General features: G+C 45.1%; 1 long non-coding RNA gene across 2 annotated transcripts; it reads left to right on the forward strand.

Annotated features, from left to right (window-relative positions):
* Window positions 1-1,224: 1,224 nt before the first annotated feature.
* On the forward strand, window positions 1,225-116,460 carry LOC136565668 (uncharacterized). 2 transcript variants are annotated; one of them, XR_010784897.1, is made up of 12 exons: window positions 1,225-1,499; window positions 4,593-4,749; window positions 33,068-33,175; window positions 36,969-37,015; window positions 47,811-47,936; window positions 74,009-74,070; window positions 81,929-81,960; window positions 87,535-87,610; window positions 89,775-89,928; window positions 100,658-100,752; window positions 114,993-115,073; window positions 116,178-116,460. It is a non-coding gene; the product is annotated as an uncharacterized lncRNA (long non-coding RNA). The 2 variants fall into 2 exon arrangements; XR_010784896.1 differs by lacking the exons at window positions 1,225-1,499; window positions 116,178-116,460 and adding exons at window positions 2,032-2,083; window positions 115,687-115,838.
* Window positions 116,461-118,978: the final 2,518 nt, after the last annotated feature.

Consider the following 118,978-nt stretch of genomic DNA (forward strand, 5'->3'; position numbering starts at 1 on the left):
TGCCTTTGGTGTCACTAATTATCCTCCCATGGAAGCTGAGATCAGGAGAAAGGGGCATAACGAGAGAGTTTGTGCAGCCTTGCAGGACTCTGAGCACATTCTACGGAAGGGGGGGTAAAAAAAAAAAATGTTTATTCTCAGCCCCAAACTCTGTGAAACCGCTTCGTTTTCGGAGTTCCCCGCGCTCCGAAATGTGGGCTGGATAATTTCTGCAAATTCAATTAGAGTTTGGAGCCCGTGGCCGCTCTGATCAGATCTGTGTAAATAACATTGTCCCCAGCCTGTGTTGTCACCTCTGAAATGCTCTCTGGATCGCAGCCTAGCTCTGTCTTTTCTTGTGGTGGAGTCAGGGTGGTGCTGGATTTCGGAGATTTTGCATTTTATTGCTCTTGATTTTTTTTTTTTAATTTAATTTTTTTAGGGTTTTTTTTTTGTTTCATTTCTTTTTTTTTAGTTCCATTTTGACTCTGACAGTTTTTAAAGGTGAGGCTCATTTTTGTGAGGTTAAGAAGAAGGAGAGAGTAAAAGGTACCGTATCTTTCTTCTTAATTGTTTGGCTTAAGTCTGAAACATCTGAAAAAACACCCTTAAAATGATCTTAGAAGTAACAGTTGCTTAATTAATAAAAAAAATAGTAACAGATTTAGCTTACCCTCTTTATGGACTTAACTTCTGGAAATTAGGCATCCACTCTGTCTCCTCTGCAATAATCAGTTTCTTATCTAACAGATATGAAACGACCAAATACATCTTACATCCTTTAACTCAGCAACAATTATTCCAACAAAAAGAAAAACTAAAATAAAAATTGAAGCACTGCTACAGCTCAGAGCATCTTTTCCTTTAAACCCTTTAAAGTCGCCCATTTATTCCCATCCCGGCTCAGCTTAATTCCCTTTTATTGTGTCGTTGGGCTGAAAATATACAGTGCCATGCCTAATTGTGCTGCAATTCCACATTAATAACCTGGAACTTTGCATCCCAACCAGCGAGGAGCACGGAAAAAAGGCAGAAACAGATGCAATTATTTGTTGCTGGCTAAGTTACTGTACGTGACCCAGGTGCTGGAGGACTATTTGCATGTGTTTCTCACCTTTGTTCACCCAGACACATGGGGATCTCGAGCTATTGCTGACTAATTGATAGTTGTAGTAACTGCTATAGGCTCCTTAGATTAGAAATGCATGCAGACGTGTGTCTTGATTCAAACATTAAGGAACACACACACTCTCACTTACTTACACGGGCAGAAAGTCTTCATACTATTAGAGGTGTGTGATGGAGATAGCAGGACATAAAACAGAAGAGAGAGAGCCACAGGGAGAGAGAGAGAGACAGAGACAGAGAGATGGCATGCAGCATATATACCCCTACAAATAGTTCTAAAATGCGTTTGCAAATGCAGAAGTCTTCAGAACCATCCAACAGTTCAGCACAACCCTTTTTATCTCTTCTCTGCGGGACGTCTCCATCCAGATTACTCGAAAAAAGCGGAAAAGGTGAGAGCTCTGCCATCTTAGCTCTGAATTCATCTGATTTCCTTTTTTTTTTTTTTTTTTTCTCTCTCTCTCTCTCTCTATATCTCCCCCCCCCCTTCTCTCCCTTGTATTCCTTATGCCATTGTCCATTCTTATGATGGCAGCCGCCCTTGCTCTTGAATGCAAGTGTCACAGCGGGAGCAAAAAGGGTTCAGGGCTGCATTGTCAAAGCCATGGTTGCCTATTGTTTCTTAGCCTTTCACTGCTCTGCTTTTCCGAGCCTCTTTCCCTATCAGTGGCCCCTGTCAAGGGGAGGAGTAGGGAGAAAATTGCAAGAGTTAGTCGTCCTTTTTATTGCACACTGTTATGATAAACAGCCCCAGCAATACATCCCACAAAATTAGGAATTGTAACGACGGGACGGGGGGAAAAAAGAAATTTCTTTGTAGGTTTGCGTTTGGCGCTGCCCTTATGTCAAAAGCTTGGTTTTCTTAGGAAAGACTTTTGTATTGGTGGTTTTATTTTTTTTTTAATTTTTTTTTTTTTTTTGCCCAGCAAAAAATAGAGGCAGCTGCAAAGTGAACAGTGAGCTATTTAGCCACAAGGTAAAAATTTCCTGTTGCTATTTGGATACTGATGCTTTTCAATTTTAAAGGTGTGTGTGGGGGGGAGGAAGCATGACTGAAAGCATTTCTCTAGCTGTCCATCCATCCATCCATCCATCCATCCATCCATCCATCCATCCATCCATCCATCTCTATTTTATGTTTTAAAGCAATCGAAAACGGGTTTTAAAAAGGCCAGGGAGGCTGTTTGCAAGTTGGTTTTATTTGGGGGAACAAAAAAATAATTAAAAAAAAAATCTCTCAGTGCAGAATGAGGTTTGTGTTTCAGCTGATTGAATCTTGTGCTGGGAGATGAAGGGAGATGAGTGTCCTGCTCATGCCAGAAAGTGCTGCTTTGTCAGGGCATTCAAAGTAAAATTGTCACAATTTCTTCCTTTGGTGGAGGGGAGAAAAAAATTAATACAGACAGGAGTTTACTTGACATTTCAGCGTGTGTTTGATTGTCTTGTGTGCACAGGCCAGCTCTGCCCGTGTGCAAAACTTCAGGGAGGTTACAAAGTCATGGCCTCAAAAGTTTTTTTGTTTTACTGTGTTTGAGATGAAATTGCTGAGAAGAGAAAATTATTTCTAAAAGGGGGCTGCCCAGAAGAGTGCAAACATATTTATGTGTTCAAGCTGTAAATATTTTACTCATTTCACTTTAATTTTTATTTTTACTTGCGTTAAAAAAAAAAACAAAACAAACTAACAAAATGAAAGAGAAGCAAATGCAATCTGATTTGTGCTTTTAACTGTTTCTGTAAATTTGTTCATCATCCTTCCAATCCTTAAATTTTTCCTCACTGCCCTCAGTGTACAGGATATTTAACAGTCTGGGGGTTTAATTTTTGCCAGCCTATTATTATGTTCTTTTGGCTGAGCTGTTACATGATCAGAAATTATTGAAAGCAAACACTGCAGACCGTTCGTGTGTGTGCTGCTTGAGGCTGAATATCTGAGCCATTGCAAATGTCTCGTGCTAATTTATCATGTCCAATAATACCAGGCACAGATGTAAATATGGTTTAAGTCTTAGAGAAGCTTGCAGAGAAATTCTCCTCAAGCTGCTTGGGCTTGGTTTTGGTTCTGCTGCAGAATATCGAGTTGGCCGAGCCTCCCAAATCTGAGGGTTTGGTGGGAATTTAGAAAAAGGGCCAAGATATTTCACCTGGGTTCCCTCTTAACTCTCGGGATGCCAAAATAGAAGTGATTTGAGGACCAAATTCTCCCAGACCACTCGCTTTGCCTTTTCTCCACCGTGCTGGTGCTTTTTACACTCATTTATTGTCCTGCACCGCCAAGTTCTAGGTCAAGTATGCGCCTGTTTGGAAAATCTTTACGTTTGAAACTTTTTTTTTTTTCTTTTCCTGAAGAAATGATGAAAGAACTCTGGCCTTGTTTTAAATCAAGCTCTGAATGCAGCTGAGGCCACCCTGGGAGCACAATGTTTAATTTCCATTCGACATCTGCCTTATATTTCCCATTGCAGCCCGGGCTCTGCGTGGAAGGAGCACTTATCGTTGATAAAAAGTTTGGCATCTCTTTTGTCAGAGGTTGTAATTTCTGTTCTCTCAATCTGGACTGTCATTTTGTAAAATCTTTTGTCGCCGGAGCTGAATGGAAAACCTGGAATGTGCAAGAGATTAAAGAAATGGGGGAAGAGGATTCAAATGTGCACGGCAATTCTGGCCGCTCCCCTCTCTGAGACAGATGGTGCCTAATCCTGATTTTTCCTTATTCCAGTGTCAATTCCGAGCTGTCCCTCTGAATCCACAACTGAATACTGATGAATCAGGATCGGGCCTGGCTCATTTCTTTGCTTTTTGAGGCCGTGGGTTGATCTGGCAGAGATTTCTGCAGGCACAGCTCTGCCCTGGCACTCCTGCTGAGAGGTGCCCACTGAGTGACTCCAGCACTGCCCCGAGTCCCACTCCTCCCTCCTCCTCCTCCTCCTCCTCCTCCTCCTTCCTGACCTTCCAAACCTGGGAATAAATGTCTGATATGAGGGGTTTTCTTTAGGTAGGTCTGGGTAGGGAAATCTCAGAGTTGAGGGGGAATTTGGTGTGTCCGGGCACTCCAGAGGGGCTGAGGTGTCAGGTTTGCCAGGGGGGAAAAAGAAGTTTTTTTGCAGAGCAAAGGCAGAAACATTTGGCCCCACAGATGAATTTTGCTGTGAAAAGGGTGATTCAGGGGGAGAGGTGTTCCAGTCTCATCTGTTTCAGGTGGAGAAGGGAAAACTTCACTCTGCGTTTAATTGTTTGAATTTATTTTGTCTCCTTATTAATCCAAACAACTTGTGCTCACTTTGCTTTTAATATGAGAATATGAAAATGCTTTTTTTGCCCCAGATTCTGTTCTGTATTCTGAAGTGCTCTGTGTGCTGTCAGCTCAAGTTCCAGGCACTTCTTTCGCTCTTTCTTGGGGGATTTCAGTGAGCAGCACTTACACTTCTGTTCTACAAAGAAAGAAATATATCTCTTCTTTTTATTTATTTTTTTCCCTCTCATAGGAGTAACTTCAGTGGGAATTGCTCATGAAAAAGAGTGAGGATCACCTGGATTCTTCTGGAGCTGGGAGTCAGGGCCAGAAATCTGCAGGAAAGACCTGCCCAAGGAGCAAGAGGAGGATTTCACCTCTCCAGAGCTCCATCCCACCTGGAGCTCCAGGCAAGTACCATTCCCCTGCTTGGAGCTTCACTGCTGGGTCCTTGCGAGTTCTCCTGCGCAGAAATTGTCTCAGTGAAGTTGGGTTGCATTAAGATTTGATGAGAATTCGGTGCATTGATCAGGGATCTTGTCCCCTGCCATGGCCAGGGTGCCACTGCACACTTGTGGAGGGTTTATAGAGTCCAAAATGCAGCAAGAGCCAGCCCAGAGAGCTGTGTCAGGAAAAGCTGAACTTGGGTTAGGAGCCTTTGGCCAATCCCAAATCCATCTTTTGTTACTACTTTAAATCACTGACCAGGATCACTTTTCAGGATTTTGGGGGCAGAACTGAGCCACTGCCATGGATTTTGTGCCCAGGAGGGCTCTGCATGCCATGGGCAGCACCTTCCCAGGGGATTCCCACTGCTTTCCTTCTTCCTGCTCATGGAATTTATCCCTTGATGTGAGCAGAGCTTGGCAGGCAGAAAAGAGATTCTTTAAAAGTGGAAGAGACTGGAATAAGGCATGAAAGAACTTCTTATCTTCCACTGGGAAAAATCTGCTTGGAGAGACTCGATCAGGCAGGGGAAGCTGTGGGAGAAGAGGAGTGAAACACCAGCCAGGAAATTATCTCCTGGTGGGTGAGATGATGCTGCTTTCCAGGAAATCAGGGCAGATTCGTGGCTAACTCTGTGTGCTGGGAAGCTTCAGGGTGCAGGGGGTGTGCAGGGCCAGCCCCTGGTCTGGTGGAAGCTGTCACAGCATCAGCTGGATGCAGGTGAAGTTCCTGAGTGGGAGTGTCAGGGCTCTGTCCTGCTTAGGCTGCACTGCCCTGAGTTCAGACCCTTTTGTGCTGGCAGATTTCGCTCCTTATTCAAAACACGTGCCAGGGTTTAACCAAACCAGGACTCTGAGAGTGAGCACGGCAGAAAACTTTCATGTGACAATGTTGGCAAGAAAGAGAAGTAAGGATTTTTTAATGGGTCAATTGCTGTGTTTGCTGTTGTGGCAGAAGTGCCTCATGTGCTCAAACCTGCCTTAATTCACATTTCAGAACATTATTTCTCTTTCCCACAAGGTGATTTGGGTGGGAAGATGATTTGTGGTACAAATTCAGTTGTATTTATACACCTGCAATCTGTTCCATTGCTTTCATCAGGCTGTGCATGGAATTCCCACTTTTATTGACAGGAACGCATTTTCCTGGGCCAGGGTGGAAATTGTGGAAATTCAGGGTGGAAATTCCTGAAAATTCTGGGCATTGTTTTCTTTCTTTACATTTGCTTTGACTACAAAGGACTCAACCTGGCTGTGAGCTACAGGTTTAAAATGGAATTTCACAGATTGTGTTTCCACCTGTTCTTCGGGTTTTCCAACATTTTTCCGTCCATGGTTTGAGAAGGGACACTTGGTGTGGTGTCACCTTTGAGGGCCTGGTTGCTTTTTTCAGTTGCTGCAGGACTTAGAGGCATTTAGAGAGTTTGAGATGGGATTTTGGGAAGGAATTCCTGGCTGGGAGGGTGCCCAGAGGAGCTGTGGCTGCCCTGGATCCCTGGGAGTGCCCCAGACAGGGTTGGATGGGGCTTGGAGCACCTTGGGATGGTGGAAGGTCCCTGCCCATGGGATGGGCTTTAGGGTCCCTCCCAACCCAAACCATTCCATGATTTCTGCAAACTGAAGAGTCCTGCCCAGGCCTTTATCAAAGCCAAAACGAGCTCTGCACTCTGCGTCGTTTTTTCCACCCTTCACAACTTTTCATTTTCTTGTCCGGCTTCCTCCTGTTTTATGTGACAGAACCAGGCAGGAATGAGAGGAAGAAGTCACAAAAAATGTTCTGGGTAGGATTAACTGAGGTGATCCCATCAGAGGTGGAACCCAAGCCCTCAGGAATGTTCCAGTGTTGGCTTTAAGAGCAATAAATAAGCTTCAAGCCATGTTCTCCTTCCTCCAGAATTGTTTCTGGCTCTCTCTGCCCCCGTTTTGCTGTTGATAACCTGATTTCCATCTCTGGTTCATACTCCTGCCTGTGCAGAGAAAATCCTGCCAGTTTTCTGCCAAGTCATCACCTTTCCAACATGCAAACCCCTCCTAAAACCTCCCTCCTTCAGTACTGACCACATGAACTGATTGGTTCTTCTGAAATTGCCGTGTTTTTGTCAGGGCTGTGCAGGGATGAGCCAGCTCTGGAGGAGCTGGGTGATATTTTCACTGTAACCATGGTTCTCTCTCCTCATTTCTGGTTTGGTTGTGAGATAAGCTTGAGTTAAGGCATCATGTCAAGGGATTTTAGTTATTCTGGGGATGCCTTTTTGAATCCTGCATAAATAATGGGTGATTGAACAACAAAAAAAAAATTAAATTGATTCAGGAGTGCAATCTGCAGCTCAGAATGAAAACCACCCAGTTGGTTTGAAAATTCAGGAATGGGGAGGGAAAATCAAATGGTGGTGGTGATTACCCAGAGCAGCTGGTGTAATCCTGGAATTAGATGGTTTTTAAGGCTCTTTCCCACTTTTTAGTGTGTTCATGAACACCAGTGGAGGATTTTCTCTTGCTGGAAGCCACAGGGTGGATGCGGAATGGGATAAAACCCAAAATATTGTGGTTGGATCCCAGGAAGCTGCACCAGAGACCTCCTGAGGTCCTTTCCCACCTGATTTGGCTCAGAACCTTGGGTGGAGTCACAGAAATTATTAATAAAAAAGAAATAAATCACTTTTTTTTTCTCTTTGGACAATGTTCCTGTATTTAAAGGCCCTGAAATCTGCAAATGTCACACCGCTGCTGTCTGCTTGTTTGATAAAAATGCATTTTTCCATTTGCATGTGGAAATTCATCTTTTAGAAGAATTTTTTTTTTCTTTTTTAGTTACTGCTTGTGCTCCCTCTTTGAATTATTGGGCAACATTCAATAACAATAATAATAGTAATAGTAAAAATAATAATGGTATGAATGTAAGACTATCAGGTAGCAGAAATGTTCTAGCAAACCCTAAATGCCTCAGAGAATCTCTGGTACAAACCCTACAGGGTAAGTTGGAGGTTTGGGGCTCCTCCAGGAAGAAATTTGCCCAAACCTTCTCTTACTTTAGGAATTTTAGTAATTCCTACTAAAATCCTAAAATCCCAACCTCTGGAGCAGCAGAAAGTCCCTTCAGTCCATATTTTTTCTTCTTTTTTTGGCTGGTGGGATTATTGCTCTCTTCCCACACACAAGGATGGGGAAGAAGGGATCCCAAAATCAGATTACATCTGTCAGGTTGTATTTATTTTGATTTATGACTTGTAGAAACCAGGCAACTCAATCCTGGCTCTTCAGCCTCTGCTGCTTGGTGCAAAGTGCTCAAATTTGGCTTTCTGGGAGAATTCCACTGTCACAATTCCACAATTCCACAGTGCCACCCCTCTGAGGCTTTAGGAGCTCCAGGAAACAGGTCTGGATCATGGGACATTTCTCCATTGTAAGAATATATTAGAATATATTTCTATTCTAAATGTAAATAGAATATTTCCTTCTTGTTGTATTCTAAGATTCCCTTAGACTACATTTATGACCTTTTTATTATTTTTAAATTTTTTATTTTGCACCTGTAGAAGCTGTGAGCAAGGAGAAAAGGTTGGTGTTTAGCAGTGGATTCAGACCCAGATAAAATCTGAGCCGTTAATTTAAAGCAAAAGCTGATGAGGAGTTTTTCACTAAGACATTTCTCTATTGAAAACTGTAATAGCTCAGTGACTTAAACCCTGGGAGATGGTTTGTTTTTTTTTTTTTTTTAATATCTCCTTGCAAAGAAATGGAGAAAGAGTTTAGTTTTGCTGAAGTTTTCAAAATTGCTGGCTGAAGCACAAATCCTTTTGTGTCATCCCACGTGATTTGAGATGATCCCAGAGCTTTGTAAACTTTCCAGGGGTGACTCAACTTTTGGAGGTGCAAGGGTGTAAAGGGGAAAATGGGATGGGGAGACACAGGAGGGAAGGAGGTAAAAAATCAGGTTTGTAGTTGAGTTCAGTCATTAAAATAATGGTAAATAAAAGTAGTGAGAGTTTAGTGTTCAAAGCCAGCGTTGGATGGGTGGTATTTAATTCATTAAATAACATTTATCAAATTGAAGCTTTTGTAAATTATATTTGGGGATCTTCTGGGCCACCAGGTTTGGGGACAGTGCTGGGAGCAGCTCAGACCAGGGCTGGGTGACAAACCCTCCTTGTCCTGAGGCTGAAACCCAGCTTGTTGTGGCTGCAGATGACAGGCTGAGCTTCCCAGAGTCCCTGCTGTCCTTTCAGTGCGTGCTTCATCAAGCAGGCCGTGATTAATTGCAGCAGAGCTGCTTCTAATTGGAAACAGAATCTCAGGCTGAGCTTCTCCTCCATGTACAGATCACATGTGGGCTGGGTGTGCTGATTTGTAAAAAATATGTATTCACTGTACATTTAATTGTAGAAATTTATCTATCAAATACAGTTATTTATCTATTTAATCAGTATATAGCTGTCCATATAAATAGATATTTGCTTTCTGATTCATAATCTCACCAATAGCTCTGCCACACGTGCCAGTGCTGCTGTGCCAGGTCCAGCTGAAGTTCCAGAAGTTCTGTGTGAGTTCAGCTGCTTGTGGGATCCAAAAAATATGTATTCATAATATTATATATTTTATATATATGTACATAATATTATATATTTTAATTGTAGAAATATATCTATCCAATACATCTATTTATCTATTTAATCAAGACATATCTATCCATGTAAATAGATATTTGCTCTCTGGTTTAGCCATAATCTCACCAACAGCTCTGCCACACGTGCCTGTGCTGCTGTGGTAGCAGTCACAACAGCTCTGAGTTCAGCTGCTTGTAGGATCCAAAAAAATATGTATTCACTGTACATAATATTATATATTTTAATTGATATATTATATATTTTCATTGTAGAAATATATCTATCCAATACATCTATTTATCTATTTAATCAAGACATATCTATCCATATAAAGAGACATTTGCTCTGTGGTTTAGCCATGATCTCACCAACAGCTCTGCCACACGTGTCTGTGCTGCTGTGCCAGGTCCAGCTGAAGCCGCAGCAGCTCTGTGTGAGCTCAGCTGCCTGTGGGAATGTGCCTGATTTCTGTCCCCTTGTCCTGGCCGTGCTGCTGAGCTCTGTCCTGCCCCTTCCTGCCCAAAACCAGGAATCTGTGCCCTGTTTCTCCTCCAGCCTCCCCAGGGGCCACATCTGCTGCCCTCTGAGCTGGGTCTGACCCTGAACCCAGCTCCACTGGCTGGGGGGCTCCGGGGTGGGAGAACAAACTGGAAATGGCTTGGCTGGGATGCTCAGAGCAGGGCTGATGTGGGTGCAGAGGTTAATTAGGCCAGGTTAATTAGCTCCTCCATGGGGCAGTGCTGGGCACAACTCGAGTGCTGTGTCCAGTCTGGACCTGGAGGGGCTGGAGCGTGTCCAGGGCAGGGAATGGAGCTGGGAAGGGTCTGGAACCCCAGGAGGGGCTGAGGGAGCTGGGCAGGGGCTGAGCCTGGAGCAAAGGAGGCTCAGGGGCCCTTGTGGCTCTGCACAGCTCCTGGACAGCCCCAGGTGGGGCTGTGCTCCAGGGAGCAGGGCCAGGAGGAGAGGGAATGGCTCAGGCTGGAATCAGCAGGAATCTCCCCATGGAAAGGTTGTTGAATACTGGCAGGGGCTGCCCAGGGAGGTCTGGAGTCCCCAGCCCTGAGGTGTCCCAGGAAGGCCTGGATGTGGCACTCAGCTCTGGCTGGACTTGATGATCCTGGAGGCTTTTTCCAACCTTAATGATTCCATGCATCACTGGAGTGCCCAGATCCAGAGGAACTGGCTCTGTCTTGGCTTTTGGACTTGGAACCTGCAGCTCAGGCTGGAATTGTTGGTTTAACTCTGGACCAGTCCTGGGACAGCTGGACAAAGCAGCTCTGGCAAACCAACAACCTAAAATGCCCTGGGCTGCACACTGGGACATTAAAACCTTATGAGCCACTAAAATGATTTCATTTCTGTGACATTCCAGGTTGATTTTAAGAGGAGGTGACTTCAGACACCTTCATGAACTAATCCACCCTGGAGATGGGCATTGATGACGATGCTCACTTGGTTTTTTACAAGAGGAATAGAAACAAAAACCCAAATTCTCATCTCTCGCTGCTTTGTCCCCCATTGTGACATCAGTTCAGTTCAGTGGGATGAACCACAGGCTCTAGAACAGGAATATTACAGTTTGGGCAAAGGAACATATGATTTTATGGAAAATTATGGAGCTGCTGCAAGTCGTGAATGTGTTCTTGGTGATTTCTGCATGGATTTCAGCGAGGTCCAAATCTTGGGAAGTGATTCTGGCTTTAGTAAAAGACTGACAGACACTGGCAGCACGTGCAAACCAGACACACAGAGGAGGAAATTTGTGTCAGGATCTCTGTCAGGTACAATTTGAGCTGGGAGGTTTAAATAGAATTAAATAGTTTGTGGGGAAAATTCACTGCAGGAGTGCTGGACTGGAAGCTGATTTCACAGCCAACAAACTGCTGGGAGCCTTTCAGGGAGCGCCAATGGATTTTGGGGTCAAACTCTTCCCAACATGTGGATTATCCTCCCTTCACTTATTGACAGTGAGATTTTCACCCCTCTAAACAAGAAGTTGCTGGCAGAGCTCAGCCCCTAAGTGGTACAGAGTGGCAATAGCAGGATTTTAAAAGCGACCAAAGTCTGGGTAATTCCTCTCAGCAAAGCGATCTCGTGTTCTGCTGCTCCCAGCCTGGGCTGTGCCAGGAAAGGCCCTCTCAGGTCAACAGCTTCCATTTCCTATTGAGTTTTCCTGGAGAGCTCAGTCCCACTCAGGAGCACTCACAGGAGGAGCTCCAGGCACCCCTCAGCCATCCCCTGACAGACGGGGGTGATGCACTAATCTCAAATGATGAAGGATTTTGTTACCATTTTAATGAATTTACTGAGCTCAGGGATGGGGCTGGCTTGAGCAGAAGCCCCTGAGTACCACAAACATCTTCTTTCCCCTCCTCAATTCCTTCTCATGCTCTTCTGGTTCCCCTTGACTCTGGATCTTCCTCAGAATATTCCTCAGGTATTCCTCAGAATTAAGGATTGGCCTTGTTGGTTGATTTATAGATTAGTACAGCCTGGTTTTAAAGCTGGAGAAGGAACCAAAAAAGCAGAATTTGTTCTTCATCAACTTGAATATCTCTTCCTTTGCTCAGATAAGCAGCTCAGCTATCACCAGAACTGCAGATATGGATGCAACATAATAGTTAGGATATAATTTATATTCTTATTAAAAACAAATTGACAAAAAGCCCTAACTAATTGATAATTTAGCTGTTTTGCAGTTATTTTATGGATTAAAATGGGGTAGAAATGTGCTTGTTTTCCCTTGGCTGTGGTCTCAGCACTGATCCAGGAGCTCTGCACTTGCTCCAAGGGTTGGAACTGGAGCAGCTGGGATCTGGGTGTGGTGGCACTGCAGTGTTCCTGCTGTGTGGCCACAGATCAATTCCTGAAAACAGCAATTTAAAAAAAAAAAAAGAGATTTAGGAACCTTAAAAATAACACAATGCTTCAGCTCAAGAGATGGCATTAATTGGAGGGAGTTAATACCCATGGGTTTCAAAGTTTTTTACTGTTTGTTGATGCTGAGATTAGTAAATCACCCCCTGGTTTGGGTAAATCACCCCCTGGGTTAGTAAATCACCCCCTGGTTGGGTAAATCACCCCCTGGTTTAGTAAATCTGCCCTTGGTTGGGTAAATCTGCCCCTGGTTGTGTAAATCACCCCCTGGTTGTGTAAATCACCCCCTGGTTGGGTAAATCACCCCCTGGTTGGGTAAATCTGCCCCTGGTTGGGTAAATCACCCCCTGGTTGTGCTTGGTGCCTTCTGCATGTGTAGGAATGGAAGTAGAAAGCCTTGGATGGTTGTGGGTGGGTCACAGGGGCTGTGTGATCGCTTTGCAGGTCACCTCCGTTCCCTGTGGAATGTTTTGTCCAGGCCCAGTTGAAATGCTGGAGCCTTCCCTGCCCCTGGGGGTCTGTCCAGTCCTTCTGTCCTGCTTTGATTTGGCTGGGAGCTCCTCCTGATGGGCTCTTCTCCATCCACCATGTCCTGAGCTGGCTTAAGCTGGAATTTATCCCAGCCTCAGGTGCCCAAAGGGCTCCAAACTCTCGAGGTCAGTGGCTCAAAGGGGCACAAGAAGCTCCTGCTGGACCCAGGGGTGACAGCAGAGCATTTGTGAGGCCACCTTGGCTTTTGTCCAGCAGCAAAAGTATCAGTGGGGATTTTAAGGACCAAACATCACCAAAATTCCCCTGCAGAAAGAGCCCAGGGAAGGAAAGGCCCCTCCATCCCTGGCCCCACTCACCTCCCACTTTGCTGCTCAGGGCTCTGCTACCTCCAGCTGCAGGAGGAGGAAAGAGCTGAGAAAACAAGCCCTGAAATGACATTTCCCCTGCTCCAAAGGTAGGCAGGGGCGTCATCCACCCTGCAGGCCTCCAGCTTGCCTCTCTTTGCCCATTTCAAGTGCCTTTATTGGCAGCTGGCTGTTACTCTGGGCTAGGTGCTGCCTTTTCCCATTTCCCAGGTAAGGTAAATTCTGGATAAAAGGGGGACCTGTGTGAAGGAGCAGCTCCTGGGTGGTGACACATTGGTGGCCCTGCCTGCTGCCCCCTGAAGGGCTCTGTGCTTTGGGGACAGGGAGGGGGGGACCTGGGCCCACAATATTATGTCACAAACCAGAAAACAGCCGACCCTAGAGCAGCTGTAATGGCATAATAGGATAAGTGCAAGGCAGAAGCAGCAGGGTATAATAGGCACTCAGCTGCCTCTGTATTTACCTGGATGGAAGGAAGCTGGGAAACTGGGCCAGCATGGGGACAGTGGCAGTGTAAATGCACCAGGAGGTGGCTGTGGGTGAAGAGAAAAGGCAGCAATCCCAGGTGTTATTTAATAAATAATAATAATAATATTTGTGCTTGGCCTGAAAGGCTTCGCCCAGCTCTGAGTGCTGCTGGGGTCTCTCTGGTGTTGGGTTTCCTAATTCCTTCTCTCCTCCTGGCTCTCTAAAAGCCTCTGCCTGGTGGGTTTTTGTGCTTTATTATGTCTGGAGGGGAGAGCAGCTTTCATCTGCCTTTCTCTAGGCAAAAAAAGCCCTGGATTTCAGCAGCTGGGAGGGCAGGGAAATGTGGTGAATGGCCGAGGCTGTTTGTGGTGTTTCCATCCCTGGGAATGTCCAGGAGCAAGGTGGGACAGTGGCAGAGGTCCCTGAGGTGAGATTTAAGGTCCCTTCCAACCCAAACCAGTCTGGGATGAAGAAACAGGAAACCAAAAGGGGAAATCCCAACATTGAGATTCCATCCACCTTCCTCATCCACCTCCCTCATCCACCTCCCTCATCCAGCCCTCCCACAAGAAGGATTTTGCTGCAGGTCCCAGAACTCTGGGCTTGGTGATGCTTTGGTGGAATCTTTCAGGCCAAGACATGACTTTCTGGCACTCAGAACCATTTCTAAGCTGGGTTTTCTCTGCTGCTCTTGGATGTAGACTCAGCTTTGCTCGTGGCTCTGTGGCTTATCTGCCTCCCTGATTTCACTTTTCACTCCTTTGCTGACTTGGGTGCAGATCCTCCTGTTTAAGTGATGAGTCATTTTGACTTTGGATGGAAATTTGCTTTTTTTTTTTTCCACAGGGGCACTTAGGAACAGGTAAAATGAACCATTTAGATGATTTAGAGAGAGAGATGCCAGGGGAAGTGGGAATGTGTGCTCTGCTATTTCGTTCCTCTTTGCTTCAGATTGCTTTTATTCATTTAATTCCTGAGATGGGGATTGCTGAGTAGTGCCTCCCTCAGCATTGCCTCCCTTTCCTGGATTCCTTGGGCTGAATTGGTTGGAATTCATTGATGGATTTGGAATTGTTGTTTTCCCTGCAGTGCTGTGCCATCCAACAGCAAAACCCACGTTACAATTCCAGGAATTGCCAGGGTGGGCTGAACTGTTGGACACGCACAGAAAGATGCACACAGGAGTCTTTAGGAATGAAAGATGTGGGGTTAAAGAGTAGAAAATGAAACTTTAAAACATAGATTTTGTGAATTTTCTCAAGTGGAGCCAGGAGGTTTTTAGGAGGAAAATCTATTTTAAAAAATCCTGAAGTATGAAATATAATGAGTGTTTCCAAGGGGGAGGGGATCCTTCCAAAGCTTTAGTGGGAAAAAAGAATTGTTTTGGTTTTTTATTTTCCATGATGTGCTGAAGTACAGGTGGTCACACAGATTACAAAGAGCTGGGGGACATAATCTGACTTTGAATCTGAAATAAGGAGGGAGATTTGTTATTATATTATATTATATTATATTATTATATATTATATTATATAATATATATTCTATATAACATATATATAATGTAATGTAATATAATATAACATTATATTATATTATATTATATTATATTATATTATATTATGTTACGTTACGTTACGTTACGTTACGTTACGTTATGTTACGTTATATTATATTATATTATATTATATTATATTATATTATGTTATGTTATGTTATGTTATGTTATGTTATATTATATTATATTATATTATATTATATTATATTATATTATATTATATTATATTATATTATTATATTATCCCAAATATCATCCCAAAAGAAAATGCCATCACCTGCCAATTTGGAATGAGAGGTTAAAATAACTGAAGCATTTTGAGTGAAGATGATTTGTAAAACCATCCCCAGGCTGAGTCTGTCCTGCAGAAAAAGCAGGACCTGTTGAAATATCACTTATTGGGAGTTTGCTCCTTTTCAGCTGTAGTTAATTCTGAGTAAATGGTGTATTAATAATTGGGTTAAACCAATTCTCCCCATGGAAATGTAGGTTCTTGCCTGGCCTATTTACTGCAGCATCAGGGGCTGTCCTATTTTCCAGGAGTGTTCCTCTCACAGGAGGCATAAATCCTGTCTCACAAAAGGGAAACTGAGGCACAGATGGGGAGAAGTGGCCTGAGAAAGGATCAAGAAGGCTTGAAGGAGGAGCATTCCAAATTTTAGGCTCAAATTCCTCGTGGCACAGCCATTTGTTCTTCCAGCATCTGGCTTGCCCCTGGTCATTGATGGATAGTTTGGGTGGGGATGAGCACACACAGAAAAATGCACATTTAGGAGCTGGAACAGGCTCTGACAGCTGAGGGGGCGTTTAGGGAAGTGGGGTTTGTCATTAAACACCCTCTCTATGTGGGCACAGCTCCCCAAACCCGGGTTCTCCTTGCTCTCTTCCCATTTTGGGGAACCCAAACCCAGCAGGATCTCATTCTTCAGCATGGAGCATCCCCACAAACCCCACAAACCCTTCCCCACTTTGGGAAGTGTGGTTTGTTATTAAACACCCTCTCTGAGTGGGCACAGCTCCCCAAACCCGAGCTCTCCTTGCTCTCTCCCATTCTGGGGCGCCCAAACCCACCAGAATCTCATTCTCATCCCTCCCCAAACCCGACCTCTCCTTGCTCTCTCCCATTTTGGGGTGCCCAAACCCATCAGGATCTCCTTCTCACACCTCCCCAGACCCGAGCTCTCCTTGCTCTCCTCCCATTTTAGGGCACCCAAACCCATCAGGATCTCACTCTCCAGCATGGAGCATCCCCACAAACCCTTCCCCACTTTGGGAAGTGTGGTTTGTTATTAAACACCCTCTCTGAGTGGGCACAGCTCCCCAAACCCGAGCTCTCCTTGCTTTCTCCCATTTTGGGGCACCCAAACCCATCAGGATCTCATTCTCACCCCTCCCCAAACCCGAGCTCTCCTTGCTCTCTCCCCATTTTGGGGCACCCAAACCCATCAGGATCTCATTCTCACCCCTCCCCAAACCCGAGCTCTCCTTGCTCTCTCCCATTTTGGGGCACCCAAACCCAGACTCATTCTCATTGTGGAGCATCCCCACCAACCCCACAAACCCCACAACCCCAAACCCCCGCGGCTGCCCAGTGTCACACCGGGGTTTTCCATCATCCCCATCCCTCCTGAAGTGCATTCGCAGCGATTTTCCCGTCGGGGTTTTTTAGCATTATCGATCCCTGCGGGCCATGGGATGCCGTTGACCCTGGCACCTCGCCGGGGCTGCCCCGCCTTTGTCGCCGCTGCTGTCGCGCTCGGCAGATGGCTTTTGTTCCTGACAAACGCTGCTCATCCGATTGTCCGGGTTAGCGGGTGCGCCCCATCCCGCCCCGGCTCGGCCCTTCCCTGCCAGACTCGCCCCCTCCTTCCCCCGGGCTGGGAACACCAGAAGGAGCTGCTTTGCTTGGCTTTTTCTATTTTTTTTTCCTTTTTTTTTTTCTTTTTTTATTCCTCCTCCTTCTCCCCAGGGGTCTGCCTGGATTATTTCTGAAGCTGCTTTCTTTCTCCTGTGAAAGTAAGCCAGGGAAAATAGATTTAATTTTTGGGTTTTTTTGGGGGTAGCTTTTCTTGGACAACACCTGGGTCCCACCTTGGCTAAATCAGCATCAATCCTTCCTCATTTTTGATGTCCCACAACATCTAAATGGGTTTTTTGGGGGGATTTTTTTTTATTTTTTAAATTTTCTGTACGGTAATGCATTGCATCAACCTGCCAGAAGCAAACTGAGGGACAATGACAAGGATTTGTGTGGCAGCCTACAGGATTTGGGTGCCTGATCCACTTCTCTGTGGTGCCAGAATCTGCTGAATTCAGCACTCAAAGGCAGAAAGGCAAATCCCTGCAAAGCAGGAATTGCACTCTTTTGTGGCCTTGGGGGTGCTGGAAAAGCAGGGATTTGGGAGCTGTGGGGTGTCCTGGAATGCCTGAGGGAGGAAAATGGGAGTAGGGGCAGGTGCAGGGCAGCAGAGAGGGGAGGGTGACTTGTGAGGCTGCAGCCTGGGGCAGGGAAAGCTGATCAATTCTTAATTGTCTCCTAATGACTACAGGGTTCAAGGTTTTCCCTTGAATTCCAGGATTTTGGCAGGAGAATTTCAGACTTTTGCTCCTTGTGGGCAGTGTCAAACCCAGGCCTTGGCTTCTCCCCTCCTGAGGAAGGACTGGGGAAGTTTCTGCCCTGTTCTCTCTGAGGGCTGTGCTGTTGTTTCTCCCTCCAAAATTGAGAAAAAGAAGGATGGATGTGATTTCTGTACCAGCCAGGCTGTTTGTCAGTATTTTGCTACTTTATTGGAACTTGTGGAACCTGAATCAGGTCCACAAGAGCTGCTCAGAGGCCCATTATTTTCCATTGTTATTCATTTTTTCGTTCCAGTATTACTTTTCCTCAGGAAGTAATTTTTTTTTTCTTTTTAATTTAGTGTGATTTCACTCAAACCCACACTTTTCCTCCTAAAACCACCATAAATTATTCTGTTACCACCTCGCCTCACTGACTGAAGCTTTGTTCACACGAGATTCTTGGAGAGGATTTTTTTCCCCCCCCTGTCACCAGTGGGAATTAGAGTGGGGAAAGGGCAAATTTAAATTAATAAAAAAATCTGTTAAAGGAAAACGGCTTCTGGCGCTGAAGTCACCTTTTGGTCAGCCCTGTATGTGATCCCCCTCTTCTGGCTGTCTGCGGAATTGGATACGGAGGGAAGTGGAGACGAGCGCAGACAATGGGATTTGGGCAAATCCCATCATTTGCGTCCTGCAGGTCGAAAGAGCTGCTTGGAATGAGGGACAGGGTGTGCTTGTGCTGTGCTTTGGACTCAGCCCGGTGTCAGGTGTGCTCTGTGTGAAGCTCACCCCGGTTATATTTGACCTGGCTCTATTTTCAGCGTCTCTTGCTGCTGGTTTGTGCCTGGGAGAGGCCAAGGTGTGAAATGTGAAATGCTGCCCTCGTGGTCTGGTCGTGCTTTACATTTTATTTGTCTGCATAAAAATCCTGGCAGTTTTAGAGGCAATCCCGGGATACCCTCGGGAGGGGCTGTGTGAGGCAGGAGTAGAAAAATAAGCAAGGAAAAAAAGAAAAAATCCCATCAGGTGCTGGTTGCAGAGAGCAAATCTGTGATGGAATGTGGGGTGAGGGAGTGAGATGGGACAGCAGGGTTGGAGCTTCCTTCAGGGCTGGAATTAGTGCAGAGTTTTTTTCTGGGTGTAGGAACAAAATTTTAGTTCAAAGCCACATTTACATCCACGTCCCAGCTCCACCTTCCAGAAACTGAGTCTGATCATAAAGGTCGTCGAGCACAACTGAGTTCCTGAATAATTGAACAACATTTGCCATCTTGCTCCATGGCATTCCCTTCTTTTTTTTGCAGCAGGAACCACACTGGAGTTCATAACCTCTACCCAGACGTTAAAGAGGAGGCAGGAGAATATTCCAGGGAAGGTGTTAAATTACAGACTGGAGTTGGATGGAAGAGAGAACTAAAAGCAGGGAGAGATCTCATAATTCCCTCTGCTCCCAGCTTAAGGAAGCAGCATTCCCTTACTGACCCATCCTTTCCAGGGACAGCCATGAGCTGAGCAGTTTTCTCTCTTCTTTTGTCCTCCCTGGGCTCACTTTACTGCAGTTCCTGGTGCTAGAGATTGAATGTGAAAGCTGGACCCACTGCTGAGTGTAAAACAAACCAGGGAATCTTCCTGGAGGCCAGAATCTCCTGGAACAGAAAAAGAATAGGAAAGTCTCCTGTGTTTATCAGGGCTGCAGGAGATGCTGACCCTGGGATGGGATGGCAGGAGGCTCCTCCTGAGGGCTGCAGGAGATGCTGACCCTGGGATGGGATGGCAGGAGGCTCCTCCTGAGGGCTGACCCTGGGATGGGATGGAAGGAGGCTCCTCCTGAGGGCTGACCCTGGGATGGGGTGGCAGGAGGCTCCTCCTGAGGGCTGTAGGAGATGCTGACCCTGGGATGGGGTGGCAGGAGGCTCCTGCTGGCTCTCTGTGCCAGCTCCTGGCGCTCAGGGAGGTGTCAGACCGGGGTTGGTTTCACAGTTGTGCCAACTGGGGGAGACGCGTTTTCCTTAATGCGGTGGGAGATGAGTTTTGAGATGTGTGAGTGCCAAAGCATCCAGAACACTGCAAGGCACCTTTGTCCCTCGTGCCCCCAACAAAAGTGTCCTCTTGGCCTTGGCTGGGAGGAATTCCTGGCTAGTGAACGGACTCAGGGTGACCAGATGATGTCAGGAATGTGTTTGACATCACCTCACCCCTCTGCTTCTCCTTCTCCCTTCCCCTTTCTGTGCCCAGCAACCTAAATAACAAAATCTGGGCTAAACTGTGCCTCTGGGAAGTGCCACCATGCCAGGAGCAGTGGTGTCACCCTCAGGTGCTCCTGAATCAGGTGTCCAACACCTTCTGGGGAAGCAGAGTGGGAAGGGGCCACTCAAAAACCTCTGCAACCCTGGGCTCTGCCCCCAGAAATCCACCTCCCCTTCTGCTGGGAACTTCCCAAGGAGTAACAAATCCCCTCTGGCTCTGTGCTGAGTGCAGAATTGATCATTGTTGTTTTCCCTGCAGTGCTGTGCCATCCAACAGCAAAACCCACGTTACAATTCCAGGAATTGCCAGGGTGGGCTGGACTGTTGAACAGAAAGATGCACATAGGAGTCTTTAGGAATGAAAGATGTGGAGTTAAAAAGTAGAAAATGAAACTTTAAAGCGTAGATTTTGTGAATTTTCTCAAGTGGAGCCAGTGGTTTTTAGGAGCAGAAGCAGACTGCAGGAGCCAGGGGGATCAAGGGGGCACTGGGAGCCCTGGCCCTGCTCCCTCCTCCTGCCCCGGCCTGCAGATGCCACTGGAAATTGATTTTTTTGTGAAATCCAAAGGTGAAGCGTGGCAATAGGCAGCTCAGAGCCATCTGTCTGCTCAGGGCTCCTGTTGGGGGCTATTTGTTGGTAAAAAAACTCCAGAAATTGCACTAAAGGTGTTTCCCTCTGCGTCAGGGAAAATTTCCTTTGTTTTCCCTACAAAACCCATCAGGTTCTCCTGCCCTGATGGGGAAATCAGAGTCACACGAGTGCTGCCACCACCCATCCTGCCAAGGTGCTGAATCATTGCCCCCCAAAAAAACCCCCCAGGCACCTCCAGATCCCCCGGCCCTAACCCTGAACCCTCCCCAGAGCCAGAGGTGCCTTTGAAATGGACCCAGTAAATAAGAAAAGAAAGCAACAGATGCTGAGTCACCGACCAGAACTGCTGTGGTGCACCCCAAAAAGCTGGACTTGGGTTGGGGGTTTCCTTAACCTGGGAAGCAGGGGAGGATAAGAGGAAAAGGAAAAAAAAAAAAAAAAAGGAGCAGGGTTAAGGTGATTTTGGTAACCTCTGTGTGATTTTCTGCACTGCTTTGGTTTTGAGTGTATATATATGTATATATTTAATTTTTATCGGTTTTCTTTTTTTTTTTTCATTTTAATCTGTCTCAGTTTCTGCTTTTTGTGTTTTGTATTTCTCCTTTTTCTGCTGCAGTCTGTCGGCAGCCCCTCAGCCATGGCACAATCATGTAAACTGCTCTGGAGTTAAAAGCAAAGAGAGATTACATTGTCCTCCTCCTTTATTTCACGGGTGCTCACAATACCTTGAAGAAATCACCGAGTTTTTGTTTTTTCGGAAGGGATTCAGCTCCCAGCCTGCAAAGGGGGCTCTCTGCCTTTCCCAGGGCCAAGCTGCATCTTCCTTTTCTCATTCCAACCTTGCACCTCTGCTCTGAGATCCTCACAAAGCCCCGCAAACCCTTCTCCTCTCCCCGAAGAAATCAATCAACCCCAACTAATACTTTAATGACTCCTTTTCCTACCGAGGAAACAAATTCAGGAGCACACACACACACACACACACATGCATGAACAAAAAAAAAAAAAAATGCTATTTTTAAAAAAAAAAAAAAAAAAAAAGGAGCTAGAGGCTGAGGAGGACCTCGTCTGGTCAATGAAAGAAAGAGACGGATGTCTGGTGCCATGGCAATGGAGCAGGGATTACTTTGCACTGGAAAATAGGTTCTTTTTTTTTTTTTTTTCCTCTTTTTTTTTTGTTGTTTTTTTTTTCCTCTATTCCAGTTTTTTTCTTTTTTTTTTTTTTTCCCCTCTCTCTCAAGCAGCTAAGAGTTGTCACCGAGTCTGAGAGGCCCATTTAGAGGAAAACGAGCCTCCGAGGAGAATTGAATGCTTGCTTTCAGCGGCTGCTGCTTGAACAGTCTGCTTTGCTTTTCGGGCAAGGCAGGATGCAAACACCCAGATTTGTTTGGAGCACTTTCCCCAGCCCTGTGTGTGTGCATATGTGTGTGGGGAGAGCCATGAAAACCCCAGCAACTGGGAGGAACACACATTAATAACAAAAAAACTGCGTTTCGGTGCGGCAGTTTGCACTATGGTTCCGTGAGAATTTCGCATTTGATTGGATGATTTTTGGGGTGTATTTAGCATTTTCTTGCCATTAGGCTGAATTTTGATGGAGATTAATTCATTCCATTGAATGCTCTTTATCCCGCCTATGGTTCCGTGAGAATTTCGCATTTGATTGGATGATTTTTGGGGTGTATTTAGCATTTTCTTGCCATTAGGCTGAATTTTGACCGAGATTAATTCATTCCATTGAAGGCAAGTCAAGATATTTTGTGACAAAAGGTATTTTTTGTGGTGGAAAAGGCTGATTTGTGGAGATTCCTCACTGGGAGTGTTTTCCTTCTGTGCTGCTTCTTCCCTACCCCCAACTCTGAATATTTTGGGGTTTGTTTGTTTGTTTGAGTCTGATTTGTTTTGTTTTTATTTCTTATTTTGTTATTTTAACTAGTCACCAAGTTTCATCCTGAAGAAAACATTTCGGCCAAGACTCCCATTTTTTTTTTTTTTTTTTTTGAAAATTCATTTTATTTAACAAAGAGATTGGCCAATGGAAACAAACCAAAGGGATGCTATTTCCAAGTGGGGTTTTTTTAGCTGCCTTTTTGAATCTCTGAACTTTTAAGGTATTTTTTGGCTGGGTTTTTTTTTTGGGGTTTGTTTTTTTTTTTTTGGTTTTTTTTTTTGTTGTTGTTACCTCTTGGGGTGAAGGAAAAGGCTCCTTGCCTGTGTGCCAGCCAAGAGATGAAGGTGTTCTCTGATCTGTGAATCACCCACCCACCAGGCTCCAGACAAGCAGATTATTTAAAGCAGATCAAATGGAATAAAAGACCTTTATGTGCCTTTGCTGGGCTTGGCCAGGGAGCCCCAGGTGACACCTGAGGTGACTCTTGGTGAATTCCCCTCGATTCCCCACCCCAGAATGTTCCTTGGGGTAGATCAGGAGATAATTCCACTGCAAAATGGGATTTTTTCAGTGCTTCGAGCTTTCCCACATGGATCTGGGGGGAATTGGGTTGAGTTCTCCCATTTTAAGCACCAGGAAATGCATTAATTTTGCAGTCTGGGTCATTTAAACACACATTTCCCTGACATCAACAAAGGCACAAGTTGCAAAATATTTATTGCTGTTCTGAGGTGATGTTGCTTTTTCCCATGGCAAAACTGCCTTAATAATGAGCCAAAATATGGCTTTAAGTTATGTTAATCTTGCTCTGTACGTGCCCTGCCTTTTGCCTGGCAGGGCCACATGAAAGCCTTGAAATCCTGATTTTTTTCGTGCTCTCTGTCCTTTCTGGGCTGAGCTCTGTTGTTGTAAATGGAATGTGTCTCCTTTCTCCTGTCTGCAGTGAAAAATAGCTCCTCTCTTTGATCTTCCCCTCATTTGCTAAAAAGTAACCAAAAATAATCCCCCCCTTTTTTTTTTTTTTAATGTTGGGGGGTAGGTGGTGAAATGTGCCAGGATTAAAAAAAAAAAAAAAAAAAAAATAAATGTGACCCTCCTTTTCAGCCATTCCGAACTGTGAAACAGAAAATCTCTGTCCAGGTAAAAAATTTGAGTTGTCATAGCAACAGCAGGATGGCTATTTATTTTTGGATTTCCATTTTCACTGATTTATTTAACACATTGACAATCCATTTATAATGAAGAGGAATTCAAGAGGGTTTTTGTTTCTGCCTGGGTTTACAGCCAGCCAAGGTTGGGTTACTTTTCACCAGAGAAAATAAGCAAAGATAAAAGAGGTAAATAAAAAGGAAAGCTTGTGGCTTTTGGGGGCTTTTCTGGTAGGCAAATACGGGCTCCCAGGCGAGTGAAATCATCACTGACTTGTTTATTTTGTCTTTGAGCGCTGTAAAACTGAACAAAGCTTTGAGAGCAGGGCAGCTGCGAGGCCCAGGAGCCCCAGGTGCTCACCTCCACCTGCCCTTGCTGCGTGCCCAGGCTGCAGGGAGAGGTCAGCAGAGCCTTGGGAAGTGATTCCTCCTCTCCCTCTCCCTGCAGGAGCCATGGGGAGACCCCAGGGCGGGGATAAAATCCAAATTTCTCCTTTTCTGCGCTCTCTGCGGTGGTTTTGTCCAGCCAAGGAGGTTTGGGAGGATCTGCTGGAGTTTGGGGAGCCCGGACACTCATTCTGGTTGGGTCCCAAAATTATCCTACTGGTCTTGCCTCATTTTGGGGTGTGTGTGCCAGGATGGGCTGTGCTGTGCTCTCAGGAGGGGATGGTTTGCCAGGCCCTCAGCCAGGGGAAGGTTTTTGTGCCTAAAGATTCGGGCCATGCCTGGATCCAGCTCTGGGTCCCACCAAGGCAGAGGTGCCTGGGGATTTTCCTGCCTCCCAGCAGCGTGAGAGCACTTGGACAGCAGGGAAATGCAGCAAAACACCCAGGAAATCCCTGCAATTTAGGAATTCTTGTGTGCCTTCCTCCCTAGACATTCAATTTCTGTGCCTGCCCTTGCCGTCACATTTACCTGCCACAATTAAACCAAACCTTCAGCGTTTGATGACTTGAAAGCCTTGGAAGATTGGGAAGTTTGGGGCAGGTTTTGCAGCAGGAGGGGCGGAATCCACATGGAATAACCCAGGGAGAGCAAACCCAGCAGGTTCCTGCTGCAGGAGCTGTCTGGGAGTGTGGAGATGGAGCAAATCTCTGCCTGATTTTTCTCCCAGCCTGTGTGATTGGCTCTTCTGGGATGGATTTGGGAGGCTGAGATGGATGGCTTGAAAAGAAAATTGTGAGATTCTGGGGGGAATCTCCAATCATTTTCTCCCATTATTGCTGGCTGTGGCATCAATCCTGGCTGGCTTCCAGGACAGGAGGGCAGCACCTGCCCAAAGAGTTGCACTTTTTTGAGGGCCAAACCTGTTAATCTGTGAAACACTGGCTTGGTTTTGAACGAGGCACTCCAGGAAAAGGTGAGGTTAGGAAAAAAAAATAAAATAAAATCAAATCAAGTGCTATTTCTGGCTGGGATCTTGAGCCTGGAGGGAGCAGAGTGTCCATCAGCACTTCCCCCTTTTTCTCCTGGTGGAGCATCCAGCTTGCAAATTGTCTTTTGGGGGCTGGCAGTTGTGTGTGGGGGGGGAAGGGTGGGAAAACCCAAGGAATCAACTTCCAGACATAAATACAATATGGACAAGTCATAAACATTATTAAAGCAAGTCTATCCCTGCAGGGCAGGTTTTTGCTCATAATGCTTTCCTGATTGCGCTTCCGCAGCGCCGGGGAAGTGAATAGCGGGCTGATTATCCACGGCCTGATCTACAGCAGCGGAAAAACTGCTCCCTTTGTGTGCCAGGGGGGAACTTTGCATATTTACTGCCAGGGAACAGCCAGCCTGGACATCCACAGCGGGGCTGAGCCCAAACTGGCCATGGGGGTTCTGGTGGGGCTCTCCTTGTCTCGCTCGTTACCCAAACCCTGTCCCTGTTTGGCAGCAGGTTGTTTTTTTTTTTTTTTTAACCTGATGCCTCAGGTTTTGGATTTTCTATTTTTCACATTCTGTGCTGCTTTAGTGTGTGGGTCTGGGCTCACATCAGGGGATGCTGAGCTCTGGGCACAGAGCAGGGAGACAAAACAATTCCTGCTCCAGCTGGGCACCAAGGACAAATGATCCAAATCTCAGCCCAGGAGCACAAACCCCGTGGGCTGGAGAGAGAAAAACAAGGATGGGACTGCATGGGCTAAAGCTGGGATGGGACAATGAACTGCAAGATGCAAATGGAGCAGAACTGATCCCAGGGAGAGACCCCGGGAGCGCTCGTGCATTTTGGGACCATTTGGGTTCCTCTTGGGTTCATTTTGGGACCATTTTGGTTCATCTTGGGTTCATTTTGGGACCATTTTGGGTTCACCTTGGGTTCATTTTGGGACCATTTTGGGTTCATTTTGTGACCATTTTGGGTTCATCTTGGGTTCATTTTGGGATCATTTTGGGTTCATTTTGTGACCATTTTGGGTTCATCTTGGGTGCAGCCCTGGCTGGGCTCTTGTGCTGCCCAAGGTGGATCCATTGAGGCCTTTTAATAAATCCCTGCTTTATTCTTTAGCTCTGCCCAGCCTCTGTTCTAGGGCACCAAACACTTTGGATCAGGGGATGGGAGCTGTTGCTACAAAGGAAGAATATGAGGGAAAATAATAATAATAATATTCATCATCATCATCATCATCAAAATAACAATAATAATACTGAAAAAAGACTCTGTGACATATTAACAGAATTGTCACTGAATTTCTTTTGAAAACCCCAAAACTTGGGAGAAATCCAAGTCTTTTTACAGAATATTTTCTTGGAGCCAGTTGTCCAGCTCATTTGAAGTATCCTGGAATATCCTGAGTTATAACCCCAAGGATCAGAAGTGCCACTAATTTTGTTCAATATTCCATGTACAGTGTGGCACTGCTCACTGTAATAATAATAATAATAATAATAATAATAATAATAATAATAATAATAATAATAATAATAATAATAGACTCTGTGACCTAGTAACACAACTGACACTAATTTCTTTAAAAAACCCCAAAACTTGAGAGAAATCCAAGCCCTTTTACACAATATTTTCTTGGAGGCAGTTGTCCAGCTCATTTGAAGTATCCTGGAATATCCTGAGTTTGACCCACAGGGATCAAAAGTGCCACTGACTTGTTGGATATTCTGAACTGCTTACAGGGAGAGTCCAAATCAGATCTGTGGTGAATAATCAGAACAAATCATAAAAGTAATCAGAAAATAATAATCAGAAAATATCTGGCATTATAATCAGAACAAATCTGACTTTGTACAAAGCTTGGTGCTGGCAGAAATGTCCTATAAAAGGCCCCTTGTGCTGGATCCAGTCAGAGCAGCAGAGTTTTGAAGCAGATGCTCAAGGTGCAGTCGTTCCATTATTCAATTATGACAGAATTCTCCCCAACAACTTAATGAACATTCATTTGTGATGTATTGAACCATTTTTTTCTGTTGAACATAAAGATCAGTGCTAGGAGCTATACATTCTGTGAGATAATTGCACCATGTAATTCTGGTGCTTCAACAATTTATACTGAAATATTGATGGATATGTTCCAACATTCTTCTTTTTTTTTTTTTTAATTCTTTTTGCAAGCATATTTCATAATCTTTTAAATATCTCTCCCCTGAAAACTTTAATGGAAAGAACAAATCCTCTTATGTAAGAGAGTTTAATGCATCTGGATATTGCTAAGCAAACAAAAGTATTTCAGAGCCGTTTCTGTTCTCAGAAATAAAAGAAATTGGTAACAGAAGGTATTGTAAATATGAATTTATGAGGAATATGCAATGGCAGAAAGGCATGACTAAGAAAAAGTTCAGGGCTTCTCTTTAGCATCAGAACTACAAAATATCTTTTCTGATTTTTCGTTAGCATAACTAAGTAAAGCACCCTTCCATTTTCAGATAGGAATTTATGCTAAGTGACATTTTGCATAATCTCCTTAGGAGAGGCCCTGTGGAATTTTGCTGTGTGTGGTTCCAGCATTGACCCAAGACTTGAATGGAGAAATCGAGAGGCAGTGGGGTTGTGCAGAGCAGTGAGGAGCATCTCAGAGAAGGAACCTTGCTCAGAAATGGGTGGGAAGAGTTCATTCAAGGGGTTTGAGTGTCTGCTGTGAAAATCAAACTTCAATCAAGTTCATAAGTAGCCAGGATAAAGGATTTTGCTGTGAATTCATATAAATTTGTTGTTCCCCTGAGCACACCATGCCAGGATGGTTTTCTGGGTACCCTTTCCTGCTTTTTTCTCTCTTTTGGTGGATCTCTCCCTTACCAGGAGCTGTCCCTAGACCCTCATTCCATGTCACACAGGTCTGCAGCAGGAATCAGATCCTAAAGAGTGCTAGGCCAGCTGCAGTGTCCCAATCCCAATGTCCTGAGCCCATTCTCCATTGGAGCTACAGTGCCCTGATCCCATTGTCCACCCGAGCTGCAGTGTCCCAATCCCAGTGTCCAAATCCCAGTGTCCTGAGCCCATTCTCCAACAGAGTGTCCCAACCCCAGTGTCCCAATCCCAGTATCCACCCGAGCTGCAGTGTCCCAATCCCGGTGTCCTGATCCCATTCTCCACTGAAGCTGCAGTGACCCAATCTCAGAGTCCCAGTCCCAGTGTCCAGACCCCACTGTCCATCAATGTCCCAATCCCAGTCTCCTGATCCCACTCTCCAGTGGAGCTGCAGTGTCCCAGTCCCAGTGTCCTGAGCCTATTGTCCACCAGAGCTGCAGTGTCACAGTCCTGGTGTCCCAATCCCAGTGTCCCAATCCCAGTGTCCTGAGCCCATTCTGCACTGGAGCTGCAGTGTCCCAGTCCCAGTGTCCCAGTCCCAGTGTCCTGAGCCCATTCTGCACTGGAGCTGCAGTGTCCCAGTCCCAGTGTCCCAGTCCCAGTGTCCTGAGCCCATTCTGCACTGGAGCTGCAGTGTCCCAGTCCCAGTGTCCCAGTCCCACTGTCCATCAGAGTGTCCCAATCCCAGTGTCCCAGTCCCAGTGTCCTGAGCCCATTCTGCACTGGAGCTGCAGTGTCCCAGTCCCAGTGTCCCAATCCCAGTGTCCCAATCCCACTGTCCATCAGAGTGTCCCAGTCCCAGTGTCCTGAGCCCATTCTCCACCAGAGCTGCCGGGCATTGCTGCAGCCTTGCCCTGGCAGCAGAGATGTTGCCTGGGCAGTGCCCACCCAGGGCTGCTCTCCTTGGGCTGGCTGCCATCCTTTCTGGGCAAGGGTACAGATCATGTCCTGAGCTGTGCCAGCCACGCTGCTTGTGCCTCATTTCTGCCTGTGAGCCTGGCTGAGCAGAAAAAGGAGCTCTCTCTGTATATTTATATCCCTACCAGGGTGTTCATGGATCATCTGATACCTTGGGATGGTCCTGGGGGATGACAATGAGACACCCAGTGCTGCACAACGTGTCTTGGCAAGCAGGAAGGGGTGGGAACCCCATGCCCCCCTTTCCTCCTGCAAGTCTTCATGTTTCTTTTTGGCACATCCCCGCAAAGAGGAGCAAGATGCAAAATCCTGCCAAAGCTTCTCGTGGAATAGATGACATTTATATTGTTATGCAGTTTGCTGATCTAAACATACCATTGCCTTGCCTTGATAGCCCAGGGCAAGTGATAATCAGCTTGTTTGGTGGGCACCCTGCCATCTGAAACGGGGGACACAAATAGAGACAGTTTGTGCATCATCCACCAGCCTTGCAGGAACACGATTCCCAGCTGAGAGCATGGAAATGTGTCTGTCTCCTGAGCGTGTGCATGTTGGCATGGGAAAGAGAAGTGACAGCGATAAATAGAATGGGTTTGGAATAAATCAGGGTTGTGTTTTGTGGCTGCTCCGAGCTGGCTCTCACTCCGTAAGTCACTGTGGAAATGGTGGAAGCTCTGGGAGGCTCCAAAATTGGTCAGCTGGGCTGAGACCCCGTGGGACTGCTCTGTGTCAGGAGCTCTGCTTCTCTCTTCATCCCCAAAAGATGTTTGGTCTCACAGGTAACAGGGAAGATGAGGAATTGGGGTTCCTGGATTTTATTCTGGGCAATTTGTCCTCTCTGTGTGCCTGGCACCACCTCGTGTGTGTTCCAGGACGTGGATTGAATTGAGGTTTTGGGACTGAGGACTTGAATCAGGGTTTGCTGTAAGGGTCTGGATTGCTGGGATGGATGATGGATGGATGGATGGATGATGGATGGATGGATGGATGGATGGATGGATGGATGGATGATGGATGGATGGATGGATGGATGGATGGATGGATGGATGGATGGATGGATGATGGATGGATGAGGGATGGATGGATGGATGGATGGATGATGGATGGATGGATGGATGGATGGATGGATGGATGGATGGATGGATGGATGATGGATGGATGCATGGATGGATGGATGGATGGATGGATGGATGGATGGATGATGGATGGATGATGGATGGATGATGGATGGATGGATGGATGGATGGATGGATGGATGGATGGATGGATGATGGATGGATGGATGGATGGATGGATGATGGATGGATGGATGGATGGATGGATGGATGGATGGATGGATGGATGGATGATGATGGATGATGGATGGATGGATGGATGATGGATGGATGGATGGATGGATGGATGGATGGAGGGATGATGGATGATGGATGGATGGATGGAGGGATGATGGATGATGGATGGATGGATGGATGGATGGATGGATGGATGGATGGATGGATGGATGGATGGATGAGGGATGGATGGATGAGGGATGGATGGATGGATGAGGGATGGATGGATGAGGGATGGATGGATGATGGATGATGGATGGATGGATGATGGATGGATAGATGGATGGATGGATGGATGATGGATGGATGGATAGATGGATGATGGATGGATGGATGGATGGATGGATGGATGGATGGATGATGGATGGATGGATGGATGGATGGATGGATGGATGGATGGATGGATGATGGATGGATGATGGATGGATGGATGGATGGATGGATGGATGGATGGATGGATGATGGATGGATGGATGGATGGATGATGGATGGATGATGATGATGTATGATGATGGATGATGATGGATGATGGATGGATGGATGGATGGATGGATGATGGATGATGGATGGATGGATGATGGATAGATGGATGGATGGATGGATGATGGATGGATGGATAGATGGATGATGGATGGATGGATGGATGGATGGATGGATGGATGGATGATGGATGGATGGATGGATGGATGGATGGATGGATGATGGATGGATGGATGGATGATGGATGGATGATGGATGGATGGATGGATGGATGGATGGATGGATGGATGGATGGATGGATGGATGATGGATGGATGATGATGATGTATGATGATGGATGATGATGGATGATGGATGGATGGATGGATGGATGGATGGATGGATGGATGGATGGATGGATGATGGATGGATGATGGATGGATGGATGGATGGATGATGGATGGATGATGGATGGATGGATGGATGATGGATGGATGGATGGATGGATGGATGGATGGATGGATGGATGGATGGATGGATGGATGGATACAACCAAGGCATCCATGGAAAACAAGGAGAAGGGGCTGTGTTTTGTGCCAAGCAGGCTCTTGAGGCTCAGGGTGTCGTGCTGGTGTCACCTGTGAGTGCCCTGGTTGAATGAAGCTGCCTCCAAACCACAGGAAAAAACCCTTCTGTCACTCCAGGAGAAATTCTGGTTGGATTTAAGGAGAGGAGGACGCCCAGACCTGGGAGGGTGGTGCAGCTCAGTGAGGCTGTGGCATTTCTAATCCTGAGGATCCTCAAGCTCAATTCCATTTTTAGTTAAGCAACAATTTGAGCGATTCAGGTGGTTCAGGTGACTTCCAGCCATCTTTTACACCCTCTGCACTTTTGTTCTACAAACCTCTCCCGAGATTTTCAGGATTTGCAGTCAGATGAGGAGGAGCCTCTCCATCCTCACTTCCAGCAGCATCTGAAGTGCCCTCAGTGCCCTTTCCCACCTTTTTTTTAGCTGTTTGATGCACATCCCTCCCCTGTTTCTGCGCACTCCTTTCCTGTTTGCTTGTTTATCCCTCAGAGTGGATTTTCAGGGCTGTGTTTCAGGGAAAACTCCACCTGTGGGTGTTCCACAGAAGCAATTACCTTTCAAAACCCCTGAAGATGGGCTGCAAGTGGATACTCACATGAAATAAAGGGGGACTTTGGGTGTACAAATAGAACTTGAGTTCTTTCTGGTAATCTGGCCCTCATCCCAGCCTTTTTGAAGGATAATCATCGTTCCAAGAGAGGTTTTCATGGACTATAGCATACACTTTATATTTCACTGTGTAATGGAACCTTCCCTACACTCAAGGAAAACAATTTACAGAGCTAATTGCTGAACTCTGCAGATATAATCCTTTAAATGGGTTCTGTTAGATAAGAGTTTGTGTTAAAAAAGAAGAAACATTCTAGAGGAAAATTATTGTTTAGGGAACATTGATTTGCATGAATTAATGTTTTCACTTCAGCTGAGAGTTAAAAATGGATACTTAAGCTAAGCCCCATTTCAGTGTAACATCAATGCTTCATTAGTTCTGGTGTGAGCTGAAATCCATTGTTTGCTTGCTTTTTTTTGTGCTGTCAAACTTCAGCTGGCACGGGGTCAAACTGTCCCAAAGATTTCATTTTTTTTTTAATTAAACAGAAAAAAAAATTAAAAATAAAAGCCCTGCATGGACTCTGAGAGGGGAGGATGGCTCAGAGCTCTCTTTGTTACTCACTGCTTCAGTTTAGACATTGCTCTCCACCCTCCTGTCTCAGCCTACTTATCAGGGAAATTAGGGGTGGTGTTAATGATCTTACCTGACACCGTTGTGGCAGGAATGAGCTGATGAATATTTGCACAGTACAATATTTGTACAGAGGTGCTGCATCGCTCGTGCTGCAGGAGCAGCCATCTGTCACATCTCTCACCTTTAAAGTCTGCAGGGAGCGTTTGGGGCCGGGGTAACTTTTACAGAACTTGGGGTTCTGACTGCTGTTCTTATGGCTTAGGTTTTAATTCAGAACTTAGCCCAGGTCTGAGCCTGCTGCCAGCTCTTTATAGTCCCTAAAATTTGGGTTATGGCACAAAGTGAGAGGTTCAGCACTGTTCAGGAGATGTTAATAATGAACAAGACACGGTATTTAATGTAATTTAATTTCGTTTCAATCCCTTTTCTCCCATGTAGCTGAGTGCTGGTGGCAGACTGAGGGAGAAGGAATAACCCCCAGCATTCTAAAGCCACTCCGTGGAACACAGCGTATGCGGATTTATTCTCCATGATTTTCCTCGATTATCCTGCAATTTCTGTGTTGTGCTTACCTCAGTTATGTTCAGAGGAAGGTTTCAGAATCAGGGATATCCAAAGAGGAAGGAACTAAGGAAAATATTCACATTGAGGCCACTCCCAGCACGTGACCAGAGCTGGGCTCTGCAGTGCTCAGCAGCTGAGGAAAATCTGGAGATAATTTCTGATTTCACCATGAATTCCCTTCTTTTGCAGGGTCTGCCAGTGCTGGTGAAGCCTTTTTTGAGAAGCACACAGAAAATCTGCCATCCTAAACCCATCTCCTTCCCACTGGCCAGCAGCCTGAGCAGGAGCTGTTTGCAGGTGAGATGTTCCATCCATCACCTGGAGGGATCAGCCTCTTGTCCCTTGTGCCAGCTGGGAATTGAACTGAGAATTAAGAGCTCGGGAACTTTTAAACTCAGATTTATTTGTGTATTTTTACTGGGAAATATCACACAAACCCATTGCTGCCACAAATTTTTCATTTGAAATTAAGGGGTGTGAAAAGGGTAATCTTTAAGGACCCTTCCAACTCAAATAATTCCATGATTCTATGAAATTCCTGGGTGCAAAAACCCATATTGAGTGGAAAACAGACTTGACTCTCACTGAGATCATTAAAACCTCCCTTTATTTTTTTTTTTTTTTGACACCCTCCATCCTGCTAGGAAAACTGGATTTATTTCTGAAATCCCTAATTAAGGATGGGAATTTCACGTCAGGCAGATGCTGCCACTTTCTCCCAGCCCTTCCAGCAAAAATCCACGTGCAGTTTGGTGCCTTGGGCTCTGCGACTGGAGGATGGCTTGGAGAAGCATTTCCCTCCTGGGAGCTGCAGTGGCCAAGTTTAATCCCAAAGTTACAACACAGGAAGAACCCCCTGAAACCAGCAGGAACTGCCACAGGATTTGGGCAGTAAACACAGGCTGGGACACTCTGGGTATTTGCTTTAATCCCCTCTGCTTCTATTTTGAATTTGCTGTGTTCTTACTCACTAAACCACTTTCCTCTTCCACCCTGTTTGCCCATGGCAGAAGGAGCAGGGATATTTTGGAAGCTGGAAAAGTTCCACCGATTCCTGCAGGGTTCCTGAACCGAGCACTGCCCCTCTCAGACACTGAGCCTCTCTAGGATTCCCCACAAGGTTCCTGAAGGGATGAGGGGATGAGGGAGTTGGGATTCAGGGGCTCCTGCTCCTTTAGGCTCAGCAGGAGGGATCCAGGGAGCCTAAAAATTGTCAAAATATTGCCAAATATCATCAAAATATGGCCAAAAATCAGGAGCAAGTTCCTGAACCAAGCACTGCCCCTCTCCGACACTGACCCTCTCTAGGATTCCCCACAAGGTGACAGGATTCAGGCTCCTGAAGGTCTGAGGGGATGAAGGTGTTGGGATTTAGGAGCTCCTGCTCCTTTAGGCTCAGGGAGCCTAAATATTGTCAAAATATCGCCAAAATATTGCCAAAAATCAGGAGCAAGTTCCTGAACCGAGCACTGCCCCTCTCAGACACTGACCCTCTCTAGGATTGCCCACAGAGATTCCCCAGCCTCCCACAAGTGACAGGATTCAGGTTCCTGAAGATCTGAGGGGATGAGGGAGTTGGGATTCAGGGGCTCCTGCTCCTTTAGGCTCAGCAGGAAGGATCCAGGGAGCCTAAAAATTGTCAAAATATTGCCAAAATATTGTCAAAATATTGCCAAAATATTGTTAAAATATGGCCAAAAATCAGGAGCAAGTTCCTGAACCGAGCACTGCCCCTCTCAGACACTGAGCCTCTCTAGGATTCCCCACAAGGCAGGTGACAGGATTCAGGCTCCTGTGGGTCTGAGGGAGTTGGGATTTAGGGGCTCCTAAATCAGGAGCTCAGCAGGAGGGATTCAGGGAGCCTAAATATTGTCAAAATATTGCCAAATATCGTCAAAATATTGCCAAAACATTGCCAAATATCAGGAGCAGGTGCATCCTTGAGCCGGCCGGAGCTCTGAACAATCTGGGGTAGTGGAAGGTGTCCCTGTCATGGAACTGGATGAGCTTTGAGGTCTCCTCCAACTATTCTGGGAATTTGATGAGACTTTATTTATTTATTTATTTATTTATTTATTTATTTAAATTATTTTTTTTGTTTTCTCCCAGCAGAATGAAATATTTCAAGGGTCTTGCTTCCATTCTTGCCACAAGTTTTTGGTGAGGTGCGGCAGGAATTCCAAACCTGTCACAGAGCAAAGCCTCTTTTTTGAGGAGTAAACAGATCTCACTTCTATTTTTATTTATTTTTTTTCTCCCTTTTCCCTTGAGCTGAAATTTGGGAAAGCCATTTCACACCAGGTGGTGAGGCTTGGAACAAGCAGGAAAAATAAAAACAAAACCCCTCTGGTGTTTGCTGGTTTCTCAGGTGCACCACTGTGCCCACAGCTCCTCTCTCCACTCCCAGAGAAAGTTTGTGTGAGTCCTAAAATAATTCCGTGCCTCTGGCCCACCAATATCCCCATTTGGTCAGCCTTTTATAGAGTAATTACTGTTTGACATGGCACTGCAGCTGGGGCTGGGCTTATTTTGGGTCAGGAGATATAAAAAGCTGCTTGTGAAGGAAAAAAAAAAATTAAATAAATAAGATGCCTGTGTTTGTTGATCTGTCATCCTAAACGAATGAGTGCAGGGAGTTGTTTTTTCTTGCTTATTCTTTTTGATTTATTTTGCTTTAAGGGTCATTCTTGAGAGAATTGGTTTGGAACCAAAGGCATCCAGATACGTCTCTAATTACCAAAATTCTGATTATTCTGGGCTGTTATGGTGATACTGGGACAGTTTCATGGGGTGGCACAAACCCAGGAGAAGGAGTCAAGGCTTAACCATGGGAAATTCATTTTCCTGAGCAGGTGATGGGTGGGAAGAAGCACCTTGAGGGGAAGGTCTGTCCTCCAAATCCTTGGATTTCTGAGCAGGCAGCTCATTCCCACAGCTCTGCGTGGTGTCAGCAGCATTTTCTCGAGTCCAACATCAAAGTCCCTTCTCATTTTAATACCTTTGATATGCACATGGATATTTACGCACATGGATTTTTACATTCTGGCCGTGGATGGATGTGAAGGGAAAGGGAAAACAAGACCATGTACAAACACTCCTTGCCTGCCCCAAAATCCAGGTGCCTGTGTGGGAAACAAGCTGTGAAGCTGTTTATGGGACCAGAGCTCAGGAAGTTGGGATATTCTGTCCCCTTTTGCAGTTTCCCATGCTGGGCTGGTTGTTTCACCTCAACATTTAGGCACCCCACTCAATTTCACAGAAGATCCCAATATTTTTAGTCATCCTAGGAAACAATGTTTTCCACTGGGATGGAGGAAGTGGCTCTGGATCAGGAATCAGGGCTTTGGTTGCATTTTTTCTGCTGTTTTTATGGCCTGGGACAATCCTTAGCGCTGTGCTGCACCTCTTTTTAACAGCAAAATGGGACTATAACACCTTGTCCTGAATTATTTCAAGATGAAATCGAGGTTTGGAGAGATTTTGGCATCAGAGGAACGGAGCAGTTGTGGGAACTATTCCTGTGGTTTGGCTTTATTACCCATCCCAGCTCCTTGAGGAATTGTGTCCATGGGATGGGGCTGGGGATCAAACCAGGAGCAGACAGGCAGGGATCAGATCCCTTCAGGGCAGTTGTACAACAAAGCAAGGAGGGCTGCAGCCCTGGCTTGACTTTTGCTGTCGAAAATTCCAAAACGCACGTGGAAAAGCATTTCTGAGAACAAAAAAGACAAGACTGCTGGTATTTCAGTGGCTGTTGAGACAAGGGAGATGTGAACATGAATATTTTGGGGATTTTATCTTTTGAACGGGGGATCTGAGAGCAGAAGGGAGCTGGGAACAGTCCTTGGCTCAGGAATGGCTCTCAGGTTTCTTGGCTCTCGTTCTCCATCAGCTGTGCCAGGCAGGTGGGGAGAGGAATCCTGGAACCCTGGGCTAGAGGCAGATCCATCCTGGAAAGGGAAACACAGCCATGGACACGATTTTCCCTCTGCTGGGTTGGGGTTTCCTCTCAGGTACCCATCCTATCAGATGAATATTCTCAATATTACTCACATTATTCCTCATCTTCATCTTCTTGCTGTTTCTCCAGGTGCTCCATCCAAGCTCTGACTTCTGCTGGACATTTCCATATTCCTGGTAAGAATCTGATTTTTTTAAATTTTAAAACTTTTAAACAGCAAATTTTAAACAGCAAATTTTAAACAAAAAATTTTAAACAGCAAATCTAACATGTCCAGGTGAATGTTCCTGTAGGAAGTAACAGGAAGGAGAAAAATTTGGAGCCAGGCTGTCAGGGATGGAATCTTTTCCACCCTAAAATTACTCTGAGAGCTTTCATTTTATTTAAAAGGCTTTTATTGATCAGAAAAGCTGAATTCAGAGGCTTTGTGTTGAGTAGCCACAACAGGTTTAACTCACAGTAAAGTTCTTATTGGAGTTCATTTTATCATCCTGGCTTTTTGCTTAATTTCGTGCTTCTCTTCGAGGCAAGAGGGAGAGCCTCACATGGTGCAGAGACAGAAAAATAACTGCAGCTCTCCTTCCAGCCCATTAATTCTGTTCCATGGAGCTCTGCACCAGTGTGAGCACACAACTGGGAGGAATTACAGGGCAGACATCTCCACGCTGCAGAAGCTCCAAAATAAAAAATTAGATTTGTTTTGAAGCTGGGTTTAATCCGTTCGTCCGAAGCCGTGGTCGGTTTTGGGAGCTCAGAACGTTCTTGCTGTTCTGCCTCAGGATGAAACTTAGATCACAGGAACTGCAGAGAGATCCCAAAATATTTGAAGCTGTTTAAGTAACTGTAGACCTAATTCAGAGTTCTTTGCTGAGTGAGGCCAAGCAGGGATTTGAACCTGATTTTTATGCGCGCTCTTTTCTTCTCTCTCCTCCTTTCAACTCCAAGTTCCATTTCATATTAAAGAAACCATCCCTGGGGATTTCATAAAAAATGCTTTATTCAGGTCAAACTTTATTTTTTTTTTTTAACTGACCTGGTGTCTTGTGTCCAGCCACCCCCACCCCTGAAACAAATAAATAGGTTTAGCAGTGGAAATTTTCTGAGGAAGTTTTCCTGTCTTGATCAACAATTTGTGTTATTTGACAACAGTCTGGGTTAGAACTCTGCCTAACTGTGTAATATAAAGGACAGAGAGCAAAGGGAATGTCCAGGATGGGAAAATCTGGTATTTAGGGACAGTGTCCATCCAGTGGATGGCTGTGCTGAGTTCATTGACCTCTTGCTGTCCTGGACAGAAAAGGAAACTCCAGTTTTTCTTCCTCAGTCCGGATGCTGACTCACCTGAGTGGGGAAGGCAAACAGCCACAGGGCTGCTGTTCACTGGTGTCCCAGTGTGCCTGGGGACGGCTCATCAGCTGCTTGGCTTTGCCTTTGGAGTTACTCACCCCTCTCCTGGTGCCCCAGGTTTCTGTCTCCACTGAGTGAGTTCTTTCTCCCAGTTTGTTCCAAAGCCAGGGGCAATATTTGGCTGTTTGGTGTTTCCTTGATGCCCAGGGTCAGTCCCAGCCTGTTTTGCTGGGTGCTGGAAGCCTGTCCCAACTCCCCTGTCCCTTCCCTGTGCCTGCTCCCAAATCCTGACCTGCTCTGGGCTGGATTGCTGAGCTGTCCCAGTGCTGCTGTGTCTCACTGCCCACCACCAGGAGTTCCCTGCTCCCAAATTTCTGCAGCCTGGCTGTGCCCAAGCAGCGCCTGCTCCAGCCAGGGAAGCTTTCTGTGGCTGTGGGGTGTGTTCCCACACTCCCTGCCTGCTCCAGAAGGCTCCCAGATCCCTTCAGGCCAAGAAACTTCCTAAGATCTCACTGCACAGGGCATCACTTACGGAGCTGTGACACTTCCCCAGGTGTCCAGTGAGCACAGAGCTGGGGACACCAGTTCAGCCAGGCTGCTGGGAAGGAGCTTGTCAGACCTCAGTGCATCCCTCTGAGTGTCCAGAGTTGCCAGGACCCTGCCAGGGGGCTCAGAGACCCTGGCACACAGCCCAGGGCACCTGTGGGTTTGATTATGACCCATGGAGCAACTTGCCAGCTTTGTATGAAGACCTGAAAGCCACAGAAGTTAAAGTAGTGTAATAATAAAATTATCACTAGGTAAAAAAGCAGATTTTATGGTTTTTAGAATGGGGGTTCAGGGGGCAAGATGGAGGGATCTGGGTGTGTCCAGCCTTTCTTCTTCTTCTTCTTGGCCTCCATCTTCTGCTGTGATGGTGGCACTTTGGGATTGGTTTAGAGTAGAAGCTCACTGTCTAACACAGGTGATGGGTATTGGAAAGTGATTGTAAACATTGTACAGGTAATTTTTAGTATAGAGAGATAACCCTGCCCTGGGGGCAGGCAGAGTGCCTGGAACTGTCCTGCTGGATGGACCTCGGCAGGGCAGGAGAAAAATTTTTTATAGATAAGAAACAATGAACAACCTTGAGACCGAGAAATGAAGAACTCCAACTCATTCTTCGAACGTACGGGCCGAAACAGAGACTGTTCACACATCTTGGGGCTGCAATAAACTGCAACCTTCTGAGAGAAGCAGAGCCCTGGCAGTGTCGCAGACATCTTTTATGAAAAATCTTTTCTTTGGGATTTTTCCTCCTGAGAAGCTGAGAGGCCTCAAGAGCAAAATGCAAACAATGGTTATCTGCTGCTGTGGAATGCAACAGGTGCATCTGGGATTGGGCTCATGTGGTTGTTTCTAATTAATGGCCAATCACAGCCCAGCTGGCTCGGACAGAGAGCCGAGTCACAAACCTTTGTTATCATTTTTTGCTATTCTATTCTTAGCCAGCCTTCTGATGAAATCCTTTCTTCTATTCTTTTAGTATAGTTTTAATGTAATATATATCATACAATAATAAATCAGCCTTCTGAACCATGGAGTCAGATCCTCGTCTCTTCCCTCATCCTCAGACCCCTGTGCCCAGGCTCACAGGGCAGGATGCTGATGGTCCCTGGGTCCTGCTGGCTGTGGCACTGCAGGCACCAGCCTGGCACCCCTGCTCTCCGTGGGCACGGCTGGGGATGCACAGACACGGGCAGGCAGGGCTGGAATGCAAATGCAAATGCACCAAGTATTGATTCCGTGGCTGGCTGGCTCTCCCCTGGTGACAGGCCATAGGCAGAAGGCAGCAGGGTGAAGAGGAGGAGGAGGAGGAGGAGGAAAAGCTGTCAGGATGGTTCGATGCGGCTGCGGAGCCAATGGGAGGAGGGAGCCGTGGATTGGGCCGGCAGAGCAGGGCTGGGGGGGCTCTCTTAGCAACAGCAGAGAGCAGCTCTGCCCCCTCCCAGCCTGCAGCCAGGCTGGAAAGTTCCTGATGATGGCCCTTAATGGATTTGTCTCGCTCGTGCCAAGTTCCTACGTGATCTGGGTGACTTTGCTGGCTCATCCCTCTTCCCTGTGGCCCTCTGGAAAGGCAGGAAAGGAACCTTTCCTTTATCTCTCTGCTAAAACCAACAAGTGAGCTCAAGGTAAAGAGATCAGCTGCTGGATTCAGTGCTGTGTGAGCCCTGAGAACAAAAGGGAGTCTCATATTCTCTCTTTGTGGTTGGTGTTTTCCTCTTGACACCTTCCCAGGGCTGTCTGGTGCCACTTTTGTGCCAGTCTCTTGTGCCAGTGTGAGCTGGACACCTGGACTGTGTTCCCATCTCTGCCAAAGAGTCCTTACATGAGGCCAGGTGAATCCCTACCCTTCAAAATCCAGGTCACTCTGGTCTTTCTCAGCTAAACCCTCCCTGTGGCCTGTGGGCTGACAAAAGCCCATCCCTGAGAAAAGCCCATGCTGCCTTGTCCCTTCTCTGCCTTACAGCAGGAATTACTCTTTCTGTCTCTGTGCCTCTCCCCTGCTCAATCTATTACTGCTTTAACCAACCAAAAAAAATGAAAATAACAGCTGAATTTGTCCAAACCTTCAGAACATTTCTTAGAGACGAGAATTGGCGCTTCCAGCAGGGCGACCTTGGCTGTCCTCCCCTCACCTGCTGCCTCCTCCTGCTGCTCAGCCTGGCCACGTTTCTGGCAGGGTTTGGAGGCTGTTGGCTTTGGTGAGCCCTGCATCTGTGCAGACGTGCATATAAATTTATAATTCATATTATAAATAACAGCAGCGTTGGTGGGACCGATGGGAGCCGGCCTTCAGAGGGTCTCAGGTTTTGGGTTGTTGAAATGGCTCCCAAGGTATTAAAAAGTCTTTTTTTCCCAGCCCCATGCTCGAAGAAGAAGCTGAGATTCCTCAGTTCTGTTTTTCAAGGTTATTTTCTCTTATCTGTCACATTCTTGCTCTGACCTGCTGGGGTTTGTCTGGCAGGTCGGGTTGAGGCACACCGGTGTTATCTTTTTATACTAAAAACTACGTGTTCATTATTTACCATAACTTCCCAATACCCATCACCTGTGTTAGACAGTCTGTCTCTACTCTAAACCAATCCCAAAGTGCCACCATCACAGCAAAAGATGGAGGCCAAGAAGAAGAAGAAGGAGAAAGGCTGGACACGCCCAGATTCCTCCATCTTGCCTTGAACCCCCATTCTAAAAACCCCAAAATTCTACATTTTCACCCTGTGATAAATTCACTATCACTCTATTCAAACCCCTGTGGCTTGTAACTCTTCACACAAGGTTGGGAATTGTTCCCATGGGTTACAATCAAAGGCAGAGGTGGTTTTGACTCCCTGCCAAGGTCTCTGAGCCCCCTGCCAGGGTCTGGAGCCCTCCAGGGCAGCCAGAGGAATTTCCACCCAAATCCCTCCATCCTGCCCCCTGAACCCCCATTCTAAAAACCCCAAATTCTACATTTTCACCCTGTGATAAATCCACTATCATTCTACTCAGACTCCTGTAGCTCACACAAAGTTGGGAATTGTTTCCATGGGTTACAATCAAAGGCACAGGTGGTTTTGACTCTGTACCAAGGTCTCTGAGCCCCCTGCCAGGGTCTGGAGGAATGTCCTGGGTCCTGACAGGAGGGTGGCCCACGGTGTCTGGGTCAGGGAGCCGCTCACTGCAGTGTCAGGGAATGCAGTCAGCTGTCATCGCTTCTTAATTAAAAATAGCTGGGACTCTCTTGCATTCCTGTGCTGTGGGCTGGCTCGTTTGTCATCTTGTCCTCTGCTCTGCAGCAAAGCCCCCAAACACCTTCAGGAGCAGGGGGAAATTCCTGGGGCAGGTAAAGGGAGCAGGGAGCAGAAAATCCAGGCCAAACGCTGCTCCTTGGGTCAGGAGCTGAGCAGGGTTCAAAGGGAATGAGGGCACAGAAGAAAATGTATTTATTTTAAATTTAGTTATATGCATTTTATTTATAATGTATTCATTTAAAATTTATTTATATTTATAAATTTATTTTAAATTTATTTGTATTTATAAACTCATTTTATATTTATTTATATATTTATATATATAAAAGCTCCCCGATGAGTGTCAGGAATAAATCAAACTCTGCTGGGGCTACAGGAAACTTTCCTTGCGGACAAACAAACTGAAACTCTCCTTGTGGACAAACAAAATTCTGTTTTTCCATCTTGAATTTCTAGAATCTTCTTCTGGCTCAGTGCTCCCAAAAAAACGCATTTTTTTTCAGTCTGATCCAGGCAGACCTTTCCTAGGGACATAAGTGACTGGATTCCTAATTCCACACTAAATGGAATTTAGTGCTCTCTGTGACTGCTATCACCCTCCAGTGGGTTTCCCTGATTTATCTGGGATATTCCTGAGGACACAGCGAGCTGGGAGGTTCCCCAGAGGTTCAGGAGTTGCAGAGGGAAAGAAACAGCAGGCTGTGATATCATTACTGAGGGAAAATATATCCCCCTCCTCCTGCCAAAAAAAAAAAAGGATTTACTGCAATTCTCACTAATGCTCAGAGCCAGGGGACAGTTTTGGCATGGTGAGAACTTTTTCTGGCTTCCTTTTTCTGAATAAATCAGAGGTGGAAGGGCATGAGGCTGCCTGACTTCCTGAACTGGAAGTTGCATCCGGATTAGCATATTTAATTGCCTGGGGTTGGCCTAATTTCCATGAATTTCACTAATCCATTTTGGAACCTGGGGGTGTGCTCGGTCTCCACGGCCCTGGGCAGTGATGAATTCCAGAATTGAATGGAATATTGTTGGGAAAGCCCATCCAGGATGTCCTGTACAACCCCACCAAGCCGCAGGGAGGGAAGGGGTGGGGTTGCATTTTGGATTTTGCATTTTGGATTTTGGATTTGCTCATCCCACACTGGGATAACTCCCCTGAACATCCCAGGCTCCACCTGGGACCAGTCTGAGCTCCCAGTCCCGCTGCTCAAAGGGGATTTTTCTGCCCATCCAGTGATCCCCCTCAGGAATGTGTTCCTGCTGACCTGACTGAAGATCCAGCGACTCTTGTGGATGTTTTATTTCCTGCAGAGGGGAATTTCACGTGCAGCTTATGGGATACACCTGGTTTAATTTAATTTATTATTTTCCAACTGTTGGGGGTTTTATTTGTTATTTTTTTTTTGTTGTTGGTGGTGGTGGTGGTGGTGTTTTTTTTTTTTTTTTGGTTTTGTTTTTTTGGCTTTTTTTTTTCCTGAGTCTAGTTCAAGAAAGCTGTGGAAGAGTTCATAGGGATAAACAGAACTGATTTGTTTGAGGATTTTAAATTTTTCTGAGGTGGGCTGGAATAATCAGAAGCAACAGGTAAAAGCTGATTTGAAGCCCAAAGCTGAGGACAGAGCTCCATGTTTGTCAAGACATTTTCACTGCAGAATCTTTTTTTTTTTTTTAAACTAATTAAGCTCTGATGACTTCAGCTGTATTTTCAGCCTCTGATTAAGGGCATGATACTAATTAAACTCTTGAATTATTAAAAATGCAAATAGTCAGACCTGTGTGCAGCAGCAGACTTGCTTTTCCATGCTCCAGGACAGCAGCAGGAATATTTGACAGAGTCCCTTGTGGTCACAAATTTTTCTTTTCGCTTTTCTTTTTCATTGATGGCTGAACTCCACTGGATGCAGAACTAAAGAAATTCAGCTGCTGGGGTGTAAATGTCTCCAGTGCCTTGCAGCTACATAAAGAGCTTTGATGAAAACACAGCAGTTTGGGGAGGAGCTCTGGGGTTTTTTGACATTTTGGCTGGATGGGCTGTTGGCACTGAAATGCCATCCAGCCCTTGGAGATGCAGCCAGCAGCAGAACTCCTGGAGCTGCCTTTGAGCTCCCGCTTTGTTGTCATCGTTCAAGGTGTGGAGCAGGATGCAGGATTTGCATCTCTGGCTGTCCCCTCAGCTCCTGTCCCTGTGACACACACGGATTCTCAGAGACGTGTCCCCAACCCAGGAGGTCTCACTGTGGCCTTTCCTTCATCCCAGGTGTGTTCTCAGGTCTCCCTGTGGCCTTTCCTTCATCCCAGGTGTGTTCTCAGGTCTCCCTGTGGTGTTCCCTCCATCCCAGGTGTGTTTTCAGCTCTCACTGTGGTGTTCCCTCCATCCCAGGTGTGTTCTCAGGTCTCCCTGTGGTGTTCCCTCCATCCCAGGTGTGTTTTCAGGTCTCACTGTGCCTTCCCTCCATCCCAGGTGTGTTTCTGAGGTCTCACTGTGGTGTTCCCCTCATCCCAGGTCTATTATGAGGTGTAACTGTGTCCTTCCCTTCATCCCAGGTCTATTTTGAGGTCTGACTGTGCTGTTCCCTTCAGCCCAGGTGTGTTCTGGGGTTTCACTGTGGCCTTTCCTTCACCCCAGCTGTGTTTTCAGGTCTCCCTGTGGCCTTTCCTTCAGCCCAGATCTATTTTGAGGTCTCCCTGTGGTGTTCCCTCCATCCCAGGTCTATTTTGAGGTCTCACTGTGACCTTCCCTCCATCCCAGGTGTGTTTTCAGCTCTCCCTGTGGTGTTCCCTCCATCCCAGGTGTGTTTTGGTCGTGGCCCTGCTGTTCAGGAGGGCTCTGAGGGATGTTTTGATCTCTTTGCTGCCTCATCTCAGCAGGCACCAAGCCCTTCTTTGGAGGAATCCTGGTGTACAAACACATCTTAGGAAGGGGTTTTGGGGTCAGAAGTGGGGCTCCTCTCCAGGTGGAGAGTCCTGCAGGGGTACAATGAGCTGGGCTTTGAGCTGAGCCCAGAATTGTTGCCTCTGACTGTCCCCAGTGTCACCGTGTACCCAGATCCTGGCAATTTCTGTGTTTATTATAAAAAAATGTTGTGCTGTGCCAGAGCCAGGAGCTTTAGTGCTACCTTGAGTGCCCCTGCTGCCTCTCTGCTGTGCCCTGGTCACATTTCTGGGGCCTTGGGACTGGTGCCTGTCCCCTCCTGAGCCCTTTGCCACCCTGCTGGCCCTGGCAGTGGTGGCAGCCAGGACCAGCTGGGACACTGGAGGCATTTCAAGGAGCCAGTGCAGCTGTAACCTGCCCAGAGGGGATTTTATTCCTCCTTGTGCCTGGTTAGCTCCTCACAAAGACATAAAATAAGGTGCAGGGGGCACTGTTCAAGTGCAGCAAGCACACATCGTGTTTAATAACCTGTAAATCTCACTGGGGTGAAGTGACAACAAATTACTGGAGTCACTTACCAGGCAAAAATGACCCAGAGAGCAGCCAGTGGCAGGTGAGGGGGTTAAAGCCTTGGGTTTGTTTGGTTCTCCTCCTGACTGTCCTCTTAGTGTTAAAACAAAGGGAGAAGTGGTCATTACTTCACCTATGACAAGGGATTTTTATTTTTTTTTCCCCCTCCTCCTGCTCTAATGGGCTGCAGGTGTTTCACAGCCAGCCCAGGCTAATCAGGACAGACTTTCTGGCCACAGGCCAAAATTATAAAACTGTCCAGGGAGAGAAGAAAAGGAAAGACAAGGGGTGGGGGGGGTGTGAGAAGGAAAAAGAAAAACCCAACAAAATAATAAAGCAAGTGAGGGAGTCACTCCATGCTGAGGTTTTGTACTTTTATGTCTCCTGAAGTGAATACAACAGGAATCAAAGGTTTGAAAAGTCATTCAGCCCCTCCAAGGGAGAGGGGGAACCATCTGCAGGCCAGGATGGAGCTCTCTGCTCCCCTGGCACCGGGGAACCCTGGAGCAGCTCCAGCAGAGCTCCCACAGCTCAGGGGTGTCAGCAGCCAGGGGCTGTGCACAAACCACAGACAGGACAGGACTGCTGGAACGTGCCTTGAGCTGTTTGATTTTCCAGCATCTGCCTCATTCCATGGCTATGACAATGGGACGATGCCACCAGCTCACATCCCAGCCAGCAGACCAAGAACTTCATGTTACAACTCCCTTTATGAGTTTTTGACCAATCACACCAAGCAAAAGCACATTGACAGTAGTTCCATCCAACCACTACAAGCACAGGTACCTTTGGTTAAAACAATGCCTGTTTATTTCAAATACAACACCTGCTTGTGAGCCTTCAAACACCATGCACAGAGCTCCATTATTAAAACTTCCTAACATCTCACCAGATGTACTTTTCTACAGCTTAAGGAGTTATTCTAGACAAGTGTTAATACACAGACCATTGTTTTATTTGTCCTCACTTTCTACTTCTTAGATAATTTTTCAGCTGCCCAATCTATGTACAAATCACAAACAGGACAGGACTGCTGGGGAAGGTGTTTTGAGTTGTTTTATTTCCCAGCATCCGCCTCATTCCACGGTTGTGACAATGGGAAGATGCCACCAGCTCACATCCCAGGCAGCAGACCAAGAACTTCATGTTACAACTCACTTTACAACTTTTTTTGACCAATCACACCAAGCAAAAGCACATTGACAATAGTTCTATAAGCTATAAGCACACAGGTACCTTTGGTTAAAACAATGCTTGTTGATTTTGAATACAATACCTGCTTGTGAGCCTTAAAAGACAATGCACAGCTCTTCATAATTAAACTTAAAACTTCCTAATATCTCACTAGATAAACTTTTCTGTAGCTTAAGGAGTTATTCTAGACAAGCATTAATACACAGACCATTGTTCTATTTGTCCTTACTTTTCTATTTCTGACACAATTTTTCTGCTGCCCAATCTCACGGCTGCTGCATGGCTCTAATCACAGCTCTGCTGTCTCTGAGGCCCTTTGCAGTTTTCCCAAACCCCTCTGATTTCCTGGATTCCCACAGGGGGGGATGTGGGATCCTGGCTGGGCGTGGGCATCCTCCTGCCAGGATAACGTGTGGCACCAGCCCTGGAGTGCAGGATCTCCATAGTGACAGCAGAGCTGCCAGGGAGGCACTGTGGCCTTGCCCACCAGCCATTAATTAATCCCTTTTCAGCAAAATTAGAGCTGCAAAGGCAAGGCAGAGCTCTGCAGCTCTCTCCCTGCTGGATTTCAGTGCTGAATTGCCCTTGAGCCCCACATGGACAGCAGTTCCCTGGTGTCTCCTGGAAGGGAAGATGGGCTGTGTGAGGGTGGATGAGCTGAGCCCTCTCAGCTGGGCAGGGCTGGACCTTCCCCAGGTGCTGCTCTCTGGGGTGGGAGCCAAGAGCAGCCAGGATGCTGCTGGGAAAAGGGAAAAGACCCAGGGAAAAGCTGGGTCTGAGGCTCTGGCTGGCTCCCAGCAGTTGGTTTGCCTTGCCCTCAGGCACTGTGGCAAATGCTGAGAGATGCAGCCCCAGAGGGGCCCCTGTGCCATTGTGGCAGTGCCCTGGGGACACCCCTCACCTTCAGCTTCCTCAGGCAGTCCCTGAAGGTAAGTGAGATGTGTCCAAGCCTCAGGGCATGTCCATGGGAGCTGTCTGGGTTTGGGGACTGAATAATGAGCACAGCTGAGGGGAATGAATTCACAGAATTCCATCTGACAGAGCCCAGCCATGAGGATCTCACCCAGATTTGTTCAGAGCCAGGTTTTGGCTGGGGCCAAACTCTTTGTGCTGTTTGTTTATCTAAGATATGGGTTTGGATGCTAAGCAGGGAAAAAAAACCAACCAAACACCAAAACCATGAGTGATTGATGTTAATTATTTTCATTTCAGATCTCCTTTTTGGCAGCTGGGTGAGAAGGGAATGCCACGGCCAAGGAGGGATTGCCAGGGAGGGATTACCAAGGTTCAAGCTGAATTCCAAGGGAACAGGAGTCCTGTGAGTCACCTCTGCACCAGGTCAGTGCCTTCTGAGCTCTGAGGAGCATCCCTGATCCCTCAGGCTCTGCAGGTGGTTTTAGGGGTGATCAAAATGGAAATGCCCTGGTGTCAGGAGTTACAGAGTTGCAAGGCTGAAATGATTCAATAAATTGGATTAGATAATTTTTTTTTTTCTTATAGCAAGCAAATGGCTGGTGGAAAGCTTCAGGAAGTGCTTTATAATCAGGCAGAGTGAGTCAGTTTTGAATTTTGTGCGTTTTTGCATTTTGTAGTTGGTTGGAAAGGTCTGTGAGCTCTGGCTTGCTGTTTGCAGAGTGCTGAGAACACCGTGACACTCCTGAAAGCACAAATAAGAGTGGCAGTGAACAGTAGCTTATCAAACCTTTTCTGATGGCTCAGAAACCCCTGGATTCTCTTATTCTCCACCCTTGGAGTATCCTGTGCTTCAATTTCCGGCCTTGGGTGCCAGCAAAGCTCAGCTGGGGCTGTGGAGATGGGACACAGAGCCACACAGATTTGGGGTGGCAGGGACATGACTTCATGCTCCTTTCTCCTTCAGCTTATCTGAGGGGAGGAAACTGGGGGCCTTATCTTTTTTTCTGAGTGGAAAAACTGATTTCAAGTGCACATGTTTGGAGCTGCAGCAGCGAGCCAGGTTGGCTTGACTAAACCACAAAATCTGACTGAGCCTAATTAGAAAGCAGGATGCCTCCCAGCACTTAAAGGTTGCTTTCAAGATTCTGATGAGCTGACAAAACAGATTAGTGAGAGGTGGGATTGGTATGAGCCATGTTTGGCATTTTCCCGCTCCGTGGCAGCAACAGGAGGCCCCTGTGTGGAGATCAGAGCTCCCTGTGCTTGAGCCTGGGTGAATTCACTGCAAGGGAATGCACAAAAGGGCTGAGCTGGAGATGCTGCTGATCCCAGAGCTAAATGTTGTTCAGTTTTTAACTACAGGAGCAGAGATTTAGATGAGATAAGAAGGTGATCAGAGGGTGGGCAGGCCCTGGCACAGGGTGCCCGGAGAAGCTGGGGCTGCCCCTGGATCCTGGCAGTGCCCATGGCCAGGCTGGATGGGGCTTGGAGCACCCTGGGATGGTGGAAGGTGTCCCAGGGGTGGCACTGGATGGGCTGTAAGGTCCCTTCCAACCCAAGCCATGCTGGGATTCAATGAAGGACAGCCCTGAGAAGCCAGGCCTCAGAACTGATACTGCAGACTGGCAGCTCCCAAACCCTGCTGGGTCCTCTGTGAGCAGGGGGGAGGATTTGGGGAGCATTTCCCACACGTTTCCTTCCAGGATTTGTTTTGTTTGAGGCAGGGCTGGGAGGGGGCAGTGCCAGCCTGGTGGTGAGGGGCTTGGGCCTGGGTGAATTCACTGCAGGGGAATGCACAAAGCTCCAGAGTGGATGGGCTGGGCTCAGCTGGAGATGCTGCTGATCCCAGAGCTAAATGTTGCTCAGCTTTAAGAGGAGAGATTTAGATGAGATAAGAAGGTGATCAGAGGGTGGGCAGGCCCTGGTAGAGGTTGCCCAGAGAAGCTGGGGCCGCTCCTGGATCCTGGCAGTGCCCAAGGCCAGGCTGGATGGGCCTTGGGGCACCCTGGGATGGTGGAAGGTGTCCCAGGGGTGGCACTGGATGGGCTTTACCAAAACCACCCCGTGATTCATGGCATGGCAGGGCTGGGAAGGGGCAGGGCCAGCCTGGTGGTGAGGGCAGGGCTGCTTTGTGCTGGGCACCTCTGCAAACACCCCCAGCAGGTGCTTTGGCCATCCAGGCCCCGCCAAGCTGCTCTCCTGAGTTCCAGCATCCACCTTTGCTGCTCACAATCCCCCTGTCCTGCCTGCTCAGGGTCTGCAGGCTCCCTGGAGCCAGGAAAACCAGGATTTCCCCTGCTGGCCCCGAGCTCAGAGCTGAGCCACCCCTGACAGGTCCCCCTGCCTCCCCTGCACGCACATGAGGAGAGGTTTGAGGCTGAGCAGACAGCTGGGACGCTCTCCCAGGGCAGCCTCTGTGTCTGGGCCTCCGTTGTTTTTGTCCAAATCCCTTCTGACTCCTTTCCAAAAGTGGTTCAGTCTGTAAAACCAGACCAGGTGCCTTTGGTCGGGCTCATTCCTGAAATACCAGCAAAAAAGCAGTTTGGATTGGTCTTTAAATAAGTAGGAAGTTCATTTCAAACTGGTTTTGGGGTTTTTTTTGGTTTTTTTGGGTTTTTTTGGGTTTTTTTTTTTTTTTGTGTGTGTGTTTGATTGTTTTTTGGGATTTTTTTCTGTGGGTTTTTTTTTTGTTTTGTTTTGTTTTGTTTTGTTTTTTTCCCCCTCACTTGAAGCATTTGAATCTTTCCTTTCCAGATAAAAAACTGACCTTGCTTGGACCAGTCCCTGGTTTCAGACCTGATTCATTGCATCCTCTTTTAGGAGAGCTTCAAAATCTCTCAGTGCCACCCTGCAGCCTCTGAAACCTCACCTCTGGTACACATTCCCTGCACCTTGACCCCTCGGGTGTTTCACAAAGAGTAAAGCTCCCAGCAGGTCAGATGGGAGGTTTTGCTTTCCCATTCCACTCCTTAATTTGCCAAAACAGTGAGGGGAAAAAAAATAAAAAAGAAAAGCCCAAAAGACCTGAGCAGCCAAACTTGGTGGAGGAGTTTAAAAGCTCTGCTTGCCTCTGAGCTTGGGTTTAGTTCTGCAGCCCTGCTCCCTGCCAGGCTCTGTCCCCCTGGCTGCCCTTCCTCAGACAGAGCCATGGGGCTGCTCCTGGTGCTGCCTGGAGATGGGCCCTGATTTGGGAGAGGAGCTTTGCCAACCTTCTGTGCCTTCTTTGCAAACTTCCCCCGAGCATCTGCTTTGTTTCTGGGGCTGGGCTGCCCTGAATGGTCCCTTTGTGTGCTCTGCCTGATGGCTCCAAGCAGCTCTGGAGGAGTCTGAGATAAATGTGACAGCTCCAGCTCCGGAGAAGCCCCTGCACACTGCCCAGCGTGTCCCTGCCAGTGTCACTGGGGATGCTGGTGCTGCTGTGGCACCAGGGAGGGGTGGAAGGCGTGGAATGTCACAGACATCTTTTATGGAAAATCCTTTCCTTAGGATTTTTCCTCCTGAGAAGCTGAGAGGCCTCAGGAACAAAATGCAACCAATGGTTATCTGCTGCTGTGGAATGCAACAGGTGCATCTGGGATTGGGCTCATGTGGTTGTTTCTAATTCATGGCCAATCACAGCCCAGCTGGCTCGGACAGAGTCTGAGCCACAAACCTTTGTTATCATTCCTTTTTCTTCTATGCTTAGCCAGCCTTCTGATGAAATCCTTTCTTCTATTCTTTTAGTGTACTTTTAATATAATATATATCATAAAATTTATTATATATATTTTATGATATATATTATATTATTTTATATAATATAAATCAGCCTTTTGAAACATGGAGTCAGATCCTCATCTCTTCCCTCATCCTCAGACCCCTGTGAGCACTGTCACAGTGGAAGGAAAAGATATTCAATTTTCTCTCCAGCCCAAACCATTCTGGGCTTCACTGAAGGACAATCCAGCATCTCCAGGGGATGAAGAGCATAAAAATGGGATATGGGGCTGCAGGGCTGACCTGTGCCCTACAAACACACCCTAAAGCAGGGACAGCTCCTATCCAGGGGTGTGAAATGGGAATGGGGCACCCCTCAAGGGAGAGGGGACAGCTGTGCTGGGCCTCAGCTCTTGGGGACAGATCTTGGAGCTGTTTCCCCTGATCAGTGCCACCCTGTGCTGTTGGCTCACTGGAGGGACAAGCAGGGGTGTGTGACATTTCAGCGGAGCTGTGCTCCTGCAGTCTCGGGGTCTTTCTGGGTCACTGCAACCCCAAGAATGTTCAAAGTCTCTTTTCCCAGCCTGGTGCTTGAAGAAGGAGTCAGGGCTCTTCATTTCTCTGTCTCAAGGTTGTTCATTGTTCCTTACCTATAAAATTCTTTCTCCTGCCCTGCCCAGGTCCATCCAGCAGGACAGTTCCAGGCACTCTGCCTGCCCCCAGGGCAGGGTTATCTCTCTATACTAAAAACTACCTGTACAATGTTTACAATGAATTCCCAATACCCATCACCTGTGTTAGACACTGAGCTTCTACGCCAAACCAATCCAGCAGTGCCAACATCACAGCAGAAGATGGAGGCCAAGAAGAAGAAGGAGAAACGAACTGGGCATGTCCATCCTTCCATCTTGCCTCCTGAACCCCCATACCAGAAACCCCCAAATCTACTTTTCCACCCTGTGATAACTTCACTGTTATTCTACCCAAACTGTTGTGGCTTGCTGATCTTCATCTAAGGTTGGTAATTTGCTCCTAATCAAACCCACAGGGGCATTTGGGGCTCTGTGCCAGGGTCTCTGAGCCCCCTGGCAGGGTCCTGGCCATTCTGGACAGCCAGAGGGATGTTCTGGGTTCCCACACTGCAGGCTGGCACTGGCTGCTCCTCTGCACCCCTGAGCAGCAGCTCTTTGATGCTCAGAGAAGGTTCCCACTGGATATTTTGGAGAACTCGATTTCTGTTTAAGCACAGGGTGCAGAAAGAAGTGGTTCTGCCTCTGGGACTCGCAGGGCAACTGCTGGAGGGTCCCCAGTCCCAGGCATCACCCAGAGGGAGCTGCTGGAGCTGTCTCTGGACAGTGTTTGGCTGCTTTTATCTCTCCAGGCTGTCTGGGGGAGTCAGGGCTCTGTGCTTTGCTCACATCTAATCTGCACTGCTGGGCTCAGCAGGCTCAGGGGCCAGCAGGGAGGGAGATAAAGGAGGGGGAAAGGTGGGAGTGGAAAATCCCCTCTCTGAGGGGACAGCAGGAAACCTGGGCACGCTCAGGGCATTGGCATGTCTTGGGAATTGCTCAGGACATGGCCGAGTGAGTGTTTCCTGATCCTCCCTTTTAGTTTTTGCCTCTTTTCTTCTCCCTCTCGAAGAGCAGGAGGAAAAGCATGGCTGAGGGAATCCCAGTTTGGGGGATGGCCTTAGCAAATGTCATGGAAAGTGTCCCAGGCAGGCGGAACCTTGATCCACCTCAAGGAAGATCAGTTGCAAAGATTTTCTTTGTATTTTTTTCCATTTTTACCTGGATTTCCTTTCACCATCACCTTCACCAGGAGAGGAGATCTCTGCCTAGAGGATGTTTCAGTTTGTTTGCTGCTGTTTGATTTTTGCTGTGCACAGGTGAATCCAGGTGGAGGTTCCTCAGTGAGGGGAAGAAAGCAGGAAAAATTTCCAACAGATAAAAGAAATTCCTGCTTGTGGATGAGAGGGAGGGGAGGTGTTGTGTGAGAGGAGAGGAGGGGCTGTGGAGCAGGGCAGCCAGGGGAGGGGATCAGCTCTGTCCTTTCAAGTGCTCACACTCCAGCATCAAAGCTCCACGTGAATGTCACACACTGCCCTCTATTTATTTATATAATTTATATTTATTTTTATTTATTTATTTATCTAATTTATATTTATTTTATCTATTTTTTATCTTTTTATTTATCTAATTTATATTTATTTCATCTATTTATTTATCTATTTATTTATCCAATTTATATTTTTTCTATCTATTTTTATCTATTTATTTATCTAATTTATACTTATTTTATCCATTTATTTATCTATTTTTATATAATTTATATATATTTCTATTTCTTTATTTATATAATTTGTATTTTTTCTATCTATTTATTGATCTATCTATTTATATAATTTATATTTATTTCTATCTATTTCTATCTATTTATTTATCTATTTTTATCTAATTTACATTTATTTATCTATTTATCTATATATATAATTTATATTTTTTCTATCTATTTTTATGTATTTATTTATATAATTTATATTTATTTTATCTATTTTTATGTATTTATTTATATAATTTATATATATTTTATCTATTTTTATGTATTTATTTATATAATTTATATTTATTTTATCTATTTATCTATTTTTATCTAATTTATATTTATTTATCTATATATATAATTTATATTTTTCTATCTATTTATAAAATTTATATTTATTTTATATATTTATTTTTGTCTATTTTTACATAATTTATATTTATTTCTATCTACTTATTTATCCATTTATTTATATAATTTTATAAATGTATAATTTTTATATATTATATATTGATATTATTTATTTCTATAATTTGGGGATGCGCTCACCCTTTCAGAGCTCAGTAACCCCACCCTCTGAACAGGCAGGGCTGGGGTCACAGGATGCTCGTGGCACGTTCCCTGTGCTTCAGGGATTGCTGCTGTCTGTTCTCTGGCTGCCCTGGTGAAATCAATAAACGCCTTGGCAGGCACCTGTGTGCCCGGTGACAGCTGAGCCGCTCCAGGTCGTTGAGGAGGGCACCCAGGAGCCTTTGAAAAAGAAAAGGATTTTGATCCAGAATAGTCCTCATGTCCTACTTTCCCAGTCCCTTGGGCCAGCCTGTTCCTAGAGCAGGGCTCTGAAAGCAAAGAGAGAGAATTGGCTCCTGTCAGGGGTGATCTGAGGAATCTGGTGTTTCTGCTGCCTCCAGCCCTCCCTGTCCCCTCTTCTGTTCCTCCTGTGCCTCTCCTTAACATCTTGGGGACAATTGGGTGAGGGATGACGTGCCAGGTTTATGATTTAGTCTCTGGTTATGATTTAGTCTCTGGTTATGTTTGGTTTCTGGTTATCATTTAGTCTCTGGTTATGATTTAGTCTCTGGTTATGATTTAGTCTCCGGTTATCATTTGGTTTCTGGTTATCATTTAGTCTCTGGTTATGATTTAGTCTCTGGTTATCATTTAGTCTCTGGTTATCATTTGGTTTCTGGTTATCATTTAGTCTCTGGTTACGATTTCTGGTTTCTCTGGTGCTCAGGCATTGATGGAACTGTTGGTATTTGTGAGCCCAGTGCTGCTTCATCAAGGTGAAAAGAAATTTGGGTTCAGACCCCTCTGCCTTCTGCCACTGCCTGAAACCCAGCTCGACCCCAAATGGACCCAATCTGGTGTTTCTGCTGCCTCCAGCCCTCTCTGTCCCGTTTTGTTCCTCCTGTGCCTCTCCTTAGCATCAATTAGGTGACAATTAGGTGAGGGATGACGTGCCAGGTTTATGATTTAGTCTCTGGTTATGATTTAGTCTCTGGTTATGATTTAGTTTCTGGTTATCATTTGGTCTCTGGTTATCATTTGGTTTCTGGTTATCATTTAGTCTCTGGTTATGATTTCTGGTTTCTCTGGTGCTCAGGCATTGATGGAACTGTTGGTATTTGTGTGAGCCCAGTGCTGCTTCATCAAGGTGAAAAGAAATTTGGGTTCAGACCCCTCTGCCTTCTGCCACTGCCTGAAACCCAGCCCGACCCCAAATGGACCCAAATTTTCCATGCAGGGCACATCTCCCCTCCATGCAGCCCAGCCCAGCAGTGGCACAGCCTCATTTAGAGCCATGAAAACAAATGCAAATCCCTGGGCCTGGTTTGTTCTGCTGGATTGGCCCAAATTCCCCCCCAGACTGATGCAGGGGCATTTGCAGGTGGTGTCTCTGTGGCAGTCCTGGCATGCAGGGGGTTGGAAGTGGCCACTGTGGGCTCTGGCACTGCCAAAAAATCAAAAAAAAAAAAGGTTTTTTCCAGGGTAAAGGGGTGGATGCAGAATCCTGACCCTTTGGAGCACATATCCCTCCATCCCTGGGACTCTTCGTCATTCTTGCAGCTCTTGAGGATTATCACTATAAAATAAAGCAGCCCTGGTAGGATGGGCTTTTTAATTTTATTTTCTTTTATTTGCTGAAGGGTATAAAAATCCTGTTTTTTTCCCCCCCAATAAAGGGGTGGATGCAGAATCCTGACCCTTTGAAGCAGAAATCCCTCCATCCCTGGGACCCTTCACCATTCCCCCAACCTTGCAGCTCTTTAGAATTATCACTATTAAATAAAACAGCCTTGGTAGGATGGGCTTTTTATTTTATTTGCTCAGGGCTATAAAAATCTTGGGGTTTTTTCCCCTCAATAAAGGGGTGGATGCAGAATCCTGACCCTCTGGAGCAGATATCCCTCCATCCCTGGGACCCTTCACCATTCCCCCAACCTTCTTGCAGCTCTCAGGGATTATCACTCTAAAATAAAGCAGCCCTGGTAGGATGGCTTTTAATTTTATTTTCTTTTATTTGCTCAGGGGTATAAAAATGGTATCTTTTAACCTGTCAGTTTGCATTTACAACCCAGCTGAGGTTTGAAAGAGGCTGTCCAAAATGAAACCCAAGAGTACCAGGAGTGTGTTGGGAGAGCCAGTAGGCATTGAATGGTCTCTGTGGTGGCAGAAAAGCCTTAGGCTTCAACTGATTGCTAATTATGTGGCTTTATTCCTTTTTAAGAAAATACCAGGCAAGGTTTGGGAAGGAGGTAAAGTGCGTTAATCTGTGCAGAGTAACCAGTTTTGGGGTTTGTGGTTTTTTTCTTTATTTTTTTCCCCTTTTATTTTATTTTTTTTAAACAAAATTCCCATGCCTCAATTTGGTTTTACAGCCTGGTTTGAAAACGAAGCCACATTCTCAAGTCCTGCCACCCATTTCTAAGAGATGTAAAGGGCACAAGTTATTCCACCTTAAAAAGAAAAGGGGAAAAATAAAAGAGAAAAAAGAAAAGGAAAAAAAAAAAAGAAAAGGGAAAAAAAAGAAAAAGGGAAAAAAAAAGAAGAAGGGAAAAGAAAAATAAAAAAGCTCAAAACCCACGCTGTGCAGAGAGGGAGAGAGTTACAGCAAGTGGGCCCCCCGCTTTTCTCTGAGGGGGAATGTAAGCAGATCCTGCCTCAAACTGCTTCACTCAGCAGTTTTCAGCTTGTTTTAATTGGCCTGGCCTGAAAGAATCCTGAATGCTGTACCTGTGCCAATGAAAATGCAAATGTTTCCCCAGCCCAGGCTCCAGGGGCCTGTCCCCAGCACAGGGATGGGCTGGGAAACGGGCAGGGCTTGTCCCAAGGCAGCTCTGGGGGACAAAGGGCTCTGAAAAATCCAGTGTGAGCAGGGACAGTGCTGGGCTACCTGCTGGAGGTGCAAAGGTGCTGGAAAATCCAGTGTGAGCAGGGGAAATGAGCCCTGGGAAATCCAGTGTGAGCAGGGGAAATGAGCTCTGGGAAATCCAGTGTGAGCAGGGGAAATGAGCCCTGGAAAATCCAGTGTGAGCAGGGGAAATGAGCTCTGGGAAATCCAGTGTGAGCAGGGGAAATGAGCCCTGGGAAATCCAGTGTGAGCAGGGGAAATGAGCCCTGGAAAATCCAGTGTGAGCAGGGGAAATGAGCCCTGGGAAATCCAGTGTGAGCAGGGGAAATGAGCCCTGGAAAATCCAGTGTGAGCAGGGGAAATGAGCCCTGGGAAATCCAGTGTGAGCAGGGGAAATGAGCTCTGGGAAATCCAATGTGAGCAGGGAATATGAGCCCTGGAAAATCCAGTGTGAGCAGGGGAAATGAGCCCTGGGAAATCCAGTGTGAGCAGGGGAAATGAGCCCTGGGAAATCCAGTGTGAGCAGGGGAAATGAGCCCTGGAAAATCCAGTGTGAGCAGGGACAGTGCTGGGCTACCTGCTGGAGATGCAAGGGCCCTGGAAAATCGAGTGTGAGCAGGGGAAATTCAGGGTTGGAATTCCAAGGGTGCTACAAAATCAAGTGTGAGCAGGGAAAATGCTGGGTTGGAAGTCCAAGGGTTTTGGAAAATCGAGTGTGAGCAGGGGAAATGCTGGGCTATCTGCTGGAAGTCCAAGGGCTTTGGAAAATCGAGTGTGAGCAGGGGAAAATGGAGGGTTGGAAATCCAGGGGTGCTGGAAAATCCAGTGTGAGCAGGAAAAATGCAGGGTTGGAAGTCCAAGGGTGTTACAAAATCAAGTGTGAGCACGGACAGTGCTGGGCTATCTGCTGGAAGTCCAAGGATGCTGGAAAATCCAGCGTGAGCAGGGGAAATGGGCTTTGGAAAATCCAGTATGAACAGGGAAAATTCAGGGTTACCTGCTGGAAGTCCAAGTGTGTTACAAAATCAAGTGTGAGCAGGGCAAATGCTGGGCTACCTGCTGGAAGTCCAAGGGTGTTGGAAAATCAAGTGTGAGCAGGGAAATTGCAGAATTGGAAGTCCAAGGGCTTTGGAAAATCGAGTGTGAGCAGGGAAAATGCTGGGTTACCTGCTGGAAGTCCAAGGTTGTTGGAATATCCCATGTGAGTAGGGAAAATGCAGAGTTGGGAATCCAAGGGTGTTACAAAACCAAGTGTGAGCAGGGGAAAATGGAGGGTTGGAAAACCAAGGGTGCTGGAAAATCAAGTGTGAGCAGGGCAAATGCAGAATTGGAAGTCCAAGGGTGTTACAAGACCAAGTGTGAGCAGGGCAAATGCTGGGCTACCTGCTGAATATCCAAGGGTGCTGGAAAATCCAGTGTGAACAGGGGAAATGGGCTTTGGAAAATCCAGTATGAACAGGGACAATTCAGGGCTACCTGCTGGAAGTCCAAGGGTGTTGGAAAATCAAGTGTGAGCAGGGAGAAATGCAGAATTGGAAGTCCAAGTGTATTCCAAAATCAAGTGTGAGCAGGGCAAATGCTGGGCTACCTGCTGAATATCCAAGGGTGCTGGAAAATCCAGTGTGAACAGGGAAAAATGCAGGGTTGGAAGTCCAGGGGTGTTGGAAAACTGGGCAGCCACAGTGCTCTGGGCACCCTATTCCATCCCAAAATTATTTTTTAATGCTGTTCATCTCCAAAAATAAGCTGCATGAACCCCCAAAAAAACCCAAGAAACACCAAACCAAGCTAAAGCAGCAACAATTCCTTTGAAATGACAGATTTTTGTGTATTTTCTGTGGTTTTACCATGTGGGGCTGGGCTCTGATATCCCTCACAGATGGAAGTTGTCCTTGCCCATCCCTCAGGGTGACCATCCTTAGTGCAGATAACTCCACAATACAAATATTCCAAATTAAAAGCAGGTTTTTAGGCATCCACAAATCATCCCTCCTCCTAAAGGGCACATCCTAAAGTTCTGGAATGAGGGAAGAAGAAAAATTACCTGGCTCAGCTTCTTCTTCTGCCTCATGTCAAATGACAGCCCAGCTGTGAATTGGGAAAAGAATTAATTTTCAATAACTGGTTGATCAATTCTTTTCTGGTTTTGCAATTCCCTATCCAGTAATGAATATGCATCCTCTGCATTTTCCAGAGAAATATCCAGCATCTTGGGGTATTTAAAATTAGATCTGTATACGTTTACAGAGTAATGATTATTCTGAATTTCATCCGAGGCAATTAAAAAAGCATCATGATGACATTTAAGGTGATATTTTTCTCCCCTATGTTAAATAATTATAAATAATAATAATGATTAAACAAATTATTCTGTTCCTCCCAGTCTGGATCAACCTTTAGGTTAATAATCTAAATCATTAAAATTCATCTGTCTCTCCAAGGATTGAGTAGTTCAAAAAAATTGGAGGAACCTTTCTGCAGAAGGATGATTGATAATTACCAAAGAAAAGATGTTTTGTGGGTGAAAAATGGGGCAGCTCTGCAGATTGATTGGGTTTGATCCTGGTCAGGTTGAGGTGATGTTTTCAGCAAGTAAACTTTGGTTTTTATCAGTTTTATCAGCTGGATCCTCTTTGGGAGATGATGCAGGGGTCAAGTCCAAGGCAGCTTCCCAGCAGGCAGAGCCATGGGGTGACCTCAGGTCACATTTTTGGAGATTATTTGTTCATTAGAATGGCAGTCAGGCCCTTTACCTGTAATTTTTTGTTCTTTTTCCTCAAACTGCCTCTGTGAATGAGATTTTTCTTGACTAATTTCAAGTTGAGACTGGTAGTGTCCATCATTTCCTCCACTTTAGGGCTGGTTGGTTTCCCCCCAGAGCTGCCTAAATCTCTTTATTCAGGATTTAAAGCACCGAAACAAAGAGTTGAGAATGGAAAATCAACTTTCAGGGCCCAAATGGACATCCATTTGGATATATATATAAAATATACATATCCAGGATATGGGATAAATATATAGAATATAGCTATATGCAGATATGGAATATCCAAACTATGGAATAAAGATATAGAATATACCTATATCCAGATATGGAATAAATATATAGAATATAGCTATATCCAGATATGAAATATCCAGGATATGGAATAAAGATATGGAATATCCAGAATATTGAATGAAGATATAGAATATACCTATAACCCTCTTCAGAACTGGGACCAGAAAGATTTCCTATATAAAGAATATAAATTAAGGATATAAGAATAAGGATATATGAACAGCCCATTCAGAGGAGTTGGGATCAAATGGATTCCCTATGTACAGAATATGGAATAAAAATATAAAGTAAGGGTATGGAAACACCCCATTCAGAGGAATTGGCACCAAATGGATTCCCTGAATACAGGGAATAGAAAATAAGGATATAGAATATAGAGACAGAGAATAAAGATGGAGAAACAACACTCTCAAAGGAATTGGGACTAAATAAATTCCCTAAATACAGGGGATATAGAATATAGAATAAGGAAATAAAATACAGACTGGGGATGTAGAATAAGGATATAGAATATAGAATAAGGATATAAAATATAGAATAGGGATATAGAATAAGGATATAGAAACACCTCTTCCAGAGAAATTGGGACCAAACAGATTCCCTAAATACAGAATATGGAATAAGGACATAGAATAGGAATAAGGAATAAGGATATAGAATAGGGATATATAAACATCCCTTTCAAAGGAATGTTTATATAAAGGAATAGGGACCAAACGGATTCCCTAAATACAGAATATGGAATAAGGACATAGAATAGGGATATGGAATAAGGATATAAAATATAGAATAGGGATATAGAATAAGGATATAAAATATAGAATAAGGATATAGAATAAGGATATAGAATAAGGATATAGGAGCACCCCTTCCAAAGGAATTGGGACCAAACAGATTCCCTAAATACAGAATATGGAATAAGGACATGGAAACCCCACCTTCAAAGGGATCAGGACCAAGCAGATTCCCTTTATCTGGAGCACAGCCCAAGGCTACACAGAACCCAGACAAAATCTGGGGGACTCCAAAGTTCCATCTGCTCTCCCTGCACACAGACCTGGCTGGTGAGAACTCTCCTCCTTCTCCCTCTTTTTTCCCTATTTTCCCCTTCTAAACGCATTTTTGTGCTCCCATCTCCCTCCTCAGCACCCTGGCTGTCCCCTGCACCCCAGTGCCACGATCCCAGCTCCTGCTGGAAATCCAGGGATTCTCCAGAGCCCAGCCCCTGCTGCTGCAGACAGACAGACAGACAGACAGACAGGCTGCCATTCCCTGGAGAACAGCCCTGCTCAGGAAATGTAGCTATTTCCGCTCTGCCTGCAGTCAGGAAATGAGGAGGAGGCAGCACTGGAGATATTTTTTGAATTTGACAGGATTTTTTTTTCCTCGTTTCAGAGCAAGGAATGCTCAGCCCGGCTGGGGGGTTGGAAGCCATGGGGGTGGTGTCAGATTTTGGGGCTGTGTTGGATTTTGGGGTTGTGTCAGAGCCATGTTAAGGTCTGGGATTTGAAAGCAGAAAAAATGGGATCGAATAATCCAAATATTCCAAGCCAAAATAGTAAACATGACCTCATAAAGCGTCTCTGCTTTCCCTTGCTGACGTCCTCACTGCCTTGTTTGACTTTAAACTGATTTTTTTTTTGAGTTGGTTTTGGTTTCAGTGTTTGTTTTGATGTGGAATTAAATGATTTCAATTAAAATTTAATTGTTTTAATTCTGTTCAGAATCCAGAGCAGCACCTTTTGGGTGCTGCACGTGTGGAAATTCCCATCCAATCCCACTGCACTGAGAAGGGATTCAGCTCCCACATTTTAATACTGGCCCACTTTTACACTCAATTTAAATAGACTTTCTTCAAATTAATCTCATGAGATTGTAAAGCAGGCAAGGGTGCTTTAGTTTTAATGGAAGATGTGTGGCTAATTCCCTAGATTGTTTTAAAAATCTCCTTCTTATTAGTGGGAATATCCTGGAAATTCCTACTGCAAGTAGTGCTTGAAACCCTGCAAATGTTTGCAGTGGAGATGGAAAAATAGAAAGGGTGTAAAAACACCACCATTTAGTGGTATTTGAGAAATTTGTTTGTTTTAGAGTTAAAGAGAATATAATCCTTGCAAAATATTTCAAATTTAGCTATTTTCAGAAACAGGCACAGAATTTCTCTGAAGGTTTTCCTCTTTTCTTCCTAAAAACCCTATTCAATCAGAATTTGCCATTTCATCAAAATATTAGCTATTTTTTAAAGGCAATATGCATTGACTAGGGATGGATTAAAAGGGTTCTGCATCGACATTGGATTTTTCTTTAATATATCAAAAAATAAGAGTAAAGCTATAGTTAAAATTCTGTAGAAGTAAAATGCAAAAAAAGTAATTTCTAATGAGGGATAAAACATTTATCTGGAAGTTTTTGAATGGAGTTTTACAGGATTTAAATGTTTTCCTGGTGTTATTCCCCACAAAAATGTTGTTGCACCATTATCCCGATTTTTTCCCACCACGGTTCCCTGGAATCTTGTGGGATTATGGCTGAAATATGAGCTCCATTTGTTGATGTTTTGGAAGCAGAGTCCCAAACCCGAGGCCAAAATCCTGCCACCACCTCGGGAAGGGCCTCTGCCCTAAGAGTGGCTATTCCCAAAGTTCCTACAGCAAACCTTTCCCAGGGAAGGGATGCATGGAGCAGCTGGATCTGCACCCCAGAGCAGCCAGATCTCCTGTCTGTGCCCCTGGAGCCCCACCTGCGGCGTTGAGGGGTTGGAAATGTGTGCTTGGACTTCCAGACTGGGATCCCAGCTGAATTTTCGTGCTTCAGATCCTTGGTGTTTTTCCTGCAACCCCAAAATCTGTTTTGTCGTGCCACGCTGTGTTTGGCTTCCCACAGGTGGAATCGTGGAGGGGTTTGGGCTGGAAAAGACCTTAAAGATCCTCAGTTTGTGCTGAGGTTGGCAAAGGAAGCTGAGTGTGCTCCTGGTGCAGCTCAAAGAGCAGCAGAGCCGTGGATTGTGGGTCTGGAGAGGCAAAAAAGAGGGAGGAAAGGCAAAACGATTTTCTTATGGTCATCTAGAAGGAAAACAGGCAAAGATAAATCTGACCTGCGCTGCTAAGCTTGTTCCCTCAGCACCCTGTGCCTCCCAAGCCTTGTCCCAGATCCCTAACTCACAGAATTCACAGAATTCACAGAATTCACAGATTCACCAGGTTGGAAGAGAACTTCAAGGTCATCCAGTCCAACCCAGCCCCAACCCCTCAACTCAACCCTGGCACCCAGTGCCACATCCAGGCTTTGTTAAACACACCCAGGGATGGGGACTCCACCACCTCCCTGGGAAGAACATTCCAGAACTTTATCACCCTTTCTGGAAAAATCTTCTTCCTGCTATCCACCCTGTATTTCCCTTGTGCAGCTCGAGGCTGTGTGCTCTGGTTGTGTCAGCTCCTGGAGAAAGAGCCCAGCCCCAGCTGAGCACAGGCACCTTTCAGGAGCTGTGCAGTGATGGGGGCACCCCTGAGTCTCCTTTTCTCCAGGCTGAGCACCCCCAGCTCCCTCAGGGGTTCCTCTCAGGGTTTGTGTTCCCAGCCCCTCTCCAGCCTCGCTGTCCCCTCTGGACACATCCAAGACTCTCAAGGTCCTTCCCAAGCTGAGGGCCCAGAGCTGGGCACAGCACTCAAGCTGTGCCCTCTCCAGTGCCCAGTCTATTCCCACTGAGCTCAGTGGGGCCCAGGAAACACAAATTTTGCTCCTCACACGTGCAGAGCAGCTCAGGTGCCCCCCATCCATCCATCCCAGCCCCGTGAACAGCCCCCATCACCCAGGAGTGTCTGCAGGCTCAACCAGGCTGAGTCTCCTGAGTCTCCTTTTCTGAGCCTCCTTTTCTCCAGGCTGAGCACCCCCAGCTCCCTCAGGGCTGCCTCACAGGGTGTTCCAAACCCCTCTCCAGCCTTGTTGCCTCCTCTGGACACATTCAAGGATCTCAACATCCTTCCCAAACTGTGCATTCAAGCATTCAAGCTGTGCCCTCACCACTGAGCTCAGTGGGGCCCAGGAAAAACAAATTTTGCTCCTCACACGTGCAGAGCAGCCCAGGTGCCCCCCATCCATCCATCCCAGCCCTGTGAACAGCACCCATCACCCAGGGGTGTCTGCAGGCTCAAGGAGGCCCTGGGGATTTTGGCTGGGCCTGCAGGAGGAGCCTCCAGCAGTGTTTGGTTTGGGGTTTCCGTAGCAGAGCACAAATAACGTTTGCTCATGAGGCAGAGCAGGGACACAGTGCCAGAAATAGAGGAATAGAGGCTCCTGACAATCCTGCAGGATGTTGCTGTGGTGTTATCATATGATTCATCCACTATGAGGCTGAACAATCGCTAACCTCAAGACACTCTCACTTTCACGCCCTCTGACACACATTCCACAGAGGACAAATATCCTCTGCATGAGTAAAAACCTCAGGGCTGGGGCTTTTAACTCGTAAAGGTCACTTTGTGAGTGTTCAGATGTTGAGTTTGAGCTTTGCTGCCCAGTCCTTGAGCGTGGGGAGGGTTTCTGTGAGTGCTGTGACGTGCTGGCTTAGAAAATCCTTTTTGGATGCTGATCACAGTGATGGCTGTGGAGAGGCACTCTAAAAAATCCCATGGTGGAAACCACTGAAATCAATTACAAAGTGAATAAATTTGGCCCAGATGTTGTGATACAACTGAGCTGAAGGCAGGAGGGAGTTCGGATGAGGAAGAGATCCAGGAAAGCTGGAAAAGACATGGCTGGAGGCATTCAGGGCTTTGCAGGAGGGTTCTTCTCATCAAAAACCTCTTGCTTGGTGGCAGCAATGCCACCTGGTACCAGGGGAGCAGCTGGATTTGGAGACTTTCAGTTTCAAACTTGCACATCCTGAACGTGCCCCACCATGGAGAGCAGCTGGAAAATGGATGAGCTTCTGTGCAATTCCCTCTCTTGGAAGTGTTTTGTTATTGTGCCATGGTTGAGGACCACCGGTGGCTGTGCACTTGGTGATTCTGTTTACTTCATTGGTGATTCTGTTTATTTAATTGGATGTAATTCACTCCTGGAGCCCGAGCTTGGCTGTTGCTGGTGGTGGCCCCTGCAGGCCGGGGCTCTTTTCCCTTGCGAGCTCGCAGCACTAGATGGCAGTGTAATGGCAAAAACCTGCCCTGCCGGGGAGCAAAAGGCCAATGTCACCCCCAAAACCACCCGCGGTGGAACTTAAAATCTGAACGGAAAACAACCAGGCCTTAAAAACGCCTCTCCAAGCTCCTTTAATCCCACAACAGGCTCCGGTCCCATAACAGGACAAGGTCTTCACTGATGACCCAGTGGCACAGGAGTGATGCCAGTTGATGCCACCCACAGGTTTGGCCCACAGCAGCATCACAGGCAGATCTGTACAGAACATTTGCTCAGGAGGTTTGGGTGAGGTCTAAAATGCAGAAGCACCAAAACAAACAAACATGACATTTTTCTTCAAAATGAAGCTCATAACTCCTTACTAGGATCATGTTTGGAGTTACTTTGCAGCCCTAGAGGTTATGGCAGAATAAATTAAGCTGTGGATCATCTCCTTTCATATCTCTGCAGATTCAATCCCGATTTTGTGGCCCCAAAAGGGGATTTAAGTGGTGCACAGGCTTGATGTTCTGTAGGGAAAATCCCATGCCATGGAAGCACATGGGGTGCGTGCGTTTGTGTCTGTTTTCTCAGGTCTGGATTAGCACCCTCATTTATGACCAGGCCTTTAAAAAAAGGAGGAAAATGTCACAGTATAGAAAAATAAACAGGGTAAAAATAAATGGCAGAAGGACCACGCTGAACATGGCCCTTTCTGGACGTCACCAAGACAGCTGCCGGCCCCGAGCGAGATCTGAAGGTCTTTGTTAGGAAACGTTATTGCTGAGATTTTCACTGTTTGGATTTCCTGTTTTTCCTCACTTCTGGACCCTTTAACTTTTGTAATCTAAGCAGGGTCAGCTCTGGTCATGCGTGGGGAAACAGGCTGGCTGTGAACAACAAGTGCTGCTGGAGGTGAGCGCTGGGGAGGGGCTGGAGCCAGCCAGGATCCTCAGCACAGGCTGCTCTGACCCTCTGGGCACTGCTGGCCAAAATCCTTCCCTGTCTGCATGAAAAACACCCAGCCTTGGTTTTGAAATGTTGAGTGATGGGAATCCACCCACTGGCCTTCAGGAGCTCCTGAAGGGGGGAATTGACTCTGGCTGATAAAAAATGAGTGTCTTGGTTTTGGTCAAAACCTGCTTAGGTTTAATCTCCTTGTGGTTCTACCTGTTTGTATTTCTCATGGATTTTTTTTTTTTTTTTTTTTTTACAATTCTTTGATGCCCTTAGATAATGATATGCCCCAAAAGATGTTCCAAAAGCCATCATCTCCCAGATGAGATGTGAAAGTCTGATAGGAACCAAATGATCCCTCTCAAAAACCATAATATTTTTGGGACCTGCCAAAATCCATTCAGGTCTGACCATCCCCAAACTCCCCAGGCAGTGTTGGTGTCATAAATGCTTTTAGCAGTCCTGGGCTGGGCTGGGATCTCTGTGTCTCCATTGGCTGCACATTGGGACAACTTTCCTTGCAATAATTAAATCAAACTTAGCTAGAAGGGATGAAATGAAAGCAGTGTAAAGGGCAGGACTGGAAATAAAGGTTTAAAAGTCCCCCCCACTTGTTGGCAGGGGATTATAACCCCATTGTGGTAGGGGCTGGTGAGTTGCTGTGTGAAATTTTTTGTCACTGTATAATATTTAACAGTTTCTGAGTGATCACAGCTGTACAACATGGGCAGGTGAGCCTGGGAGTAAATCTGTCTGTCAGCTTTGAGTGGAGTCTGAAGGAGCAACTTCCAAGGTGTGCTGGGCTCATTTTCCCTCCTGGACACGCTTTTGGTGTAGGATAAACTTGGTCCTGTGTCACCAGCCCTGGGGCATGGCCAGGAATTCTGCTGGGTGCCATCAGCATCCTTCTTTTCCTTTCCACCATTCAATTTCCTGACTCAAACATTGATTTTGGCCAGTGGGGTCTGCTCTGGAAGGTGCTCTTCACATAGCTAAAAAGCTTCCTTCCCTTCCTGATTGCCCATGGTCCATTGTCTCAGTTATCCATTGGCTTTTCTCAGGGTCATGGAGGCACAGATCATCCATGAGATCTTCGGGACAGTGGATTCTTTCCAGCCCAACTGAAATTAGGTTTAATTGGGAAGACTTTCCCAGGGTTGGATTTATCCCAGGATTTCCACCCAACATTTTGGTTTTCACCTTCAAATCCATGGGTGTACCTGCTGCCAGGCTGGTGTTCAGGGCACCTCATTGATGGGGAAGGCACCTGGGGCTGTACCTGTGCCGTCCACGTAAGTGGGGATTTGGGTCTGTGGGTTGCTGGATGGGCAATGTGTGGTTCCAGTGAGGCTGTCAGGAATCTGAGGGTGTCAGGGCACACTGAATTATGAATTACTGAATTATATCTGAGTTCTTTGTGGCAGTGAAATCTTTCCAGCCACAAGAAATTAAGTTTAATTGGGAAGACTTTCACAGGGTTGGATTTATCCCAGGACCTCCAACCAACATTTTGATTTTCACCTTCAGATCTATTGGTGTAACTGATGCCAGGGCTTCTCATTTATGGGGAAGGGAGGCAGAGAAATCCCCTGGGGCTGTATCAGTGCTGTCCTAAGTGGAGATTTGGGTCTGTGGGTTGCTGGATGGGCAGTGTGTGGTTCCAGCGAGGTTGTCAGGGATCTGAAGGTGTCAGGACACACCGAATTATGAATTACTGAATTCTGTGTGGAGCGGGAAGACTCGGGGTGCTGCATTCCCACCCCTGCCCCTGCCGAGCAGGTGGACCGGCCGGCAGCCCCGTCCCTCCCACTCGCTGCCCTCCCGGCAGAGCGGCTCAACAGGACGTGGTGATTTACAAGGCCAAGGGCCAGCAGGAAATTCCGACCTCCGCCCCCCCGGAGGCCGGAGGAAGCCGGGGCAGCTCCGTGAGTGACTCAGAGCCGCTCCTGAGTCACCGCGGCCGCGTCTGCTCCGACCCCGCCGAGCCCCGCTCGCCCTTCCCTGGGTCTGCCGGCGATGGAGGGAGAAGGGGAGACAGAGTCGGTGATGAGAATCCGATTTTATTGTGGGATACGCTTATACAGCATTTTAGGGAGACTAGTAATGTGTACTGCAACGATTAGGTTAAAATCACACGCACAAACTTACGCAGATAACAACATCTCTTGCTTGCAGAGTTTAATGGGTGTGCCCGTGCTCACAGGGGTCTGAGGATGAGGGAAGAGACGAGGATCTGACTCCATGGTTCACAAGGCTTGATTTATTATTTTGTGATATATATTACATTAAAACTATACTAAAAGAATAGAAGAAAGGATTTCATCAGAAGGCTGGCTAAGAATAGAAAAAGAAAGAATGATAACAAAGGCTTGTGGCTCGGGCTTTCTGTCCGAGCCAGCTGGACTGTGATTGGCCATTAATTAGAAACAACCACATGAGCCCAATCCCAGATGCACCTGTTGCATTCCACAGCAGCAGATAACCATTGTTTGCATTTTGTTCCTGAGGCCTCTCAGCTTCTCGGGAGGAAAAATCCTAAGGAAAGGATTTTTCATAAAAGATGTCTGCGACAAATGGGATTTTCTTTTTCTGGTAAACCTGTTTGACTGAATCTTTTTGCAATCTAGGTCTAATTTTCAAAGTTCCCTTTGCTTTTGCCAAGGCACTTTGTCTATCAATTTTCTTATGCTAATAAGGTTCGAAATACTCCCTGACTTGTGCACCCCAATATGGGTCCAGCTGGAATCCAATAAATCCAACCAGCTGGAATCCACTGGTGCTACTGGAAGAGGAAATGCGTGGTTTAAAAAAAAAATCCCGATTTGGTTAATGCTATTCTTTAATAAACAACTTATGGCAGGTGCCTGGCAGCTTATGATAATTAACGGGGTATTTGCTGGGATCAGAAAATGCGCTGAGCTGAACAAGTCTCTCATCTGTCCTTGGCTCGCTGCAGCGGGATGGGGTCATTGGCTGTCTGGCTGCAGATAATAAATCAAAGGGCTGCAGAAACTGCAGGAGAGAGGGCATGAACTGCCCGAACATTCAGCTCATTGTGGCAGCGAGCGCGGAGCTTTCCCAGCCACATTTTCGCTTCTCTCCAGCCCAGTTATTCCCTGCGGGCGGCTGAGCCGTCCGAGTAAACAGAGGTCGCTTTACCTTGCCCAAACAATGACTTTGCTACAGCTCTGCCAGCTCTGGAGCAGCTCTAAAGGCTGCCAGGCAGAATGGAGCAGGCTGTGGTGTGCTTGGGGCAGGGTTTGGGATGCTCAGGGATGCTCCTGTGGTGGCATCAGCTGATCCCTGAGGAAAAAAAGTCCTCGGACCCTGAGTCCGAGTGGACAGAGGTCGCTTTACCTTTCCCAAACAATGACTTTGCTATAGTGAGTGCCAGCTCTGGAGCAGCCAGAGTGAGCTCGAAAGGCTGCCAGGGAGAGTGGAGCAGGCTGGTGTGCTTGGGGCAGGGTTTGGGATGCTCAGGGATGCTGCCGTGGTGGGATCAGCTGATCCCTGAGGAAAAAAGTCCTCGGACCCTGAGTCCGAGTAAACAACGATTTACCTTTCTCAAACAATGTTTTGCTACAGCTTTGCCAGCTATGCAGCAGCCAGAGTGAGCTCTAAAGGCTGCCAGGCAGAGTGGATTGTGCTGGTGTGCTTGGGGCAGGGTTTGGGATGCTTGGGGACGCTCAGGGATGCTCAGGGACACTCAGGGATGCTCAGGGACACTCAGGGATGCTCAAGGATGCTCAGGGATGCTCAAGGATGCTCAGGGATGCTGCTGTGATGGGATCAGCTGATCCCTGAGTAGAAAAGTCCTCGGACCCTGAGTCCGAGTAAACAGAGGTCGCTTTACCTTTCCCAACCAATGATTTTGCTACAGCTTTGCCAGCTCTGCAGCAGCCAGAGTGAGCTCTGAAGGCTGCCAAGCAGAGTGGAGCAGGCTGGGGGTCTCGGGGCAGGGTTTGGGATGCTCAGGGATGCTGCTGTGGTGGGATCAGCTGATCCCTGAGTGGGGATGGAGCTCTCAAAGGAGCAGAGTGGCTGAGGAGGAAACAGGCAGGAGCTGGGGGAGTGGAGAAGGGATGACTTTCCTCTGATGTCAAAAATCCCATCATTCAGTGCTCGCCGTGGAAAAGGCGAGAGGAGAAGAATGTGGAGAGAGGGAGGGAGACAGGGAGGAGAAATGAAAGGAAAGGACAGGACAGGCTCGTTCTTCTCCTGAATCCCGTGGGCTGAGCTTGCCCTCCCTGGCAGGATGGAGAAATCAGGCTGGTCCCCAGTGCCAAGCCCTGCAGAGCCTCGCAAACCCCAGGGATTGTTCCCAACCCCATCCCGATCTGGACTTGGTTAGTACTGCCTTGGTGTGAACAATCAGGGAGACAAAAATTGTCCAGAAACTTACAGCACTTTCCACAGGGCTCTCTTTGCCTTTAGCTTTTATTTCTGGCAGTTTGAATTTCCTGCTCACTGTGGTCGTGCCTGATGCCCGCAGGATTTCTGCAGAAAGGAGCAGGGCTGGATGGAAGTGGAGAAGCAGCAGAGCTGGAGCTGCCCTGGAGCCCTGTCCAGGTTCCTATTTCTTCCTTCTGAGGGGCTGAATATCAAAAAGGTGCCAGGTTTTGTCCTTCATGCATTTTGCTGTGTGCCTGTAATTAGTTTCTCAACTGAAAAAGCTTTCTCAATTGGGAAAAAAAAGCAAAAAAAAAAAAAAAAAAGCAAAAAAAAAGGCAGGAAAACCAACCCCCCACATTTTTGGCAACGGGTTGTTTTTCTAAGCAATTAATTAAGAGCTGATTTTAAAAGAATTTGAATGAATCCTTCCACTCTGTGTCAAGCATGGATTTTGTATTAATCACTTCACTACTCGCTGGCTGAATAAGGACTGAAAAAAGATGCAGGGAGTAAAAATTTCCCCAGGAAATGAATCAGACGAGGAACCTTTGCCTCATCTCTGCCTCCTCCAAGTGAAGAAAGAGAGGATTTTGTCAATGGTGGGTCAGTTTACAAACGTGTCCTTTGCAGGGTGAGTCAGAGGCAGTGATGCATTTCACAGCAATGCAGCTGCATGCAGCACTGCATGGCAGCTAAAGAGAGCCAGGAGGGAATCTCTGTGCCCAGGATAGCCAGGAGAATGAAAATGCAGCTCTCACTGCCTCTGAAACCAGCATCAAAATTCCCTCTGGCTTCTGTGGGAGCAGGGAAATCCCTCGGGAGCTGGCATTTCCACTTGCTAAGGGAGAAATGTGGATTTTTGTAAGGTGGAGCTGGTGGAGGATGCAGTTTTTTCACTGGAATTTTCAGTGGGATCCGGTGTCCAGTCAAAGGTGGGTGCTCCCAGGTGGGCATCACCCCTTTGGGATCAAAATCAGGAGCAGGTGGGAAGCTCCTGTCTCCAGAGTTGGCTGCAATACATTACAAGTTTTGAGTTTTCCAAAATGCTTTCCAAAATGCTTTCCAAATGACAAATGTTTATATTTTTTCCCCCCCAAGCACCAGCCTTTGTCAGTGTTAGAGCTGTTAAGGGATGTGCAAAAGCTGCTGTCGTGAAAGCACCATCAAGATTTGTTGTTGATGTTTTGGTTGTGGGTGAGATAATGACATTTAGCTGAGAGTCTGAGCTGAAATCTGAAAATTTTAATGGTTTTCCCTGGTGCCACTTTCCCCAGTGTTTCCTGAGACTGAACCTTGTTAAGTGTGTCAGTCCCTGTGGGTTTGGGGTTGTTTTAGTGGCTTTTCTGTAGTTTTCCAGGCTGTAGCAGTGTTCAGGCAAGAGGGTGAAATGTTTGGTGGGTCAGTGGTGAGATCACAATTTATGCTGGCCGAGATTGGTGTCCTAAAGAAAAATAAGAGGAATAAGAGGAATGTGGGGATAATAAGAGGGATAAGAGGAACGGCTGAGATGCTGCAGGTCTTTCTTTGGGATAATGCTCATCCTTGGAAAGATCTGTAATTAAATCTCAATTTAAGGTGTGTTTATCAGTGCAGTTTTTCAGCCTCTTGGCTCAGACCATCCCAGTCTGCAAATATCAAAGTGGCAACACTGGGCAAAAAAAATCTTGGGAAGGAAGTGGAGAATGGCAAACCTGGAGTCAAATTTAAATTTTTGAAGTGCTTGGCCAGCACTTTAACCACGAATCCTCTTCTCTTTAGGGTTAAACGTTTCCTCTTAGGAAAAAAAAAAAGAGCCAGAGGGTCTTGATTATCCATGCAAAACAGGCCAGGGCTTTGATTTGTAAGGTTTTGTCTGCCACACTTTTAAACGGATGAAGCTTAATTTAGATCCCCACAAGAAAAATCAAAATTGGACAGCGGAGACACAGCCCCGCTTTCCCTCTCTTATCCCGAGGCATCATTCCCCACCCTTCCCCTTTTTCTCCTCTCCCAAAAAAAAAAAAAAAGATAAAGAAAAAGAAAAAAAATCCCAAAAAAACCCCCTCACTTTGAACGGAACACATTTGGGGGATAGGGGAACAATTAAAGCAATGATGTGTGTGCTTCAAGGAGAAAAGCGAGCTGCGGTAGCTGTGCTTTGACAGGTCTTTGGAGGATTTCAAGGAAGTTACACCCACTTCATTCATGATAATCGGCTGTTTAACGCCGAGCAGCTCGGTGTTATGAATGAAAAGGGAGCGTGTTTTGGCTTGCAGAACAACTCGCAAATCTAATGCTTCACTCGTCAAATAACCAGCCACGTTCACCAAAAAAATAAGGAAAAAAAATTTAAAATCTTAACTTCGTTCTTGAAATTAATGGGAAAAAATTCCTGCAACACCTAAAGGTGCATCTTTTTTGTAGGGATGCAAAAATGTTTTGCTTCCCTTTGCCATGTTTGTAAATCTTTGTGGCTGGATGAACTGGGGGAGAAAATGCAGCCTCTGCTGGACTTTGATGCAGCTAAAACCAGGTCCTGGTGGCTTTTTGTGCATTTGATCAGAACACGCTGAGTTGTTGGATTTCCCATCCTTTTAGGGGCAAAATGAAAAGAGAAGGGAAGAAAGAAGGAATAAGTTTTGATTTGGATGGATTGCAGAGGGTCTGTGGGCTCATTGATTAGGAGTAAATCAACTTTTTGACTCATTGATTAGGAATGAATTGATTCCACAAATCCAGCTCAAACTGAAGCTGGATTTGTGGAATATCATGATTCCCTGGAGCTGCCATGTGCCTTCATCCCTTCTGCTTTATAGACTTGGATGTCACCAGGGAGGCTGTTGGACGTCAGGATATGTTGAATTAAAGACAAAAATACTTTGAGGGACCTTTTCTACCTTCCCTTATTCCCGGTTCTTTGGGAATAAAATTCCTTTTTTTTTTTTTTTGGAGGAGCAATGTGCCCATCCATGGCACTGCCTCCTCCAGCAGGAGGGAAGGGATCTGTGCCTGGGCAGGAAGGAATGCAGCTCCTTTGATCCCATCAACACCCACAGGTGCTTGCAAAACGTTTGTCATGGAGCTGAGCTGAATCTTTGTTAATTGGAGCTGAGGAAGGAACGTGTGGAATCATTTCCCTCGGCTGGATTTGGGGTAAAAAGTGCCAGCTGGGATGGTTTAAATTCGAGCAGAGGTTGACAAAGCTTTAATTGGTGAATCCGTCCAGGCCTGGGCTGTGCTTGTGGAGATGACCTCTCACTGAAAGGGGAAGTTTTGCTCAAAAGAAGCAAAAAAAAATCAATTGGAGCAAACACAACTCCAGCTGATGATCTTCCCTCTCTGGTCAGCAGCTGGGAGCCTCAGATGAAGGTGGGGTGGGAAAATGAATTTTCCTCGTTGCTTTAGCACTGAAATAATTCCCAGAACAGCGTTTGGCTCAAGGCAGGACCTCCCTGCAGCCCTTTTCACTTAAAAGTGGGGGAAAAGGGAATTTTGGGCAAAAAGGGCTGAAGGCAGAGGTGGGTTGGATGGAGCCTGGGTGGGAGGAAGAGTGAGCATCTCTTCTTCATCTCCTACACAATAAATTAACCCTTTCTTTCTTCTTTTCCTCCACAGAGCTGTGTTTGGGGGTAGCCAAGACCTGAGCAGATCCTTTTTCATTTCCACTCCTTTTCAGGGTGAGTGAATCCTCTTGTCTCCACTCCTGCTGTCGTGTCCTGTGCAGCTCCAAAGTGTGACTTGAGGTTCAGAGGAAAATCTCCCTTTTCCTAATCTTTGCACTGATAACACAGAGCTTAATTTAGCAGCAGTCAGGCAGAACATTTGGATTTTGTCATCCATTTCCAAAACTATTGTTGGCTTCTTATTCCTTTGTTTCCACACACCACCACCCCCAACTCGTTTCAGATTTACATTTTCTTGGAGGTGCCAAAAGATAAGGTAATGCCAACTTGATGATTAATTAGCTAATACTTTCCTCTGCCCTGAGATGGAAAGCCTTTATCTGAGTCACCTATTAATTATTATTTTATTTATTGGTGCATTTGAAGGGACTCCAGTTCTGCCCTTTTGAGAAATTTGGGCAGGAATTTATAGGAAGAGGATGAAAGAAAGCCAAAGGAGCTTCAAGTTGTTATCAGAAAAAAAGAAGTCTTAATGTTGAGATCAGGGTGCTTTTTTTTAATCTGTATTTTGTAAGCCCTGAGCAATATCAGAGTTTTGTTGTCAAAATCACTGGAAATACAGAGTTCTGAGGCTTTCCAGCATCCTTAGAGATGGAAAAATCAATAAAAACCTTGATTTTCCAGAGGCTTTGGGACTGGCTCAGCTATTCCTAAGCTCAGCCTACTTGCCTGAGCTTGGGAATGTTGTGGGTAAAACTCACCTGGGGCGCTTCTGATGTGGAAGCTTCCAGAAGCTTGGTGCTGGTGCACATCCCTTTGTTTTGGGAGCTGGGAAGAGGCTGCAGATGTCTCCTCCCAAGCCAGAATCTTTCCAGTGGGATATTTGGGATTCGAGCTGGAGCTCAGACCCAGGGAATGGTCATTCAAGGTGCCATAAATGCATTAACACAGCAGAAGGGACGTGGAGAAGTTTAATTAATAATGATAAAGTTTAATTTAATAACGATAAAAAAGGCGCAAACCGGGGTTGGATAATGAGGATGAATTTATTGTGGGTGAGTTTGGTTACCTCATTCTCATGAGCTCATGATGAGGAATGAGGTAATTTTATGGCACTGTGAGAACCCTGCCCCTGGGCAGGAATGAATGCCAGGCACAGGGGAGGTGCTGCACAGCCAGGGACAATCCAGGAGGACACCAGGCAGGGACAATCCAGGAGGACACCAGGGAGGGACGATCCAGGAGGACACCAGGGAGGGACGATCCAGGAGGACACCAGGCAGGGACAATCCAGGAGGACACCAGGGAGGGACGATCCAGGAGGACACCAGGCAACAGGAAAAGCTGCAGAAGAGTCCCAGGAGCTCTGTGCACAAATGTGAAACACCCAGGAAATCCCTTTGTAAACCTTTGGGGTTGTCTTGGTTTGCAAAGCCAGGTGCCTGCTAAGGAAGGCAGGAGCCGCCCCTGAAATGGAGAATGTGAACCCTCCCCACCCCTCTGAATTGCTATAAATTTTAAATTAAGGGGCTCTCAGGCAAAAATATGGGAGCAGGGAATAACAGTTCTTTAATGGGAAGAAAATGAAAGGATAAAATAAACAATGCAGTAACTAAACCAACACTGCCAGAGTCAGAACCCAGCCTGACACCCTGTAGGTCAGGCTGTTGGCAGCAGAACCATTGGAATTGTGGCTCAGCCCTCCTGCAGTGCCAGGGCTGGTTCTGCTGGAGCAGGGATCCTGGAGAAAGGTGCAGTCTCTGCCTCTGAAGATCCAGGGCAAGAGGCAGCTGCTGCTCCTCTGGGAAATCCAGTGCAGAAGCTGTGCTGGTGTTCCAGAATCCCCAGATTATATCCAGGCAGGAATGCTTGGCTGGTGTTCCAGAATCTCCAGATTATATCCAGGTAGGAATGCTTGGCTGGTGTTCCAGAATCTCCAGATTATATCCAGGCAGGAATGCTTGGCTGGTGTTCCAGAATCTCAGATTATATCCAGGCAGGAATGCTTGGCTGGTGTTCCAGAATCTCCAGATTATATCCAGGTAGGAATGCTTGGCTGGTGTTCCAGAATCTCCAGGTTATATCCAGGTAGGAATGCTTGGCTGGTGTTCCAGAATCTCCAGATTATATCCAGGTAGGAATGCTGGGCTGGTGTTCCAGAATCTCAGATTATATCCAGGCAGGAACGCTTAGCTCCTCCCTCTGGGCTCACATCTCCCAATGGGATGCTGCAGTTCTTACCACCTGTTATCAGCAGGCTTTAAGGATGAGCTTCAAGGTCCCTTCCCACCCAAAACATGCTGGGATTCTCTAAACCAAGCAGAGCAGAGCAGTGGGAAAAGACCAAGGAAAAGAGAAGGATGTGCTGCCCATCCAGGCTCTCAGCACCTTCAACACTCAGCTGTCCTGACTCTGCACAGCTCCTGCTAAAGCTGTGGGGAAAGAAAGACCGAATTTTCACAATTCCAGTGGGGAAAAAAAAAAGGATTTAGTGCACTGAAAATTGCCCACTGATGTGCTGCCTCTGGCACTCACCTGGCAAAGGGGAAACCTGGGCTCTGCTCCCTGCTCCTGTTTAAAAAATCAGCAATTAGAATGCACAATCAGCCCTCAAAGCTATAATCTCATTAAAAATAAGGATTGAAATTAAAGAATTCACCAGTCCAAGCCTTCCTAGGGCCACTGGGGGAAGCAGGAAGGGAGTACCTGCACTAAGAGCTGCCTCTGCCAGGACGTGGTTATTCATGCAAAGCAGAGGAGCATCATGCAGGCTGGAATTCAGCACTCAGACACTCCTGCAGCCTGGCTGGGGCTCAGATTTCCTGCAGGAAGGGAGGGAAGCAGAGCAGGCTGTCCCACATCTGAGGTGACCACAGTGAGACACGGGAGGGAAAGGAGCCTCCCACTGCCTCCCACTCCTCCCTCATCCTGCCAAACCCAGCCCTGAGAGCTGAATTTCCATCAAATCCCAGCATGGCTGGGCTTGGGAGGGAGCTTAAAGCTCCCATTAGAAATATTAGAAATATTAGAAATAGGAATTATAAATATTAGAAATAGAAATTTGAAATATTTTATTAGATTATTAGATAGAAATTAAAATATTCTGTTAGAAATATTTCTGTCCTATAAAAGGACACCTTCCACCATCCCAGGCTGCTCCAAGCCTGGCCCAGTGTGGCTTTGAGGACACCCAGGGATGGGGAGCTGTGCTCTGAGCAGTTTCTCAGCGAATTGCCCTCTCAGGGAAGAGCAGTGCATCCTCCCTACAGGTCTGGAGAGGAAGAGTCAGGTATGGCACAAGACCTTCATGGACAGCATCTCCTGTCCAGCTTTGAAATGGAACCCAGAGCTCCCAACCTCTGCCTGCAGCCTTGAGGACACCCAGGGATGGGGAGCTGTGCTCTGAGCAGCTTCCCAGTGAGTTTTCCACCCAGGGGAGAGCAGTGCATCCTCCCTGCAGGTCTGGAGAGGAAGAGTCAGGTATGGCTGTGGCACAACACCTTCATGGACAACATCTCCTGTCCAGCTGTCATTGAAATGGAACCCAGAGCTCCCAGCTTCTCCCTGCAGCCCAGAACTGAAGGCAGGAGGGGCTCAGTGCATCTTTGAGCCCCTGGCTGTGCTGCTGGCAGTGCTCTGCTCCTTTCCATCCCTGTGTTCTGTTCCATTCGCCGCCCCCCTTCCCACCCTCCTGCCACAATGGGCTCCTTCTGCCGTGAGTCTCCACTCAGACACTGCTGGCTCCTCTCTTTGGGATGCCTTTCAGTGGGGAGAAGAGGGGAACCATTCCCTGTTCCCAGTGAGAAGCAGCACTGGCAGCCTGGGTTATTTTGTCGGACGTGTGGCTTTAAGTGACGCCTTTGCCATCTGTTCCGTCTGCTAATTATGAATGCAAAACAAACGGAGCCCACAATTGCTTCATTTAGAATAAGAGAGATGGCAGTGACCAAAACAGTTTTATTTTAGTGTCAGATGCTCTTTTTATTCCTCCTGTCTCTTCCTAATCCAAAGCAGGGCTGGAGCTCCTCTCCCTCTCCCAGTTTGCAGCAGTGGGTGTTGCTCTGACAAACAGGACCAACTCCTGCATGCTCAGCCTTGAGGGCTTTAAGGGACAATCCCACAAGAGCAAGGAAAAGAGAAACAAAAATCTTCATTTCCAACTGATTCCAGCTTTTTTTTGGTTTCAATTTAGTTGTGCTGCTCTCAGAGCTGCAAAGAGACAGTCAGGGTACCCTGCAGAGGGTTTGCCAGCAGCGTGTGAAATATTCTGTTTCCCCTCCCCACAGAAGAGTTTTGCAGGCATGATGAGGAGAAGCAATGATGTTCTCTGCTGGGGCTGTGTCCAGCAGCACAGGACAATCCCACAGGAGCAAGGAAAGGGAAAAAAAAACCCCTTCATTTTCAGTTGATTCCAGCTTTTCTGTTTTTCAATTCCGTTGTGCTGCAGAGAGACAATCAGGGTACCTGCAGAGGCTTTGCCAGCAGCGTGTGAAACCCTTCCTCAGCCTTTCCACCTCTGGTTCCCCTCCCCACAGAAGAGTTTTGCAGCCAGAAAAAAAGAGTTTTTTTTCCCCAGGATGGGGGGAAGGAAGGATGCTCTCTGCTGGGGCTGTGTCCAGCAGCCCAGGAAATGTGGTTTTTCAGCTTTTAGTTGTGAGTGAATCATCCTCGAGGTTGGTGATCCATCTCCTTTGGTGGCTGGGCTGTAAGGAGCCCCCTCCATTTATTCATTGGGTGCTGCCAGCTCTTTAACATTCCCAAAATTGCTGCTGACTTGCTCCAAACCATGGGAAATCATGGAGGTACCCCTGGCAGCCCAGATTGATGTGACCTGGCTTGGGAAAATGGGCACTCTCCTTCTCCTCCTTCTTTCCCTCCCCAGCCATCACTCTTGCTGTGATAACCAACAGAGATTTAATTGTATTTTTTGGCTGGCTCTGTGTTGAAGGGCGCTGTGCTGGAAGTGTTTTTATGCTTACTAAAGGCATGTTCTGGACAGTAGAAGACCTTCCGCTTTCCTCCCCACAAATCTCCATGAAAACTTGAAGATTATTTAAAATCTTTAATTAAAAAAAAACAACAACAAAAAACAAAAACAAAAAAAAACAAACAAACAAAAAACAACAACAAAACAAAAAAAAAAACACAAAAAACCCCAAAAAAACCAAAAAAAACAAACCAAAAAACCCAAAACTTAACTGGTATGGACAATAGAAGATCTCCCTCTTTCCTCCCCACAAATCTCCATGAAAACTTGAAGATTATTTAAAATCTTTAATTAAAAAAAAAAAAACCAAAAAAAAACCAAAACCAAAAACCAACCAAACAAACAAAAAACAACAACAAAACAAAAAAACCCCACAAAAAACCCAAAAAAAACCAAAAAAACCAAACCAAAAAACCCAAAACTTAACTGGTATGGACAATAGAAGATCTCCCTCTTTCCTCCCCACAAATCTCCGTGAAAACTTAAAGATTATTTAAAATATTTAATAACTAATTTTAAAATTATTTAAAATTAGTTATTCTCACTACCATCGAGTTTTCCTAAAGTTCCCATTCAATTTTTTTTTTTTTCCCCCAACTGGAATGGAGTGGCAGGGGAGACTCTGCCAGTGAGAAATTGTATCTGAAAGGTTCTCCCTCCCCATTTCCAGCTCCCAGCGAACTGCCCCAGCCCAGCTGAGGCAGGAATGCATGGAAGGCTCTGCCAGGAATGCCCAAACCTGAGATGGAACCCAGTATGGGCTGAGATCCCAAACTGGGCTGGGTTCAGCTGCAATGGAGCTGAACCCATTCCCATTTCCAGCCCTGAGCTGCCAGATCAGGGTCCTGCCCCGGCCTGGAGCCACCTCTGCTGTAAAAATGATGGGAAATGATTCAGGAGCTCCCAGCACGAGGGTTAAAGGTTCTGCTGGTGTCCCAGGCCTGAGGGATGATGTTGTGGTTCAAACATTTGGACTGGAACCAGGAGATGCGAGAGAAATTCCAGGCTCTGGTGGTCACTTCCTCTGTCAGCTCCTGGAAATCTCTGCTGCTCCCTTTGCTCCCATCCTCGGCCTGTGGCAGAGCAGGGAATTGAGCTGGTAATCCAGGGAATTTTCTGGAATCCTTCAGTAGGGAATTGAACTGATAACCCAGGGAATTTTCTGGAATCCTTCAGTAGGGAATTGAACTGATAACCCAGGGAATTTTCTGGAATCCTACAATAGGGAATTTGATTATTATTAGATATTATTATTATTATATATTATTATTATTATTATTATTATTATTATTATTATTATTATTATTATTATTATTATTATTATTATTATTATTATTATTATTATTATTATTATTATTATTTCCTAGATATTATTTTTTTTCCTAGATAACTTGGGATTTCTTTTCCTTTCAGCTTGTTCCAAGTGGCAGGCAGGTACAATCCCAAAATATTTGCTGGAGGGGAAGCAACTCTCAGTCCCCCCCTGCAAGGATTTTATCTCTCCTTTAAATTCCCCAGTTGAAAGCAGGGGTAATGACACTTGCAATGATGATAAAATGGAGCGTGGCTGCTGGAGTAACGCTTAAAAATAATGATACACCTCTAAGTAGGTCTTATAAAAGGAAATCTTAAATAGCTCCAGGGAAACAGATGCTTTGGGGGACTTGGGGATAAAAATAGTGGCTTCCAATTGGCAACCAAAACAGAAATGCAGCCCCACTCAGTCAAGCTCAGCAGCAGAAATTCCTCTGAAAAGCTCAGGGCCCCAAAAGTGGGAAGGTGTGGAAAGCACCGGGTGCTGCACCTGCGCTGGGGTTTAGCATCTTTTTGCCTCTTCTGCTTTTCACCAGAGAGCCACAGAGTGGTTTGGGTGGGAAGGACATTAGAGCTCATCCAGTTCCTCCCTGGCACCTTCCACCATCCCAGGCTGCTCCAGCCTGGCCTTGGGCGCTGCCAGGGATCCAGGGCAGCTCTGGCAGGGAAAAAATAATATCCAGGAAGTAATAATATCTAAAAATATCTAGGAAATAATAAAACTGTTTGGAGGCATCCACAGAGGAGATAAATCCCCAGAAAAGAAGGAGAAAACCCCACTTAAGTGTTCCTATAATGTGGAGTAAATGCAGCTCAGGTCATTTAATTTACCTGTGCCAGGGGAGAATTCCTCCCCAATATCCCAACTAAACCTCCTCTCTGTCAGTTCAAAGTGATTTTTCTTGCTATTTCTCAGCTTTCTCCCCACAATGGAGCCTTCCAAGTGCCCTGTGCAGTCGGGAGCTTTGCCCAGGGCTCCTTTTTGGGGCTGCTCAGGGCTTGGTGCTTTGCTAGGATGGGAAAGGGCTGAGGCAGCCCCAGCAGAGCTGGGGGTTTGTGCTGTGCAGGGTGAGGTTTCAAAGGGCAGCTGCAGGTGGCTGTTCAGGGCCAAAGGCAGGGGATGTTTCCTGCTCCCCCAGGGGACAGAGGAGTGTGGGCAGCCCCAGCCCAGCTCCGTGTCTGCTTAGGTACCAATTCCACTGATTTTAAGTTGAAGTAACTGGGATTTCATGGACTTGAGGATCTGTGGCTTGATCCCGTCTCCTGGCTCTGCTGTGGAAGTGAAAATCTCCTTCAAGAACCCCTCAAAGCTCATTCCAGCTGTTTGTCCTTCCTCAGCCCCAGCAACCCCTCAAAGCTCATTCCAGCTGTTTCTTCATGTGTGGACCTCAAGGCAGGTGCCTCAACCTCACATTTTTGGGTTTTGGGACAGAACCACCAGCCTGTACAAAGGAGCTGAGCAAGATGAGGAAAGGGGAATGTTTGTTTTGTGTGCTTTGGTTTAACTCAGAGAAACAAAATCCTGGTTTTGTGAGGATTTCTGCTTTTAGGGCAAATGCTGAATCTCAGATGAACAGTTTTAACTTGTTGGTTTGGTGTTTTTTCTTTCAGATGGGCTCTCCCAAACCAAGAGAAGCAGTCAGGTGAGTCAAACCTTGATCCCAACTCCCAACTCATGGAATATTTCTCCTGCCTGGGGTGACCTGGACAGGGAACCCCCTGAGGCTGAGCACAAGGAATTCCCTCTCCTGTGCTTCTGTCCTGGGTAGAAAGCAAAGGTGATGCTCCCCGGGGAGCTCTGGGTTCCTGTTGTGGGATTTGCTGCCTTCAGGACAATCCCTCACGCCGAGAATCCCAGATTTGACGGGACTTTAAATCCCACCTCATTCCAGCCCCTGCCACGGGAAGAATTTTCCTTGGGAGCTGCAAGTCCTCCTGAATGCTGAATGCTCCAAGGCACGGCCCACGAAATTGGCTTTTCCCACGTGTGCTGCTGCTGCTGCTGGTTTTGTAGATTCCTGGATTCCTCGTGTGAGGATGGAAATCCTCATCTCCCCCAGCGCAGGGCACAAAAGGAGCAGGAAAAGCAGGTGCTGAATGATCCCTCTGAGCTGCCCATCAGCAGGAGAGGATTTGAGATGGGCAAGAGAGGGAAGGAGGGCTTAAAGAAAGAGATGGATTTCCTGCATCCAAATCAAGGAACAACCAGAAAAAAAAAAAAAAAAAAAGAAAACCTCACCAAGTTTAATCCTGTCCCAGACAAGGTCAGCAGGCACCACACACAAATAGCTCAGGCTTTGATTTGATCTGTCCCTTCCTAAAAGTGGAAGGTGAAAATAGTACATCCAGGAGCGTGCTTTGGGAACAGGCAGGGGGGAAACCGAAGGGAGGAGGGAAAAACAAGGTTGTTTAATGTGGATATATGGATATAATGTGGATATACGAGCCCAGCGTGCTGGGAGAGCGGGCCCCAGCGTCTGGTGGGTCGGACATTGTTAGATCTGGCAGGGATTCAGACATCTGCCAGGGAAAGGGGCATTTTGTCAGCAGAAGCGGGAGAGGAGAGAAAGGCAGAGCCGCAGCGAGAGCCTCGCAGCGCTCCCCATCCACCCAGAGACCGCTTCCTCTTGAGAGCTCCCTTCCCAGGCTGGGGCTCCTGTATTTTATATTCCGCAGCCAGGTCCCCGCCCCCAGCCCTCCCCACCCAGCGGCGCCTTTAACTCGTTCCCTTTGGAAGCGGCTCCGGAGCCGCGCTCCGCCAGCAGCCCCGTGCGAGGCCGGGCTGAGCGCTGCTGCAATGGTGCCGCAGTGCTGCGTGCTCGGAATGCCAGATGCAGCACGGGGGGAAAGGCCACAAATGTGCCTGCGTTCCCAGTTTACACCAGGTCTCCTTAGCAACTTCTCTGATTATTTAATTTTTTTTCTCCCCCCCCCCCCCCTTTTTTATTTTTTTCCATACGTGTGAGTGCAGCGGCGTTGTCCCAAATCTCCAGCGAATAAAACATTCCCTGAGTTTTTTTCTCAGTGTTGTTTTGCCTTTTCCTTTTGTTAAATAAAATCATTTTGATTTTATTTTTTCCCCCCCTGTGTACCCTCGGAGAAGGATGGCAGAGGGGCTGGGGGCACTGGGATAGTTTTTATTGTGACTTGCCCAGAGTTGGTTCCTTTCCAGTTGTTCACATCTCAGCATGTGGAATTATTGTGCTTTCTCCCGATTTGCCACAGCATTGGCACCAGCCTGACATTGTTACTCATTGGAATTGTATTTGGAGCCGGGCTGATTTGCTTTTAATTTTTTTCTTCTTTTTTTTATTTATTTATTTTAATCACCCGCATCTTCTTTCTTTTTTTTTTTTTTATTTTTTATTTTTTTTATTTCATTTCATAACAACCCCTTTGATTTTCCAAACAATATATTTAACAGTCTGTAAAATGGAGGAGAGGAGGGAAAAAAACAAAAAACAAAACCAACCCACCAGGGTGAGAGGACTGTGGCAGTCTGTCCCCGAATCCCATATTCCCCTCCCCGTGCCATTTTTTTTTAGTTGCCTCCTGAAGAACCCCCTCCCTCCCCATAGGAGGGAGTGGCCTTGTAGGGATCAAGGTACGTTGGATTATTATTATTATTATATTTTTTTTCCCCCAGTTTCTGTGATACTTTATTAATAGCATGGGGCAAGAGAGAGGCTGAAGGGTGGGGAGAGCAGGGGAGGAGGGTGGAGAAAAGCAGAGTTCTCCTCCAAGCCCTGTACCTCGAAATAACTCAAGGGGAAAAGAGTTGCAGCCTCACTTGAGTTGTTTCAAAATCTTCCTGGGTGCTTTTACTTTTTCTTTTGCTTCTATTTTTTTTTTTAATTATTATTTCCAAGGGGAGGGGGTAGGAAAAGAAAAAAAAAAATAAAAAGAAGAAACTGAGCCAAAAAACATTTTGAAGGCTTGATCTTGGCTTCTATACAAACAGATGTTGCCTGTCATTCCGTTGTTAAGCAGGCAGCAGATTGGAGCAAGCAGCAGCAGTTTAGGGGGAACTGCAGCAGAACTGCAAAGTGGGAGATACAGAAATGCAGAAATATATTTTTCTTTTCTTTTTTTTTTGGTTTGGTTTTTTTGTTTTTTTTTTTTTGGTTTTTTTTTTTTTTGTACAGGTAGATATTTTTCCCCTGGAATTACCTCTAATTACAACACGTCTCTCTTCAATTTTTTTTATTTTTATTCAATTTTTTTTTTTTTTTTTTTGTCGTGGGCAAAACAACCCCAAAACCAAATGGAAAAGCAGTAGGAACTTCCACCCAAATGCAGCTATTTTTTTTTAGGGCTGGTTTTGAGAGCTTTTTTTTTTGGTGGTTCTTTCTCACACGTGTAGGGAAGGGGGTTCTGTTGGAAATGCTTTGGCATTCTCGGTAAGTGAACGTTTGCCATCACTCAGGTCAGGGATTTCAGGGATTTTGGGGTTTTCCTTGCTGCCAGCCCTGCTCCTGGTGCTGGAGGTGCAGCTGGGGAGCTCCAAGGCCTTTCTGTCTCCTCTCCAAGGTTTGGGAAGGCTGCAGGACCAGAACCTCGCTCTTTGTCCTGCAGAAATTCTCCCGGAGCTCTTTTGTGCTCTGCCTGTGGGTTTCATCCCCTCATCCTTTTGATGCCCTCAGATTTTTTCCTCCCCGCTCCCTTTTTCACTTCTCCCCTCTGGTTTAATCTCTGCCTGGCTGGGAGAAGAGAGGAAACAGCAAAACTCAGCAGGCTTTGAGCCGAAGGAGTTAAAAGTTTCTTGGCACCAGAGCAGCAGTTTAGCAACAGATCAGTTCATTTAAATGAAAGAAATCACAGCCCCAGCCATCTGATTTTGAAATTTCACATCTTCTGCTTCCACTTTAGAACAAAGCTTCTGTTTTTCCTTTCCCCCTTTTATTAATTCACGCTGCTCTTGTTCTAGACTCGGTGGGCTTGCACAGAAACTTGGGATCGGGCTGGGTTTTCCCTGGAAATGTGAAATTATGGGGGCGCCTCCATCACCTCCTGCACACCCAGCAGCTGCTGGCAGAGCCGTTTGCACCTCTCTCTTTGTGAGCTGGGAGCAGCTCCCATTTTTGGGATAAAGGCACCTCAGCCCTGGGAAAAGGAGCAGTGTCCAACAGGGAACTGAGGGGCCGAGCGGGGATTTTCCCTGCCCACGTCTGGAGTTTGGGACTCAGGCTGGATTTTCCCTGGAAATGTGAAATTATGGGGGCGCCTCCATCACCTCCTGCACACCCAACAGCTGCTGGCAGAGCTGTTTGTGAGCTGGGAGCAGCTCCCATTTTTGGGATAAAGGCACCTCAGCCCTGGGAAAAGGAGCAGTGTCCAGCAGGGAGCTGAGGGGCCAAGCGGGGATTTTTCCTGCCCACATCTGGAGTTTGGGACTCAGGATTTTCCCTTTAAATGTGAAATTATGGGAGTGCCTCCATCATCCTGCACACCCAGCAGCTGCTGGCAGGGCTGGGAACAGCTCCCATTTTTTGGGATAAAGGCACCACAGCCCTGGGAAAAGGAGCAGTGTCCAACAGGGAACTGAGGAACCGAGCGGGGATTTTCCCTGCCCACATCTGGAGTTTGTGTCCCTCCAACATCTGCAGCACCAAGTGGTGGCTCAGGGTTCCATAATCCTGCACTTTATGGTGTACACAGAGCATAACCCCCATCATGGTTTCAATATTCCGGCCCAAAAGGATCACAAACAACTTTTTTTGTTGCTGTTTGTTCATTTAAATGCGCTCGAGCCTTGGCACGGGTCCCGGGAGTTTTGTTTCTACGTCAAGGAAAATGAAATAAATCAACTCCTCGGCGGTGGAGTTGGGGATTTAAAAAATAATAATGGTTAAAAAATTTTTTTTAAAAAATTAATTAATTAAAAAAATAAAATGTAATAAAGGAAAAAAAACAGGAAAAAAGGGAAAAAATTAAAAAATTGTCTATTGATAAATTATTAAAAAAAATTAAATTAAATTGAGTGGCTTACGCTGAAGGAATGTGTTTGGAGGGAGTTGGGACCAAGAGGCTTTTCCATGGAGCTTCTTCCCAGTGGCATTGCATGCAAGAAAGGCCGGCATGTTTGGGAATGGGTGAATCCTACCACGGAAAAAAGGGGGGAATCCTTCTGCTCCCCAATCCCACCATCCCTGCACCCCTGGATGAACCCTCAGTGGGGAGGAACAGCCTTGAGGGGATGAGAAATCGAGGTGCTGGTGCTGAGAGGGGGGAGAGGCACCGACCTCCACCTCTGCCGTGGCTGCTCGTGGCTCTGGCTGGGTTTGGGTTTTGTTCTTCCCTGCTCTCCTGGCCAGCGTCGGGAGCCGGCCCGTCCCCCTTAATATTGGGAATATTTCTGTGGGTGTCGTTGTGGTTACATCACAGAGCTCTCCTTCCTCATCTCCGTTCTTGTGCAAAATTCAAATAATTCCCCCCCTCCCCGATAGCAGCTGTGCATGGGGTTGGGGTTTGGTTTTTTTTTAGTTTTTTTTTTTTTCTGTTTTTTTTTTTTTTAAGTTGCTCTTTAACGTTGCGAAAGGAACAATAAAATGAAAGGCAAAACCGGCATCTTAAAACTTGGCAAGTGAAAGCAGCTTGGACTGGCAGCCAAGAATCCTGCTGTGGTGCAAAAAGAATAGCATCCACGGAGCCACCACAACCCGGGGCTTCTCCTCTTTTCACAATCGCGCCGGCACCGAGAAATAATTATTCCTTGTATCAGTGTTAAAAGAGTCAACAAGCTTCAAAAAGCTTGCTTGGGGAACGTCCTCCAAAGCAGGTAACGATGCTCCTCTTTGATTCTGCTTGCTCCAGCTGGAATTTTGGGGTGAGGATCTGGAGAGCAGAGCTAATCACTTGCAGGAGTTGGTGCGGGTCGCTGACTGCCAGGGAAGGCGTTCGCCTCGTCCTCCTTTCTTTCTTTTCCTGAATGGATTTGGTGGGAACAGCACTGGCAAACTTCTGGAGTGGTTGTGTTCCCAGGAATGTTTTATTTCCACGTTATTGTGGGGGGGGTTGAGCCAAGGTGGAAGACGGGAAATAATCATCCAAAAAACCAATATAAAAATGAGGATGTTGGGAGGTGGGGAGGCGTTTCTCTCGTAGGAGCTTGGCTGTTCTTTTTTGCTCCTAAAAGCTGTAGCCTCTGGCTGTAGGAAAACAGCATCCATTCCTTGAAAATATGCCATGAAAATATCCGTAAATATTTTGTCTTCCAGAATACGTTCCCGAGGAGTTGGGCCTAGCAATATGGCAGCGCACGTTCCATAGGAAACCCTGCAGAATGCTGCTGAGGTAATTCGGATTCTCAGTCAGTATCTCCCTTTCCTTTCTCATTCCTTAAAATTATTTCATAAGAAATCCTTAAAAAGTTGCTAGGATAGAGTGCATGTGTGTGTGTATGTAAATAAATATATATATATGTATATATATATATATATATATTTATAGGCCTAATTACCTTGGGGTTAAAACTGGGGAGAAAAGAATGGGAATTATTTCACAGTTGTGCTTCTGATTTGCCTGAATTTCGGGGCAGAAGGACGAAATGGCTGCAAACAGCTTTTTGCTCAGGAGCACAATGCATTCCGTGGTGATCGATTTCCCTGGACAGGGCATTTCTGCTTTGTGGTTTGCAAGAAAACCACCCACAGACCAAACCCCAGTGTTAGATCTTCAGAGATTTTATATCCCCATATTTCCATCTATATTCCTTTGGATATAAATCTTTAAAACACCAGCTTTATATTGGGTTGTTACTGATAAAAATATTCTGTGTTTTTGGCTGTCCCACGTAGCAGAGCCTTGTTGATCCTGTGATCACTGATGTTGTAAAATTAATAATGAAGCAAAGTGTGCTCAGTGTAAGGATCTGAGAAACCTGAGTATAAATCCCTTAATGTACAGGTTGAAACTTTTTATTTGTAATCTCAGCATTCGAGGCAAATTCAGGCTGATGCTGATTGATTTGTTTGCCTCTGATGGATTTTCTGCCACTGTGTGTGTGTTCATCAGGTTTTCACAAGGTACAATAGCTCTGGGATTAATCAATGGGGGGGAAACATTTCCAACCCCACATCTTGGCAAATCCATGGCTCTCTTTCAATCCCCCTGAATATATTGGATACAAGTGAAATTCTTGTTGAAAAAGCAGCTCTCATTAAAAAAAAAAAAAAAAATTAAAAATCAGTATTTTTCAACAAACAAAACTGTTGCTTTGCTGCTGCATTTCTCAGTTTGCTGCCTTAAAGCTTGTGCATGGGTTTGTTTTCCAAAAGGAGCAGGCTGGTTCGTGGGTATTTGCAATTTACAGCCCCCAGGTGCCATGGAATGCCATCCCTGTGCCCCATTGCTCCAGGGCTCTCAGGAATGCAGGGGGGCACAATCAAATTTACTGTGGGAATTTCTTTGGAGCTTTCCCAGGGGTGGCTCTTGCTGCTTTTCTCCCCCTTTTTCTCCCTTTTTGTTCCCCCCCTGAGTGAAGCTCTGGTGATGGATCCCAACTCCCCTCGTTCCCTTTTGTGCTGGAAAAGCCAATCAGGTGGGGAGTGGGAGGTGCAGCAGGAAAAGGGAGGGTTTTCCCAACAAATCCCACATTTCCTGGAGCATGTGCAGGGCTCCTCGAAGCTCTGGCTCCGGGTGTCCCCTCCAGGCAGAGCTGGGGACACGTGTCCCGTGCAAAAGCCACCAAATTCCACAGCTTGGGTTTTTTCATGGATTTAACCTGTCCCAGGGAAAGGAGATTGGCCCGGGAATTAATGGAAAAGGAAAAAAATGGTTTTGGAAATAGATAAAGCGAGGAAAATGTAACCTCATGATGATTTCAGTGAGATCATCTCATATAAAAGAATCAAATGTTTTTCTACCAGAGACATTCAAATTAGCTGACTTCATACACATAACTGAATGTAAAGAACATTGCATGTCAGGTTAAGCTTTTTTTGTTTGACTATCCTATTCTATAACATTCCTAAATCAATATTTCTTATCTCAAAAATTTACATACAAATAGAAACCTTCTATAAAAACCATATAAACCTTCTATTATAAACCACACTATGTAAACCTTATACACCATCTAACCCTTATACACCATACAAACCTTATACACCGTACGTACCAAACCAAACTTTCTAGAAACCACACCACATAAACCTTCCATTCAACTTTTAAAAATTCTTTCCAAATTAATTTCCCACCATTAGGGTGCAAATGAATATACTGAATATAAAGAAACCATCTGATGGTGTTTTTCACAACACAGTGAGGCTGAGGGCAAAATTCCCTTTAACAGGAAGAAATCCTGGTGCACCCAGCAACAGCTGACCCCAAAATTGCACCTTTAGGCCCTGTTGGACAACCTGGATTTTAACCTCAGGTTCCCTGCAATAAATGAGCTTTGTGCTGGAGGCTTGGGGTTATTTTTGGCTGGGTAACATTTGTTGTGTTCCATTTGCAGCTCTGTTCCCAAGGAGGGCACAATCCCTGCCCCGCTCCAGCCTCCACCACTGCAGGGACTGAGTTTTCTCCCCCCGAAAATTCAATTTTCAAAGATGCTGCAGCAACGAATTTTTGGCTGCTGAAAACTTTGGGAAAAGCTGGATGCTTCTAAGGTGAGTGTCAGCAGAGGGATGTAAGGTTGGAGGATGAATTTAGATAACCTTTGGGCAGATGGTGAAAGTTTAACATCCATAACAGGAGTTCCTTGCCACCCAGCGATTCTAAATAAAGGAAAAATTTGTATTTTATAATTGCATATTTACCAGGCTGGAAAGGTTGAAGCGATTTATTTTAAGAACCTGAACCAAAAAAAAAAATTAAAAAAATAAAAGAAGAGGGTTCTAACAGCATCCAAATAGCAAAATTCTTTTCCAAGTGGTGCCTGTTTGATTTTACAGAGGATAATATTAACTTGCATTAATCTGGTTTGTCTCCTGAAGGAAAAGAAGTGAAAAATTGGTGACACTCTGAGCAAGTGATTTTGTCCACCAGCTCCATGTGGAGCTCACAGCCAGGCTGCTTTTCCCCACCAATAAAATGGGAAATATTCCTTCCACAGGGAAGAAAACTTGGAAACCTCAGGGGAAGGAGGGGACCCCTCCTGCTTGCGGCGGCAAAACTTTGCTTTTCAAGCTTTATTAGAGAAATCCTAAAGAACTTTTATATTTGTCTGTGTGGCAGAAATGCAGGGTTGAGGTTAGGGGGAAGTGCCAGCTTGTTCAGCACAGTGACAGGGGTTTTGTTTTTGGCCTTTAAAAATAGAATTAAAGTAGAACCCCAGCCCAGTAATGACTTCTCTGAAAGTTAAAACAACTCTCAGGCAGTTGTTTAGCCAGGCTGCCAGAATGGAAACAGCTTTTTGCAGGGTGGGGGGGTGGCTGTGTGTTGGAATTCTGTTTGTATTCCAAAATTTTGCTGTTGGATCGTTTCCCACCCTGTTTTAGTGATGTACCTCCAGTGCTGCCTGTTAATCCAATTCCTGTTAACCTCAGTGCTGTGCAGTCACCAGAAATTCTGTCCAGCAAAGTGCTTGTGAGGAAGAACCACAGATCAGCTTTATTTTGGTTGGTTTGAAATTTCATTTTCTTTTATTTTGCTGATTTTCATGAGGCTCCCATGGGAGGGCAGGAATCTGTGGCTTTATATCAGGACAAAATCAAGAATCCACTCCCACCCTCCAAAGAGGGGCTTGGAGACAACGAAAGCTCCTGGCTAAAACCCAGAAATTCCACTTGCAGAAAGGTTTTTTCTCTTTCCATCCCCCCTAAATGTGACCCCAAACCCTGTCAGTGCCAGCAGGAATCCCTGCCTGCTGCCACAAACCCGTAGATCCGAACTTGTGCTCATATTCCACACAAGCTTGTATCTATAGGTCTGGGGCTGGCTGGCAAGAGCACCCTGGGATGCTGCTGCACTTCAAATATTCTTCACTCTTCCCTTCTTTTTCCCCCTCCTCCCTCTTTTATTTTTATTTATTTTCATTTATTTTCATTTATTTTCATTTATTTTCATTTATTTTTATTAATTTTTATTTATTTTATTTATTTTTATTAATTTTTATTAATTCTTATTTATTTTTTTATTTTTTTTTTTATTTTTTTATTTTTTTATTTTTACTTTATTTTTATTTTTATTTTTATTTTTATTTTTTATTTTTTATTTTTTATTTTTATATTTTTATTTTTATTTTTATTTAGAGGAGTATAAAAGTGGAGCTGCAAATCTCTCCCTCAGCTTTCAGTGCCCAAAGGGGACTTTGCTTCGTGGTGCTGAGGAAAAGGGGATGGGGGGAGTTGATTTTGACATCAGGATGAAGAAATTCAATCCCACCCATGGCCTGCCCTGCTCTGGTGATGGGGCTGTGATAGGGAGCATTCTTGTGTTGATTCTGGAGCAGATTAAATAATTTCATTTATAGTTTCATTTCTTTTATGAAACAATTTCATTTATTTCTATTTCATTAATGAAATAATTTCATTTATAATATTTGAAATATTTCATTTATGAAAATAAATTCATTTATTCCATTTGCAACATGGATATATTCTTCCCTTGCTCAGTCCAGGAATTTGTGAGAGGAACAATCACTTCTCCTCCTTTGTATCCAGGAACTTGGAATCATTTTATTATAGAACCCCATTCCTCCCAATTTCTTGGTGTTTGTGTCTTTTCAAATAGTTTTTAAGAGAAAAGAATCGTGCTGGAAAATCCAAAAGAAAGGATAGGACAGGAAAAAACCCATGGGAGCAGGCAGTGCAAAGGCTGCTGTGGAAAAGTAAAAAAAAACTTTAAAGTTGGGAGAGTGGAACAATTTTGGAAGAAGTCATTTTTTTAAAACCTCAATGTACAGAGTCTATATGAAAATAATTAGGCTGTAAACTCAAAATAAAGTCTGACTATTTCTTTCCAGCATCTTTCAGTGTTAATTCCACCAAAGATTTGCTCTGCATTTCCACTTTTAAATTTCTCTGGTTTGAACTTGGCTGCTTTTGACATACGCTGCTGTAGGCCAAAAAAGGGATTTTTTTTCCCTCTCTTTGCTGAATTTCCAGGGTTTTCTATGTGTTTTCTATTTATTATAGAAGTTGTATTAAACATTTATATTAAAATGAAGTCAGGGAAGTCCAACCACTTTTCTTTCTCCCTGTATGCTGAAACTAGGATTAAAAAAAGGGGGAAAAAATTGGATTTTGGTGCCCTGTGTGATGCAAAGTTGGGTAGAAAAGCTGTTCCTCAATATTCCCCATATCTTTGGATGGGAAATCAAGGAATGAAAGCTGATGAGTTGTTTCCAGCAGCACTCTTGCCCCTGAACTGTTCTGTGGTGAGATTTTACCCAGAACAGGCACCTGGAGCCAAGCTCCCCTTGGGGATTTTGAGGTTGCTCCATCCGTGGTGGGGTGAGCAGGAGCTCACCATGGCAGCAGGAGGAGGTTGGGACAGTAAAAAATTGTTTTCCCAGAAGATTTATGAATAATCTGGGCAGCTCTGAGGTTGGTTTTTTAAATGCTGTGAATGTTCATCACCTTGGTTGGGTTCCCACGTGCTGACTCCAGGGGAAGCCTGGGCTCGTTTAGTCTGAGCTTCAAGGAGAAATGAGCTGGGAAAACCCAGTAAAATCCATATTTCTGTGGGGTGTCCCTCCTCTGTGAAGCCATTTGGGGTAGAATGGGCTGAGAAAAGCCTGGAATTGGTCAAGGATGAACTGGATTGGTCAAGGCTGTTCTGGAGTGGTCAAGGATGATCTGGAGTGGTCAAGGATTTTCTGGAGTGGTCAAGGATGGTCTGGAGTGGTCAAGGATGGTCTGGATTGGTCAAGGATGATCTGGAATGGTCAAGGATGGTCTGGAATGGTCAAGGATGGTCTGGAGTGGTCAAGGGTGATCTGGAGTGGTCAAGGATGTTCTGGAATGGTCAAGGATGGTCTGGAGTGGTCAAGGATGGTCTGGAGTGGTCAAGGATGTTCTGGAGTGGTCAAGGCAGTTCTGGAGTGGTCAAGGATGTTCTGGAGTGGTCAAGGATGATCTGGAGTGGTCAAGGATGTTCTGGAGTGGTCAAGGCGGTTCTGGAGTGGTCAAGGATGTTCTGGAGTGGTCAAGGATGATCTGGAGTGGTCAAGGATGTTCTGGAGTGGTCAAGGATGATCTGGAGTGGTCAAGGATGATCTGGAGTGGTCATGGATGGTCTGGAGTGGTCAAGGATGTTCTGGCACTTCAGGTGGCTTTGCCTGGAGAGTGCCAAAGGACCCCTGGCAGGGGAATTGGGTCAGATATGTCCCAAAATGAGAGCCCCCCCCCCGCCCCATTTGGTTTGATTTTTTTCTTTTTTTTTTTTAATTAGGAAATCAATAATTGAACCATAAAAGAGGAAAGAAGAAACAGATTTCTTTTTTTCTTCTCTTTAGTGCAATTTCTCTCCGAATAAATTGGGACCTGCTAATCAATATCTGAATTTTATTTTTTTTTTTACCTCCTTTTGGTGAGAGGCTTGGTCTAAACACAGCTGGGTGCTTAGAAAGGAAACTCCAGAGAAGTGGAGCAGAAGTGGGGTGAGCTGCTGGGAGCAGGAGCAGGGAGTTATTTCCGAGGCTGAGCGTGTTTGCTGATTGCTCCAGGCTTTTTTGGGGTGAGTTTGGGGTTTGCTGTGGCTCAGCTTTGTGGGACAGGCTCAGGGAAGGAGGGCACCTCTGGCAGCACCAGCAGCTCAGCTTTTCTGAGCTCAGCTTATCCAGTAAAACCTGTTCTCGTTGAGTTTTAAAGTGCATTTCGTTTTAAGGTGCATTTCACATGTTTGCTGATTGCTCCTGGTTTTTTGGGGTGAGTTTGGGGTGTGCTGTGGCTCAGCTTTGTGGGACAGGCTCAGGGAAGCCTTGTGCAGGGAGGATGGAAGGAACAGCAGCATCAGCTCAGCTTCTCTGAGCTCAGCCTATCCAATAAACCCAATAAAACCTGTGCTTACAAGGGGTTTTTTAAAATTATTATTATTATTATTTCCCCCTTTAAAAATTACTATTCATTATATTCAATATATTAATGCATAATAACGAATATAATTCATGATTATGCATAATATAGAATATATTATATGTTATACATGACATATAATTAATATTATGTATATCTCATATATTTTAATATATTGCTATACATTATATATATAATATTTTATTACATATTATATATATTATATATAATATAATATTACATATTATATATTATATATAATATTATATTATCTATTATCTATTATCTATTATCTATTATCTATTATCTATTATCTATTATCTATTATATATTATATATTATATATTATATATTATATATTATATATTATATATTATATATTATATATTATATATTATATATTATATATTATATGAGGTGCTGAGAGCAGAGCCCTTCACCCACCTGGAGGCTGCAGGGAGACTTCAAGAGGCACTGCTGGAGTCAAACCAGAGCCCTGGATGTGGGAATTACCCCAAAATGTCCCAAAATCCTTTCCAAAAATCGGTGCCTTCATTAATGCAGCTCCTTTCTCTGGAAATGGGCAGAGTGGCTGCTTTAAAGGTTAAAAAATCCCCAAAACCCTCCTGTGTGGCTGCATCTGGGGAGGTTTTGCTGGGCTTGTTTGGCCAGGGTTAGACTTGAAAGCAGCAGAAGTTCTTCTCTGAGGAAGCAAAGGTTACCCAAATCTCCTCTTTTTCTAAAAAAAAAAAATTAAATTCTAATATTTGGTAAATCTTTTCCTCCCTCAAAATATCACTGTGCCATTTCTCCCTGACCAGTTCTCACTCCCGTTGCTCCCTGAGAACACCTGTAAGGTCTCCTGCAACCAGGGATGTCTCGTGGTCCCCACTGAGGCATGAAAAGTGGAATTTATTCGTGTGTTGCCTCCTTCCCCAGCCTGGTGAGGAGCACAGTGAGCCCCTGTCAGCAGAGGAGCACACAATAATTAGGAGAACCATATGCAGTGGCAAATGGGATCCGTGATAAGCAGAATGGAATTGTGCACCCTGGAATTTGAACCCTATCCAAATTCTCTTATTCAGATCATCAAATCTGGTTCAACTCTTAAAAAGCAGATAAATTTCAGTATTCTGGTTATTTCAGTAATCTGATTTTTTATTTGGTTTTTTTTTTCCTCCCCCGCCTCCTCCCTCTCTTTTTGTTTATTTGCTTCTAATCAGTAGGGGAGGAAATAAAGGGGGAAAATGAGGGGAGGGTTTTTAGGGGAGGGATCCAGGGCACCTGCTCAGGAGCACTGCAGGGGTGGCATTCCCTGAGCTGGGAGTGCTCCAGCTGGGCTGGGGAGCCCCTGGTTGGATTTTGGCAGCTTCATGGTGAAATCCAGCCCCAGCAATCCACCCTGGAGGTGTTGGTTCAGCTTCCTTCAGCTCCTTCGTTTTTCACATGCAGCTGAGCCCAGCCTTGGCTCCAGGTCCAGATCATGCTGTGCAGGGTTTCAGTCACAAAGCAGGCCTGGGATAAACCAAAAAATAATTTAAAAAATGTTTTGGGGTCATTTGGAGCCATCAGCATTTATGACTTGGGCCACTTTTCCCCTTAGATCAGCGTGGGCAGGCACTGGGTTAATTTCATTGGGTTAATCTGAAAGTGTGAACACAATAATGATATTTCAAGTTATCTAAATAACCCAGAAATCTGTGTTGGTTTTTTTTTTTTTTTTTCGGTAAAATGGCCCTTAAAAACTTGAATATCTGCAAACCCCTGTTTGCTGAATGCAAAGAGAAGCTGTGAGGTTCTGTTCTCTCACCCAGGGCTGATGCTCCAGCTCCTCCCAAAAATCACATTTGTTTCAGGAATGAGAGCTCAGCCACCTTTCCCCTAGAAAAATCCAGAGATTGAAATGCAATATTGAGCAAACCTTCAGATTGCTGCAACCCCGGCTGAAAGCTGAGGCAAGGTTTTTGTCATGAGCTGAAAAATTTTGGAGAGCTTTCAAAATATTTACTTGCTCTGGATTTCTGCTGAGCCCAGATGAGGTTTCTCTCCCTACTTTGCAGCCTCTTGGACTCCCAGCCCTTTTTAGGGTGTTTGCCAGAATTCTGGGAGAGCTCTCTGAGCTGGGTAAACCTTTGGACCTCTTGAGGTTCCTCATTACAACCAAGTTCTAAGAAAATTTCCCCAAACAAAGCTGAAGGAACGAGGTGAGCAGCAGGAATCGTGTCAAGCATTTCCAGTGTGGAAAAACCCCCTCCTGTCTGACAAAAAACCAATAAAAAGGAAAGATCACTCCAGGCTGAAATTTGGCAAGTGGGATCTCAGCCCTCCAGCTGGAACCATGGCATTTGTGGGGTTTTTGTATTTATTTTTTGCTCAGTGACTTCAGGAAGGGCATTTGCTTTGGGGGTGTTTTCTGGTTTGCCACCCCCTCCTCGGCAGGCCCTGCCTGGGCTCTGAGAGGGAAGCCGAAGGTGAGCTCCTCCTTCTTCTGCATCAGTCACAGCCCCAAAGGGGCAGAGCCAAAGCTCAGCTGATGATTTTCCTGATTAGAATGGGACAAAATTCAGCTTTCCATAGGGCGTGCCCATTGCTGGAATCCTGTTCAAAGTCTATAAATGCAGATAAGGTGTGATGCAGAGCAGGGGATTCATGCATGAGGCACTGGTTTAGGGCATTATTTGGGAATATTCTTATGTTATTCTAATATTCTTATAGATTAATTAAGATTAATTCTTATATTAATATTAATTATATTAAGATTATAATTATATTAATATTAATAATATTATATTAAGATTAATAATTAATTCTTATATTAATATTATAGATATTAATATATATTATATATAATATAAGATACATAATATATAATAATTATTTGAGAATATTCTTATATTATTCTAATGTTCTTATATCTATAATATGTATTATAGATATTAATATTATATATATATAAGATATATTATATATATACATATACATATATATATATATAATATAAGATATATAATATATAATAATTATTTGGGAATATTCTGCCCTCTGCACCCCTCAGCTGATGATTTTCCTGATTATAATGGGACAAAATTCACCTTTCCATAGTGAATGCCCATGGCTGGAATCCTGCTCCAAGTCAGTAGGTCTGCAAATGCACATAAAGTGTGATTTAGAGCAGGGGATTCATGCATCAGGCACTGTTTTATGGCATTTTTTGGGAATATTCTGCCCTCTGCATCCCTGCTTTTCTGTGTGACTGAATTGCTGCTTTCCACTGGTTGAAAAGAATGGGATATTCCAACCAGGCAGTTCCCAAAACCAGCTCTGGGTTGGGATTCTCACCTCGCTCCTGGGGGAAATTCAGCAGGAAATGTGAGAAGGGGAAGGAACTTTGTGGATTTTTCTCTCACCTGAAGCCAGTGAAGGGAGCAGGAGTAAAACCAGTGAGGAGTGAAAACTTCCCAGCGCAGACTAAAGCTTGGTCCTGGTGTCTGCTGGGGTTGGTGCCGTGGGCAGGTGGGAGCTCCAGAGCTGGGGAGCCTGAGAAGAATTCTCCAGTGGAATTCTGTCTCTTTTTGGAAAAAAAAAAATATTCAGTGGATGTGAATGCCAGCATTTCTGTGCTAGGACAGCAGCTGGAGTCACGTTTCCTTCAGGAACCAGAGAGTTCCAGGCAGAGAAAAAACACAATTTTTTAATTACACTGGAGCTTTAGAATAAGGCTGGGCTGGGCCAGAGATTCCCTTTTGTCCCCAGAAGGGTGAAATCATTTCTGGGACTCTGAAACAGCAAGAGGCCTAAAAGGGGTCCCAGCAAAAGGCACTGGGGCCCCGTGAGCTGATTTAGGAGCACAGAGCTCCACACGTTCAGCAGAATCTCCCTGACATCGATAACGTGTCACAGCATTGTTATTCAATTACAGATCCACCCTAATTGCGTAATTAGGTGTGATTGTGCTAATTGGGTAAAGACATAATTGACAAAAATCACCAGAAAACAAACAGGGAGCTCGGTGCCACCATAGGGAAGTGTCACAAGGGCTGTGCCTGCCTCTGGTCTGCTCCTGCCCAGAGCAGGCACGGAGAGGGGACATGAGGGGACACGAAGGGACACAAATAATGGCAGAAATAAATAATGGCACAAATAAATAGTGGCAGAAATAATGGCACAAATAGTGGCACAAGCAGTGGCACAAATAATGGCACAAATAAATAATGGCACAAAAAATCGCACAAATAATGGCACAAATGCTGGCACCAATAATGGCAGAAATAATGGCACAAATAAATAATGGCAGAAATAATGGCACAAATAAATAATGGCAGAAATAATGACACAAACAATGGCACAAATAATGGCACAATGGCATAAATAATGGCACAAACAATGGCAAAATAATGGCACAAACAGTGGCACAAATAATGACACAATGGCATAAATAATGGCACAAACAATGGCAAAATAATGGCACCAATAGTGTGAGAAATAATGTCACAAATAAATAATGGCACAAATAATGGCACAAGTAATGGCAGAAATAATGGCACAAATAAATAATGGCAGAAACAATGGCACAAATAACGACACAAATAAACAATGGCACAAACCATGGCAAACAATGGCAGAAGTAATGGCAGAAATAATGACACAAGTAGTGGCACAGTGGCACAAATAATAGCACAAGTAATGGCACAAATAAATAATGGCACAAATAATGGCACCAATAATGACACAAGTAATGGCACGAATAATGGCACGAATAATGGGACTTTATCCAGCTCCTTATCCAGAGCCGTGCTTTGGTCCCTGCTCCAGCTGATCAAACAGTTAACAGTGCCTGTGCTCTCTGCTGCTAACTCAAATATGCTGCATTTCCACTCTTTGGTCAAAGTAAACTTTACTAAATATGGAATCATGAGAAATTGGGATACCATCAGCACCATGGGCACTCAGACATCACAGAAAGATTATTTTGCATTTTTTCCAACGTGTTCTGCTGTTGCAGGCTGAATTCTGATTGGGGTGTAAAGGCAGGGCAGTGCCTTCTCCATCATCAGGAATTCTGCTTTGTCTTGGGAATTCTGCAGAGCTCAATGTTCATCCCTGAGGTTTGATTCCCTTGGAATCTCCTTCCTCTGGCAGGGGCTGGACTCAGCTGAGGGGCAGCTCCAGCCCCACCAGCACATTTGGGGATGATAATAATAATAGTAATAGTAATAGTAATAGTAATAATAATAATAATAATAATAATAATAATAATAATAATAATAATAATAATAATAATAATAATAATAATAATAATACATTTAAAATAAAAATAAAAATAAAAATAAAAATAAAAATAAAAATAAAAATAAAATAAAAATTAAAATTAAAATTAAAATTAAAATAATAAAACCCAGGAAGTCTTCTGCTTTAAGTGCTACCTTGGTGGGTGCTGGGTGAGTCACAAGGATGACATCCTGCTTGTTTGGCTGGGAATGAATGCATTGCATTAATACAAGTTTAGAATGTGTGGCTTGTGAAGGGAAGGTGGCTGCCTGCTGAGGTGATTTCCCAGCATGGTTCATTTGGACCCTTTGGTGCAAGGGTCAAATTCACCTCAGGGTTTGTGCCCCTTCTGCAGTTCTCCCCCAGCCCCATTCCTGCACATCCTTCAGACATCCAGGAGCCAAGGTCGAGGTCAGCGTGGCGTGTTCAGAAAGGAAAAGACAAATTTCACCCTAAGCCTTCTTGAAATGCTTTCTAAGAAATAAATATGTCTGTGTATGTTCTGAATCTGCTGTGGAAGGGGAACACCATTATTTTGGCCAGGGGAAAATCAAATTCCATCTCGTGTGAAAACCTCCATGATCTCACCCAAATCCAGCAGGAATAACCCTGGCTTGTTGTGTCTTATCCCATTTCCATCGTGGGGAGCTGAATTTGGGCTTGGTGTCTTTTCCCCCAGCAGTTTATTCCCTCTAAATTAAACCACTGAGGATTTGGAGGCTTTTTTTTTTTTGGATTTTTTTTTTTTGTTTTTTTTTGTGTGTAATTAGAAGCCCCTGAGGTTATGAATTTTTGACTGCATGCATCCAGGTTGAGGTAGTAGGTTGTATAGTTTAGAATTACACCAAGGGAGATAACTGTACAACCTCCTAGCTTTCCTTGGGTCTTGCACACACCGGCGTGAGGAGCGACCAAAAATCCTCAGCACTCTTTGCTCTGGACACCTGGAACAGGAAAAAGGCAGGTAAGACCAGCTGGAAAACCTTTTGAAATCTTTCTGCCTCTCTAGAATTATGAAAATGTTGATTTTTGGAAGCGTTTTTTCTCGACTTGTTGGTGCTGTTTCATTGAGTTTGTAGCAAATCCAGTGATGTTTGTCTTCCTTCATTAGCCCTGGAGCAGCGTGGTGTTAACATTCCCAAAAAAGCACCATGGCAACCTCTCAGTGCTCCTGCCTGCATGGTCAGCAAGCAGAAGTCTCCAAAGGTAAAAATATCCTGTATTTTTTTCCCTCCTTTCCATTAATCTTTAATTGGCTCAGTTAATCCTACACTGGGAGTTAAACAAGGCTGGTGATTCCAGATAAAGCCTTGGAGACTTTATCCAGACCTTTATTCCAGATAAATCCTTGGAGGTTTTATCCAGATCTTTATTCCAGATAAAGCCTTGGAGACTTTATCCAGACCTTTATTCCAGATAAAGCCTTGGAGGTTTTATCCAGGTATTTATTACAGATAAAGCCTTGGAGGTTTTATCCAGATCTTTATTCCAGATAAAGCCTTGGAGGCCTTATCCAGATCTTTATTCCAGATAAAACCTTGGAGGGTTTTGGTGAAAGTGCCTAACTCAGGAGAGCTGTTCCTTGGGAATATCCAGTGGGAATACACTCAGCTGAAATTTTTAGGGATTTTTAGGGGGTTTTGTACATTAAATTTGGGTGTTTCAGAGGTTTGCTTCTCGCCCCCAGCAGTTTAGATGAAGGAGATGGGGAACATCCCAAATGTTGTGGAGAAGCTGTGGGGTCAAAACCCCACATTTCTGATGTGTTTTACAGGTCTAAATTGCAGGGAATTGGGAATATTTATTCCAGATAAAGCCTTGGAGGCTTTATCCAGATATTTATTCCAGATAAAATCTTGGAGGGTTTTGGTGAAAGTACCTAAATCAGGAGAGCTGTTCCTTGGGAATGTCCAGTGGGAATACACTCAGCTGAAATTTTTAGGGATTTTTAGGGGTTTTTATACATTAAAATGGAGTGTTTCAAAGCAGAAGTTTGCTTCTTAGTCCCACCAGTTTGGGTGAAGGAAATGGGGAACACCCCAAATGTTGTGGAGAAGCTGTGGGGCCAAAACCCCCACATTTCTGATGTGTTTTACGGGTCTAAAATGCAGGGAATTGGGAGCATCCCATTTACCCAACTGCTCCTGAAATCCATGGTTTTATTTGCCTGAATACTGGAGACCTGAAAAACCCTTGAAACTCTCCTAAAGTTGGAAAAGGAAAGTGAACATTTTGATGCTGGCAGCACTCAGGGCTCAGCTCCTCTGGGGGCCTGGGTGAAGGTGGTGGCCACAACCCTTGGTCAGGGCCCAGGACCTGAACTTAAATCTTTTCACTCTCTGGATGAGTAATTCTGGCAAGGTTTCCTGAGTTCCCAGAATTTAGAGGCTCTGTCTCTTCCTAAACTTGTTCAGTTGGTGAAGAAAAATAAAGAGCAGGCACTGGGTTAATTTCATTGGGTTAATCTGAAAGTGTGAACACCATAATGATATTTCAAGGTATCTAAATAACCCAGAAAATTGTTGGGTTTTTTTGTTTTTTTTTTTTTTTTTTTTTCTGGTAAAATGGCCCTTAAAAACTTAAATATCTGCAAATCCCTGTTTGCTGAATGCAAAGAGAAGCTGTGAGGGTTACTCAGGGCTCACTTATGAGTTCTTCCAAGAGTGGATTAATGGGATTTGATCCCATTTTGCTTTCAAAGAGGTTCCAGGTACCACTGCCGTGGTTTATAGCTCTGCAGCTCCTCAGGACAAGGGGAGGATCTGGGATAACACAAGGCTGTTCTGTGTTTCAGGGAGGCACATGCCCCAAACACATGCAGGTAGTTAAAAAATGAGGAATCTTCTTGGCACGTTCCAGGCACTACCTTATTTCCCCCCCATAAATCTTTCTGCAGATGGAAGTGCAAATTTTCAGCTGCATTGATTCCCATCCAGCACAGAGGGGTTTTTTTTTTCCATGAGGGTTGGATTTTTTAACCTGTTTGGGACTTCTTTAAGAGCAGTTTTGTAAATAATCCCAAATAAGAGCAGGCTCTTCTTTATTGGGATTTTTTTTTGTGGTTTGTTAACCTGTTTGGGGCTTCTTTAGGAGCAGTTTTGTGAATAATCCCAAATAGGAGCAGGCTCTTCTTTTTTTGGGTTTTTTTAACCTGTTTGGGACTTCTTTAGCAGCAGCTTTGTGAATAATCCCAAATAAGAACATGCTCTTTTTATGGAGATTTTTGGAGTTTTTTTAACCTCTTTGGGACTTCTCTAGGAGCAGCTTTGTGAATAATTCTAAATAGGAACGGGGTCTTCCTTTTTGTTGGGTTTTTTGTTTGTTTGTTTGGTTTTGGTTTTTGGGGGTTTTATTTTTGTTTGTATTTTAACCTGTTTGGGACTTCTTTAGGAGCATTATTTATTATTTATGAATAATCCCAAATAAGAACAGGCTCTTCTTTTTTTGTTTTTTTTTTTTTTTTTCCTGTGGTTTTTTAACCTGTTTGGGACTCTTTAGGAGCAGTTTTGTGAATAATCCCAAACAAGAACAGGCTTTTCTTATTTTCTTATTTTTTTTGGTGGTAATGTTTCAGATTTGCTCTTCACACTCCAAACTTCAGAAGGTTCAAAACTGATGATTATTTATAACAAATCCTGTCAAACTCAACTCGACATTAAATCCGTGGGGCGTAAATGAAAAGACCCATCCCGCTCCAAAACCCAAGGAACCATAATTAAAAAAGGAGAATGGCCAGTGGTGAACATAATTCAATGTGCATATTTTCCCTGTGAACAAAACAGCATTCCAGCTCTCCCCCTGATGAGAGGAATGTATTGTCAATTAATTAGACTCCCATCATATGTCCTCGGATGCCCTTCCATCATATGCCTTCCATATGTCCCCGTGTCATATGCCTTCCATATGCCCCCTGTGTAATTAAGCTCCCATCATATGGCTTCCATCATGTGCCATTTAAGGAGATTTCCAGGAGAACGTGGCACTGTTACAGTCCTGGACCTTTTGCAACGAGGAAAGGAACAGCTCAGGAGCTGTAAATGAGGAGAGGAGGAAGGAAAAAAGGAAGGTGGCTCGCCCTGAGAGCTGCCTTTAATTGCTGGTTTTGTTTCTCCCAGCTTGAGCAGTGGAGGCGCAAAAATGTCCTGTTTTCCTTGGGTGGCAGTCCCAGTTTTTATTCAGTTCAGCCTCTGGACAGCCAGGGAGATAGCCACTGTTTTTCAGGGAATGTTTCCATTGGAATGTGAAATGCAAAAGAAACAATCCACCTCCCAGCAGAGTGTTTGTCCTGAGATAGGGAAATGGAAACTTTGGCCTTGTTTGGGGTCCCTGAGCGAGAAGTGAGGGACCAGAAATAGCCTGGGAGGGAATTCATGGAGAGGGGACGGCACACCCCGCTGGAATTCATGGGAGGGAATTCATGGAGAGGAGAACTTCCACTTCCATCCCTGGGAAGGAATTCATGGAGAGGGGATGGCACACCCCAATTCCATCCCAGAGAAGGAATTCATGGAGAGGAGAACTTCCACTTCCATCCCTGGGGAATTCATGGAGAGGGGACGGCACACCCCACTGGAATTCATGGGAGGAAATTCATGGAGAGGAGAACTTCCACTTCCATCTCTGGGAAGGAATTCATGGAGAGGGGATGGCACACCCCACTTCCATCCCTGGGAGGGAATTCATGGAGAGGGGATGGCACACCCCAATTCCATCCCAGAGAAGGAATTCATGGAGAGGAGAACTTCCACTTCCATCTCTGGGAAGGAATTCATGGAGAGGGGATGGCACACCCCACTTCCATCCCTGGGAGGGAATTCAGGGAGAGGGGACGGCACACCCCACTGGAATTCATGGGAGGGAATTCATGGAGAGGAGAACTTCCACTTCCATCCCTGGGAAGGAATTCATGGAGAGGAGATGGCACACCCCAATTCCATCCCAGAGAAGGAATTCATGGAGAGGAGAACTTCCACTTCCACTTCCATCTCTGGGAAGGAATTCATGGAGAGGGGATGGCACACCCCGCTGGAATTCATGGGAGGGAATTCATGGAGAGGAGAACTTCCACTTCCACTTCCATCCCTGGGAGGGAATTAATGGAGAGGAGAATTTCCACTTCCACTTCCACTTCCATCCCTCTGAGGGAATTCATGGAGAGGGGATGGCCCACCCCACTTCCATCCCTGGGGAATTTATGGAGAGGAGAACTTCCCCTTCCATCCCTGGGGAATTCATGGGCAGGGGATGGCACACCCCACTTCCATCCCTGCTCTCCCTCATGGACCATGGGTGTGGAGGGCACAGAACTCTCCTTGCCATGAGGAGGCCTTGGGGGACAATGCCCAAGGAAATGTGAGATGGGTTCCAAATTTGCTGGGATTTATTAGGGATAAAGAGCAAAAAAAAGGCACTGATGCTTGCACGTGTCATGAAGGAAACTGCGAACGTCCAAGGAATTATGGAATGGTGTCCAGTGAAAGGACAGCTCGTGTGCCTTGGGTACAGTTGTGACTCTGTGCCTTCCTTGTTCCCAACAACTTCTGAGACTTTTTAAATTCCAAGCCTGCTCTAAACCTGACAGAAGAGCAGTGACTTCCAAGGGTGCTCTGCTCCAGTTTTGCAGAAATTGCAGAAATCCCAGCCACGTACCCCAAAATCCCAACCACGCACCCAGGAATCCCAGCCACGCACCCAGGAATCCCAGCCATGCATCCCAAAATCCCATCCATGCATCCCAAAATCCCATCCATGCACCCCAAAATCCCAGCCAGGCATCCCAAAATCCCAGCCAGGCACCCCAAAATCCCAGCCATGCACCCAGCAGTCAGGAAGGAGCTTGAAAGGACACAGAGAAGGTAAAATAGCCGTTTGTGCTGAGATCTCTCAGTTAAAAAATTCAGAGTATTTTGTAAAATGTCCCAGTTTACCTGGATGGAATGGCAGCAGTTCAAACCTCCACAGGCTGGGAACCAGTCTATCCCTAAAAACTTTGTATTCCAGCTGTGGAGCATGGTAAAACCCAATATTTGGATGTGCTCTGCCTTGATTGAGTGAGTATTGACCCCAAAATCATCCTGCCTTTGCTGTGCAGGCATTCTGCACTGTTTCTAATACAGGTGCATTCCTGAGAGACAGGTGACAGCTCTTGCTCTGGCTCAATCTTTAATTTTCAACTCAATCCTCATTGAAATCACACCCAGCAAACACCACCAGCCCATCTGAAAGCTTTAGGTCATTAGGGAAATGATTTGGGGAATATTTTGTGGTCTTGCACCATCATTAGTCTGCCACAGTTGTAAAGTGCATATTAAGGGAAGCTTTTAAGCCTCTTGTAGAGCACCACTGAAATTATCTGCCCAGAATTGCTGCTCAAGTGTTGTATTCTGAAATATTTTATTCTCCTGGCTCGCTGGGCAGTAAGAAAATCCTCCCAGTAGTGCTCATGTTTTGCTTCTCTGTTCTGACATGGCTCTGATGCTTGTGGAAAATGCAGACATGGAAAGAAATTGAAATTATTTCTTCTGTTTTATCAGCAGTGGCTCCTCCCTCCCATCACCTCCACTCCAGACCCTTTTTAAGAATCATTGAATTCTGATGGGCAACCAGATTTTGCTGTTTGTTTTTCTGTTGCTTTGCTGTTTGTTTGTTTGTTATACCCAATATATAACAAACATATTTCATATGTTTGTTATATATTCATATAACTCAAGCCATGAATTTTAGTTTTTATGAACATTTTAGGCCTTGTTCCTTATATAAAACTGGAGTGGATAAACCCCTGCTCGATGCTAAAGGGAAATTTTGGGGTCCAAAGACACTGAGATGGCCCAGGAGCTGTTCCAGCAAATCTGAGAGGACAAAAAGTGGCTAAAAAGGTGCCAGAGATAAATCTGAAATGGATGCACTGAACCATTCCCATCAGAAAGGAAAAAAACACAAATGGATGCTCTGAGGAAAAGCGAGGATGAGGAGGGAGGCTGGGAATCTCTCAGTTTCACAAAGTGAGTGCAAGGAGTGGAATGAAACAGTGACAAATTTGAGGGATTTTTTTTCAGTCTTTTCAGCCTTTTTTTTTTTTTTAATTTATTTTTAACCAATGAGTTCAATCTATTTCTGCACCCTCCTCAATCAGATGCATTGAGCAGAGTGAAATAATTTGCACGTGGAAGCTCTGCAAGGACTGGGATGAGTTGGGGTGGGAGGCCAGAGTGACTCATGGCTCCATGAATGGGGCCCTGAGTGCTCCACTGGTGCCATCTCTAAATCTCTGCCATAGCTACAGAATTCTTGCCATAGCTGGAATTCCAAGCACAGCAACCTCGGGAGTAAATGATGATGATGATGATGATGATGATGATGGGGTTCTGCAGGATTTCATCTGGATTTTCTGTCTGAAAGTTGAGCAGACAGTTAAAAATAAGATAATTACATTCCCCAGGCTCAGAGCTGCTCCTCACGTCTTTGGGAATGCCAGGAGAGGGAAGTTCTCTCTCTGTGTTCATGTATTGGAGTTTAAAAGAGGAGAATTTTATATAAAATTATAAATAAATTAAAAGATTTAAATAAATAAATAAATAAAAATAATAAATAAAAATTAAATAAATTATAGCTCAGAAATGCTGATGCTCTCATCTTTGGGAATGCCAGGAGAGGGAAGTTCTCTGTCTGTGTTCATGTATTGGAGTTTAAAATAGGAGAATTTAATATAAAATTATAAATAAATTAAAAGATTTAAATAAATAAATAAATAAAAATAATAAATAAAAATTAAATAAATTATAGCTCAGAAATGCTGATCCTCTCGTCTTTGGGAATGCCAGGAGAGGGAAGTTCTCTCCCTCTGTGTGTTGGAGTTTAAAGGTATAGAAATTTATAAAAAATAATAAATAAATTAAAATACTGAAATAAATAAATAAAGCTAAAATAATTAAAAAGAAAAATTCAATAAATTATAGCTCAGAAATGCTGCTCCTCTTGTCTTTGGGAGCGCCAGGAGAGGGAAGTTCTCTCTGTGTACGTGTGTTGGAGTGTATATAATTTTATATAAAATTATTAAAAAATTAAAATATTTAAAGAAATAAATAAAATTAAAATAACAAACACAAATAAATAAATTATAGTTCAGAAATAAGTTAGAAATGCTGCTCCTCTTGTCTTTGGGAGCGCCAGGAGAAGGAGCTTCTCTCTCTGTGTTCAAGTGTTGGAGTTTAAAAGTATAGAATTTTATTTTAAAGTTATAAATGCATTAAAATATTTAAAGAAATAAAATTAAAATAATAGATAAATTCTAGTTCAGAAATAAATTACAGCTCAGAAATGCTGCTCCTCACTTTTTTGGGAACGCCAGAAGAGGGAAGTTCTCTCTCTGTGTTCATGTATTGGAGTTTAAAAGAGTAGAATTTTATATGAAATTATAAATAAATTAAAATATTTAAATAAATAAATTAATTAAAATAATAAATTAAAATTAAATAAATTAATTAAAATAATAAATTAAAATTAAATAAATTATAGTTCAGAAATGCTGCTCCTCTCGTCTTTGGGAACGCCAGGAGAGGGAAATTCTCTCTCTGTGTGTGTAGGAGTTTAAAGGTATAGAATTCTATAAAAAATAATAAATAAATTAAAATATTGAAATAAAGAAATAAAATTAAAATAATAAAAAATAAGAATAAAAAAATTATATCTCAGAAATGCTGCTCCTCACTCTTTTGGGAGTGCCAGGAGAGGGAAGTTCTCTGTGTATGTGTGTTGGAGTGTATATAATTTTATATAAAATTACGAATAAATTAAAATACTTAAATAAAGGAATTAAATTAAAATAATAAATAAAAATAAATAAATTATATTTCAGAAATCGGTTATAGCTCAGAAATGCTGCTCCCCACAACTTTGGGAGTGCCAGGAGAGGGAAGTTCTCTGTGTGTGTGTGTGTGTTGGAGTGTATAGAATTTTATATAAAATTATAAATAAATTTTAAAAATTTAAATAAATAAATTACCCTAATAAATAAATAAATAAATAAATAAATAAAAATATATAATTAATAAAATTATTCATATACAAATTTAATCTATGAGGGACACAGTGAGATGGGGACATTGATTGCAATTCCCAGCCAAGGGATGATGAGCTGGTGTGGAGCAGCTCAATATTTGGAAATGAACAATCTGAGGCACAGATGGGAGAGCACATCCCTCTCTTTTAACCAACTTTTTCCTTCTCATTCCCACTTTTCCCTCTTCTCAGCTTGAGGATTTAGCTGTGAAACCAGGCTCAGAATTTCTGAATTTTTGGGGTAAATTCTGTGTCTGCTCGGGCTTCACTCAGGGACAAACTCCCAGTTGTGGTGTTGGGCTGGCAAGGTTTCAGCAAACTGGAACAGAAAAGAAATCTCATGTCTGGAAATTTCCCATAGCATAGCAAAATCCAAAATATTTGGGAATGCATCTCCCCTTCATTCTAATTTGCTGTTAAATAAGACAAAACTCCTGGCTGCCCTGACTCTGCTGGTGCTCCAGGCAGTCCCACTTGCACATATTTAGATTTATACATTAAAATATAAAATGTATTCTCCCCAGGCAAATAATCTGTAGATGCTATAGGGTGAAATTAGCCTCTTTGTGCAATGTCATGGCCCTGTTTCCTGGGGAAATAAGTTCAAGAATCAGGTTTCTGGGGCAGACATGGAAAGAAATTGAAATTCTTCCTTCTGTCTTATCAGCAGTGGCTCCTCCCTCCCATCACCTCCACTCCAGACCCTTTTTAAGAATCATTGAATTCCTGATGGGCAACCAGACTTAGCTGCTTGTTTTTCTTATATTCAGTAGATTTATAACTCAAGCCATGAATTTTAGTTTTTATGAACATTTTAGGCCTTGTTCTTTATATAAAACGGGAGTGGATAAACCCCTGCTCGAAGCTAAAGGGAAATTTTGGGGTCCAAAGACACTGAGATGGCCCAGGAGCTGTTCCAGCAAATCTGAGAGGACAAAAAGTGGCTAAAAAGGTGCCAGAGATAAATCTGAAATGGATGCACTGAACCATTCCCATCAGAAAGGAAAAAAACACAAATGGATGCTCTGAGGAAAAGCGAGGATGAGGAGGGAGGCTGGGAATCTCTCAGTTTCACAAAGTGACTGAAATTAAATAGTGACAAATTCAAACTGTTTTATAAAGCCATTCTTTTTCCACCAGTATTTAATTAAAAAAAAAAAAAGGAAACTAATTGCTTTTAGAAGTTAATGAGAACTTTGCCAGTCTAGAACAGATTAGATACTTGTGTTTTTAATAACCATACACAGAATTATGGGCGTTCATTGTAACAACTTTGGAACTGAGCTTAGGCTCCATAAGGTTTGGAATGAAAAGCAGCAGCTCAAGAGCAGGGAAAATCCAGTGGGAAGGACAGATTTGGGCTGTCCAAAGCTGCTAATTCTGGTCACTTCTGGGGGAAAATGTTGGGGAAGTCTGGAGTGGCCCAGTCCTTGGATGGCTCCTCCAAAGGACTGAGAATTTCCCGCTGGGAAATAAAAATGAAGGGGAGAAATGGGTGTGGATGGCTCCTGCAAAGGATTGAGCACAGAAATTCCCATTGGGAAATAAAAATGAAGGGGGAAGTGGATGTGGATGGCTCCTGCAAAGGATTGAGCACAGAAATTCCTACTGGAAAATAAAAGTGAAGAGGGAATGGATGTGGATGGCTCCTCCAAAGGACTGAGCACAGAAATTGCCATTGGGAAATAAAAATGAGGGGGGGTGGACGTTTGCCCTTCTCACGGCTGCAGTCCTGCAGTGTTCATGGCAATTTTCGAATGTGTGGCACTGGGTAATTCCTGTCCAGTGCAAATGAGAGCAGAGGAAGGGGAGCAACAACACACAAGGCCAGAAGGAGCATCACTGGAGGGCTGGGCACAAAATCCAGCTCACTCAGCCACAGATCTGCGCCCAAACAGGGGCTGTGGCCTTTTTCCTCCTCAGGAAATGAATTATCTGTGAGCCTGGCACTACCAGAAATTAATTATCTGCAAGCCTGTCACTACCAGAAATGAAATATCTGTAAGCCTGGCACTACCAGAAATGAATTATCTGTAAGCCTGGCACGACCAGAAATGAATTATCTGCGAGCCTGGCACTACCAGAAATGAATTCTGTAAGCCTGGCACTACCAGAAATGAATTATCTGTGAGCCTGGCACTACCAATAATGAATTTTCTGCAAGCCTGGCACTACCAGAAGTCACAGAAGTTTGTGAGGTCACTCCCAAGCCATCCTGGCTGCAGATTTGTGGGGCACAGCCCAGGCTGGTGTGAGATTTGGGGTCACCACAATAAAAAATAAATAAATAACTTCTTTACTGTCCCCAAGGCCAGTGCAGGCAGCCCCTTTGTGCTCCTCAGCTTAAGGGAGATTTAAGGAATTGCTGCAAGCAGCAGGTCAAACCCATTCTGGGATTAATGGCACTGGTGTGGCTTTAGTGAGAAGTTTGTTTTGGTTGTGTTTGAAGTGGCCTCTCATCTCCTGTGACAACAAACAGCAGCCCAGGGGGTGTCTGCAGCCTGGCAGGTGCCTCAGCTTCCCCTCGGAGCTGCATTTCCATCCACAAAGGATGGGGAGGATGGGGTTTGACAAAAAGAATGAGGGAGAGACGGGAAAACAGGAAGGGAATTGGAAGGGAAGAAGGGAAAACACAAAGGGAAATGGAAGGGAAGGGAAAACATGAAAGAAATGGAAAGGGAAGGGAAAACATGAAACTGGAAGGGAAGAAGGGAAAACACAAAGGAATTTGGAAGGGAAAACAGAAAGGAAATTGGAAGGGAAGAGGGGAAACGGGAAGGAATTTGGAAGGGAAAACATGAAGGAATTTGAAAAGGAAAAGAGGAAGGAAATTGGAAGAGAAGAAGGGAAAGTGGAAAGGAAACTGGAGGGGAAGAAGGGATAACAGAAAGGAAATTGGAAGTGAAGGAGGAAAAACACAAAGGAATTTGGAAGGGAAGAAGAGAAAACATGAAATTGGAAGGGAAGAAGGGAAAACACAAAGGAATTTGGAAGGGAAGAAGGGAAACAGGAAGGAAATTGGAAGGGAGAAAGGGAAAACACAAAGGAAAATGAAGGGGAAGTAGGGAAAACATGAAATTAGAAGGGAAGAAGGGATAACAGGAAGGAAATTGGAAGGGAGAACAGGAAGGAAATTGGAAGGGAAGAAGAGAAAACACAAATAAATTGGAAGGGAAGAAGGGAAACCACAAAGGAAATTGGAAGGGAAGGCTCCACTGCTCTCTGCTGCAGATCTACAGCTGATTTTAGAGAGTGCCCTTCCCTTCTGAAGTGGAAAAGGAACTGAATTTCTAAGAGGCCTGAGACAGTTCAGTCACGTGCTTGCCTTCATTTGCATGTGAGAATAATTATTGAGTGAGGAGTTAACCAGGGGAGGTGTTAATGGAAAAGCCACAATCAGTGTCCAGTGCATTCCATGTTAGTAGAGATGTGGTGAGGCTGCTGAACCAGGGCTGGTTGGAGGTCTTAGGATAGAAATCACTGCTCAGAAATACCATATTTATTTCTTATATTATTAATATATAACCCAATAAATTTATAATATAAGAAAATATAGTTTATAATGTATAGTATTATTTATAGTATTATATGAATTTTTATTATTGCTTAGCTGTCAGCAACAGGGAACTCTCCATCCATACTCGAGTCTGGGGTAAAATGTTTAAGAGGTAAAATGTTTAATCCATAAATTATTGCTGGGAATCAAGAAAACTCTGCTTGACATCTGAAATCACAAGGAGGTTTTATTCTCTCTAAGGAAAAAAAAAAAAACCCTCTCCAAATTATTTAAAGCTTTTTTCTCTGTGCCAGTGTTTGCTCTTGGTTAGGAGTGACTTTGTTCCCTCAGGATCTTCCTCTTTTAGAGGAGCTGGCTCTTGGTTTAAATTGCAAAGGAAATGTCTCCAGGTGTCATTCCCATGGATTCTGCTCTGGATTTTGGGTATGGAATCGATGTCCTTTGGCCACCTCCCTGCTCTGAATTTTGGGTATGGAATCGATGTCCTTTGGTCACCTCCCTGTCCCTAGATCAGCTCTTCAACAGCATTGCCTTCAGCCCCAGGAGTGATGAGCTCTGCTGGAAATTCGCTTTTTGTTTCCTTCTTACCCTGAAATCTCAATGGGTTCAGAATTCCCTCATAGTTTGGGTTGGATGGGACCTTAAAAATCATTTAATTCCACACCTTCCACCATCCCAGGGTGCTCCAACCTGGCCTTGGACGCTTCCAAGCACCCAGGGGCAGCCACAGCTTCTCTGGGAAATCCATTCCAGGGCCTCCCCACCCTCATAGAGAAGAATTTATTCCAAATATCCCATCTAAGCCTGCCCTCTGTCAGGTCGCAGCCATTTGTGGAATAACAGCAAGCACAACAGCAATCTCTGCTTTGCCTGGCTGGCTGAGGGAGCTTTAAAAGCCCCAAACAGGACAGAACTCCCTTGGGAAGTTGCAGGGCTGTGCAGCAGCTCCCTCCCTGCCTCCTGCCACATTGCATCACATCTGAACAGGGCTTTTTGCATTATATATTAGCAGAGATTTGTCCTCAGATACCCTCGTCTGGAGAAGACCATTTTTAAATCTTTAATAGGGCATTAGAGCAATTTGCCTGTGATTTAGCTCTAAGTGGGCAAGGAGAGTGGTGACAAACGAGGCCCTGAAATTCTTTGAATATTCCATGTTTTCCTGGAACTGTGAGGAAAATGCTGCCAGAGAGGTCTTGGCAGGTTTTCTAGGTGGCTGGCCAAGTCTGAAGCAAACGTGGATGGTTAACAGGCTAATGCAGCTCTGCTTCCAAGCTCAGACATATCGAACATACGCTTTTATTTGAGAAATCCCACCACATGGAGGAGCAAATGCAGTGCTGATGCATCCTTCTGAAGGAAAATGGCAAGGGGAAAACCAGTGTCATCTTGCCACCATAAAATAAAGGTTCTTCTGCCCTTGGATTTTAGGGACTTGGGGCTGTCAGCTGAAGGAAATGAAACCCAGTGGCTTTCCCACGAGGGCCCCTTGTTAATCAGGAATGGCTTATAGAGCAATAGTTTGTGTCTGAGGGAAGAGGCAGAAGTTGTTCAAAGAATGGATTTCCGTTGCCAGATTGACTTCTTGTTGTTGCCATGCGAGTAATTAAAACTGGCAATTAAGCCGGAAAGTGATCAAATAAGCACTTGGGGGCTGCTGCTGCTGCACTTGGCTCCACGCGGGACCACCCGTGTGGGTCAAACAGTGACAAGGAGGGGCTGGTGCTGAATGATGCCAGGTGAGGGTGGCTTTGGGAGGGGTTTCTCTGGGAATTGGTGTTTCCTGCGGGAAACACGAGTTTGGGTTTCCTGGAGATACCAGGTGAATGAAGGTTGGCATTTTAATTTTGTTCCTTGCTCGTGGGGCTTGTCTCGTTTTATTATCGATGGGCAAAGGCTGCACAGGTCCTACCTTTAGAGTGAAACCATTTATTTTTCTTTGTCAAGCCCTCGGTGCAGGCCCAGAAGTTCTGCTGTGGACTCCCTGTGGGGTCTGGGATGAGTCACTTATTTTCCTTTGGTTCTTCTCCCTGCCTATAAAACAGAGGTCCCTGCTCCTCCTGAGGGAGCTGTGAAGACAGAGGAGCTGATCCTGAGTGAGCTGTTCAGAGGCACTCACGTTGGAATTGCAAGGATCACGCTGGGAAGAAATGTCTCTGATGGGCTGCCTCTGTGCTGACACCTCTTTTAGCTTTACACTGATAAGATTTATCACCCAAAACTGTTTTTGTGCAACCGACTCGAGACACAGTATCGCACATTATCACAGCACATTAAAAATCCCAAGTAAGGTGATTCGTTAGTGTAGCGAATGAGCTGAAATTCAGATTTTTCTGCCTGTTTTCTCCACGTTGCGTCTCCTGGAAGCGTTGAGGCTGTCTCTGTGCATTGTGGGCAGGAGGAGCTGCGAGTTTGGGGTGGAGCAGAGCCTGCAGGGCGGCGATGCAGGAGGGCAGAGGGGCAGCGGGAGCTGCTGCTCCTGGCACAGACACTGAGCAGGGTCTGCAGGCCCCCAGCAGTCCTGGCACTCATCCTGTCTGTCACGTCCCTGTCCACACCTGGCTCCCCGTGCCCAGAGCCACAGAGACTCCATTTTCCTTTCCCCTCGCTTTACCACCTTTAAATCCAATCGTTTTATGCCTTTCTCACCTTTATTATTTCAATTTTTCCCCAATATCCAGGGAAGGGTGGGGTTGGGGCTCAGGGAGAGCCCGTTGGCAGAACTGAAGGGTAAGGGGGAAATCCAAGCACCACTTTTCAATGCAAAATCTGTTGGTTTGGAGGGGAAAGGTGCTGCTGGGTGAAAAGGATTTGGAGGTGGTGAAATGGGACTGGGATGATTTTGAACCACTCTCTGTCCTCTCTGTTGAAGAGCAGGGGATCAGAGGAGGGTGACAAAAGCGATGTGGACACTGCAGCTTCTTCCAAGGGCTCCCAAGCCTCCAGGGATGGGGTAAGTGTTGTCCTGATGGTTCTGTAGTTTTGCAGAATATTGATTTTTATCAGTGATTCGGTGTGGAGTTGATCTGCAAAACAGTGAGACTCAAATTAGAAGTTTTTGGTTGGCAAGGTCACCATTCTGGAAATGTCCAAATCATGACAACTTTGCCCAGTTTTGCTTTCCACTCTGAATTTCACCTTTCCTCGCATCATTTCAATTCTTAATTTCTATTACTGAATGTTTTCTACTCCCCCGCAGATATTTTATCAATTTGGAAACTCTTCTCATGTATGCTGTCCTTACAGCTGAGCTGTAAGCATTATTTTAAAGATATTTCCTAAATGATTTCTGTTCACTCTGCCCAGAGTGAAGTTATTGACTGCTCTCAAAAAGGCCTCAAGGTTTTATATTTAATGCTAAAGTCCCTAAAGCTTCCTCCCTGGCTGAACATCCCTTCTCCTGTGTGTCTTCCCCTTTGAATTGCTAATTCCAATTGATCTGAGGGAAAAAAAAATTATAATAGTTTGTGTTTACTCTATTTCTGCTACAACAGCACCTGCCAAGGTCTCTCCTCCCTTTGATCCTGTCTCCATGATTAAATTCATTCTTCCTTTCTGTTTTCCAGCTTCTCTCTGCAAACTTTCTCTGCAAGAATTTCCTGCAAGCCATGTCCCTGAGAGGATTAGCGGGGGGGATACCAATTTTATTTATATTTATTTATAAATGGACTGCAGAGACTTGGCCCCTTTTTAAATATGAGAACAATTTTCAGGCCTCTTTCTGTTGTGGTTATTTCACTCCAGAAAAAAAAAACAAAACCCAAACCCAACAAACCACTGAACAATAGAGAAATATGAGAAGTTGTGGAAACCCCTGAAACTTTCTCTGTTTAAATTTTGAATTCCTGGTGCTCACAGGGCCAGGTGATGCTGCCAGTTGTGGCTTTTTTGTGCAGTGCCTGGCCCAGAGCAGCAAGTTGAGTTAAATGCAAAGCTGGGATCAAACCAAACAGAATGACGCCTCTATTTTTTTATTATTATTTTTATTTTATTATTATTATTTTATTTTATTATTATTTTTATTTTATTATTATTTTTATCTTATTATTTTTGCCAGGCCTTTACCATTTTGGAATTTGAGTGTTTGCAAAACGGGGTTGCTGGACTCCAGTAAATGAAGTGTCTGGATGTCGGTGGTGATTCATAAAAGCAATTAAAAGAGGAAAGTGCTTTTCCTCTGAGCCTAATGTCCTGGTTGAGGATGTCCTTAAGTGAGTGTGAAGTGCTCAGGCGGTGGGCAGGGGATGGGAGCGCTCCTGTTCCATGGATCCATTTCCAGCAAACTCTTCTTTATCATGTGCTGCTGCTGCTGCTGATTAAAACAATTTTATTTATTTTTATTTTTTTTCTCACAGAGTCCCAGAGCATTTGGGGTGGGAAGGGAGCTCTGGAGATGGCCCAGCCCAACGGCCCTGGCCAGGCAGGGTCACCTGGAGCAGGGACACGGGGACACAGCCAGGTGGGGCTGGGGTGGCTCCAGGACAGGGGGAACCAAAACCTCCCTGGGCTGTTCAGGCTCTGCCGCCTCCATGTGGGAAATTCTTCCTCAGGCTGAGGTGGAACTTGAGTTTTACTTTCCTTTTCCTGTCACCAAAACCAGTGTGGCACCCTCCTCTGACCCCTGCCTTGGGGATATTTGTGTGGATTTAACTACTGAATATTGTTTAGCTTCTGTTTTCAATATTGCAAATATTTCAATATTTCAAATATTCCTACAGCTCCATCACTTAGTAACTGATGTATTTCAAAATTTGCCAGATTTCAGGGTGAAACCTCAAATCTTAAGAAATTTTATATATATATATATTTTTTTTTTATATATATATATATGTGTGTGTATATATATATTTATATATAAATTATATATATGTAATTTATGTATATATATGTGTGTATATATATATGTGTGTATATATATTTATATATAATTTATATATGAAAATTATATATAATTTTATATATATTTTATACATATATACATTTTATATATTTATATATATTATATGTATATATATAAATTTAATATTAAATATTTCATATCCCATTTCTCCCTTCTCAAATTTGAGGACAATCCTCCTGAGGATGCAGCATTTTCCATGGGAAAAATGCAACATAAATATTGGCAGTGATGGATAATTGAAATTCATCAAACATGATATTTTTTTTTTCCCGCCTAGTGCAACTCCCTGGGCATTTCTGACCCTCCCCAGACACAGAACACCCCATTTGCACAGCTTTAAAGTGATTTTTCACCCTTCCCAACCACCCTGGTGGCTTTTAGGGATGGTTTTCAGGCTGTCCCAGAGCAGGCACTTCCAGTCTTGCCTTCTCCAAGGGGATTCCTCTCTCTTCCTTGGAGTTTGCACAAAAAATTGAAGTTGTGCCTTCTGTTGGTTTGCCCTCCCTCCCTGCCCTTGGTTATCCCATCGAAGAGTTTACTGATTTATCATGGATCATTAGGTGGAAGTAACTATTCTTAAAACATCGGGATGGAGACAATAATTAGGGATGTGCTTTTGTTAACACCGCCAGCCTCTACCCTCTTGTACAGTACCCTTGGGTACTAAATAATTACCCACTTTGTGTGGTTATCTAGCTCACTAATTACCCACAAAAATTGGGGTCAGGTGTTAACTGCTTGAAATAAGTATCCTCCAAAGGCTTGGCTAAAGTGTGTAAAGAAATTATGTGTTTGCTACAAAACTTTGGGAAAAAAAAAAAATCAAACATTTTTTTTTTATTGGCAGGGAGATAAGGAGACAATGGATGTGAAATGCTCTGTGTGATGGGGGAATCTTGCAGGGTGGTGAGGGACTCAAAGGGAGTGAAAGAATGGTTGGCAGATACAGTCACTCATCCAGAGCACTTCTCCCAAAGATTAGATCCTTCAGGACGCAGGTGTGATTCTTCCCCTGTCTAGGCTGATGCCAATCAGGATTATGCCAGTATAAATAAGAAAATTTGTATCTGTGGATTCCCAAACCGACTTTGCTGCATAATCCCACCTCTTCCATCACCCAGAGGCTTCTGCATTGCACCCAATGATTTAATTAGGGACTCCATATTTATTTCCATGCGTTTATTTTAGCTGTCCCCAGCTCTGTGTGCATGCAGAAATTCATTCTGAGGCTGCTGCTCATAAAACGCAGTTTGCTTGGAGCAAGAATTTGATTCCTGTGCTCAGGGAGTTACCCCAGTGAGTCAAAGATTTCTAGATAGCCCCACCCTCCCCAACTTCCCGAACACTCACACTGCAGCCACTTTCTCTGTGCCAGACCCACACAAGCTGCCTAAGCAGCCAAAATCCCAAGGGGCAATCCCAATCTCCTGCCTCCCCTGTTTCAGCCCCAGGAAAGAGGGAAATAAAGCCAGGGCAGCCCTAAAGCCCTTGAAACACCCGGCACATGTAACAGGGGGATGTTTAACAGCCCTTTTTCCCAACCTGGCTTCTTGCATAGGTGCTCCCTGCCTTCGGTACAAAGAAAAGGGATTTCAGGGGGAGCTGGGAGGTGTTTCTGGCAGTCCTGGTGCCTTTGGGTGCCCGGGTACCCTTAATTCCTGAGCGTCCGTGCGGTGCTCAGCCTAACAAAGAAACTGCCCGCATTTATCGCTGTATTTTTCGTGAGGTGCTTCCTCTCCTCCACAGCCAGCACCACCTTCTCTTCTGTTCCTACAAGCACCTTTTGAAGCCTGTGTGGGTTCAGGTATTAGACATCACCACCCCCAAGGTTTGGGCAAAGGGGGGGTCCGGGCAAGGCCCCAGGGTGAGGCGTGAGCTCGGTTTTGGGGCTACCTGTGCTCTGCATTGTGCGGAGCATCCCTGGGAAAGGCAGGGCTCGGCTCCTAAAGCACAATGCA

Source organism: Molothrus aeneus, chromosome 22 (assembly GCF_037042795.1).
Source record: "Molothrus aeneus isolate 106 chromosome 22, BPBGC_Maene_1.0, whole genome shotgun sequence".
Lineage (NCBI taxonomy): Eukaryota > Metazoa > Chordata > Aves > Passeriformes > Icteridae > Molothrus > Molothrus aeneus.